General features: G+C 37.1%; 4 protein-coding genes across 4 annotated transcripts; 2 read left to right on the top strand and 2 right to left on the bottom strand.

Moving 5' to 3' along the window:
• Nucleotides 1-12031: 12031 nt before the first annotated feature.
• Nucleotides 12032-42884, bottom strand: LOC134533826 (uncharacterized). The gene is made up of 7 exons (XM_063371508.1): nucleotides 42500-42884; nucleotides 40900-41252; nucleotides 40649-40804; nucleotides 30524-30665; nucleotides 28780-28934; nucleotides 28030-28091; nucleotides 12032-24143 (listed from the first exon to the last, which is right to left on the bottom strand). Exons 1-7 carry the CDS (start codon nucleotides 42716-42718, stop codon nucleotides 24064-24066), a joined length of 1167 nt encoding a protein of 388 aa, XP_063227578.1. The 5' UTR covers nucleotides 42719-42884; the 3' UTR covers nucleotides 12032-24063.
• A 464-nt stretch (nucleotides 42885-43348) lies between these two features.
• On the top strand, nucleotides 43349-45093 carry LOC134533827 (NEDD8-activating enzyme E1 catalytic subunit). Its single transcript, XM_063371509.1, has one exon. It carries the CDS (start codon nucleotides 43491-43493, stop codon nucleotides 44826-44828), a length of 1338 nt encoding a protein of 445 aa, XP_063227579.1. The 5' UTR covers nucleotides 43349-43490; the 3' UTR covers nucleotides 44829-45093.
• Nucleotides 45094-47339: 2246 nt separating this feature from the next.
• Nucleotides 47340-60709, bottom strand: LOC134533828 (IQ calmodulin-binding motif-containing protein 1-like). Its single transcript, XM_063371510.1, has 4 exons — nucleotides 60564-60709; nucleotides 57078-57333; nucleotides 51678-51856; nucleotides 47340-49658 (listed from the first exon to the last, which is right to left on the bottom strand). The coding sequence occupies exons 1-4, from the start codon at nucleotides 60577-60579 to the stop codon at nucleotides 49519-49521; spliced, it is 591 nt and encodes a 196-aa protein (XP_063227580.1). The 5' UTR covers nucleotides 60580-60709; the 3' UTR covers nucleotides 47340-49518.
• Nucleotides 60710-66805: 6096 nt separating this feature from the next.
• Nucleotides 66806-78419, top strand: LOC134534445 (uncharacterized). Its single transcript, XM_063372912.1, has 4 exons — nucleotides 66806-66872; nucleotides 70354-70437; nucleotides 74242-74445; nucleotides 77884-78419. Exons 1-4 carry the CDS (start codon nucleotides 66824-66826, stop codon nucleotides 78012-78014), a joined length of 468 nt encoding a protein of 155 aa, XP_063228982.1. The 5' UTR covers nucleotides 66806-66823; the 3' UTR covers nucleotides 78015-78419.
• The last annotated feature ends 52182 nt before the right edge of the window (nucleotides 78420-130601 follow it).

Consider the following 130601-nt stretch of genomic DNA (forward strand, 5'->3'; position numbering starts at 1 on the left):
TCTGAGAGCATTTAAAATTATGTAATTTGTATTATATTTTAACAAATTTTGTACCTCTTATATATTTGTCTCTCATTCAACTGTTATAAATTTCATCATTTAAATAAATATAGAGTAATTATATTCAGACGGAATCACACCTTGTTTCTGTTCATTCCTCATGTCCTTGTGAAACTAAAAGATCCACTGTTACACCAGTGTGTAATGTTTATGGTTGGTATTAATGTATTTATATCCTATTTACCTACACTGCCATAATGTAACACAAAAATGTTAGCATTTAGCGTGATTAACTTTCTATCTGCTTTGGTTGGAATTTTGAGCAGTGCTGTAGCAGCATCATAAAAAAAATATATATAAATTTTGGTTTTTCCTTAAGATTTGCCCGGTTGACCGGGGGGTGGTGGGGGGGGGGGGAGGGGGGTGTTTTCTGTTTTGTCTGTAAAGTCGGTTTACGGACGATAATTTTACGCGATGTCATAAGAAAACATTGATGAAAAATTGCATACGTTTTAATTTTAAAATATTATTTACAGTTTTTGCAAATTTAATTTACATAATTTGTTTAAATATAATCAGGAACAATTAGTTATAGAAATAAACTGAAATCAAATCAATGTCAATAAATTGTTAATAAACATAAATAATTACGAAACATTTTTACCGAGTTATGTACTTCATATTTTACAAACTATTGTATCACTTAAAATACACATATTTTCTGCTTACATTGCTCGAACTTATGTTTATTTATTTAGTTGAATGTATACAGAGGTGAAAATACAAATTGCAGTGTTTGAATATTCAAAAACTATTTTTTACAGAATATAATTATTAATTTATAGATTAGAGGCTTCCGAGAAAAAAAAAAAATATATATATATATATATAAAAAAATTCTCTGCGACTATCATTTCTCTCATATTGTTTATTTTATAATGATGGTTAGGGTTTTATAAGTGTGTTTGTTTTCCAGGATACTATCAACAAGTGTCATCATTCGTCCTGCAAGGGAAAAATGGTTAGGTTTGTAAAATAAGGGAAAACGGGCCATAAATGAAAACCTTGACGACATTCGCTTGTGCTGCTCCTCTTGCACATCACAGCTTCGCCAGAAAGTGTGTATGGCATGTGCGACCAGTAATCGCCCTTGGTGCAGCATAGTGTAGTGTAGCGAGTGCTGCGCTGCAAATGCCCGCCTCCAATGTATCGATTGCCTCCCGAGTGGCAACCGACTTAAGTGGTTGGTCCCTGATTAATATTGTAATATTGTTAAATGAGTAATACTTAAATAACGCATCCACAGAAACGAAATTAGATTAATAAGTAAGCACTATGTTTAAGCGCGATTAGGCTGGAAACATGGCCAGCATTTCTCTTTCGCACATGGCACATTTCCACACCAAATCAGGCTGTGGTGGTTCATGGAAGCCATGGTCTTGGCAGTTTTATCTCATCTGGCCACCACGGCTGGTCGCGATCGCGCACCAGAATGCTCTCACCATTGCATCACCATCACATGAGTTCCCACACCCTTCAACGGCCACCCTGGTAGCTGCACATACAACTGCGCCAATAACGTCGTTCCCTTTCAATTAAGTCAACCTGAGGACTTCCTGGGACCACCTTAAAAGCTAAAAACTCGTGAACGCGCAGTTTTGAAGGAACATTTAAGTTAAGCAGTAAGTCTTTAAAACTTCACATGGTTGCAGCTGGCCCCAGGACAGAAGAAAAAGGTTTAGAAAAGTCTTAAACAATGGCAGTTTCAAGTGGTGAATGCAAAGTGTTGAGGACCCCGTGGTGTGTGAATGTGACTTACCTCTGAGCCGTGCAAGTGACGATTGGCGTGTCTCGGGCAGCTCCATGCTGCTGAAGGCTGCGTTTCCCATGCAAAACGCACAAGAGTGTGGGAATGACTCAGGCAGATTTTTGTGGCATAATCACTCAATAAATAATATTTGTTTTATTAAGAAATACAAATGATGATATTTTAATTAACATTTAATGATTTAAGGAAAACATAATAAAGTCCGGTGACATGTAGGCGGACTGATACATGAAATTCCTGCGGAGGAATAACAAAAGCTTTATGTGATAGCTGTGCGGGCAGCTATTGTTATATCGGCTGTAGGTTGGAACACTGGTCAGAGAAGAATGGAAAGATGTTTTTTTTTGTCAGCAAGAACTTTTTAAATTGTCTCTTTTTGAGAAAACCAAATTTGGAGTTTTCAATAATATTTTTTGGTATTTTTATGAAGCAATTCCTATCATATGAAAGCCCATTAAAAAATCTTTAAAATGGGACCAATTTGAGCTTTCTAACATCAACCGTTACAGAATGATAAATATTTTTGTAGATCAGAAAAATGCAAAATTTGTGTTGTTCTGTAAATTAATTAAACAAAAAACACTCATTCAAAAACATACTTCTTTTACTTCATGTACATAAGCTATAAACAAAAAAATCATTAAAATCTAAGAGGGTCAGGTAGAATTTGAGCTGATTTGACTTGAGATCACCCAAATGCTTTAGAAACTGTGTACCATTTGACATTTTTAGAAACGTTGGTGCACCACCAGGCCTATTTAATATTCTAGTTTAAGATATTAATATATAAGCTATGATTATTGTAACTTAATTGGTTCACTAACCAAATCAGAGTGCTAAGTTGAGGGCGTACCGGTGTTACGTTTTAAATTATTGGTGGAAACAGTGGGCGCCACCACGTGAGTGGGCACGTGGACCCGGCTTGATGCTCTTACTCAGGGCGTTACGTGGCCCGTGTGCGGCGATAGATTAGCCCTCCTGATATCTAATTCCACAGCCGTCCCTACCATAGCCTGCTCTCAGCGTCGGGCACGCTTCTACTTAACCGCAGTGGGCTCTTAGGGCGTCCCACACGCCGCTGACTAGGTTAAGGACCCACGTGGCCCCCCCGAACACAAAGACACGTGACTCAGTTAAGTTGGTTTTATTACTTCTACGTTACATGCCCTCATACAATCCTTCCTTGATACTGTTAAAAAATGCCAGAGGCACGAATCGGTTTAGTTGAGGAGGCAGACCACACACATGGCCGCCTCAAGCTTTTACTTAGAACACAGGTGGTTAAAAACCCCGGAGAGTATAGAAATCACTAATTAAACAGCCCCACCGACCGAGAGAGGCCCCGAGGATGAAGAGAAAACAATTTGAATTATTTAACTGAACAGAACTACTTATCGGTGAGACAACGGTGATGTCCTCGGGGTGTCTGCAGAGACGTCCGCTCTCGGCCGGCTGTAGAAGGAGACTGGAGGGAGACAAGGGCTTGCAGCAGGAAACATGGTGCCCTTCGCGCCGAACACAATTACCGTTACATCTCTGCGACTGCGTGCCCCGGGTTATTATAGAAAATAACATGAACTCTTTATAAAAATTAGCAGATACACATCCATGACCAGACCGTCTGTAATAATTACTTATGTGGTAAATTAGTTTGAATAAAGTTATATGTTGGTTCCGTCGTCGCCCGCTAGGGAGCGTCCTTGTCCGTGCTTTATTACAAAAATATCATATTAATAAAACAAAAGACACTCACTTACTGATTCGTCGGAACACTATTTTAAGGGCGAAATGAAAAGGTTACAATATTATTAATTACATATAGGGGTGCGGCGCACTGGCTGTACAGCGCACTCTTGCCGGGCAACAAACACACACACATGCACGCACTCTTTAGAGGGAGGTTTGAATATGAACAGAGGGTGGAGGTGTTTGGGCGGTGGCATATCGGGCTCAAAGGGGCCGCAGGCCCAGACGACGTCAAAGTATTTTGATGCCGTTTCAATAAGGAAGACTTTATACTTCAATTTGAGGGGTAGACGCTATGAGATTAACCTCAATTTTATTCTGCCTCATCTACATGTAGTTTAAATTACTAAACTGATAGGATCTTTTAGGGTGGTGCCACTGCAAGCATAAACATTCAACAAAGAACATAACAATAGCTACGAGAAAAAGGAATAATAATTTAAAAAAAAGACTGGCAAGAAAACTAATTCCAACATACAACTATTTTACTTAGCTCAACATTGACGTATCTCCTGTGGCAGTAGCACCATGTTCCCACCTTGTCAGAAGCAGCTCTCGCTAGCAGAACACACCCCCTTACCCAGCCCATGCAAGTCAAGTGTGAACCCCGGTGCAAATAGCAGAACCCAGTGTTTTTGTGACCACCCCTTTATTATTTGTCAACATAAACTGGCAACAACTGCCTTTGAAAAAAAGAAACATGTGAAAAATGCTGATACTAAATTGCATAAACAATATTGACACTACACCTTATAAAAACTAACATTACCGAACCCCAACAAACAACAAATATATCTTCTCCAGTTAAAATTAATCAGAACACTTGAAAAAGAAGAGCAGTCAGACTATTGAATGAACCTAAAAAAATGAGAATAGAAAACTTCCATGGAAACAAAGGTTCCGCACACAACTTTAAACTTAATATACCAATGTAGAATTGATCACAGGATACATAATATCTATATTTGAATAGCACTTTACTTCCTTTCTCTTTTTGTCAAAAGCTCGTTCTTGCCATTTTCCTTCTGAATAAACAAAGGACAGAGACAATACTAAATTAATAAATTAATGATCTATTTGCATCACACATAGAAACGGATACTGATAATAAGTTAAGTATTTACATCATGCAAAATATTAACATCAGTTTTTTTTAAATAAGTCATTGCTCATTGGCCTTCATTCAGAGACCGTAAAATTACAAAGAAATTCTTGATGGTGGTTACAAATGTCACAAACCTCCACGAGACACATTTTCATTCCATTTTTTCTTAATGACCACCCAAACCAAGAATACAGAAAAAGTCAACCCACAATAAAAAAAACTTAGTTGGTGTTGCACTACTTGCAGTTAAGTCTATGCAAAACTTTGATTAAGCTAATAAAATCAAAGCTTTTTTTAATATTTAATTTGACTTTGTCTGGGAGTTTTCTTTTTGTTTTATTTGAAGCTTCAAATATAATGAGAAGCTTCGCATCTGATGTGAAGCTTCACATTTGAGACGAAGCTCAGGTCTGCATCATTGTACAAAATTAAATTTATGCATAGTTATTATACCATTTCTATTGGATGGTGTTAAATATAGGGCCCAAAAAGTTTTATAGTAAGAACAAACATTACAAACGTTACATTTATTACTTTATTTCTTCATTCCAGTATTTTATAAAAGTGTAATACAGCTGTGATAAAAAAAAATTTGCAATTTGATTTGACTTGGTGAATATTTTTAACATTTAACTTGATATTTGCTTTGAAAAGAATCTTATACCACCAAGGGCCTCTGCATTTCAATGAGTGGACTACAAGGTGTCTAAATGATGTGCACACAATGCAAGACTTCTGAGGCAAGAGAGTATATTTAATGCATAATTCATACATTTTAAATCATTTATGTTTAAAGTAGTGAACAAAATGAAGAATCATGAAAACCATTTCAAGGTGTCGACAAATACCTGATAAAACAAAATTTGGGATATTTTTATAAAACTGTCTTACACACATACACATACACAGCAAAATAAAACATAACAAAACATGTATCTACTATTCTCAGGAACGTGCAGAATTTGACGTTGGCATGCTACAACCTTTTCAGAAATAATTTCCACATGATTCAAGTGGACAGTTACTAAATATTTATGTTTAATGTGTAAATATAAACTGAAACGAAGCATAAAAAAAAACAAGTTAGCAAAATGTTGCTGGAAATTTTAAGTTTTGTAACCTCCAGCACTGTTTACTTTTTTGTGACCTGTAGACAACCTTAACATAACATGTAAGTACAATTTAAATAGATAAAAATAAGAGCTGTTGCTTTTTTTTTCCATACAAATACCATGAAATTTTGACATTTGGTCACTAGAAAGCTATGAGTTGACAAATACAGGAAAGCAACTTCCAAGTGCATTTATGCTGGTAAATCCTATCTCTTGAACAAAATAAAATATAATGATTTTAGCTTTACTTTCCTGTAATTATAATTAAAAAAAAAAAAAAAAAATATTATGAAAGCATCACATAGTACAGATGTTAGCTAGCAGTTAAAATATATATTCACCACCCCCTCAGAAGAGTAGCTGGTGGCATGGTAATGCTTGTCAACGCTCAACAGGCCTCCAAAAGAACATTAGAAAGCACGTTAGCACTAACTGCCACTAACCGCGACACTAATAACAGGCAGGGCCATCGAGAAGGAGGAGGGCAAAACCCCCGAGGCCCAGTTACATGTCAAGACTTTTAATTCTTGAATTTACCCCAATAGCAGTATAAGTAATATTCTCCTTTAAATAAGGGAGGAATTGCTAATTCATTATTTAATATTTTACAATTACTCTTTGCAATCCAGAGTGTAACCTTAATTTAATTAACTTCTTAGTTTGATACTTTATCTTTGATTTTCAAGTTTTGTTTATTAGCCAATTGAAAGTTTCCTTTTTAATTTGTGATCTTATATTTTGTGAATTTTAATTTAATGAATGAATAATATCAGCAGAATACTCCCTATAGATGATCAAATTTGATTAAGGTATTATTGTGATACTGTTTAAAAGTGATTTTTGATTTATAACTTTGTAATAAAGTAATTTGTGATTACATGGTAAATTTGTAAGAGCTGCGTTGATTGGCCAGTTTGGAAGCTTTTTGTCTAGTTCGAACTTTCACAAAGAACAGTTGTGTGTCAATGATTTCCAAATTTTGGAATCTTTACTTTGGTGGAGATTTGGAGAAACTATATCGAGTTTCACATTTTAAGAACAATTTTATTAGTGATGAATTTTTTGGTGAGATATCCTGAAATAGAATTGAAATTTTAGTTAATTGTCACCAAGTTAATTATTCGTTTGATGTGGACGTCGATTTCATCGTATTAAGTTATTTATGACCAGGCTAAACCATAAGAAGAGGTCTAAACTTCGCTGTGAATAGTCTACAAAAATTATTATTTGAAAGAACTCATCAGGAAGTGCATGATGCAGACGAGTTGACTGCAGGACAATAAATTTATATCACCCTGAAGATATGATTATGTTGAGTCCACCCATCTATGTTTTCGTCTTGTCTGCTACATCCGAGAAGCCCACGTTTATAGTTGATTTAAACAGTTGCTGTTCCGTCAATACTACATTTTGCTGTCTACTTCTACATCCCGAACTATCAAGCTTCATTGCAGATCTTCTAGGTGAGTATTGAAAGAACGATCGTCGATGGGACGACTAAGACCTGCCAATCTGATTTAAAGTCTCTAAAATAGGCCATGTTGATCGAAACTGGTATGTACTGTGTTGATACTATTGAGAATGTGTGTGTAGTCCATTAACTGTTTGACAATTGTTTCGTCATTATAATCATTTTAATAGGATGAATTCACAGCTTCCCCTTAACTTTAGATTCATGACTTCACTGTTTTGTATTGCTAGAGGTATCCCTGGATAAAAGATGATCCATGATTTGCCATAATCCTGTTGATTGAGCTAGCAACATAATTTTGATTTTAACTTTGCGTTCTGAGATTTTGTGTGATTGAATAGATACAATTTGTGATGAGACATTTCAGTCAAAGTTTTGAAACTTAAGTGGTTTCAGATGATATAGTTTTATGTTAACAGCAAATAAATAATTGAGATAACCAATTAGGAAATTAAAATGTTATGTGTTGAAACAAGGTAATTTTAATTACTGTGCTAATTCATGTTCAACAGTAATCCTGGCATAGTTCTAGACTCTGAGAATAATTTTTCTTGTCCAGGTGAGTTCATTGCATAATAAAATATAGATTTCATAATATTAAAAATAGTTTATTCTGGTTTTCTTTCATTTATGTAGCATTCTCAATTGCTAGACTATATTCCACTGCAGACTAAGTGAAATTTCTTGTGTTGACCACACTGCAATCTGTTATCTGTCATTCAAATCACTAACCAAGTCAGAAGCATGAGTTATAGGCAATTTTAGATTGACAGTTAATATTTATAACCTTGTAACTACTATAATACTTATAACTTAACATTTCATATATGTTTAGTATGGTGCCCAAATATTTAAAATAAATTTACATCACAAGTGTAGGCATTAATAAATATTTACCTTGTGAAAGCTGTAACAACATAAAACTTGTACAGAAAATAGAGTTTACAAACGTTTTTTAATAGCAGGACAAAAATTACAAATCTGGAAACCTTAAGTTATGCAATATGCTCATATCATGTTTACAGTCTTGGCCACAGTAATTTTATATAAGAAAATCTATCTTGAAGAACTACAAGGACTATAAGGAGAGAAATAAAAAATTATAAGATACTTTGTTTCATCTTAGATTAGGAGGTGGTTTGGTCATGGGCAAAAATCTGTAGGATTCCCGGGGGAAAGGAAGGGGGGGAGGGGGGGGGCCACGGGATAGCATTTATCATTCCCATTTCACAGTTACAATTTAGCAAGTTCAAGTTTGTTACGTGAAATATTAAATATACACTGAGTCTTGTTTTGTTCCGAGTTAGAAATATGAGAGAACATTTCTTAAGCTCATCGATATGTGCCAAATTTTTAATTTTATCTATCTATTTAAAAATGTATTTCAGAATGTGTGTGTGTTGTGTGCGCGTATTCTGCGTACGTCCTGTTTCTGTTGCTCAAGCAGGAAGATCTTTCAATGTGATTACCAGGCTAAAGAATTCTCTGATTGATCTAGGAGCATTATGCACTGAATTAAGTCTTGCGCAGACATTGAAATTTTGTTTTATTATTATTGAAAATGAAAAAAAATTAAAAAAAAAATGATTACTGACTTTAAATTAATTCAGTATAATGTATGTTATTTTTTTAAAGTTGTTCAGTCAGTATTACGTAAAGTGTTACGTAAAAAATAATCATATTTTATGAAAAGGTATAAAAGGATGGAAATTATGTTTTATTCAGAAAACATTTAAAAAGATTTCTTAAAATGCTGTTAAAAATCATTTAAGTGTTGTCTTATTTGTTTAGCATTATATAAACTCTTAAATTTTGCAGACATTTGATTTTTTTTAAATTAGTGATGGGGACCAACAAAATTATTTACCCCCGGGCCCTTTACTTCTCTCGACGGCCCGGACAGCAGGGATATGCAGAATATGATATGACTTCTACGATTCTACGATACCTTTCTTGCTTTATTTTGGATTACTCACATGGATCTACCAGCACTTAGATTGCATCTTTCACAAAAATTAGAAGCAAAAATATATATATAATAAATTGTGTTTGTTATGTTTATAACAATGAAGTCATAGTTTTTTCTTCATACAATCCCAGACTAAACACAATACTGCATTTTTAAACCATTTCTGTGTGCCCCATGTTAAGACTAACAGCACCATACTCAGAATTGTTTTTAAAAATCATTTAGTTCAAACCACATAATAAATACTATCTCAACATTACATTTGATTTTTTCTATTTAAAAGGTAAAAACAGCATTGAATATCAAAGAAAATATAAACTGCTCACAAAAAGTTTATGTCAATTCAAAACTAATTTTACTAAAATCATTAATTTCTTCTCTCTATAAAATATGCATGGGAAATTGTTAAACCTTCACCCAAAAACTACCCCAAATCATAATTCTCATAGTTCATATAGTTTTCTCTATTTTTCAAACTCTTTGCAAGTATTAATTTGTTCCATAATATATTTATGCTGAATGACATGTGAAACAGTTAACAAAGCATTATGCCATACCTACATTTTTTTTACCAACATTCTTTATAAAACATGCAGTACAAAACAATATCAGTCTAGTTTGGAAAACACATATCAACAAATTTAATATCATGGCACTTTGTATCACAAAATTATAAGAATATTGCAAATACACTAGTGATATTTTTGGTATAAATTCAACACTAAAAACTATATATAAAATAATATCAACATTTACATTAACCTTGCAACTACTAAAAAAAATACATATTCCAGTCATCTAAAAATGTAATAGAAAAATATGATTCCTTTATGACTAGCACAGCAGAAACCCCATTCTGTAACTCTTGTGTTTCATGCAGACAGTGACTGTCTAATTATATATACTACATGCTCACACAAAAATAAGTGAGAAACGTTTTCCTTCAGCCTATAGTTTTATCCTTTCAGGCACTCTTTGTCTATTCCTGAGATATCATTTTAATCTCTTTTTATTTTAACTACACTATTTTATTGGGTATTTTATGTAGTAATATTCTTAACCTATAATTATAATATACATATATAATTATTGTATTAAAATATATAAAACTAAAATATATATATAGCCATAAGAGTATGATGCTGATATGACCACACATTCAATGTTTAATAAACCTTCTGTATCATTGAGATATAAACTGTCCATTTCAGTGTGCCAATGTAATGAACGGGTGAAGTTTCTCAAAGTGGTCTATGAAGCGTTGGTAGCACTGTGATAAGACACCTGACTCGCATCCCACAGGATCTGGGTTCAGACACTGATTCATCGATCCCTGGACTTTAAGATTTTTATTCCTTTCCTTAAATCACTATCAGGCCAGTGCTGGGGTGAATTCTTATTGTAGGCCATTGTCAATTCCTTTCTAAACATCCCTGTTCTGTATCACTGTGTCCTTACAATCTCTAATTTCGAAAACATGCCAATTCCTATTACATCAGATTCTATACTCTTTACAATAATGCTTTCATGTATTTCAAACTATTCCTGATATTTATACTCCGGTACAAAAGCTGTTTGTTATTTACAAATGTAATTAGAAATAAAAATAATTATTGTTTACTTATAACTATTGTAATTAATTAACACTTGATAAAGACAAAGCACTATAATTTCAAAACATAAATGTTGTTTTTTTTTTAAATACTGTCACAAAAACAATTTGAATTAAAAATTGAGTAAATAATTGCTAAAAAACATTAAACTGAAATATATAATCATATGGTAAAGACACTAGCAATAAAATAATAAATCATGTTTTAATAACACCACTTCTGGTAAACTGGGCGAATACCCTGAATAATCTGTGAAAATGCAGATAAATAAAAAAAAAAAAGAAAATGTAAAATCCTGATTAATTAAACTAGCCTGATTAGTAAGAAATCACCCAATTAGTGCAGTAATGGCAGATTAGTGTGGTATCAGCTGATATTAATGCAGTATAAGCTGATTAATGAGGAATTGCCTGATTAGTTAGAAGAAAACCCTATTAAGGTATTGTCTATTGACAAATTGAGTTTGATAGCCCCATTGAAAATAAAAATCCAAATTTCAAGAATGTGCTACAGGTAAAGAATCAACCAGCTTCCATTCCAAAATCATATTCGACTCAGATCTAACAACACAAGTATTTAGAATATTGCTGATACTACCACTACTAAGAAAAATTATTTTTATTCATGGTGAATAAAAAACTAATAAACTACATACAAGAAAGTTACAGAAGAGGGTCACTGGTACATATATGGTATGTCACAGTTACTATTCTCAACTTTATCATTCTTTCTGTTACTCTCTAAAGGATACAATCCAAAATGTCCTCAAACTATTCGAAACATCAAAGCATAATATTTAATCAAGGAATAACTTAATTGTACACAGCAGGAACAAACCAGTTTGACTCGTGTTATGCAAAGATCTTCAAATTGTGATTTCTTTTTACATTTCTGAATGCAGTTTTAATGAGACAACTAAAACAGTAATAAGGAGTATTCCTTTCATAATACATTCATTTATGCATGTACCTCATCACCCCAGTGTTAACACAAATTTGATCCTGAAAGGGTTGTGATTTTATGACTCATTTTGAATCAGTTAGCTATTATCAGTCCTCATCACATTGTTAATTAAGACACTATTGTAATAAGTTTGTAGATTTATGCAATTGTTATCCAATGTAGCAGTTATTTTTTAGCAATTCTAATTCATCTGCGAATCTTAAGCTTTTTAGTAGATTCCTGTGGCCTGGCCCCCCCCCCCCCCCCCAGAAGATCTGGTCTGTTAAGGAGTGGTCTCAACCTACGATAAGCATGAAGTAAGGAGTTTCTTGGGAATCTGTGCCTACTATGGGCACTTTGTGCATGGGTTTTCAGCAGTCACACAACCACTGCATCACCTGACTGAGGACAAGAGAAAATTTCTATGGACTTCTGCATGTGAAACTGCCTTTCAAGACCCCAAGGAATCCCTATGTACTAGCCCCATACTTGCCTACCCCCATCAACATGGAGAGTATATACTCGGCACAGATGCAAGTGGAGATGGGTTGGGAGCTGTACTTTCCCAGGTTCAAGATGGAAATTAACGAGTAATAGCATACTACAGTAAAATTTTGTCCAAGTCTAAATGCAACTATTGTGTCACAAGAAGGGAACTCCTGGCTGAAGTGAAGTCTCTGCAACATTTCCACAAATATTCATATGGGAGAAAATTCCATTTACACACTGACCATGCCGCACTTAAGTCACTGCTACAATTCACGAATCTAGAGGGACTACTTGCTCGGTGGATTGAACAGATACACCAGTATGAATGTCGGATAGAACACAGGACAAGCTGAATTCACAACAATGCCATGCTCTCTCCCTAAGACCTTGCAAGGTAGACTATAACCATTGCAAAACGGCAGATGAAAATAAGGGAATCGAAGGCGTTTGGCGAAGAACATAACCAATGGTGAAGATAAAATGGGGTAATGCTAGCTTGGAACAGCACAGCAACAAGACTCTGACCTGGGACCCATTATAAGCTGGCTAGAGAATGATATGGGACATTCATAATGGCATGAAATATCTAATGACCGAAAGGCTGTAAAAGCTTACTGAACATGTGGGATGCCTTAAGGATGGTGAATGAGTTGCTAATGAGGGCATGGGAGAGTCCAAATGGAAAAAGTAGTTAACATGCAACTACTCCTTCCGAAGAGTCTAGTAGCAGATGTGTTGAAGGAAATCCATGATGGTACCTCTGGTGTTCACCTAGGGGTGAACAAAACTCCAGCCAAGATCGGTGAAGTGTCGCCAGGATGTGGAGGCTTGGTGTAGACAATGTGAAGCATGCCCAGCTAGATAAGGGCCACAACCGGAATTTTGGGAAAATGAGAGCTTACAATTTGGAAGCTCCCTTTGAGAGGATAGCCATCAACATCGCTGGACCATTTCCCAAGATAACAGATGGTAACTGATATATTCTAGTAGCAATGGATTACTTCAGTAAGTGGTCAGAGGCTTACGCACTTTCTAACCAAGAAGCCACTACCATTGTGGATGCACTTGTCAACAACTTCATTTGCAGCTTTGGGGTACCAACGGAACTCCACTCAGACCAAGGCCGCAATTTAAAGTCTACAGTTTTTCAGGAGATGTATTGGTTGCTGGGAATAGATAAAACCAGGACTACAGCCCTAAGTCCTCAGTCCGATGACATGGTAGAGAGGTTCAACAGAACTCTGGAGGAACACCTTGTCAAGGTTGTGGCCGATCATCAACAGGATTGGGATCAACATATCCAGTTATTCCTGATGGCATATAGGGTTGCCATCCATGACTCCACTGGACAGACCACTGCGAGTATTGTGTTTGAACAGGAGTTGAGGCTGCCTTGTGACAAGTTCAGTCGTCCTTGCCAAGAGCGGACCAGCACCACTGACTATGTCAATAATCTGGAGGAGAGTATGGTACTCATTCACAATCAAGCTCGCAAGAACCTCCAATTACCGACCAACCGAATGAAGATGAGATATGACTGGAAGGCTAACTCGACTGGTTATCAGTAAGGTGATTTGGTGTGACTGTACAATCCGCAGCGAAGGAAGGGCAGGTGCCCTAAGTTTCAAGTGGCATGGGAAGGCCCTTATGAACTGATGAAATGGATAAATGATGTGGTCTATCGCATCCAGAGGGGAAAGAGAGGACGAATGAAAGTGGTACATTTTGACCGATTGAGAGAATATGCTGGAAAAAAGGTTTAGGGAGGAGACAGTGTAAGGCGCCAGCATGGCCACTGATATCATCACACATGCCATTCCTTCGGGGATTACAGCAGCCCGACCTTCCCCCCCCCCCCCCCCAACCATGCTTTTTCGTCCTTTGTGCTGTTATCTATCAGCATGGCGGCCTGGGAATTCCATGCGGAGTGGCATGAATAAGTCATTATTCTGGATGCTTCGAGCACCGGGTCGGCCCAGGATGATGAGACATGTCACAATCATTCCAGTTGGTTCCAGAAAGACTACCAAGGATATAAAAGCAGCAATGCCAGGCGTTCCGAGAGTTCCGAAAGTGCAAGTTGAGTGAAGTGTGCTTCGGCAAGGAGGATGAGATCCCCCCCCCCCCCTTTTGCGAGAGGCTTGACGCGGAGCGATGGGACTGTGCGAGTGCGACTGAGTGGCGCGAGATTATGCGTGGACAAATGCGAAGTAAGGGACGAACCACTGTTGAGCCTAGCTCCAGTGAGGAGTGTGAACTGTGGACTTGACAGGTACTTAAGTGATTAATGAACAGACATTTTTAAGTGTGAGTGATCTGTGAATAAACATTAAGTGTGGTGATTTGATTAATAATTTAAATTAGTAGTAAATAAAACTGTACAAAAATTAATTGGGCTATCTTTGTGAACCCATTTTCCCCACTTGTAACAACATATTCCTCTACATATCCACTACTTTCCTGCCCTCTCCTTTCTATTCTTTGTCTCTCCCCAATCAATTACTTGATCTGCCTTACAGCCTTGCTATAGTGCATCCCAAATGTTTGCGAGAGTCAGGAGCGCGAGAGTAAGAGGAACGGAAGGGAAAGTAGTGCTAAATAAGAGATGTGGATACATGATTCGTAATCTATTGTGTAAAAAAAAAATTAAGTATTTTTAAGGACCCATTTACTTCATCGCCTTCGCCAAGAGGTAGAACTTTTATTTGTAATATCACAAAATACCTTAAGGAAATAACAATTATAATAGTTAGTGCAGAAAAAAAAAAGTCTTTGATTAGTCAACTCTTACAGATATGCCCCTATTGTCCAGAATGATCTTTGGAACCCATATCTAACCCAAGCACACTGTCTATGTGAAATTTGTAGTCCTAACGTTTAATTTGGTCACTCATTACATTTACTTTATAAATTCAAATTAAGACCGCAAAAACACCTTTTTAGTTTTCAAGGTGAGATACAAAATACAAAAAATAAATAAATAAATAAATAAATAAATAAAATAAACATCTTTTATACATAAAATCCTGTCACATGGCCCGAAATTCGCCAATTGTACTGCGTATGTGCGACACATTGTTTGCTGCCACATCAGAACCAATTAAAACTTTCCAATACCCTCATTTATCCGTTACTTACAAGCTATCAGTCTTTATTAAGTAGTTTATTTTAAGGATTCTTGGTGAAATTTAAGGTCTTTTAAGGGCCCTTATTCAATTAAAGACAAATAAAGTATTTTTAAAGTATATTAAGGAGGCATGCCTATCATGGGATACATGCATCAGCATCATTACAATTATTAATTCGTGCAAAATCAGCACTATTCGATTCCCTACCCAATATGTACTTGGCTCTGGCGGTCCACTCCGAAATACGTGTTTCAACTACCCAGCTAGCAAGATGTCTGGCCTGCACCGTTTTACTGCAATAAGACCTTCATTCATCTAATTATAACTTCAAAATATGGGGGAAGTAAATACATGAATAAATAATACATAATTTGTCATTAAACTTATACAGCTCCTATACATATGTTAATAAGTTAAGTAAGTATTCTTAATGCAATATAGAAATTTAAATAGATTTTTCTATCACAGCACAAGGGATACATTTTTCTATGTATAATTTTTTGGTTAGAAAATTTAAACATATAAATTTTAAACATACTGTATTATGTACAAAATAAAATCGGGGCAGGACAATGATATACTGTATGTACAAAATGCTAAATGACTAGTACAAGAGGTACGTCAAAAATGTTAAAAAAAAAAAACATACAATTTTCATACTGGCACAAACTATAAGGCATAATGGCAACAAAGTTTCAAATGCAGAACATTGTCAGAATAATAATAATGTGATTCATGTAATATACAGCTACAGTAATAACTGTATAAACTACACATCCACTGCTGTCACATTTGGCAGAGAGCCATGTTTTTTGATATGTAGCATGATATTTGCTTTTAAGTCAGTAGCCACAAACACTGCTTTTTCACAATGAATTAAGAACACTATACATCTTGGAAAATGAATTGCTATAAGATGTTTGGTGCCACTCTGCATAATGTTAAACCCCAAATTCAATAGTTACAAGTTTCAGGAGTAATGGAGTAATGGGGAATAAAATAAATAGGAGAAAGAAAATAATTGAAGACAGTTAAATATAAGGGAGATGAAGTGAAACACATGAAAAGCGAAACAGCAAGATATGTGGCACTGACTAATGATGATACAGGCACAATGAATTAATTTTTGTATAAAACTTCCAATCATGTGGCCCGAAATTTACACATTGTCCTGAGTTTTTAAGTATTCTTAATGAAATTTAAGCACTTTTAAGAGCCCTTATTCAATTAAAGACTTTTTATTAATATCAAGGATGATTACGAACCCTGTACCTTAAATCATGTGACATTGTTCTATCAATGTTATTCAAGGAATTGGAGAACCAGACTTTCTTAGAAGGGATTGGAACAGGAAGTTAAAGATGGTTAACCTGGCTTGAGATATTTTGCCACAATGAGGTATGATGAGAACGGAGCATTGACGTAGTGAATGGGTGGGGGAAGTGGGAGTACCCAGAGAAAAACACTAACACACTGCAATGTTGCCAAGTTACATACTCGCAAAAAAAAAAGTAGGTTTTTTTGTCAAACTGGCTAATGTTGGGGCTGTAACTATTTCACTGCATAAACTACTTGGCATATCTATCTTGTCACGTAATGTGTGTACAAGAGCAAACTGACAAAACAGATACATGAACAAAACTCAGGACTTTTCCAGTACATTAATAAAAGTTTCTTTCAACATTTTTGTACCATTTTACATACAATATATACAGACAAGATTTTATGTTGAGTTGTGATAAAACTAAAATAACACCGTTCAGCATTTCAGTACAATATATAACACTGAAATGAAAGTTAATACACCATATAGCACCGAACAGTAACTAAAAACATAAAATCAATCAAGTATTAGAAATAAAAAAAAATTAACTGATATCACAAAAATGTTTTAATATGCAAATTCATTAAATATAATTAATTTATCATGAATTTTATAACAAAAAAAATTATTTTACGTTGATCTTAAATCTCTTATTAGTAGTATGTTTTTACATGAATGATATTGGTACTTTTTCAAACACACAAATATTTGCTAATTTATTTTAATTTTATGAGTACCTAGTTCCATTCTTAACATTATTATTAATGATTTTATTCTGTAAGTCAAAATATTACTATTTCAGTGAATTCCAGCACCATTACTTTTATTGGAACATTCCTTCAGCTTCGTTACTTTTTTCTGTGACCTTTGTGACCTGCAGATACTCTCTATTTTTAAGATAAAATGATACTCCAAATGTGACATCATTTTTTTCATTGTGCGTTTTGTTTCAAGAAAGCCGAACATACTTGAACCAACATGAGAAGAGTAAAAATGCTAATGAAATAGAGTTGTTAAATCGTTACTTAGTGTCTAAGTAATACTAAGCATGTTTATGGGAACAACACTATAATTCCTAGGAGTATCTAGTTTTAAAAACAGTGTATTACTGAGAGCCAGTAACTCACTGTTATGTCTACAGACTCAGGCTGGAGGAAATGTGACTGTCGATGCCAGTACCTTTTGAAATAACAAAATGTAAACACAACAAATGAACTAAGCTCAAACCTTAAATCACAAGTACTACGTACATATGTTGTAAAATACAGTTGTGTACTGCTAACACATCAGGTACTCTAAACTTCCAAATTACTAATAAAAAGAACAGAGACTTTCTTGTAAGCCAGGGGTTTCCAAATTTTTCAGTTTAGGGTGCACTTACAGGTTTAATATTTTGTCGCGGCACCCTACCCAGCGGAAATATATGTACAACGACAAAAAAGATATTAAAGATTTTTTTTTATGACACTAGGCACAGGCATGAAAACAAGTACAATCTGAGGCTCACTTACCACAATTCGAGGCTCATATAGGTATATATATTAGAATTGACACATAAAAATATATTATTATTACAGAAAAATACTAAAATATTCAGTGTCACGTTAATATGACACGTGAGCTTCGTGATCTTCACATTTTTTCAAAGCATGGAATAAGGCCTGACACTGCCACTCTCATTTCTTGCAAAACGTCTGGTTCGGCAAAGTATCTGCAGTTTTTATGATTTTCCTCTTGCAGAAAAGTGTGAATTTCTTGATGAATATCGAATGCACAGAGTAAGACATTTCCATGTGAAAGCCATAGTGAATTACAGTAGTATAGCAGGGCCGTGTGTTCGGCTCCCATGTCCATGCATAGTTTTTTGAACAGTCTGGTTTTCAGAGGCCTAGTTTTTATGTAGTTTACTACGTCTATGACAAGTTCTAATATCAAGTTCAATTCAGAGCTCATCGACTTCGATACAAGTTCTTCCCTATGGATGATGTAATCTGTCCACATAGCACGGGGTGCTTTACTGCGAATAAGTGCTTGTAATTCTCCATAGCAGCTAGACATTGATCGAGCACCATCAGTACATACACTGATACACTTTTCCCGATCCAAATCATTGTCAAGAATTTCAAACAAGTCTTTAGCCTTTGCTCTTTCAATGATACTTTTGTAGAACAGAAGGTCTTCAACAATAATTTTATCATCCAGAAAGTATACGTAACAAATAAGGTGTGCATCTTCATTACTGTCAGTCGTCTCATCAAGTTGTAGACCAAAATTCATTGCCATTTATTTGCTCTAATAATTTATCATTAAGATCCTCAGCTGTATGATGGATTCTTCGAATAATAGTGTCGTTAGATAAAGGTACCTTCAAAAATAGTTCAGGGTTCATACACAAATTGAAAAAAAAATTTCTAGGACATTCCCAGGACATTTCACAGATTTTCAAACATAACAATTGTTATTTGATACTATGTTGTAATCAATAAAATGGCAAGCACTTAATTCAAAGATAAACACTAATAATAATAAAAATGCTGTTTTTCAATATTTTTCCAGGATTCTAAACTACAACAAAACAATTATTACCTTTTTTAACAGTTTTTAGACAGTTTTTCAATCTCTTCACTTAACTTTGCGACTTCGGCTGCCGATTCACATGATTTTTTCCTGTATGTGTTGAACTTTGAAAGTAGAGTGAAATCATTTCTTTTCTCAGTAAGTAATGCCATTGAATCAGCTTCTTTATTCATTGAATCAATTGATTTCTCAATCTGCAGCTTCTTCTTCTTCAGTTCTTGGACAGTTTCTAACATGTGTGACCTCTTTCTACTACTTTCCTCTCTAGATGTTTGTTTCTTCTGTTCATCCATGAAGTGCTGATAGCGCATTCTTAATCATCTAGCATTTGCCAACAGTTCTTTACAGAAAATAACATCACTTTTTTATCTTTAAATTCATCGTACACAATCCTAATTGTTACTAGAGAGTTTTTTCTGTTAAATTTTCCACAAGCATTTCTCTGTTGACAGAAAAACCATGTTCTACAGATGCTTGGCCATGAGACAGAGTCAAAATAAGTTTAAATACTTTCCACAAATCTGCATACTGTTTGTTGTCCAGGAAATATTTACAAAAAAATAATCTAACTTTTGAGTATTTCTATGAAAGTTTGTAAACTGTGAAGGATCTGGTGACACTTCTGTGAGGAACAACTTGAACTGTAGTAAAGTTGCATCACACACACCTGTACTGATCAGTTTTCTATTTTCAATCTGCTGAAGCAACATTTTAAATGTTTCAGTGGTTTCAGTTTCATTGCATAGTAGAGTTCTAGGGTCAAGACACCTGGAAAATCTCACTATAGGATATTTCAATGGATTTTTATCTTGAATTCTTTTAACCAATACTTTCAATAACTGTAGACATTCAGATTTGAACACTAAAACATCCTTGTCTGTGACTTTCTTTTGTGTAACACACATAATCAGTTGTTTTCTTGTTGCAAAACCAGTTTCAATACTCTTCGTAAACACTGTGGTATCCTTGCTATTAGGATCAAGTGCACACAAATCTACATCATCGTTTGCCTTATCCAAAATTTCCTTCTTTATGAATAATGACATTAGTCCATACAACAATTCTATTGTGTCAGAAGCTTGGAAAGGAATCATGGGAGAATCAGTCTGGTAGCACTTGAGGTATGGTTGTATCTGACTTCCAATAAAGGAAAAAAAAGACAATTTGGCAACCATCAGTGGATCTTTAGTAGCCTTCTTAACAGTCTGTAAAGACTTGGTACACAGAGCAGATTTGGGTTTACCTTTGTAAGAATCGACAAATTCTGTAACTTGTGGCCAAATAGCAATAGCCCATTCTGAAACAACAACATCCTCCACCCAAAGGAAAATATCAACTTGAAAGCTTTGCAGCTGTAAATATATTTTTATGATTTGTGACAAGAAGGAAACTGTGATTTTTTTCCTAAGAGTATTACTGACAAATTAATATAAAAGTTAGAATTATGTACAGATCTGACTATAAGTAAATAATAATATCCTTATTTTAATGGCTTTAAAAATGTTTTTACTAGTATCTCTGTATTAATATATAATGTTCATATTAATTTTGATCATTAACTTTGGGAATCCACAAAAAAAATCACATTGGTGAAAACACTGAAATGAAAAAAAAAACAGCTTTAAAGTGCAAGTTCGTCTATTACGCCTTTTTAGTTTATAGATGAATGTCTACTTCACGACATGTTATCTATGAATTTATGTTTGTTTACAATACATGCTGCACGGACGGAGAATTTACTTCAGTTAAAGGAAACTTAAGTTATTTAATCAAGTGTTTTACTGTAACACAGAGTGTGCTAAATAAAATTTCAAGGATACCGATAAAATTTCCAGGACAATTTACAATTATTTGCGAATTCAAGGACATTTCCAGTACTGGAAACGTTTTTTTGAAATTCCAGGTTTTCCAGGACGTGTATGAACCCTGTAGTTGTCCCGCCGATTTTCCCACCATAATATAATATAAACCATGTCCAGAGCAGCTAGTAGAATAAGCTCTTTTGCGATGGTGTGAGGTTTTTTGCACTTTGCTGCCCTGTATGGCAGCTTGAGATGCTAGCAGTGCATTGCTAGGTACTGAGGCTTGTTGAGTGAACACTTTTTTTTTGTTTATGTAAATCTTACAACTCTTATTTAAAAATTCGAAAGATTTTTCATCCATGGTAGGGTGCTTGGTCTTGAGATGTTGCTTTAGCTTACCCTCTTTTATCGCATAATCGTCGCATGCGCGTAATCGTCGCACCCATATTTTAGGGCGTCAAAATTTGGATTAAAAAAAAAAAACCTCTCGCGTAAATGTTGCATGATGTTTTTGGTCCCGCTATTAGACGCCGAGCACTTTGTGTAGGTATCTTTTCTGTATAAAACAATGTATTTTAAAGTATAAATATAATATTTATTCAGAAATTACCGCGTACTTATTTAAATAATGGAAATACGAAGCTGTCTGATGTGTAAATTTTCTTTTAAAGACTTTTTAAACGTTATAATCTTCATTGTTTGTCTGCGTCGCCGCAGTGTACCGCTTACAAAAATGTAGCCAGCGCTCGTTGCAATCGTTACTGTTTGGTATTGTTGCTTCCCGTATAAAGTGCGCACACAGTCGAAAATCGATATCTCGCCGATTGTAGGTATCTCTTCCGTATAAAATGATGTATTTAAAAGTATAAATATAATATTTATTCAGAAATTACCGCGTACTTATTAAAAAACGGTAATATGAAGCTGTCCGACGCGAAAATTAAATTTTAAAGACTTTTTAAACGTTATAACCTTTATATGATCGTCTGAGTCGCCGCGGTGTACCGCTTATAAAAATGTAGCCAGCGCTCGTTGCAATCATTACTGTTTGGTTATATTGCTTCCCATATAGAGCGTGCACACGTAGTCGAATATCGATATCTCGCAGATTACATGCAACACGCTCTCTATGCTGAACCGAGTTAACTACATTTGATATCCCGCTCACTCGGGTTTACTACGGTAGTTACGCGTTCATTCGGCTTGCATTTGGATCACAGATTTTTTTCTATTTAAAGTTTGTTTTTCTATTTAAAGTTGAAGAAAGGTTTTTGTTGCATGACTTAATTAAATTGTTTGGCGTACTCTTTTATACTTCACTTTGTAAATAAACGTACTTTCCATGAATGGGTTTTGTTTTTATGAATACTTTATCTAACCGAAATTTTTTTTTTCCACATAATCGTTGCACCCCTACTTTTCAAACTTGATTTTAGAATAAAATGTGCGGCGATTATGCGAGAAAACACGGTACTTGGGAGCATACTCTCGGGCACTATAAATTCAAAAAAAGCACACACTGTGGTCTTTCTTCATTGTTTACTTCAACTGAAGTAAAGCCTAGGTCCAAATAGCTATCATCGTTTTGCGATATTTCCGTTTTTTTGCTCCCCCGCCACGTGTTGATGGTTGATCACTCTCACTTAAACTATTGACTTGCTTATTTAAAAATATATATATATTTCCATTTTGCGACTGAGTTTTAAAGAAAACACAAAGCGACACAATTAAAACAAAGCAACCGACATTTGCGTGCTCGTAGGTTGGCACTCCTACTTAACAGCCTGTGCGCTCAGCCAAATATTGTTACAGGACAATATATGAAACTGGTAACGAAAACGCGAGACAAGTAATGTCAGCGAACCTGGTGGCATGGAGTGTCACTACTTTTCTTTAAAGTACACGAGACTAGTATAGTAGTGGCATCTAGCGGCGTGGAGTGGAAAATAGCCAGAAAGCAATGCAGTAACGTGTCTCGCACTTCACCAATGCTAATTGGTCCAAGTTTCCCCCATATTGTCATATTAAGATATTTGGTTCAGGCGCATGTAATCAGCTGATCAGAGATCACAGTTTTTGGAGGCTCCAAGCCATGTACCCAAATCAGCTGATTTACATGTTTACGTCTGCTGAATGCACAGGCTCCAGGCCATGTACCCAAATCAGCTGATTTACATGTTTACGTCTGCTGAATGCACGGGCTGTTAGTTGAGTAACAGTGCAAACTTACGAACTGTGATGTACAATCTCATTTCTGAAAACAACCTGAGCGTGAGTTCCGGCGAATGAAGTGAGCGGTGCGTACAGCACGCACAATTTGAATTGTTTATTGCGGATATAAAGCAAGTTAAGTTTCCCGGGAAGAGAGAGGAGGGAGGAGTGCCTCACGGTGCCCCAGGGCTGTTATAAGCATAAAAGAGCAGCTTTCCCCTGCCAACTCAAGACTCAATATTACCTATTACGGGAAACTAGTAGTACTAATTGCAAATCAACAAGTAAAAAAAAATATGTTAATTCATCACATTTCTAACATTTAAAAAGCTTCAAAAAGAACTAAAACATATGCATCTGTACATAGCAAGTTGGTTAAATACCATTTCATAAACCATGCATGTTATTGGCCAAGTTGGCAGATCACACAAAGCAAAGTACCTCCAGCTTAAGTCTTCAAAGACATGCTTTTAAATGATTTCAAGAATTTAAACATATATATTTTGACAAGATGTTAATAACTAGAAAATACAAAAACAAACAAAAAAAACTTCAAGATTGATATTTTAAAGATTTAAGTATTATTTATAAATAAATAAATAAATAAATAAAGAGGAATTACATGAAGCCAATTCTACTTACTAAATTGAATATCAAAAAATATTCTGCGTAAGCATGGTATGTGAGATCGTACAATTTATACTTTAATAAAAAGAAGCTATTGTCAAAAACAAATGCAACAGTGACTACTCTGAAGGAGTCGCATTCCCCTTTTGTTCCTTCCTTTCACGATTTCGGCGAATCTTCCTTTGTAGTGTCATGACACCTGAGCAACATGTAAAAAAAAAAAAAGCAAAGATCAGGAATACAATATTCAACCTCAAAAATTTTCTCCTTAGATACAATGCAAAATCTCTGTGGTTTTGGATACATAAATCTACAGTTTTCTCTGCAAACTTGATCTTAAAAACAAGCAGAATATCATTGTCTACATGAGATTTCAAAAAAACATATCACCATCCCCCTAAATACCTAATCACTTTGCAAAAAGCCTGGGCAACACCAGGTACTACCTCAACTACTCGTAAAATAAAACAGGAATGAAGTTCAGTTTTAACTTTAGTTACATTAAGATCTGGTACAAGTATACACTTTAAATGAGAATATGAATGGAGTTATTCAGTTAACTACCACTGCAACCTGTGCATCATATCTTTTAACCAAAAAAAAACAACCTAAACATTTTACAAAAGAATATCATTTCAGATCATTGTTAAAGAATGTTGAAAACTTATGGGTTATGGGCAGGGGAAAGATTTTAAAGTGAATAAAATAAAACAGGCACCGTAATACAACTCAATGTATCACATAAGATAACACCCAAATGCAACAAAATTCACCGCAATTAACTTATTCTGTCCATTAAAATTGTAAACCTTTAGTATAAGGAATCTAATTAGAAAGCTAAAAAATTATTTACTAAGTAAAAAAATTCAATTAGGTTATAGTATAAAGTTTTTTTTTCCAGTTTTAATTTTAAATAAATAAAATTACGGTTAAGTGTAAAAAGCAGCAAATATGTGATATATAAAAAGAAAATGTACAAGGAAATTAATAGCAAATTGATTTTTTTTCTATATTAATAGTATTGGAATAATGACATTGACAAAAGGTAAATTTTAAATTTTAAATTATGTATTTCAGGACCAGAAAGGAATTAGAGCCATGATATCAATCCATTATAATGTTTTCCTCATTGAGCCACTGCTGAAAAAATTATGTGATTTTAGTAGGTGCAATAAAACAGGGCTTTGTTTTGATACAAAAAATGTTATAAGTATATGTCAAATTGGAATAATTATGTATCAAATTTATATACTAGTCAATAACCTGTGGCTTCGATCACACAATTCCAGTGTATTGCTGATATCTTTCCATTGAAATTAAACAATGTGATTAATTCCAAACATTTCTACTAAAGAAATTAACACAAATTATCAGGTATGTAAATTAATTCATAACAAAACCGTTTAAAAATGACAATTTCAAAGTGGTTATTCATAAGCCTTTTTATATTTTTCTGTAAAAAATTAAGTCCCTAGTTGATTTTATAACATGCTTTTGCCCGTGTCTTCCTTTGTGTAGAATTCAGGAATGAACCCAGAGGGTAATGAATAAAAAGGGAAAATGAATTAAATAAAAACGCTAGATGAGAGTGATTTGTACTGCATTTTTGCGCTTCATTGACATGCTAAGAGTCGTGGAATTTATAATGTTTCTCACTCTTAATTTAATGAAATATATTTCTGTAGACAACTTTACATGATTTATTATTTCCCGCCAGTAGGTATAAATTTTGGGCTCTCGAACATCTTGAACAACCAACATAGAACTGACCATGCGAGAAGCATGGAGTACCCAAATTAATTCCTGCCATTTTCAATGTTTGGTACTGGGGCTTACAGTCATTGCAAATGCTAACTTAGGCAGGAATTGCAGCTTTTCAAAATGTTATGGCAAATTATTGGGAATTATTGGAATGCTGGTAATCGACACGCTGTCTCCTTTAGCTACTCTGGAAAGAGTATGTTTCTCCCCAGCTCTTGTGACGCACAGCCTGGTACCGTTGCACAATCTCTGAGCATCAATTCAAAACTAAACTGTTATTAGCTTTGTTAGTTCGCTAGCCAGCGTGAGCTCAACTGAGCGGCCAGGTCTCACCAAGGACAAGTACCAGACATCACTATGTGGCGGACACAGAGAAACACTTGCTGTTTGTATTGCACTTGGTTCAGCCATTTTGGCATGAAGCGGTAATTACAGAATCACGTTCCAGATCCATCCCACAGCAACCGTGCATTTTTTCTGGGTATAAAAAGTAGCCCATGTCACTCTCCAGCCCATAAACTATCGCTACGCAAAAAATAATTTTGATCCGTTGCTCTGCTGCTGCGTGAAAGGACAAACCGACAAACACACTTTCATATTTACAATATTAATAGGGATATATAATAAAAATTGTTTATTATTTTCAAAAAATTTACAGAACAGCTGCAACTTCAAGGCGTGTATCAGTCTTGGTAAGCACTTAAGACCATATGTCGTATTAAATGTTTTCAACTAAATTTTACATGACAAACCTGCAGCCAAAGTTTGTCATCCTGTATATGAGTGACAACAGCAATGAAACCTGAAATTTTTTACAACAAAAATGGTCAAAATTGAAACCATAAAATCTTGGCTCTAGTTACAAATCCCATATCAAAAGATATTAAGTGGATAATATTTCTAACCTACTGTGAAAACTGCACACACTGATTTTTTAAATTTTCATTTTAAAGCTGATATAAATTAAGAAACAGCAGAGAAACAAACCAAACAGTTACTTAAACTGGTTTTATCAGAAACAGAATATAACAAATTACATGAGATAGGTTATCGGTGGTCTGTATCAACAATAATTTGCTTCACCTGACATGAATTATGAGAGACAAAGTTATTTCCCGGCGATCGAGGTCTCTCTTCCCCGAGAAGCTGTGGCAGAAGTAGCAGCCTTGTCTGCCTATTGGTTCTCAAGATACTTCAATTTTTTCACCATTCATGGTTGTTATCGTTCGTGGTTGATTTGGGATAAATTAATATAATTATTTCATCGATGGAGGTCTCCCTTGCCCAAGAAGCCGTGGACGAAATCGCAGCCCTTTCCGCAGATTGGTTATCAATACGTAGCCTCTTTAATAACTGCGACTTGGTTAATGTGCACACTGTACACACGTACGTAGTTTGATTTATTGTAGCCCGTAGATATTTTTAAGTACATACAAGATCTGAATGAATTTGGGTTCCACTTTGACATAACATCGGAGGCGATGAGGGGTGAAGTGATGTGATTGGAGCAGCATCAGATTGCATTGGCAGGGAAAAAAGAAAGTACCCAGAGAAAACTCAACTGCTGGCTGCAGCGTCAGTTTGCCTCTTGAGGGGTCTGACTTTTCCAGAAACTGAACCCGGATCTCCTTGGTGGGATGTGAGTGGTCTGAGTGGTCTGAGCACTCATCCACCATGGCCATCTAGTCTGTACAACTTTACACAGATATACTAACTGTACAAAGACAGGGTTCCTACATTCCTGCTACAGTCAAGTTCCCTGAGCTTTCTCTGTTCTCCCTTAACATTTCCCCCTTATCTTTATCAGTCTATCTGACAAGATAACAGTATATTTCAATACACATTATTATCTGAATACATTTAAACAAACATATAGGTCTAATATGCAGAATTTACTACAAAATGATTTCCTGCATATTATATAGTCTGCACTATTACCTATCTCATTACATATTACTACATAAACAACAAAACCTGTCTGAAACACAACAAAATACGTATAAGTGTTTAATCAAACTTTAAGATGATACACTATTGACTGTGATCATGCAAAATACTACTGTGCTTCAAATTAAGAAACAATGGTTTCCATACCTTATGTTCAATTAATGTTATTAGTAAAAATCAGATGGAGATGATTAAGGACACATGAATTTTTATTTAAAATAAATGCCAGATCTAAAATATTTCAAGGATGAAAAATAAATTATACTATTTTGTAACTAAGATATTTACAATTTCCAGGATTATTTTTTCCCCCCTAGTTTTAAAACACCTTTTCTATTCCCTGAGTTTTCCCTGTCAGCAGGAACCCTGATACTTACATCTGATGGCCTGGTACAAAGACGCGGTTGAAGAATGGTGACACTGTGGCACGGTGCGGCCCCTGTGAAGACCACAGACAACTGTCAGTGGACACGGAACACCTCCCAGGGTTCCCACACTTTTTCAGCTAATTTCCCTACGTTTCCCCCCTATTTTCTACATCCCAAATAACATTTTCCCCCTGTCTCATTGGTCTATCTGGCAAAATAAAAGATATACTAAAAATTAAAATAAAAATTACTAGGATTAAAAACACACTTTGACATTCATATCATGAAAACTTGACTACAAATTGTTTTCCTGCATACTGTACTGTTATCATTCCGATCAACACTACGTAACCAACCCCGCCAGTCTGAAAAATATAATAAATATGTAAATTTGTTTGATCTAACTTTAAAATGATACATTATCGACAGTGATCCAACTAAAGACTAGGTCTATAGATATCTGATTCAACTGCTTCAAATTAATACACATGAGTTGTCTGTATTCATTACACGTAAATGAAGTTAGTGTAAATGGGCTGCAGATTACTAACATCAAATAATGAAATTATGATTAAAACACGTTCGGTTTTAAGATACATTCTCCCTAGAATTAAAAATTAGTAAAATTCTGATACTGTTTTGCACTTAAGATGCGGAAAATGGTTCTGTGTTGTTCACGTTTCGAAGAGACATTTTAAATGGCCTGAGATTTCCGGATCCTCCCTGTCTGCGGACACCGGGCTGGCGGGGGACACTCACGAGAGCCGAGAGTTGCCGCGTGCCGCCTCCCGTATCAGCCGCAGCTGCCTGGCCAGGTCGCTGGGCGGCGGGAGCAGCGCCCGCTCGATCCAGTCCTGCGGGAAGCTGTCCTCGTCGGGCGGCAGCACCAGGCACTTCAGCACCTTGCTGGCAGGCTGCAAGTTCGCCAGACACAGCGTACCCGGCCTGTCCCGTACGCGACCCGAAAAAAAGCTTGAAGACTGGCGCAGACTACGTATTCCGTGAAGTTGCCTGGCTGGCGGGTTCTAGCCGCACCTGAGGCACAGGTTTAACCGACGTTTCGATCGACACCGCAGTCGCCAAACTCAGCGTAGCTGCCTCCAACAGTAGGAGACTGCAACACCCAGGCCTCTACAAAATCTCCCGATAGTTAAGGAGCCAGACCACAAAATCTAGGCGCCAGTCTTTCAGCCTTCCACTCATTTAGATTATTTATCACACCTCGGGCAGCGGATGAATAAACAACAGCACAGCACCAGTGCAATGCCATGCCTGTTCGTGCTTACGGGTTACACTGTTGTCTAGTTGTAAAGATGCGCGATGTTGCCAGGTACTTGGGGAACACAGGAGCTGCAATCAAGGTGAGTGAGTCCACCGGGAGAGATACTAACGTACAATCCATTCCAAGTACTTTATTTATCTATAAGCTCATGTCGTGTTGCGCACCATAAATAAAACATATGCACACTAGTTAAAATACCGTTCTGGTTTCTTGGATTATGGACAATAAGATTTTGCAATAACAAAATTGGCTGATTTTTTCAAAACCACTGTATAGTTATATCTTTGCATCTTGGCAGAAATTAGTCACCAGTAAGGCATCAAAGAAATCTGGCGACCAGAATTAGTAGAGCCCACGCAATACTGACTGAAACGGTGGTGAACCATCACCTTTTAAGCGCTAGAACCCACAATCCAAGAACCTTAGATAATGACCACGAAACCCTGTGTTTGTTATATATTTTATTTAAAAAATATGTTTTCTCTGGTAAAACACATGAAAGTGAGTGCAGGCAAGGCTGTTCCCTGATGATGCAATGTTGTCTTTAAACTTAACGCGAAGAAAACTAGTTACTTCATTTCTCAAACTCACATTCAGTATTTTACTTAATCCTTTTCCAAGTATTTATACCAATAATTGCTGTATAATTCAACAACAATTTAGTATTATACAAGCTATACAAGCGTAGTATAATCATAAAAAGTATGCTAGAATTTTAAACACACAATTTAACTATTTCAAATAAAAACCAGCATGGTCAAAATGGATTAAATGAGGATATAGGCTACCAATGAAGGAAAAAAAAACCACACACATCAGACGTCTTTATAAAAATTACTGCTTGAAAATACTGCACTTCCATTGCATAGGCTAGAACCCAAGCACCAAGTTAGTCAAGCAACCTTTTACCCAACTGTGGGTTTGCACGCAAAGTAAAATTTTTCTTCTTCTTAAAAAATGTAGTGAACATTTCCAGTACAGCACAGATTTTTCAAAACAGGTCTATAACTTATATATAAATCAGTAGGTTAAAATCATTGCAAATATTTCCTTGATATAACTCTAATATAAACATTTTATGCAGCCACTTTTACTTAAATAATGAAAACAATCAGAATGTTTGTAGATACATCATATAATTGTTTGTGGCACTGCACAATCAACTACATGCAACACAATGAACAATAACCAACCACAAGGGGTTAATTCCGCATAACTCACCGAAAACAATATCTGGAAACAATAGAACACCCACAGCGAGGCATTCAATACTATCAGAACAGGTATGTCCTTATTTGCAACCTTGCTACTGCACGTCATCCACAGAAGATACTTGGGGAACATGACTAGGAATAATCCTGCCCTACAAACAAATAATCACCACACTGATTATCATCTTTGAAAGTACTAACTGTGCACAGTTTATCACAAATGATATTAGAGTTCTTCAGATACTGATACACCCTATAACGCTATAACCCATTATTACACAGTTTTCGTTGTCGCCCTAAATGGAAAACAAGGATAGTAAGGCACTTTAAATGCACTATTTAAAACTCTATTTAACTCGAATACGATTGCAATTGGGCTCTCGCCAGGTGGCAGGGAGTTTCCCCCAAACTTAAATCTATTTCCTGAAGCTTCTTCCATAGGTCCTTCCCACACCTCACAGCCAGTATCTCCTCATAGAACCCATTCCACTCCCACCCCGTTTTCACCAGGAATGGAGTGCTTACCACTTTCTGTTCGTCTTCACTCCCTCTGGATCTTCCACTCATGATCTCTCCTACGTCTGTACCCACCTCTCCCAGCTTCCTCCAACCACTCTCCCCCTCTACCACTTTAAAACATTAACATGTAAACACTATGTCTTAAATAAGGGATGGGCATCCCAATCTCTCAAATACAATAATATCTTTAGTATTTAAAATATCTTATTTTTAAGGAAAAATATTTGAGCCATTGTGTAGTGGACACAAAATAAATCAATGTTTTAAACAGTCAAAATTCATACCGAAAAATCTGTCTAACTAGAATAAAAATTTTTTTTTCAATGATAATAGTATGTAACAATAAAAAAATATTATATAGGCTATTCAAAAAAATAAAATTATACCATGTTTTTATTTTTCTCACCAGTGTAACATGAGTTTGAATCTATGAATTAGATACGTATATTTACCTAATGTAAATGATTACCACATTTTATAATATAATTATATCATTTTATAATAGTTTCAGTGATTCAAATTATTTGTTTTTATTGAGTGCAATATTGTAAAATTATGACCAAACACATTAAAAAATTAATTAGATTTAATTGCTGTTTTAGCAGTAAGCTGATTTTATTACTGGTGTCAAGAATTAAAAAAAAAAACATGCAGTATAGGAATGAATACACTACAAAAGGAGAAAAAGTAAATGGTACTAGCTTAGTTGATCAGTATCAAAAAGATAGTACAGTATAGCATAAAGGACCAAGGTTTTTTTTATCTATTTTTTTTAAGTACCAGTGGTTTTTGTAATATATATTTTTTTAAGTAGGCCCTACCAGTAGTTTTTGTATTTTAACAACTTACATTCAAGGTGATTTTATATCTAAAATTGTCTTATAATTGAGAATGGTATGTCTATGTACCTACATACCTTTAATTTAGGTTGTCATGTATAAGATATTTAAGAACAACTTTAATTTCTGATTGTCCTAATTTGGTTGAATACTTTCAATATGAAATTTTGAGAATTGCAATAGTGGTTTAAAATATACAATGTGAGAGATAGAAATGGAGAAGGAGGGGGGGGGGGGAAATTCATACAATGAACAAAAACATTCATATCTTCATGGGTGTCTAAAGAACTTCAGGTATTTTTAACAAAAATTTCTTACAACGTATTTATACCACACGATTATTTTTATGTATGATAAGCAAAATTAAACATATTATGAAATTTTATCTACTATTCACAGCAGGGACGTAGCCAGGGGAGGGGTCCGGGGGTCCGGACCCCCCCCTTCCCGGTTCACGAGAAAGAAGCTAAACCCGAAGAAAATACAGAAGATTTGCTTAGGTTACCTACAGAGATAGTGTTTGTGAAGGATTATTGATGTCCATACTGGCATTGAATATATATAATTATATATATAAGTTATATATATTCAATGATACTGGGCTCCGGTAGTCTCTATCTTCCCATTTTTTACTCAACTTTCCTCGATCTCGGATTTCAAAGAGGGCAGTATTTGGTTCCGACATAATCTATTTTTGATATCAGTTCACGCACTTCTACGGGCAAATTTCCTCAGTCAGTCGCAATCACACGTCTAACATGGACAAGTTCGTGACGCAGACGAAAAGAAAAAGAGTAGCTGACTCTCCTCAGGTAAGTTTGATGTTATAAGATATTATTTTATTTGTTAAACCTATGCACATATTATAAATCCGAAAGTGTGTTTGTGGGTTTATTGGTTTGTTTGTCCGTCTTTCATGCTTCAACAGAGTGAACCGAGTGACTTTATTTTTGATATGCAGACAGTTTAGTAAAATTTTAAATTGATAACGAACACCTGTGCACTAAAGTTAGAGGTTGGGAAATTTCACTTATTTCTGTGTCTAATGTATTTTCTCTCGTTTGATCAATGGTTGCTATCTTTGCTAAAAGCCATTTTAGTCATGACGCGGTTGAATGTGATTTTATTGTTTGTTTGTTTTTGGTCTGTTTATTGGCTTTGATATTCTTATGGCATGGAAGACACTGTGGCCCAATCGTAGAAGAATAAAAAATACAAGTGTTTGAAACTTAGTTAATGACCAAATTATTAAAGGAAAAAAAAAGTGGTTATCATTTCAGTTTTTAGAAATTATTTTCCCACTATGACGAATAAAATTAGTGCTTAGCATGCGGGATGAGTATCTCACACTGTTGAATCTAAACACACTTTTCTGTGTATTGGTTGTAAATGGTTTAATACGTGTAGAAAAGTCTTTCAAGAATTAAGGTTTTGTATACCGTTATACAAAAATGTGTACAATTCCTACTTAAACTTTACTGCAATCATTGTTATAAATTATGTTACATTAGCACTTTTCTTACTTTAGGTTAGGCCTTGAATAAATGTGTTTATTTTCTCATAGTAAATTATTGTAGCCCCTTCTCTTTAAACAGAGTAAACAGAGGACAGAATGAAAAGGACTTTGCATGTTTTTAAAGTCATAATTTATAGAAAGTAATTCTTCATCCATATGCTCTACTTCAACGAAACTTTGTAACATATGGTTTCTGGGCTTTTAAGAGTGAGAAAAAAATTAATGGTTTTATCCTCTTACCCTCCCCAATAAATGAATAAATAAAATAGGTGCTTCCGGTGCCCATTTACACTAACACGATCGTGATAGTATTTAAATAATCTCACCGAAAAACTCAGTTGTATGCAAAAGTGCTTTGTTTTATTGACAGAAAAACAGCGGCGGAAGGATATATAGTAGATGCACTGCTTTCCAAGAACTGTTCAAAACTGTATTTTTAATATGCTGAGTAACTATTATTTTAAGAAATATCTATGTTTAAATATTAGGTTTAGGGCTACATAAGGTCTTACAAAATTTTTTGGTCATTTATAAATTTTTAAAAATCTAAGAAATGTATAATTAGGATTTTTTCACAAAAAATATTAAAAATTTTGATGGATAATTTCAGTCTAATGAAAACGAAGAACAATCCCGGAACATTGCCAGCTGTCATCTCGACCCACCACTTCCTGGACCTGGACCAAGCAAGATTGTCGAGTCTCAACAAGATAGGACCTACATTACACAAGATGCAAATCAACATTATTCCTGCAGTTCCTCTCACACACCTCTTGGACAAGGAGAAAGCAACACCAACAGAGATCCATCGATGCAAGTAAGTTTATCTAAAGTTGATATAGGAGTCATTTCTGAAGATATCTTTCACTCTTCTGCACCAGTAATCAAAATCACTGTAGAAAATTTACACAATGTATTAAAGGAACTTTTTGTCCCAGAATTATCATTCAAGTTTCCTTCGACTCAGTTCAAAAATAAATATCTGAAATTCCAGCACAGTTGGCTTCAAAGATGGGGATGGCTAGCATATTCTAAGGTAAAAGATGGAGCGTATTGTAAATACTGTGTTCTTTTTGCATCAGACTGTGTAGGGAATGATGACTTTTCTGTACGAAATGCCTCATTAGTAGGCCAACCTTTTAGAAAATGGAAGGATGCATTGGAAAAGTTTCAGAATCATTCAAAGACTAATTACCACATGTTAGCAACAGTTTCTGCCAAAAACTTTCTTAAGGTGATGTCAGGGAAACTTCAGGATGTGGCAACTATTTTAAGCAGTAAGAGGATGAAAGAGCAAGAAGAGAATAAGGCTGCTATACTACCTATTATTGAAACAATAATTTTTTGTGGTGAAAATGAGCTACCTCTTCGAGGGGATGATGACAGTGGTCCTATCACTCTTGAAAAGCCCGAAAAAAAAAGATGGAAAGTTTAGGGCTCTAATTAGATACCAAGCAAGTATTGATGAAAAACTGAAGAATCATATGCTTCATGGTTTCAGAAATTCGTCCTACTTCAGCCCAGAAATTCAAAATGAAATAATAGGTATTTGTGGCCAGCTTATTCAAGAAAGATTAGCAAAAAATATCAACAATGCTGAATGTTTCTCCATTATTGGGGATGAAACACTGGATGTGTCGGGTCAAGAGCAGTTCTCACTGTGTATCAGATATGTAATGACTGAGGGCCAGCCATCTCTCAGGGAAGATTTTGTAACTTTTTTTCCACTGACAGATCTATCTGCAGAAAATGTGACTACAAAAATTTTGGAGTCATGCCATGGTTTAGGTATTGACCTAGACAAATTAATTGGTCAAGGATATGATGGAGCTTCCACAATGAGTGGTTGTAAAACAGGTGTTCAAACAAGAATCCTCCAACTCTATCCAAAAGCAATGTATGTCCATTGCTCAAGTCATCGCCTGAATTTAGTCCTCTCTGAATCACTTAATGTACCATTGATCTCAAACAGCCTTGGAGTTTTAAAATAAGTAACCAAGTTCTTTAGGCACAATGCTCAAGCAGGAAACCTTTTAAAAGATAAAATTGCCAAGATTCTGCCAGAATCAAAGAAATATAGATTGTTGGCAGTCTGTGAAACAAGATTTGTCGAGCGTCAAATCTCTATTAACACATTTGTTGAGCTTTTTCCTGCAATAGTTCCAAGTCTTCAAGATCTCTCAGAACTGGACCGGTCATTTTCAAGTACCGCTTCAACTCTTCTATCTGCTATGGAGAAAGGAAGCTTCTTAGTGTCAGTGCTAGTTTGTGAATATCTTTTCAGTCTGACATTACCACTTTCAACATACCTCCAAAATCCTCAACATGAACTATCTTCAGCAGTTAAGTTCAGTGAAGACATTGTACAGGTTCTCAAAGACCTCCGCACAGGTGAACAAGATAAAAGTGAATTTCACAAGATCTTCCAGAAATCATTAGCTATCGCTGAAACCGTTTTAGAGTCTCAGATTGATATTCCAAGACAGGCAAAAAAACAAACTAATAGGGACAATATTCCACATGATTCACCCGAAGAGTACTATAGAAGATCAGTCTTCATTCCTGCTGTAGATTCACTCATTGTGAATCTACACCAGAGATTTAGTCAAAACAAAGTGTTCTTGTCTGCCATTGAGATGCTGCTTCCAAAAAACTGTAAACTGGAACATACAACTGAAATTATGGAAAGACTGAAAGTTTATTATGAACACAGAATTTCACAAAGTGCATTTGAAGCAGAGTATATTCTGTGGTGTAAAAAATGGAGTTCAAGTGAGAGAGATCTCTCACCATCTCAGATAATGTCAATTTTAGATGCATGCGACAAAAACTTTTATCCAACTATTCATTATTTACTGTGTGTTTTGGCATCTTTGCCGGTCTCTACCTGCGAAGCAGAGAGATCATTTTCATCACTAAAAAGAATTAAAACTTACTTAAGGAATAAGATGTCAAAAGAGAGATTAACTGGCTTATCATTGATGTCTATACATTATCCTGTACCATTTAAAGCAGATGATGTGTTAAATGTTATGGCACGTAAAGGAAATAGAAGGCTGTTACTGTAAATATTTGTTTTTAATACAACTTGCATGTGTGGTTAATGTTTTTAAGGACCTTAATGTGTTCTTATGTATTTATTACTTGTCTGTACTTGATACAAGAATGAAGAACAATATATTTAAACATTAAAAATATTTAATCAAATTAAAGAGTTATTTGTTTATTTAAGTAATTTTTATCTCATTAATTATCAATTAATCTTAATGTGATACTCTAAATTTTAAAATGTTATTATAAAGAGCCAGGCGACATACAAATTAATTGGACCCCCTCCTTCGCAAAATCCTGGCTACGGCCCTGTTCACAGGAACGTGCCGATTTTTACGTTGGAAAGCTAAAACTTTGCTGAAATAACGTCCACATGATTTAAGCGGCCAGTCTCCAACTATTTATGTTTCATTTGCAACTATAAAATAAAAAAGGTGTCAAAAAAAAAAAAACAGAATGTAAGTTAGAAAAGACTGCTGGATATTAAAGTCTCATGGCTTACAGCAGTTACTGTTTGATTCAGGTCTTTTCATCACTTTTGTGATCAGAACTTCAGTATCATGAATTCTGGGACTTTCGTGACCTTTAGACAATCTGTGATAGCATCTCACCTAATTTCTCCAACAAAAAGCACACCACAATCAGGTATGGTACAGTTAGTTGATGATCTAACCTGCCCCCACACACAGTTCTGATTTGAATGCCACCTACCACAGAGATCCTGATTTGATTTCAAGCAGGGTCAAAACCCAAGTTTTCTCAAGTGGAAAGCTTGGCACCCATTTCCATGAGCCAGTGAGTTTTCTCAGTGTACTCCCATTTTCCCTTGCCCTTGGATTTTGTCATCGCTCCAATCTCACCTCATTTCCTCTCATTGTCTTTAATGAAATTAAGGTTCTGTCTCACATAATATGTTGATTGTTTGTTTCATCATTACTTTTTAATTACTATTACTTACTTACTTACTATTTAAGAAATTGTATCTCAATACCTCCCTTGAATATGTTATTTTGCCACAAATATTTTCAACAGATATTCACTTAGTGTACAGTAATATAAAGTGTGTAAAGGTGCACAGTCTTCGTAATCACTATTTACAATTGAGTGAATATACGTTAAAAATATTTGTAACAGAAAAACAAATACAAGGAAGTAATCAAGTTAAAATTTACTAGTGTATCTATTATTTAAACAAAATAATTTTAATAAAAATGTTATAATTTGTGGAGATATAAATATTGATTTTATGGTAGAGTCTAGGGAGAGGGAAAGACTTATGGAAATAATGAATTCATACAATTTAAAAAACAAGATTAGTGGTTATACTCGTCTAACAAATAAAAACAGCACCGCATTAGATTATGTGATATCTAATATCTCATCTATCAATGTAGATAATATTGATTTTGGATTGTCTGATCATTGTGCTCAACTAATAAATTTTCCTGTACATATATCAAGTTCAACTAATACAATAAATAAAAAAATTTATAGACCTATGTATGATTTCCAGATAAAAGATTTTATTGGAAAATTGACTAATAACACTTGGGAAGAGGTATATGAATCTGATGATATAAATACTATGTATAATAAATTCTTAGATAGTTTTCTGAAACTCTTTGAAAATGTATTCCCACTTAAAGTAAACAATTATAAGATACACACAGGAAATAATAAGCACTGGGTTACAAAAGGTATAAGAACTTCGAGTGTAAGACTAAAGGAGCTTTACTCCTTAGTACAAAGAAATGAATCAAGTGATGAAATATTGGAATATTACAAAAGTTATAAATTGATATATAAAAAAGTATTAAAAGAAGCTAAAAAATTACATGCAAAAAGGTTATTAAGTAAAAGCGATAATAAAACTAAAATGCTATGGAAAATAATAAACAATGAAACTAAACTCAAATCTCAAAATAATATGATTAATGAATTAAACAGTGAATCAGGATTAATTACTTCACAGGTTAATATTGCAAATTATTTTAATAACTACTTTTTGAATATATCGGACGAATTAAAAAAAATTAATATAAATTCTTATCAACATTTTCTTTCTAAACTTACTAGAAATGTAAATTGTTTCCATATGTGTCCAGTTACTGAAAGAGAAGTTATTAAAACTATTTCATCCCTTAGTAATAAAAAGTCAACTGACTTTTTCAATCTTTCTTCTTTTTTGATAAAAAAATGTGCAAAACAAATCTCTAAACCACTGACTCATATTATTAATACTTCTATTCGGGAAGGTATTTTCCCTGATAGGATGAAAATTACAAAACTAATTCCTGTACACAAGAAAGGGACTTTTACATCTGCTGATAACTATAGGCCTATAAGTTTACTTCCTATCTTCTCAAAAATTTATGAAAAAATCATTCATGTTAAATTAATTAATTTTCTAGAAAATAATAACATTCTTAGACCTGAGCAATTTGGATTTCAAAAAGGCAAATCTACTACTTTGGCTATGTACCACTTTGTTAAAACTATTCTGAATAGCTTGGATTCTGGCCGCCATGTACTTGGAGTTTTCTGTGACCTTTCTAAGGCTTTTGATCTAGTTAATCATGAAATACTTCTAAATAAATTAGATTTTTACGGTATAAGAGAAAAAGAATTGAAGTTGTTTCAGTCATATTTACATATGCGAAAACAAAGAGTATTTTTAAAAAGTAATAATGATATAAATTATTCCGACTGGGGTTATATAAAAAAAGGTGTACCCCAGGGAAGTGTTTTGGGTCCTCTATTGTTCTTATTATATGTTAATGATTTACCCAATCAAATTACAAATGGAAACCTCATATCATTTGCTGATGATACTAATTTAATTGTATCAACTGATACATTATTTGAACTTAAGACTAAAACAGAACAACAATTTAAAATCATGTGTGACTGGATAATTGCTAATAACTTGAAAATTAACATTAATAAAACCGGATTTATGTATTTTCAAAATAGGATTAGGCCTAATTATGACATTGATCAGAAAAGTATTCTAGAACAAATATTGAATCAAAAAACAAATATGACTGATACAACCAAATTTCTAGGTTTAATAGTAGACAAAAGTCTTAAATGGAAAGAACATATTGAACAAACAGTTAAAAAATTAAGCAAATCATGTTATGCACTCAGAATTTTAAGCAATACATTAGATAAGGAATCCTTACGTACTGCTTATTTTGCTTTATTTCACTCTTACATGACTTACGGAATTGAAATATGGGGAAATAGTAGTTTCAGTGTGAACATTTTTAGATTACAAAAAAGAGCTATTCGAATTATTTGTAATAAGAAACCAAATTCCTCCTGTAAACCATATTTTCGAGAACTAAATATTTTACCATATTACTCCGAATATGTTTATCGTTTACTGTTATTTACAAAAGAAAATGTGGAAAATTTTAAAGAAACTCATTTTATCGATTACTATGAAACTAGGTATCAATATAAACTCAAACCTAAGTGTTTTAAAACTACGTTATATGCAAAGGGAGTTCAACATAAAGGTATTACGCTTTTTAATAAGTTGCCTAAAAAATTATTACTTCTAAACAATCACAATGAATTTAAGAAAGAACTTAGAAATTTTATAATTAAAAAAATTTTTTATTCAATATCAGATATCAATGATTTTTAACATGTTATTATTATGTAATACAGGCCTTTTGATATATTTATAATATAGGAAACTTTATTCATTGATTTTAATCTATGATTGTAATTTGTAATGAGTGTTGAAAAAGGAATTTATGTATATATTGTAAATATGCATACTTATATTAATTTGACTAAGCCCATATCCCCAAGTGTATTATGAAACACAGGCCTTCTGATATATCTATAATATGGGAAATTTTATTCTTTAATTTTAATTTGTGACTGTAATTTATTATAAGTATTGAAAAAGGAATGTATGTATATATAGTAAATATGTATACTTATATTAATTTGACTAAGCCCATATCCCCAAGTGTAATGCTTGTAAGGGGATCTAGTGGTGGATTTTAATAAATAAATAAATAAATAAATAAATAAATAAACCCTTAAAACATATCAACTTTGCACGTAAAACGAGCCGTAATGTTAATGAGACACTGAGTCTCAATTAATTAGGGTTTAATGTTTGAATAAGATGTCAAAATCACATTCATTCTAATCAATATTCGTGCAATAAAAAAACTGTTTTACTTACCATGCAAAGCAATGTAGAGTGAATATCAAATACTGGACAAACTTAACAACTGGGACTGAACGTTTTTTTCCTAACGTGATGAGTATCCTTGTCATGTTTGCCAATATTGCAGGCACGCTAATTGCAAGCATTACAATCAGGCCTACGTGGAACCGCCTGCAAAAAAATAAGTATTACAAAATATCTTTACTTACTTACTTACTAGAGAAATAAAATTTATATTTATAAAAAAAGTATTTTTACTTACTTACCTGAGAAAATAGGTGCTTATAAAAACCACGAGGAAAAGGACATCAGAAAAAAATTCAGCATGATATGGTGACTTTTTGTGCATGAAGAAAACCTTGTGTGCGTGATAGCCACACAAGATGACAAACGCAACCACAGCGTGGGATGGAATCACGTCATCGCTGTAGAACAGAACTCCTGATAAGAACTCGCCTTCCTTGAGGTCTGTGTTTCCTTCGCCCGCAAGCGTGCTGTGGACTGGAATAATCTTTGCCATGCTCAGGGGCAAGCTGCCAAAATGGAAACCAATACTCCATGCTGCGTCAACGATGTGACTTCGATCTTGCTTTGACAAACCCATCCGTTTCAAAATAGCCTGAAAACAACGTGTCTCAAAGAAAACCAGGTTTTTAAACAAAGTAAAAACATGCATTACCTAACACATATGTAAAGTCCACTTTCATTGTAAATGGAGAAAGAAAACAAAAAGATTACCTACTCCAAGAAAATTTCAACCAAACACAATATTTTTTTAGCTCAGTCAAATACAAAAATAGGTGCATATGTTGACGATAGTGAAGTATAATTTTTTTTTAGATAAAATAAATTTCTAAAGGGCCTATAAGTTCAGAACAATAGAGTTGTTTAGCAAATTATAAACAGGTAAATATTAATGGAAAAAGATTGAAATCACTGTTACCTATTTATATCTTATAGTAGTTTTAATCTATTTCACCTCAATACTTTCTAGTTTATAATGATTTATAGACCACAAATTTCCTGAATTTCATTGCCCTCCTTTCTACCAGGTATTTTTGAACTCGGCAGAAATCGTAAAAGGCCCCTTTGGAGGGCAATCAAGCAAAGTTAAAGAGTACCCATTCAAAAATATAACTTTCAGATCCGTTTTCATGGAAACGCTGCTCTTGTCAAAATTATACTGAACTTAACTTTTCAGCAAATAACCATTTTGTTCCCTAAATTTGAGTACTATAGGTTTTATTTTTGACTGTAAACCTGTAATAAGCCCTACCTTGTTTAAAATAATCATATGCATAATAGGGAGGAAATAGGGATAAACCAGACAGGCTTTACACCACTCAAGATCCAGGAAGCTGTGTGACGCAAATGAAACCCTTAACACTATCTTCTGGTTTCGATTAAACAATGTTAGAATATGGACACTCCAAAGTAGCTGCCTTGCCTTAAACGACCAGCACATTTGGGACCTGCATATTAGCTTGAAAGGGCGATAACCACTGTTTCACAAGGCAAAATATCCCACCACTAGGTCCTATGATTTGTCCTTGTAAAGCAAGGCTACAGCTGCTACAATATTTATTGGGAAAAATCTGTGTCACAGGGTAGTGTGTGGAAAATCTAGCAACAGGAGACGGTAATTATTCTGTATCATGTATTCATTTTTATCCCTTGATCCTGATAGCATGATCCTTTGGTATATGATGCTTGCCATTTTAATTTACATAAAATTATAATTATAAAAACACCACCATATATTTTTTTTCTTAATTTTTACAGAAAAGGTTCTTAACAATAAAGTTATTGGCTCTACCCCATGATCAATATACCTATAGGAAAAATTACATTAAAACTATTACTTACCCTTATCACTTTTCCGTATAAGGTATAAATAACAGACCAGAATAGGCATGCGATAAATATCCATGAAACTATATTGATACTGCCAAAATAGTTTGCAGCGTACAGGAATGGGTTCCCGACATGATGATGCCACAGCAAATTAATATTGCCTAGATATTTTAAAACAGTTTTCTTGATTTTGAATATAAATCCCACCGAATTTAATTCAAAAATAGCCATTCTCAAATTTTCAAAACATTTGTAAACTATAGATGGTAGATATATCGAAGAAGAGGTCACAACAATTAAGCAGGGTACAGCGTTAGTTACGCCTGATACCGCAGTGGAAATCTAAGGTTCGGCTGAAACCATAACTTTATTTAATGCAGTTTTATGGACATGCGCCATTGCAGTTTTGCACTGTTTGTCATTGGAAAAAACCTAAAACCAAAATAAATAAATAAATAAAAATATCAATATAAATTCACAGAAAACAAGACTGAATCAGCTGATGTCGGACAAAAAATTATTTATTTATTTTTGAGTTTCAGAATTTTTTCATGATAAAAAGTGAAAAACTGCAATCGCGTATGATCTAAATACTGCATCAAAACAAAATTCCCCATTTCATGAATCATTTAAAGAACGTAACTTTGTATACAGTTAATTACGTTAATATATATATCGGTGTTATTCAGAACTAATCACTAAGTAAATAGTATAGAATTTTTAAATAAAAATGTCAGTTTTTAATATGGTTAAAACAAATTCAACGATACGAATATTCTGTTTGGAGTACTAAATTATACGAATTTTACATGCAATTAGCACACCTTTCTACGCTCGTTTCGAGTCTATGGGAGTAGTATCGAAACTCGAAATCGACCGGTGCACATCCTTGTAAATAAATATGCACTGGCATTTTGACAAGTATAATTATAAGAGTAAAATTCTGTGGATGTTTTGAAAATAGTATTTAAATTGAACGTGAGTGTCGTAAACACACATCAAAATGAGCTCGGGTGAGACTTGCGAAAATTTACAATATAGGTGGAACCATGTGCGAAAAATATTGGAAAGACCGGGGCCTTTTTGTCATCCCAATGAAGACAGGACTGTAAACGTCTTGCAGTTTATTATGAACACGTGCAAAATACTTGTAATCGGCGCGGGTGGTCTTGGATGTGAACTTTTAAAAGATCTAGCACTTATGGGTTTTAGAAGTATTGATGTTATTGACATGGACACAATCGAACTTTCTAACTTAAATAGACAGTTTTTGTTCCGTAGGAAAGATATTGGCGCTTCCAAGGCAGAAGTTGCCGCGAAGTTTATAAACAGCAGAGTTCCAGGGTGCGTCGTTACTCCGCATTGTTGTAAGATCCAAGACTACGACGAGTCTTTCTACAGACAATTTCACTTGGTCATATGTGGTCTTGATTCCATTGTAGCGCGACGTTGGATAAATTCAATGCTAATTTCTTTACTGTCGTATGACGACGATGGAGAGTTGGTGGAATCAAGTATAATACCAATGATAGATGGTGGCACGGAGGGTTTCAAGGGCAATGCACGAGTCATAATTCCTGGTCTTTCAGCATGTATTGAATGTACGTTGGACTTGTTTCCTCCCCAGGTAACATACCCTCTTTGCACAATCGCCAATACACCCCGCCTACCAGAACACTGCATCGAATATGTTAAAGTGGTTTTGTGGCCAAAAGAAAACCCGTGGAATGCCTCAATCGATGGTGACGATCCAAGTCATGTTAACTGGATTTATGAGAAGGCTCTGGACAGAGCCAACCAATTCAGCATCCAGGGTGTGACATACAGACTGGTGCAAGGTGTGGTTAAAAATATAATCCCAGCAGTGGCTTCCACCAATGCAGTGATAGCAGCAGCATGCACCACAGAGGCATTCAAGCTAGCAACACGTTGCTTCCTCCCCCTGGACAATTACATGGTGTTCAACGACGTGGACGGAATATACACTTACACGTACGAGGCAGAGCGGAAAGAGGACTGTCTTGTGTGTGGCCAGGTTCCGAGGACACTGAACATCAAGAAGGCTGGGATGAAACTGGAAGAACTGCTAGCACTGCTCTGTGAAGACACAGAGCTGCAGATGAAAAACCCGGGTCTGACGGCGATGGTAAACGACAAGAATCGCACTCTGTACATGCCTAGGGGCAACATTGAGGAGCAGACTAGGGGCAACCTCAAGATGACCCTGGAAGAACTTGGCCTTAAAGATGGAACGCAGCTGATGGTGGCTGATGCTACCTCGCCGAGCGCGGCTGTTCTCACTCTCAAGTTTGTGCCTCCCGTCGATGTTGAAATGCAGTGAACTGATTGCTGCAACTTGTATCAGTTTTTTTTGGTCTAGAATGTTGGCACTAGTGTGGTGGGTTTGATGCATAAGTGTGTCTTGAGCAGGTTCTCACAATGCAAGTTTGACAGAAGTTGCATATGGCTGCTTTAATGTTCCGTTTCTTTTATAAGATGCTTACAATTTCAAGGAATGTTGCACATGATGTCTCACATTATTATTTTTTTGTCAGTTGTTTGAGTTTTTTTTTGCCAGAGGCATGATAAATCATTACACAAGTAAATGGTGCGTTGTTAATTAGATTTTGAACACAAATTATTAATGTTAATGTTATCAGTACATTATGCTTAGTACAGGCAATTACTAATGATTTGGCAAAGTTGAATCTGTGTGTCATATATTCAAAATACAATTTTGATTACCTAATATGAGTAGGTAAAAAATTAACTTCTTATAATTCACTGAATAATCTTTGGTTAGGGTTACATTTGCTGAGTATCGGCTTCTGGAAAATAACGTGAATACTAACAAAGTGGTAGAATGGTTAGGTTAGGTCAGTTACATTAATTACTTATTAGTTATAAATTATTTATTATTAATGTACCTGACCTAACTTAACTAACCTTTCACTCTAGTTATAATGTGCCTTAATTTTCCAGAAGCCACTACTCTGCACTTACCAGTTAAGGCCTGTCTACAATTGCAATGTCTTCAACTGTGTCCGACGGGCTCCGATAACTGGTTGGCCCACTGACGTGACGTCATGCGTGGTGCTGGCAGTGCGGATCCAGGATTTTGGTTTGGGAGGGGCTTGACCCAGCTGAGGCTAGGCTTTATCAAGGCAAACACTAAAACAATAGTGGACCCAGATGCTTTTGGAGGGGGCTTGAGCCCCTTAGCCCCCCCTCTGGATCCGCTACTGGGTGCTGGCAATGGTGTAAATACATTGGTCATCTTGAAGTTTTTGTTCTTTGGTAGCATAGAAGAATGAACACTTATGATATTTGCTGTTTTCGGTTGCCATTTCCAAAGGTAAATAAAGTAACGGGCATTATTAGAGTTAAATTTTGCCTTACAGAATAAATAAATGTTATTGACCTTTCACAAATCCCACAAGTTGGCTAAGTATTTAAATCTTAGGTGTGTATACATTTACAAAGCATGAAAATAGGTAGTAAACAAAAACCACTGAAAAACTATTACGGTGCTCTATATTTACTGCACTCTGGTGACTACTCTAGAAATGGGCATTGTAATTGTAGACAGGGCTGTTTTCTGTGAGACAGTGTGACGACATTCACATTAGGATAAGGTCATGGACCGCCTACGGGTTCAGACTATTGAAGACGGGCTTTTAGGGTTTTAGGTTTGGTCAGTTGAGTGTATTGCTAATCTGAACTAGTATCCGTCAGTGCAATGTCAGTGCAAAAGAGTGTTCTTGCCTGAAAGCAAGCAGTTTATCTTACCTTCCTTCCAAACTCACTTTTCTCGCTAATACATGTTCGTTGGTTCCATTCTCCTTCTATTTTAATACAGTGAAATCTCATTACAACGTACCTGTAAAAACCCACCTATGTATTTAATAATAAAAGTACTTTGTACTTAACTGTTACTAAATGTATAACATCTTGTATGGCCCTGAAATCGTATATACTTTAAAATGAAAAATCCTTTATAGTGAGGTACTTTATAATGAAGTTTCACTGTAAAAATTGTTCTATTTTCTGTTTTCCATTTCTGAAGTTTATCTTCCTGCACCTCTGAAACCTTCTATCAGATCTCCACCTTCCCATACCACTTGCTACCAATCTTATCACACCTTGTGCAAGCCTTTCTCATGGCCAAGGTGGACAGACCAATAGAATCACTTACCTTGAGTTCACTTAGGCCAAATTGCAACCCATACTGTGATAACTCATTTTAATATAACAAACACTGTGTTTATGTTTGGAATCTTTGAAGTTATGTTCAAAATTATGTTTCACACCATGATTAATCATTGAAAATCATGAAGAAAAAAGTTTAAACCATACAATTGTTGAGTTGTGTACTTTTGATTCTTTGTGTGTGATATTGTAAATATAAACAGGAATTGTTCATAGTTTTACACACTATTCTGCACACACACTGGTAAATGTACCCACATTGTTCCGTATGTTAGGCCGGAAACATTTCCAAACCCTCATAGTTAATAACCACAGAAACTTTGTGATTTATGAACAAATATATCGAGCTGAATTGATTCAGCACTTGATTGTTTGTATATATATTTGTGTGTTTGAACAGAATATTTTACAAAACTTGCATTGATTTGTGTGTGAACAATTTAAAATTTATACTTAGTAGGTAATTAAAAGAAGTGTTACATTAATAGAGCAACTATGTTGCAACCATAAACTCCAATTATTATGACCTCAAAATTAAATTAACTAAAATAATTCTGAAATTAAATAAATTATTGTTGTTATTTTCAACCTTTTACTACAATATCACCAGAGCGTAAACTGTTTCATTGTTAGCAAACAGAGGTTGTAAAGTACTATGTATTTATTATTAAATTTAATGCTTTACTAGCAAAGGCCTTCAGTAAAGTAATGCAATTTGTCTGTGTGATGGACGTATCTCAAAAAGAAAAAAGAATTACAAAGAGGTGGAACTAAAATTATGAATTCTTTTACCAAAATTTCACTAGACATTATAATTATTGTACTGTTAGTACAAGATTGATGTGTACATACATATGTGCAAACGTGTGCTTTATTATGTAGAGGCATAAACTATAGGTTTATCACTGCTCGAAAGTGCAAATCTGTGTGCTGTCTGGGGCAACAGAACCACATGCATGGGAAAAATTCGCACAAACACACTCTGTACCCAAACTTTACGACAGACTGAAGTACATATACTAACAAACGTGCACAGTGATTTTGGCGGTCTATTATGTCAAACAACCAGAATACGTTTTTGGTAAATGATTTGTTTTGGAACTAAGTCAAATTGTCTTCGACGGCCCTTGTGAATATTCAATCTTACACTGACGTCTTTTGGTGTGAATTGTCGTTAATTCACTTCGGCATTATGTGCCTATAAATATAATGTATTTATTTCATGAGTACAAACAGTTTATCTTTCAGGAGATTATTTTGGCATGGTTTTCTTTGAATTATTTATTAAATAATTTTGCCTAATCTTGTGGTTTCAGGCATTTTGTTTACCAAATTTAATTTGACTTGCACTTTTGTAGGAAGGCCTTTGAAACTCCTCTGTGATTTTAGATTGTGATGAAAACCACACACGTTTCAACCGGGATTTAAATCCTGGTGCTTCAGGAATTTAATTCAATGCCTTAGAAGTGATAGCATCAGGAGTGGCTCCAGGATTTATTTTTGGGCAGGCCCGGTTTGTACCGCAGATGTTTGATGCTCAGTTTTGAGAGTCCGGGCTTTACCAGAGGGTGGTCCAGGAAATTTTTCAAATACAGATGCAAAATAATAAGTTTTGTTGCTTTCTGGCTGTCTCAATATGTATAGTATAATATATTAATATAATTAAAATGATTATAAATGCATAATTGTATGTCAACAAAATACACTTTAATACCTATAAACATCACAAAATTAATTGTTAGGATTAAACTTGTGTTAATATCTAAGGTGAATATTACAACACAACTCGTACATAATGTAAAATGTTACAAATCTGCAGGCGAATGTATAGTCATTTCATCACAAACTGCCCTTCTCAGAAGGGTAGACGATTACAGTTTGTAATGAAAATAAGATTTACTTTTCTTATAGTTTTCAAAATGAACCTGATGTTTAATATAAATTATGTTTATTTATAAAAAGACAAAATGTTAGGTCACCAGCTGGAGCCGTCACTGGATGGCATGCACCTCAAACCTTTATGCCTCACTAACGATATGTCTACAGTTCACCACAAAGTTGGCTGTGGGTTGTGGTTCAACCACTATTTACACTATAGCACTCTATCAGGGTTAAGGCTTGGCAGGCCTATTGACTAATTTTTTCAATACATTCCGTGGAGCTTTTTTTTTTTACGTCAGACATCATAAAGCTATGGAACAAGCAAGTTTTACATTGAACCAGTGTGGTATTTGCAAATTTTATAGAAAAGAAGAATATGAATAAAAGATGTTAACAAAATGAGATGTATTTTTAATACAAAACTGTAGGCATACTACAAAAGATAACTAGGCTAGGCAATTTTTACATTAAATTTGTATAGCAACCTTAAAAATTGTTTAGGATACACATATACTATGTTTTAAATTAACTACTTGGTTTATAATACAAAGTATATATGTTCATAATACATATGCTAATAACCAAGTATTTTATAATTATATAAATTTTATAAATAAATTAAAATAAATAAACCAAAAATTGTTTCATTACCGTAATCTTGCAAGAAAAACTATGCACATGCATTCACTTGCTAGACTGATAGCTGCTGTGAGGGTATTGGAATTGGATGCTTGACCCACTAAGCCTAAGCCTTCGCTGTTAAACTGTGAAATCTGACATTTCTATTCACACATATCCACAATTTGTTATGGTTCACAGGCTCCGTTCCATGAAACACAGTTTTGAACACAGTCTAATGAACGTAATGGAGACAACGAACATAAAAGACAGACAAATCTGGAGCGGCAAGGTCACGCATTCTCTCGGGCACGAGATGAGTTTCACAGTTTCTTCCACCACGGACTTCGCAGCCTGTTCAACTGCTGCTTGTGGGACAGTCTCGCAGCAGCGGCGTCTTGCAGCGGCCGACAGCAATACATTGACAAGTCCACGTTACGACACCGTGTCAAGTCCGGGGAGTCTGGAAAAAAAAAATGTGCGTCTTTGTCTCCTGTCGCCGGTTGACAATCACCTGACAACTTTTGGAATCAAAGGTTCAGAAAAAAATCTTTGCCTTTACTAATTACTAGCTGCCCGACCCGGCTTGGCACGGCTATACTAATGGAAAAAAATTAAGCCACATCTCCCATTTACAGTAATGGTAAATAAAAAAAATTCAGTGAAAATTTATTACAATGCTGTATAATGTACCGGAGAGAAAATTAATAGCACCGATGGTTTTCGACTCGTGCACGCAACGTACAACTGATGTAACCGTACTTCGCTACAGCAGTCTACAGGCAGATCACTCTTGCGCCGCTCATTATACATGCCCCTCCTTGTGGGTACGCCACTGCCGCGCGATGCCCGTTGCCATGGAGACGCAGAAGGCATGAGCAATGCAAAATCCTGTTCTCATGCAGACAAAGTACCCACTGTTGCCTGGTTTTAACCACCCATGGGATCTAATTTTCGGAAAATGTCATCCTGCGTAACATAAGGAACATTACTGTGAAGTTTCAAGTCTGTAAAATATATATACTTGAAAAAAGGCAATAAAAAAACAAATTACACACAGAGAGAGGAAAAATAAAGTGTAGGTTTGTGATTTAAAGTGATAAAAAGTATTTAAATACTAATTGAACTCTTATGAGGGTACTGATTGCTTCGTTGTTAATATCACACGGGTGTTTTTTTACTTGTATGGGAAAATTAAGAATGATAAGGCATCTATTGCGTGGCAACAATGTTAATAGGCAATAGGAAATAATCTTCTAGTGCCTGCGGCATTGTCAACACACACTTTGTACGTGTACTGCATGTTGTATCTAACCCCCTCCAACACATTTGATTCTAAATTGGACTTTTAGTAAGGATCCCTAATGTTATTGATAATATAATATAGCCTATAGCCTTCCTCGATAAATGTACTATCCAATACTGAAAGAATTTTTCAAATCGGACCAGTGGTTCCTGAGATTAGCGCTTTCAAACGAACAAACAAACAAACTCTTCAGCTTTATAATATTAGTATAGATATAGATTCTAAGCAAGATCTTCACATCTCATTTAAAAAATATAAATTTTATTAAACAAAAAATGAAAAATATATATTTATTTTATGTGTCCAATTATCATAAGAATTGGCATTAGTGGCTCAGGCATTATCACAATTTTTAAGTACTTGAACTATTTTAATAAATCTGTTAGTTGTGATAAACACATTTACTTTCTTTAAGTTGTTCCAATATGTTTTATTTGTTCCACTAAGGTAAAAATTTTTAGAACTACTTCTTGAACATTGAAATTTATATACTGTTTTTAAAGTAACATACTTATGGTTTACAATTTTCATATATATTTTTTTACCAAATATATCTTCGAAAAATTCAACAAAATTATTTACTTAATTCAAGGACACATTAAATAGCTAAAAATATACACATTCCACTGCAAATAATAAAAAAAAAAAAATAGTATTCACAACAAAATGTTAAGATGGATTTGAAGAATTTAATCCTTTGAGGCTGAAGTTATGACATCACTTTCCATTCAAGGGATTGAAAACAATAAATATTTAATGTGAATTGAAGCAAAATATTATATTGTAAAAAAAAACCATTACAGTAAAAAAAATGCATCTATAAATGACAGGATTCCCTATCAGAAATGGCTGTCATAGGTACGTACACAGAAGAATGTTTCCACTTCTGAATGGTCATGTTATAAAATAAATACGTGATGGCTAATATTAGCGAAGGAAGATAATCATAAAAGTACAAGACAAAACCTAGCAAATTTTGACGAACGTATTCAAGGTAGAAAAAATTACTTTTGCACTATTCACATAGAATTTTTTTTTCGAAGTTAAATTATGTATTTATAAAAAATAATAAATATCTAACAGAAGTGTATGAAGGAATTCATTTAGGGATGAAAAAAGGATGGGGGGATATGTCTTCCCCATCATTCCCCTGTGTACATCCCTGATAATACTCACTCTGAAGCAAATGAACAGTAGCTTCTATGTTGGCACAAGTTGTCTCTGTGTTCTGGTCTTCTAATCTCCTCGTGGCGGCAGCGGAATAAAATTCCTTAAGCAGTGACTGCACGTGATTGTGCTGGCTTTCAACTTGTTCAAACGTTTCAAATTTCACCTTGCCATACTTGGCATCCCACCTGAAAAATATATGTATTTTAAGTACTGAACTGAAGCATTTTTGCTTGTTCTTAAAATGCTTTCATTAACAGCATTAACCTCATGATGTACCGATTGTTCGCAAATTGCAGAGCTGAAATTTAATGGGAGGAAGGCAACGCCAAAACAACAAGCAACTTTTCTTAGAGAACACAAATTATAAATGAAAACCTGAAATTTTACAGGTGCAGACACAAATTTTATTTGATGGGCTTCAGTGGAGTGCTCAAATACTTTGTGGGAAGCAGCAATAAGCGAAGTGCAGACGTTCAGAGTTAGACATATGTACTTTGATGTACATCACCCTTCGTGGTATGAAACTCCCAGTCACTGGTTCCAGTGACCGGTTAAAAAATGCAAAGATCTACCTCTTCCGTACACACTGGTTGTTAAAGCGCCCTTGGTAAATAAGCACCAATCTTGCTACAATGTTATTAGCCTGGTCGTACACCAATAAAACATAGGCAATCTCTGAGAATGATAAGTCTGCAGTGCTACTGATGTTTGTCAAATCTGTAATAGCACCATTGTACTCAATGACAGTCAAGAGTCAACACTGCGCTAGTCGCCCAAAGCCCAACGTGTAAACATACCACAACCAATCATCCACTGTCCTACACACCAGACAACTGGTTGCTAGTGCATTTGACTAACTAAATATTCGAATCCAGCTCCTAGCCTGGTCTCCCGCGGAGCCAGTGGAGTATTCTACTGAAGCCCACCAAAGTGGCACCCGTAACTTTAAAGTATTTTGTTTGTTTATACATATTTTCCTTAGCAAATGTAACTTGTTTTGGCAATTCTTGCCACCCATTAAATTTACGCCCCACAATTAGCAAACATCCTGTAGCTGTATAATGTTAATAATGAATAATTATTTGTTTCTTCCGTACTGGCTCTCTATACGACACGCCCCTGTGATACAAAGGCGGTGGAGCATAGTTTGGGCCAGGCATGAAAGGTGCATCCATTGAGTTAATCAGAAAACCCACTAGGTCGACAAAACGTGGCTTGGAACGGTGAGGCATTGTCCTCCTGAAACCTACAGCAAAGGCATGGTTCATCATTTCTACTATCACCACGTACCACACTCGTACACCACAGCGGTCCGGCTGAGCTTACGCTATTCTCCAGCGAAGAACTCGTCTGGTGCCACAATGAGCTGTGCTAGTGGGTTTACACAGTTTTACTTCCATATTTATTTTTTCCTTCAGGAGGTGGTGCTCCTTGAGACTTGTTCAGGCGTGATGCAGAATAAATCAGGGTTCAGTGTCTCATCGAATTTGTGGTCATTGGAGACGACAAGGGTTGGCTGAGATGAGAATGGAGCGTTAACGGAATAGGCTACCTATGGCTCACGACAAATTCCGCCCTGTTTCCCACAAGCGGAAAGTCAGGGTGTGACTCCCAATCCAACCCGGATCACCTTGGTGGTCAGCGAGCAGTCTGATACCAACGTGGGCCCCTTACACGAGGCAGAAATATTACCCCAGGACACACCAGTGCTGAGATACAGTACTTAGGGAAATAGCATGGCACAGAATGGAAGCTCTGAACCTTAAACACTGACATTATAAAACCAATATTTCATTCTTGTGACACGTTAAAGACTTTAAAAACTTTCAAATAATGCACTGTTTATTGAGCCAGACTGACATTTTGTAACACAATGAAAATTTTTTAGTAAACGTATTTTTGTTGCTGCATACAAGTATGCTATGCTACATGGTTAGAAAGCTTGAACTTTTTTTTACTAACATAAATATAACAAAATTAATTTCCTAGAATAGTTGGTAATTTTAAGTGATGCAAGCTGTCAGTATGGCACGAGTGGTGACTGACGGACTGAAACACTGTGCTCGTATCACACAAGAGAAGATTGAACGTGATCTTTTAGCTCAATATTCCTAAATGACTAAATACTGCACAAGCTATGAAGTATTTCTTTGCAAGGATAGATTTGCTAGATCGTTTTAAAAATAAAAAACTGCCAGGAATTCTGGTAAAATGGTTTACTATGCCTAAAAGACTGGTATCAACTTATGTATTTTGCATCACACGAAAACTGCTTCAGCACAAAACAATCATCATGATTTATTTATTTATTTATTTATTTATTTATTTATTTATTTATTATGGCCTTCTATACAACCCAAGCAGATGGGAAGAAGTTGTCAATTTGCAGAACCACATTTCACATACATATATCATTAGAGAACCGCAATAAAATACTACATAAGTATTACATATAAAACAAATACATATTTAAACAAATTCAAACAGATAGAAGTTGTCAGTTTAAAAGCACAATATATATAACAAACATCATTAAAAAAACAACAATGAAACACACACACATATATATATATATATATATATATATATATATATGTTACACATATGATCATAGACAAATAAACAATTTATAAAAACACATTACATATAGCAAACATCACTAAAATACAACAATACAGAAATACATATTTACATGATACAAAAATAAAATAAAATACTATTTATCAAAGAATTCTTCTAATGAGTAGTAAGCTTTTTGTAGTAAAAAGGTTTTAAGTTGAGATGCAAATGTATGGTTATTACTATTTTCCATAATACTTTTTGGGAGTTTGTTAATTAATTTCATGCCCATATAAAATGGATTTAGTGTATATTTTTTGGTTCTATGCTGTACATTATGTAATTTATCAGCGTTTCTTGTTAAATATTTATGTATATCACTATTTTTTACTAATTGTATATTATTGTTATAAAACAATATTGTTTTATATATATAGGTGTATGGTAATGGTAATTGGAGGCAAGCAGAGCAGACAATTGCAACACACTATTATTATTTTTTTATGAATAGGAAGGGGCTGGTAAAAATTCTTAAGTACCGTAAAATGAGGTGAATAGGATCAGTTTGAAAATTCACATTGGAATGTCAATGGGAAATATGAAATAAAAAAATGTTTTTATCCATTCAAAACTTGAGTCTTTATCCATAGTTTCTAGTGGTTTAGTCATGTTCTATTATGTCTAATGGTTTTTGCAAAAAAACTATAAATATTGTGTGATCCTATTCACCCCAAATATGGGGTGAATAGGATCACTCACTGAAATGTATGCATGATCCTTTTTGTAGAGCCTGTGGTGTGAAAAGGATCAGTGTTTTTCTTGCAACTAACAATTTTTAATAAAACAGCCATGTAAAATTTTTTTTTATAATTTTTTTTTCAATAAGATTTTTCACATTATTTGTAATAATACATAGATTAGGCATAAAATGTTTTTATTTTAATGAACATACCTGTAACTATTCTTGAATATCTTATATATTACCCGGTACAAGTATAGTCTCTTCTAAAACAACAGAAAAGCACCACAAAATTATAATACATACTGTATGGTCCTGTATAACTAACCACTAATGATTTGAACTTAAGTTATAATTTTAGCAGCATTTCATGAAATTGAGTTGTGGTTAAATTTGAACTTGAGCTGGCCTCTCCGGATAACTTCTGGTTCTGACCTGGCTGAAGGTAAAACTGGAAAAGTCCAACACAGCTGGAAACACATATATATGTCCCGAAAAATCTCGTGTTTGTTTGAATCTTAGAAAACTTGCTTCAAAGGTTTCACAGTCGAGTTTCTGCACAACTTGACTTATGTAATACAGAAGTTTGCTGGGTCCTGGTTTGCTTCCAGTTTCTGCAGCGAATCCTACAAGAACCCAGTCCTTAACGTGAATGTCATCTTCCGATACAGGCTCTATGTTGTTAAATGTCCTTCCAAACTGTGTCACTTTTGATTCCTCAAGCTCTTGACTTTCAATGGAACCATCGGAAAAGCTGTCATCAGAGCTGTCATCTGCAGTGTTGTTTCTTTTTTCTGGAAAGGCAACATCTTGTGTGTTCTCAGAGTATGCTTCTTCTGGTACTTCTGGTTCATAATCTTCATCTGATACTGGTATCGGACACTGGACACTTTTACCTGCTTCCACAGGTATTTTCTAAATAACTTTTAACGATAAGCTGCAAACCATACAAGTCTAAAGGATATCCCCATTCTGCACATACTAAGAGTTTTTCAACAAGCAATTTTTCTTCATGTTCGCTTAACACAGTCTGACCACCAATGTGTTTAACTTTACCCTTCAAGTGTCTCTGCAGAACAGTGTAGGGAATTCCATACTTCTTACTTGCTTGTCTAATTCTTACTCCATGGTTATACACATCCTTTCTTGCTCTTTGAATGACATCAAGATCTGGTTCACGATACACCTTTCCTCCTGGATTTGGAATATACTCACGGGGCATTTCAAACTTGTAGTGATCCTATTCACTTCCAAGTCTAAAACACAATGCATAGAAATATAAAATTAGTTCCAAAATCATTTATTTCATCACTAAAATAGAAATGTTAACATCAAATAAATCTAAATACATACCTGAATAATATATCCAAATACAAATACAAAGTTATAACTCGTCATATATACTACACATGAAGTTTTCGTACACTCACAAACTTGATTGACTTAACCTCAAATTTCAGATGGCTGTTGTGTGAAGTGCTGCGAACATGCAAAACATTCATACACTTCAAATGTCATGTAAACAAAGCATAAACACTAACTAATTGTAATTATTTTCTGTTGCCATTATTATTCATGTCCCAATTTTTTTCATCTTACAATGAAGTTTTGATCCTATACACCACATTGATCCTATTCATCTCATTTTACGGTACTTAAAAGATTTTATATTCAAGGAAAATGATTTGAAGAAAAATATTAAAAAAAGGTAAAATTCAGAAATTCAAACACTAGCAACTGTGTAGTTGGAAAAAAACTCTATTAGTTACACCGAACAGAAGCTATTAAAGAGATTTCAGTATCTGATACCAGGTACAACCCTATGGGAATGTCTGTTTAACATTTCAAAGAAAGTTTCTGACACAAAAAGAAATTGATTTAGGTATATCCTAAAAATGAAAGTAAATAGGTTTACTTAAATGTATCCTTAATACTTAAATATGTATTTTTACTATGCACTCATATGACTTATTTAATTTATGACACATAAGTTCTTTAATTAGATTCGAGGAACTCTTGCAATAATCAAATACAAGATTTGGATTTGAGAAAAAATTTAGATTAAATTGAGTAGATACTTTGAATGTTAAAAGGTCCACTCCTCTTACGTTCCGATTTCTCGTTGGAGTTCCTGCAGGGTGTCTTCGCTGATCCTCTCGAAGCCGGCAGTCGGCACGGCTTCGTGCAACTCGCGCGTGTGGGCCCAGTCGCGCACGGCTCGCTGTAGTCTCCGTGCCGCCCGGTCACGTCTGACGGCTTCCCGGGACTCTGCGATCTGCCTCCTCACCCGACAGCCTCGCCACGTCGACTGGATCCTGACGGCTGCCTTCTCTTGCAGTTCGAACAAGAAGTACGACAGCTGATCTGCAGGAGAATTCACACACAATGACAAACAACGAATGATTTTTTAGATTCGGTATTTAACACCTCAGAGTAGCAGCTCTTGGAAATAAATATTAACTAAAGTGAAAGGATAGTTAGGTTAGCAACATTAATAATACATAAAAATGACCATAAAATAATTGAAAAAATAATTTTTTTTACATATTATAAATAAGCTCACCTCACCTAAACATTTTTTCACTGAAGTAATTACTGTATTTGCCTTATTTCTCAGAAGTCGCTTAACAAAAGACGGAAGCAGACACCAATGAGGTTAAGCAACCATTTTTATGACAACTGAGCTCTAAGATATTTAAGTTCTATAAATTTGTGTGAGAAACGTTGATTAAGTTTGGTCAATGGCATTTAAAATGTGGTAAAATCGTGTAAAAGGTTGGTTCTTGGTTAAGCTAGCAGTATTAAAATATTTCAGAAACTAGAAGAAATTTTAAAATGCATTTTTGCGGGATAGTAAAGGCACATTAGTAGGTTTAAAAGGTGCTTCAACTATGAACAATAAATTAATGATGGACAAGCTGATTACAAATTTTCCTCAAATGGATAATGTGGCATAGGTACTAAAAAGTTCAAATAAGTAAGGTCCCAGGATAAAATTTGACATCGTACGGCCGAAGGCCACCCCAAAGCCCGACCTGCACCCGCCAGTACTCGGCTCCGCTAACGGAAAGCACCCCTAGCCATGGCCCACCCAAGTCAAGTGAGCGGACTGCAGCCCCAAGGTAGAGAATAGCGAACCATTTCTAATTACGCATGCAATGCACTCACCGTGCCTACAAAATTCCCCACGCAATAATAACGTAATCAAAAACAAACAAAAGCCCCTAATTAATAAAGTGCGACGTAGGAGTGCCCGGCTCACTCACGTGTAGTTTTCTGCTGAAACAACTGTGAGTGCAACCCTTGCGGCCTTCAGCCTAATTTCAGTAGGGAAACGTGTGACGTAATTCAAACCACCCCAAATTAGCATTATCGTTCGCCACTGGAGTAGTTTTCAAGAAACAGACAGTCTCCAGCTTGACTCTAATATTCAAACTTATTTTAGACAAACTTATTAAATGTCATTTCTATAACATATATAGATATTAGATTAATCATTATGTTTTATTATGTGAATTTAGAGCCACTTAAATTTAATTAATTATATAGATTTTTACAAATAATGGAACTTTAGAAACTCTGGCGCCACAGGGAGCTTACCCCTCCCCTCGCGCCAGGGCTGCACGCCAGTACAGCGCGACTCGCGGACCGGGACGGACGCACGTCCCACGGGGAACCAGCATCTCTTTGTTTCACCGAACGTCCATCTGGTAATTATAGTCACCACCAAAACCTCTTTTTAATACTCCCCGTGTGCGCCCGGTCCTTTTTCCGGTGTAGGGCCTAACCCAGCCGCATCAATTTAACACGCCCCACACAAAGCATTACGTGGGGCCGTGCAGTATTCGGTACGGGCCGTCTCCCGCCACCCCAGAACTTTATTTAATCGCCTAGTGCACAGGCACAGGCTACCTTCAAGATTAAACGTGTTTTAATTTAGTAGCGAGCCGCGGTCCACACAGGTGGGCCCGCGCGTCGCCAATTACAGATTACGAAATTAGCCGATGCTAATTGAACGCTCTCCCTCGACTGCAACTGGCGTGAGGACTTAAGTAAACGCACGTAGAGGCACGCAGGTGCCCCTCTCAGATAACGTGTGCAGTGTAATTGTGTAGGTACTTAAAAGCACCACAGAGTGCCGTTTTATCAAGTGTAATTGTAATCATAGTGTAATCAAAACTTCTACGTGTTCCGACGCCCCATTGGCAGTCATGTACCGCCGAGTAAACCTCGCGCCCAATGTAATGAACCAGTGTCAATCGTGAACAATAAAAAGTCCACCCCGCACCCCCCGTGCGACCCGTAGAACAACCAAAACAGTGTATGTAAATTAACTTAAACAACCCAACCCAATCAGGAAACAAATTTCACCACCGCCGACGGTTCTAGCGGACCACGCTGGGGCAACGAACCCACGACCATCACACCGTTAGACACCGAGCTAGCCTGGCGCCCTCCCGGAGCAGAAAACGCTAAGAAAGCCAGCCACCTCGCTAGGACCTGCGCCCGATCTTGAACACGAGACCGCGGCTGACGGCAAATTATAAGAAAAATGGAATTCAGCTGTGGCTTTGCAACTGACATGTTCAGACCACAGCTTTAGGAACTTGTGAAGCTGAACAAGCCTCAGCGAGTTCAGTACTGTGTAGACAAGTTACTGGGTCAGCATGGTTATGTAGCACTTTGGCTGGCACCTTATCATCCTGACCTGAATCTCTTACAGAGCCTGGGTTAGAGTAAAAGGGCAAGTTGCACCCAGAAATGATACATATCCTCTTGATGGTGTGAAACATCTCTGAGAAGATATTTTCAATTCTAGGAGAGAATATGATTGGGAAGCCCTTGTATGATAACGTAAAGAAATCAAAGAATGATTATATCAACACCAATGTGCGTTTAACTTTGAGATTGACAAAGAAATAGTAAATTTAGGCAGTATTGGATGTGTTAACAGCGATGAAAGTGCACTAGCGTCAACAGATGAACAGTATTGCAAAAATTGCAGAAGACGAGTAGAAAAAACAATGTAATCAGCTAAGTCAGTGTTTTCAGTTATTCTGTAGTGTATGAGACATGCTCTATCACCCCTTGGGTTCCCCTTCCCTCAGCAGTATTCCAGCAGCAGGCAAAGTCACATCTCTCCCTTGTGAGGTTGCTCTTGCTAGGAGTTGTTTGACGCACAGTGTAAATCATATGAATGGTTGGTTAGGTTACATTGGCTACATATAAAGTACAGTAAAATAGGGCGGATGCTTAGTTAAGTGTTAGCATTATATCTATGCAGCTGACCTACCCTAACCATGTATACAATTTGTTATGCAGCAAGCGAATATGACCGACCAATCGCACAATTTAAAGTATGTTTAATATAACTAACCTAACAAATTGTAAATAGTAAGAGCTGTTGGTTAGGTAAGCTACATTTTAATAACTTTTAAGTAGTTCTTTTACACAGCTAATGCCATCTACCCATCAAATCAAACATACAACACCGCGCCCGCACTCGTGTATAGAAATAATAACAAAAATAAACAATTGAACACACAATTTACTTGATGATACAAACAAACTACATGTACGTTTATAATATTTACCGTTGGCAGGGTACATATTCCCTGCAAATTTATTACCACGTAAAACCTTATATAAATCCGAAGAGACCTTTTTGAAACAAATTGCTTTTGTTTACTAACTTCCCAAATCAAAACAAGCTCGTCGGAATCGGTAAGCCTTCGGTACAACCCTCCCTCTCTTTTCTATGGTACAACCAATATAAGCATAACGTTTCGAGATTATATTATATTATATTATAATATGTTCCGCTCGCAATTGGGGTTTCACCTAGTGACAAGAAGTCCTCCCCTTTCACACACCCCTCTTAATAAGCTTTTATTCTCGACAGATTCCTTTTATTTATCACCAATAGAATTAATTCATCCAGCCCATTCCACTCCCTCTGGAACCACTCAAGGAAAACGTTCCTACTTCTTTTCATTCGCCACAATTCTCTCTGAAGCTTCCACCCGCGATAACTCTGAGTATTAAAGTTAGTTAATAACTACAATATTGTATAATTGACCAAGGGCTTGGTGACTGGACCTTAGGTTTCTAAGGCCGTGGACTGGACCACCCTCTCCTTACAAATCTTTTTTTTTTTTCTTCAGAGCCTAAAGTGTTCCTGGGTTGATGAGCCTCTATTAAGTAGTTTTTTTTTTAGATTATATTCCTACACCATACATTCACTGGCCTTTGACACTAGAGAAGAGTATAGCGGCAGGAATGAGTTTTTTTTCAGTAACCTAACTAAAACTTAAGTTTATTTGTAACAGGGAGTGATTTAAGTGCATCTTAGGCCGAAGTTTATGTGGCGAGTCATGCTGGGATTAGCCATGCAGGGAAGGGTATGGGGATTGGCTAGCCATGGTAGCGATTGGCACCATGACTAACTCCCCTATCTTAAAACTAGCTTAAAACTCTGTTAAGTTTGGGCAGGTAAAACCTGCATAGACACAGGGGAAACCCTGGGCACAGACATGTGGGATGTAAGTACATGCATTAATTGTGTAGGAATATACAGTATACAAAGGATGGTATGGAAGAAGAGTTGGACAGAGTACAGAAGTCTACCATTCGAGGGGGGTGGAAGTATTTTGATAGATAACTATGCAAAAGATAAGTTAAATATGACAACTGTTTATAAAATAAAATACTTAAGTAGTTTAGATTTTTTTCTTTTTTTTCCTAACCTAACTAAAACTATATGTATTTTGGAGGGGTCCGGGTTAGGGAGGGACCTAGGTGCATCTCAGGCCGAAGCCTATACACCTAGTCATGCTGGGATTAGCCATGCAGGGAGAGGGTCACATGCATCATGTACTAGGAGGGTATTGGCTAGCCATGGCAGCGATTGGCGCCATGACTAACTCCCCTCACTCTTAAATCTAGACTATAACTAGAGATAGGTTGGGCCCAGGTAAAACCTGCATAGACACAGGGAAAACCCTGGGCACATTCATGCGGGATGCAAATTGGCATGCATTAAGTGTAGGAATTTACAGGAGACAGAGTATGGTCTGCATGAAGTGTTGGACAGAGTAGAAAAGAGTCTACCATGCGGGGGTTGGGCACTTGGACTCATGGTCCCCTTTGCTATTTGTCCAGTACTGGATTTAGTGTCCAGGGATAAATAGTTTAGTAACTAGTTACAAGTGCCGAGTCTTCCCGAAGTTGGCCGAAGGATGACGACGCGACTACATGTGAAACAGTTTTGTAAGTGTTTCGAAAAGTTGGGATATTTTCTCCATTCCCCCTCTATTAGCCTCTGGCTTATACTAAAGGATTGTTTTATGAATACGTGACCCAAATATACATGTTAGCAACATACTTATTTTACGTGTTTTTAACTCTTTTAACATTGATGTGCTGGCGGGGCAGTCGACGTGGATGTCGGCATCTGCATCGGTATCGTGGTGCCAGAGTGGTTCGTGTCAACAGCCATGGAGGTGGTAGCACCGAAGGTGGTGTGTTGATCATGTAGGCCAGCTCTGAATCTGTGACCGTCTTGGTCAACTGAGGTGTGCGGCAAAACCACTAGTTTCGGGTACCATGTTGTGCCAGCAGTCTTTTCAGCAGCTAGGGGCGGCGTCGTTGAAGGCGGCATGTCTGTGCTGATATGGGCCGGCACAGCATCGGCGATTGGTGAGTCGCCGGTATGTGCGGAAATGTGGCTGCTTTAGGAAATGTAGCCATGTACATAGCCTTCTCGGCTGTCGGAGGCGGTGGTGTCGGGAGTGGCATGCAAGTGCTGGAACGGGCTCGCTCTGCGTCGGCGATCTGGTGTCTGACTTGAAACTGGCAGTGCAGCTCGGCGATGATTGTGTGGCTAGACATTGCACTAGCAGCCTTTTCGGCAGCCGGGGGTGGCATCGTCATCAGCGGTGGTGCGTTGGAACCTGCTGGATTACTTGGCAGTGTGGTGCTGTGGGGGTGAACTGGCCCAATTTCGCTCTAGTAACCTGTGGAACACTTGTGGATGGCATGATTGGGGGTAGTGCAGGTGCGAGCGGGTGGCCCAATACTATGTCGGCGACTTGTTGGTCGGCTGGAAAGTGCAGGAATGCAACATGGTGGCGAGGCGGCACTACACCAGTAGCTTTCTCAGTGACTGGGGGCGGCAGCATCCGGGGCGGTGGGAAACATCAGAAGCAGTGTGCACCAGCACAGCACCATGAGCCTGCTGGCTTACCTGACAGTGCGGCTGGGTGATGGCGATGCAGCCCGATGTTGCACCAGCAACCTCCAAGGCAGCTGAGGGTGGCGGCATCGGGGGGTGGCGGCATCGGGGGGTGGCAAGCCTGGAAAGGTGCGGGCCATCACTACCTCGGCGGACTGTTGGTCCACTGGAATGTATTGCGAAACGGCGTAGTTGCAATGCAGTACTTCGCCAGCAGCTTTCTCAGCTGTCGGGGGCGGCTGCATCTGAGGCGGCATCGGAGGTAGCCTGTAGGTGGAATCCTGACGTGTCCATCCGATCTCTTAGTTCCAATTGTACCAGAGGGGCAGTACGGGCGTGGCCTATTCCGCAGGCGCTGATAAAAAAACTCGTCCGACATCTCAGTCACCTGTTAAGATACGTAAGACACGTATGTTACGTACGATGGTTACATTCTGTTACATAAGGAATCCGCCTTTGCTTATTCGAGGTCTTCTCATCTGTGACAACAAAATTCTTAAATTTCAGAATTATACCTAGAAGTTTACTTTGACGATCATAATGGCTTACGTCAGGTGTACGTAAGGGGACTTATCTTTTCGTCTCCGATCGGTGTGTTATATGATTGTGTTTCATAGAGCCTACCATAAAAGATTACCAGAGAGTTTTACCCCAGGTCAATAAATCTGGGTGTCCCGGATATAAACTATTTATGTGTGAGAGCTGCCCGCGTTGGACTTTGGCTAGAACGAGACATCGTGTCAGCCGCCATAGGACAGCGAGACCTGCGAGTGGAGGACTTCTCTGAACAGCTTTATTATAAGAGATGTTTTTTTTAAATTGTAGGCATCAGTAGTCAGGTACCGTCTCATTGCTTACTCATTCCTAATTCTTATGTTCTTTAATCATTGTAGTTAATAACGGTATTTAAATATGCTTTTAATATTGTTCTTTCAAGACACTTAATATTGCAGGTTGTGGATGGCTCCGTGGCTTGAGTTGTGCAATATAGATTTTACTTGTGCCATTTTTAAGATAGATATAAAGCCCTTTTGTAAATAATATTTTTCGAGATTGGTATACCTAGAGTTTTTTTGAATAGGCAAAGTGTAAGTGCCCAAGTAATTTTTTGCGATGTTGATATATTTGATGGGCTTTTTGAATAAACCTTTAGTTTGAGCCTTAAATTGGTAGAGTCAAAATATTTATTGTTTTTCTATTGCTTGCTTTGTATTGTTATGTCATGGTTCATGTGTTACAGTGATTACCATGGCCACTTACTGAGGAACGCCTTGGTAGCAGAAACATCTGAGTTCCTTTATTTTCAGTATATTAAGTGTCCTATCTTTATAATATTTAATTTTAAATAAATTCGCTTTTGGCTCTAGTCTTCCCGCTCTCTTTTGTTTTTCCAGTTCCACTCTTCGTCGCAACGTAACATCGCACACCTTGAACAATACCGCCTCAACTCAAAACAAAAGTTTTAAGATAATGACCAATAAAAAAATTAATAGGCCGTTATAATATTTGGTTTTGGAAAGCTTTTTTTTTTTTTTTTTTTTGGAAGTGTGTATTATTTTATCACGTATAAATATAGACAATAGTGTTTATTGATTGTTATGGAGAGCTGTGTTTTAATTGTTGTGGCAGTTGAATATACTCTCAAATTATAAAAAAGTATCGTGCAGTAAAATTAGCTTGACAATGTAACACAACCACAAATAAAAATTTGGCACATAATTCAATATAATACACATTTCAAAAGTGCCACATCTGTAGATGTGGCATGCACATCTGTAGATGTGGCATGTTGCGAAACATTTTTAACCCTATAAAATTTCGAATTGTGGCAGTCTTGGATTAACGAGAAATCGCATTAATGTAGACAGACTTTGTGCAATATAATCATATTACAAAATGTGACAATGTTGTGTTTCAGTAACAAAAAAAAATATAAAGGACTAAGTATTAAATGACAATTAAAATATAAATATGAAACTCAGTTGAAAAATATTTTTACGTGGTAACAGATTACTTTGTGACATTAAACATAGTTGTAACCACTACATGGAAATTTTTGGGTTGTGGTGATATTGTTTTGAGTGAACGATACCTACTACAACGATACTTCTTACCAATTTTTTAAAAATCTTACATGGTATTTTTTACTTTCTAATGAATCCATAAGCTCTGAAATACAATTTTTAAACTATTTACCATTCTCTTTCAGGCATACGTACTAATATATATAGTCCTTGGGTATGCTAATTTATTTACAGTTTTTATGTTAAAAACTGTAGCCAGTGATTTCACTGTAGCAGCTAACCTTCATTTGGTAGTCTTTTCAATGAAGGAAGTGTGTTTTCAGGTAATATTCACAAAATATTACGGTTATTATAATTTTACTGCCTTTTTGAACGATATTGTGTTAAATTGGACGATGTTTAGATAAATGATGCCATGCTTTTAATTGAGCGTACATAGATAGCCAAACCCGACAATAATACACAGGCAAAAATATTAATTGCAAATAAGTAAAATCATATTTTCACCGCCGATACAATCTAGAAGACTGGCATCAGTGGTGTGTTCGTTTTGTTTAATAACACTATTCTGCACGAATTTTTTTTCACTAGAGCAATTCTTTTTTGAACTCTTATTAATTTTCTGCTTAGGCCTTAAAAATCTTATGTATTAAATAGTTTTCGTGGTCACGCATTTCGTTGAAATACTTGTTGCCAATTTCAAGGAGCAGTTACGTATTACTTTAAAGGCATAGTTATAATATTTTCCATTTAACAGACCATTTAAGAGCAAAAGTTTCGTTCATAAATAAACCATCGCAGTACAGTTGCCAGTAATAATGATGATTGAAAAATCTATTTTGTATAGCGCGTAGTTTTGCCCACGTGCGAGTCCGTAGCCAGGATTTTGAGAAGGCGGGCTCCAGTATAACCATTATAAACTTTTATGAGAAAGTTGTATTCATTGTTCAATTTAAAAATAAATACTGATTACCACACTCAAACGTTCACGCATATAAATTTAAGTAGTAATGATTCTGCTCGATAAAAGAAAACTGAACATTTATATATTTTGGTTTTTATTTAATTGTCTTTCATACTTTGTTATTATGTCAATTAATTATTGATTTCGCTAAAAAAAAGGTCAAAAGTATATCTGCAAATCAGTATTAAATATAGATTACTTGGGAAAGACAATTCCTGCAGCTTCTGTGTGTAAAGCATATCGGGCTGTAAAGGGGCGGAAACACATAATTGCAGTCCACTAAGGATTACAATAGTTCTTATAAAATAATCTCTATGTAAAATTATGAAGCTAATTTGCTTTAACTTTCTCATGCCCGTCTTTGCTTGTGTTTTCTTTTCTTCGAGATCCCGGAAGGGAGGGGTCCGAACCTCCCCCCCTGGTTACGTCCCTAAAACGTGTCGACTCACCACTAGTGTGACGGACTGGAGGTATTTCGCAACAGTCGGCGCGCTTCGCAGGTGTTTTGGTCAGCTGTCGCCGCCGCAGGAGCGGCACCGACCCGTAAACAAGTGTGTTCCGTCGCCGTCAGCACATCCTCGCCTGCGCGTATAACAACTCCGGCGGGGGAGGGGAGCCGGGGAAGCAGTAGACATGATTGCGTCAGCCGCGACTCACCTGCTGGTGTTCCTGCTCTTCGCTGGTGAGTACGAACCACTACAAGCCAAGGTGACGCAATCTCTTCTCCCCCTCAGGCTTGCGTGAAGCCGCGCTCTATGTCCGTCTGACGACCACGGAGTTTTAAGAATCGCCGGGAGACGTAGTTGAAGGCAATTTTTTTTTAATTTCATCACCACCATATTGTAACGCCCAAAAATATTGCGGAAATGATGCTTGCCCGCGTTTGAGGGTGATTATTCCTAAGTGTGGGTTAGAATCTCCGTCGTTTCATATAAAACTTGCAAACCTTACACTTCAGCAAAGGTTTTGGGCGTCTAACTAACATGGGGCAGGTTATGAATTGATAAAAAAAGGCTTCACCTATTTCTATAATATCATGCAGACGTGGCCACCCCTTGCTTCTGACGTATTTAACGATATAAATTCCAATTGTGCTTTTTAACCATCATCAGGCATAGTCGAGTACCATCACAGCAATATTTTGGATGTTGGAATACGGCAATGGATGGGTAGAAAGGGACTTCCACCACGTCATAGAATGCCATCCCATGACAGTTCCTAAAATCCTATGGAGTTAATATAAAGTAGAGCGTGGTATAGGCTGCACAGTACACTGTAAATTATCTTTGTAAATGGAACAAAATCACACACGTAACATTTATAAATATTAGTACATTTACATTGAAACAACTGTATCATTACAACATAGTGTTCGCAGTAATACTGGGTTCAAATTCTTACCCGGGTCTTTATGTTTTGAGTTGCCACAGTACCTTCAATAGTTAAAATTATTATAAACCGTTCCCTGAATAGCTTTCCAGTATTAACAGCGCACATAATCAAATATATTAAAAACAAATTAAAGTCCAGTTCATCCATTATATTTCCATGGTTTAAAAAATCATGCTTGAATAAAACACCAAGTAAAATATAAAATTATGCTCAAATTTTGGAATTTTTGTAATAAATACTCAGTATTATCTCTAAAAACGCATTTCATAGATAAAAAATAACCATAGCAATGTGTTGTATAAAGTTACAATATGTTTCTTGTAGTATTGCCAACTTTTTCTTGGCAACTGGTTTCCCAAGGAATCTTTTGTTAAAGTACAGACAATTTTTTCTGTGTACAGAATTTTCTTACGACGCCAATATCTAAGGTGCCTAAAAAACACGTGACACAACCGTTGACTGGTCAGTATCAAAGATTCGTGTAAAAAAAAAGAGAAAGTTGGGAAAGGAATATATTTCCATTTAATAAATTAAAGGGCTGGTATCTGGTATCATTATGACTGATGGAATGGTACGAAAATGGATTAGAGCTTTTAACGATGGCCGTATAAATGTTCATGACTAGGAACGAAGTGGGTGACCTTCTGTCATTTCTGAAGATTTGGTGCAGAAATTTGACGAAAAAGAGAAACAGAACAGACGTCTTACGATTTCGTCATCATCTGAATGTTTTCTCCATACACTTCACCAATCTGAAGATGAATTTCAGCAGCTTTCACGCCATTAGCAAAAAAAAAACAAAAAAAAAACCGCGTATTTCACAGTTAGCTAGATTCTCGGTCGGCGGATGCATGCATTTTAAAAACTAACCAACAAACGTAAAAACCGTCGTATGTTTCCGTAATGAAGTCTGTGGCTAGCCAACAGGTACACACTTCGCATGCGCGGAATGCCAAACCTTACCGCTGCAGCGGCCTAATTTAAAAAACGGCACTTACTTAAAAAAATCATCAAGATCATGTATTTCCTAGCAACGTGTCACATCGGTGGATCACAGAACTCGCGTACGGGAGGGACCAGTTCGAATCCTTGTACAGCCGTTCCTGTTGTCGATTTAATTTGTTTCCTCGAAATGACTCCAGATAAATGCTATAACAGTTTCCCGTCGAAGGCCACGACCGATTAGTTTGTCTCTGGTTTGCATGGTTGTATTTTTTCCCCTTCTTTAGGAGCATTTGGCATCTCGAAGATCATTATTCAAAATTTTCACGAAATTTTTTTTACACGTGTTGACTTCTTAAATAATGTAATTTTTATGAAATTAATGAAAACATCCATTGAATATAGTCACCTGCACAGCGAGCTGTTAAATTTTCATGTTTGAAATCTACATACTTATTTAAATAGATAAATGAATTAATTAGAAGAGTGAAAATGTCTAGGTTAAAATACAGCGCTAGTGACATAATTTAAATATACCTATAGGTATGTGAACAAATAATCGTATTTAATTTTTTTGGATCAAAAATTTTGAAATATTTGAAAATAATATTAGCAGCTATGTAAATCAGTTAATTTAAATGAGAAGAATAATAGGTAATAACCATATCTTGAATTTGTCTGTGATATTAACTCCTATGTACTGTAAAGTTTAAGTTTATGGCCTATTTTGTATTTAAGGTAGACAGGAAAAACTAAAAAAAAAAGGAGTATTTTGATAGATAACTATGCAAGAGTTAAGTTATATATGGCCACCGTTTATAAAATAATATACTTAAGTAGTTTAGCAAACCAAAGGAATATTAAAATAATTCCTTACACCTAAAAGTAATGGTAAAAATAAATGGGTTGCCTTTAGAGCTCAGAATTCAGTATGAAAAAATAATGTAAGCAAATTACTTAGTTTTTATTGACAGATGTTTGAGTATCCAAAACACTTGGAACCAATAATATTGACGTAAAAGCCCATAAATAAAATACCATTATTTTTTTGCATTTTTGGTATTTAGGTGGATCATACCTAACCATTTGGAATTCGGCAGTATTAATTTTGTGAAAATAACTTCTGATCATAAATAACTTTAATGGTCATACACTATTGCTGGTTTTCACTGTAAGTTACGTTAAGAGTGTTAAGAATGACCGGCTGATATTGGCTTGTGTTTCTGCGTGCTTGTAAGTATATTCAACTTTCTCGTCCATTCTTGTGTTTATTATTTTTTTCTGTGACATACAGCGAATACCAGCAGTGGCATATGTGTCCATAAAACAGTGTTTTAAATCGATCTTAACCGCTGGAAAAAATCATTCATCTTTGAGAAAGATCGTTCCGGGCAGGACAGTGCCTCGTGTAATTGATGGCCAGCGAGCGGCAGGGTCCGAAACGCCGACAGCTAGAAAACTGCTGTGTACCACAACGCCGAAATACAGTAACGCCAAAAAATGTTGCTGCAGGAAGGGGGGGCCACAGGAGCAAAATGAAAAACAGCTGAATGAATTTGTGTGCTAACCTTACCTAACCTAACCTTTGTGGCAGTCCTGCAATGACATTTTTCGGGGTTAATGTATTTCGGCGTTGTGGTACACAGCAGTTTTCTAGCTGTCGGCGTTGTAGTCAATTTGGCATTCGGAGTTATGGTTTTCGGCGTTATTGTACGTTCGGCGTTGGTGGTGCATCCCCGTGGCGAACAGCCTTAATGACCTCGCTGGGAAGAGGGGGGGGGGGGGGACGAGACGCCCAGCTCAGCTGAAAGTCCCGGACGCTGTTTCAGCGCTTCCGGCGCGGAGGGACGTCGAGGCGGCGTCTGGTCCGAGGCGGCAGTGGATCGGCGCGGGCGTGCGTCAATCCGAGAGCAGTGAGTGCAGCACTTCCTTCCGCAGTTGGCAGCCCTGTGGCTCCAGGGACACAGATTGGCAACCCTGAGATGTCCATCAAGTTCTGTCCTTGCCCGATTACACCCGAACAATTCACCTTCGGCCAACCTCGGGTTTATTTACTTATATATATTTATATTTCTCTGTTTATTTTAATGTATAGCTATACTAACCTAACTAACCGTTCATAGCGTTTTTAAAGTGTTTTAATGTAGCTAACCTAACAGACCACTTTTAATATTTGAATTCATTTTTTTCCTGCGCAAAAATAAAACAAATCCCGAAGTTGGCCGAAGGTGAATTGTTCGGTTGTAATCGGGAATGGCAGAACTTTATGTGCATTTTAGATCTCCTCCCACACAGATTAGGAAAGGATCCAGATGGAGCACTAGCCGTCAGACGTGAAGCAGTTTCTTCCCCCAATTTTTTTTCTTCGGATATGTGGCGGACGTTTTTATTTATACTTGTATCAGATGTCCTAGCATGCTTTGAATAACACCGTAGTTAAGCAGTTTCGAAGAAAATTAGACCAAAAATATCATCTATTAATATATATAGGTTTCTTCGTTAACATTTTTAAATCAAAAAGTTATTTACCGATTGCTTTGAAATTTTGACACCACGTTGCATTCGAATACGCGCGTGTTTTCATATACCTATGTCACACCTGTGACAGCTGAAAAGATAGATAAAAATATGTATTAAAAATATATAAATGAATGTTTGTGTGTTCGTTTTCTGTTTTGTAAAGATAAATATATATATAGGACATACATATATATATTTATAGATAGAAGAATAGAGAGGTATAAGGAGATAGAGAGAGGGAGATATACAGATATAGAGATATAGAGATATAGAGAGATAGAGCGAGGGATATATATATGTAGAGAGATATAGAAAGGGAGATCGATAGAGATATAGATATAATTATATAAAGAGAGATATAAAGAGAAATAAATTCGTATGGAGAGATATGGATAAATAGAAAGATAGATATATAGATAGATAGGTACAAAAAGATTATATATATATATATATATATATATATATATATATATAGGTATAGGAAAATTGTGAGATTTATAGAGGGACATACATAGAGAGATACTGAAAGATAGAGATATAGATGTTTTGTTTATGTGTACATACTTTAAACAAATTACAAAAAAATTGTGTGATTTCTATTTTTTTTTCTTTTCCATTTAACCATGTTGAGACACGGCAACGCGTGGCCGGTGCAGCTAGTATGTTCATATATCTATACAAGTTCTGACATTAACCTTCACAATATTGGTAAGTTATGAGTTGAAATTATCAATTTGACATAAATCTTCAGATTTTTAACCTTAAATTTCAAGTACAGCTGACACATTTGTAAACATACGGCAGCCATATTGGTATGTGCAGTACGGTGATTTCCTCCTTCCCCTTTAGGCTTCATCCCCTCCCTCTTAAACAGACCTTATGCTCCATTTGGATCTTTTCCTAATCTCTGGGGCAAGACGGGAAATCTCCCATGGCCCCATGCCAGTCGAATTTTATAAGAATAGTAACATTTCTAAAGATTAATAAATTAATAAAATCATCGTCGAAATTTAAGTTTCAGTTTGGCTAAACAAATTGTTATAAAGAAGTTACTTTTTAACCGCCTCCCAAATTTCTCTTAGCTATAGTCAATAAATACCCACCACAGTCTCCCCTCCCAGTTAGTGGTAAATTTTTAATCCTGTATAAGTTGTCAGTAATTAAAGTTAAGTACTCATAGATCATTAAACTCAATTTTTTTGCGATCCGATATTTATTAATATATTTCCAGATTTATATACGTAATTTGTTACACTTATATGCCTCGGGCAAATTTTGTCCAGATGGAGCAAGGGAGCAAGTGCCAGCGAAAGCGTAAAAAAAAAAAAACCCATGCTGTTGCCTGGCAACGGTCGGACAACCGCTCTTTCCAAAATGGTGGTCATAATTTCCACTCAATGCGGTCTCGTGAATTTTTTTTATTTTTTAAATTTTTTTCCCCTGATATGGCGCTACTACCCTTTGAATCCGCTTTTATACTCCCCTTGTGATAATCCCCCTCAACAGACCGCCTTAGAAGAGTAGTGTTTGCTATGGTTTTCGCATACCTACCACAACGAGGAAGTCTGAGATTCACTAAATTGGAGTCAGGCGCCCGAACAGTTTTGACAATTTCTGAAGTTCGCCGCTAACTCGTGTAACTTTGTGTTCTGAATATAAAAACAAAAAATACATTTTGCGAAATTTCGTACAGTTTATCGATTTTTGAGCCGCTAAAATAAACAACCTTTCATTTAAGTTACAATATCCTAGACGAATGAAATTTTGTAAGGATTTTATAACAGTAACACACTTAACTAGAACTAATGTTTAGTAACTCAAGAACATAATAAAAAATTATCCGAAGTTGTTGCACGAACGGTGATTATTCGGGCTTGTACATTAGGACACGTATAATCCAAAGCTTCCGAGGTCCTAGAAAGACAAAATTTCACTGAAGATTAAAAATTAAATAATAATCATGAAAATTGTATTTTTTTTGTGGATAGTTATGCATTATGCATACTTACATTTCCTTGTACATGTAAAAAACGCTTTAAAATAGTATATTGAAATAAATGTCCGTTTGAGTACGAACCAGCTGTTTAAGCCACGGGCTATCCATGAATTACTACACGGACAGCGCGTGAAGTTACTGTTCGTGCAGTTGACGGTATGCTCCATGTTTGCAGACACTGCCTGTACATTGGCCGAAGCGTAGTGTTCGCATTGTGGAAACAATTTTAAAGACCTGCACTTAACGGAAGTGTGTTTAACGACAGGTATTATGATTCGTAATTTTTGACCGTCATCAGAGGCGGTCAATGGTTTTTTTTTTGTAGCAACATTGCGGGGCGACTGAAATGCTGCCCCTTGGAAGGGAAGCCCTTCAGGATTTTTCTGGCAATGGTTTGTTTGTACAGCGACTGGAAGGGCAGCCCATCCAATTTCTGAAAACATGTTTCTTTAAGTGTTTAAATAATCCTGAAAACTTGCCCCTTGGAAGGGCAGCCCATCAGGATTTTTCTGACAGTAGTGTTTTTGAAAGGTTGTCTGAATTGCTGTCCCTTGGATGGGCAGCCCTTCAGGATTTTTCTGACAGTGGTTAGTTTGTAAAGTGACCTAACCTAACCTAACCTAATCTAACCTACCTAATCTAACCTAACCCAACCTAACATAACCTAACATAACCTAACCAAAACTAACCTAACCTAAAGGGCTGCCCTTCCAAGGGGCCAAAATTCAGCTCCCCCAACATTGCGAGGGCGAGGTTTGCAGAGAACCACGTCACAGCAGGCCATGTCCTGGCAGTCACCAACTCTGTTCGGCGCTTTTCCTCGCAGCCAGGGGCGGCTCCAGGGGCAAGCGCATTTCCTGTTTGTCCGTTGCTCTGTTGAAAATATGGTCACGAATGGGAAAAGGAAAATTAAATAGTCATTAGCGTGTAATTTAAAGTGCAGGATGATACCCATCTCAATTCATTATTTAGTATTAAGAAAACTGTCAAATATATTTAATTGTCTTTTCTAAAGACGCGATTTAAAAACAGGAATTTGATCGAAGTAATTTATGAAACCTAACCCGAGGATAATTTGTCAGGAAAGAATATCAACATCTATTGATATAGATCAGCGAAACCATCGTCGTTAGTTAAGTTCCAGATTGGCTTTGGGAATGTTTTTTTTGAAGGAGTTAATTTGGAATGTTTTTTTTTTCAGGTGGAGGGCCGGGGGGCCATCCGACACGTCTCGTTCCTTCCGGCGAGGCCGGATCGCTCGCGGCGGGAGGCGCGGAGCTCGCAGACGGAGCCGGGGGCCCGCGGGGAGCGCCGGACGCGACCTCTGACCCCGGGTCCTGGAGGTCACTAGCGCGCCGCAGGCGGTGTCTGCGCGGGCCCGCCGACCTCGCCGGTCTGGCCAGAGGTGAGTCTCCCCTCTCCCCCTCCCCTCCCCCTCCCGGTGAACACACAAGACCAAGCGACTTCACCACTGAAGTAGCTTGGCTTCCGGGTCGTAGCCGTGTCCTTGGCGAATAACTCACCGACGTCTCGGTCGACGTAACAGTTATAATAGGCAAAAAATGATGTTTTCAATCTATTTTTAAAGCCAAAGTATAGTGGTTCAGTGAGCCAAAATATTTAAATAATAAACCTGAATTGCAAGCTGTAGCTAGTATTCCAAAAAATGCAAGATTTGTGGGGTTAAACTCCAAAGATACTGAAAGAGTCCAGATGGAGCAAGTGCCAGCGAAAGCTTTTTTTTAAAAAAAAAAAAAAAAAGGCTGTTGCCAGGCAACAGGCCTGATGATGGCGACTGCATTGTCGACCGAAACGTCGGCGAATTATTCGACAAGGACACGGCTTCAACCCAGAAGCCAAGCTTCTTCAGACAATGACCGCGAACGCCTGCGAACATGATTACTATTTACCACTGGTTTAGATAGCCGAAAGTTATCGTGTCAAAACAACTGTGGCTCGATTTAATACGTCCACAAAAAATATGAAAGTTTTTGTGGTTCAACTCGCTAAATAAATCTGCGAAATATTTGGTCTCCAGTAACGGCCAGGTTATTATTGGAAACCTGCACTAGCCTTGAAGCAGATTGCAGCTACGGAAAACCTAAACCCCACCTTGTCTCGCAAAAGGAGATCACGCCAATCTTCGATATTTGCCCGCGTACTCACACGCAAGTGTTTTTTTACGCGTAGCTGAAGAAAACGTCGGTAGCCTGAACTTTGTAGTTCGTCGAAGTTTTCAAATTGTGTGAATAAACTATGAACGGACTGTAGAAATGCTATTGGCTATGCCGAGTCTTTCAAATTTAATTCCTTTGGCAATCCAGAGTTCCAGGATTAAGATACCGTTAAGGTGGTACTTTCAAAATTATTTTCCTTATGATATTTGGTGCTATTACACGTAATTTTAAATAAATTCATACAATAACCCTATTTAATTGTTTATATAAAAATTCCTATCACCAAACATGTTCTTGTTAAATGTTTTTTATAAACTTAAAAGCAAATTTTTATGTTAGTCCTAGCATTTACTGAAAGCATGAAATTTTCCGGAAACAAGTACCTAGTTAACGTGGCGATTCGCTTCACCTACGTTATATTGCAACACCCAAAAACAATGTAGAAATGTTGCTTGACTACGAAATGATAACGATTAATAAGTATGAGTTAGAATTTCCATCGTCAAACACACATTAAATGGAACATTTATATTCATTAAAAATTGAAGATATTTTAAAATTGGTACATTTGCATGAAAAAAAACTGTATCACTACAAAAAAAAAGTGTTCGCAGAAATTCTGGGTTCGTACATTCATGCTTTGTTTTGCCCCAGTACCTCCAATAGTTAAAGTATTTGAAAACCATTCCCTTTATTGCTTTCTTGTATTAACTGAGAAAATTAATAAGCACAATAAAACAAAATAATGTATAATATTATAATGATTTAAAAAATTATGCTTGAATGAAAATTTAATTGAAATATAAAAGTATGAAACAATTTCTGTAAGAAATATTCAGTATTATCTCGAAAAACATATTTTATATAATATGCAAAAATAACCAAATCAATGTGTTGTAGTATTACAAACTGGTTTCCAAAGGAATCTTTTGTAATATGTAGTAAATTTCTTTCTGTGCACACCTACTTCCATTAACATTTTTTCCACGATGCAAAACCCACACTTCAGCCAGTGTTTCGAGTGACCCGCAATCATAGAGCGGTCCATCAGCTAAACAATAAAACCGAGGCCACACAGACAGCTACGCTATGTTCGTGATGTTCGCTATGTTCGCTGCGCCAGGCGGCCAGACAGGATAGTCCAGTTCGCGATGTCGGAGAGACGCATGCCGTGGGATTCGAGTGATGATTCCGACGATAATAATGTTCTGCTGGCTCTCACATTAAGGTTCATGAATTTAATAAAAAAACAAAATAATTAGAATAATTCCATCATTTGATGAAGCAGTTGCTTGTGAGGACAAAACCGATTTCATGGATTATTTCAGGATCAATTAAACTCAGTTTGACAGCATTCCCTTGGGAATGAAATCCCAGGCATTGTCCTGCATATCCTGCCCTCTATATTCTTCCATCGATTTATTCCATAAACATGGATATTTTAGTAATATTTCAATTATATTTTCCGTCGACTTTAATTTTTAAAACACAATGCTGAGAGAAATTAGACTTCATAAAAAGCAAACGCAGAAGTACAGCACAATTCTGTGGGAAACCAGATGTTCTTGTTTATCTGCGCATGCGCGAAGTCAGCGACGTTTTTAGAAAAAAAATAGCCGAGAACCAAACACCTGGCGACGTCACCAACGTGGCGAACACAGCTTGAAGTGGCCAGTGTACACCTGAGGTGCAGCTGGCTATATTGGCTCGCGTAGCGAACATAGCGAACATAGCGAGCATAGCGCCATGTGTGGCCGCAGGTTAAGCGACTTCACACAGTGTCCATGCAGTGATGCGCGCATCGACAGGCCCGCCTCGTCAGAGGTGTGTGTGTGTTAGTGAGGCGGGATGATAAGCGCGACGCTCTCTGGTGCTTCCAGCGCGGTATAGCCTCCAAGCGCAAGTCTCTGAACTGGCGCGCAGTCTTCTCGTCGTCACAGGATAACTGTGAAATTCGAGCGGTGAACGTAACATTATATGGCCGAGAAATGAAGATAAAGGTGTAATGCAAGTCCCTTAAGTGCTTTCAAGAATCTGTACTGTTTCTTTTACGCCTAAAAATTAGGTACTCTGATAACATGCATTTTTAGCCATTTTAACTCTTCTAAAAATACAGTAAATCCGAAATCAAAAGTAGGCTTAAATGCTTTTCTTAAGCAGACCCCATTCGGATATGTTGAGTGTTTTTTTAAAATCGCGTTGTTTTTTTTTTCCTGGAGCTCTGCGCACCGTGTGTGTGCCCCGGTAGACCAAATTGTAGCGGCAATGTCCTACCCGGCAAACTCCACCAAATGTTACGTAGGTCATACTCGGTGCCAAAAACCAAAAGATCGGTGGTGATGATTCATCAAAACAATAACAACAAATCTATTGTTATCTTTGAAAGATTTGCGCAATGGGAGTGCATGACTTGATGTAAGTTTTTGGACATACGCCATTGCTAAGAACTTTAGCAATGGCGTATGTCCAAAAACTTACATCAAGTAACAAATCTATATCTTGGGGGAGGGGGGGGGAGCTCATAAAACGCGCACTCGCTTGGAAAAAACAAAGGTACTTTGTAATCCAAACTGCTCACAACCCGGGATCCTAAAATAATAGGCTCTGCCCCCTGTACAGGAGGTCTGGAGAGAGAATGAATTACTTTGAATGATCTCTTGCCGCAGACATGTTCATCTCGTTCGTGGACCGCCAGCACGCGAGGAAGGAGAGGCGGCGGCGGCGGAAGGAGAGGCTGGGCCGGAGGCGGGAGCAGCGCCGGGGGGTGGCCTCGGGGGCGGTGGAGGCGGAGGCGTGATCTCGCGCGAGGGGGCAGCGGTCTCGCCGCAACACACACGCACCCTCCCTCCAGGACGTCTTGTAACTCCTGGCTCAGCTCGCGCTACCCGGGCGAACGACTGTCGCAAGTAACCACCCGCGCATGCACGCAGTGTTTCAGATACGTTTAAGATACGTATTACCTTCCTGCAACGTTGCCAAAAAGTGAGCGAAACATTTCTGCCGTATGGACACTAATCTGGTTCGTAAGATCAGGGCCACAGAGTGACATTTGTTGGTGAGAATATCCCAAAGTTGGCAGATAAGTTTGAGAATGTTTTAATTTTTCTATTAAAACATGCAACACTAATATACCTGTCTTTATTGAAACCATTTGAAGTTATGAGCTACAACAAATGTAATGTTTTATGTGCTATTTGAATAAACGCCTTCTGATTGTTTTGTTCCTTTATTTTTTTTTCACGATAAACAAGTGTATTTATTACTGTGTTTGGTTTTGATTTTTTTTAAAATTTGAATTAGAAATTGTGTTATGACTTAGCACCATGCGCTTTAGGGTGGCAAATAACATCGTCACTTGCAGCCAGGTTAATGAAATGCGGGATGTATGTAGAAACAAAGAAAACTCATCAACAAGTGTGAAGGATCACCAAACGGCTAAACGTAATTTTAATTATACCTATTACAATTCATTATTTCGAGTGACATAGTTTAGTTATCTATGCGCAGTTGTCTATCTAAGGCTCGGTCCCATGCTGATTTTTCGTCTTTTTGTAATTTTTTTAAAATTAAGGGCTATTTCTAAAGGTTTAATAGGATAACTCCATTGCATTGGTTGTTCCGCCACAAATAGTTTTTTTTGAACAGATAATCACTTAGTGTAATATAATGGATGTAAAAAGGCGCGCAAATCTTCGTAATTATTATCACTTGCACGACGTTTTACACCCATGATATTAACCTCTGTGATTAGCTGTTGAAAATATTTGTGGCAGAACAAAAAAAGTAAAGGGTGATATCGAGCTAAAAATACTAGAAATAGCCGTTGAAGAAAGTAATACCGAATAAACGAAAAATTGAACACGGAGTCGGCGTGTGAAACAGAACATTAAGTTTTATATTGCCTACCGTCAGGGAGGTTTAAGAAGCAAGGGTCAGGATAACCAGGATAACGCGAAAAGATTTTTCAGACCAATTGTGTGTTATAATCTTTTTAGCATTGTCTGTGTTTTCATTGTTTGCTGGGTTTATTTCAGGTACATGTGCACACTCAGGACACCAATCATATCCATCCAGCGCGGAAGCAAACGCGTCCTGAAATGGCCCGGGCCAAATAGGGGCAATGACTTCTCTCGCAGACGTCCGCCAATCACAAGGGAGCAATCGCTAACATGGGCATAACTTATCGAAGTATAACGAACGATCAGATTATTTCGTGAAAAAATTCATGCCCCAACGTATAGGGCTAAGTGCAGTTACCCAATCTCAAGATGTAATCACAACCCATGCAGTGATCCGATCAAACTCTCAGACTAATTGCTAGCATACAGCGCAGTTTGTTGAAATTGCTAGACCGTACTGCAGGTGCACCGAATTCACGGGTTTGAACTCCGGTTAGACTGTCAGGGTTGAGCTCATTAGCGTTTGTCTCCTCAATATTGAGAAAATAAATTACCCTTAACAGATTCCTGTGTTCATTCGACTTTTTGAACATATATTTGCATTGTTTAAACTTACGAATACCTTTACAGTGTATGATAATTTTGTCGAAAATAAATTATGCAAATAGGCTCGAAACCAAAACGATTTTTTTTTATCTTGAATATAATTTATCTTTACTTTCTCACAATTTTCCCTTCTTATACTTTTAATGTAACTTTACTCGCCCCTATCATCATGTATCATGAAACTTGTCTTAAAATCTATAGTTTTTAAAAGTGGTAGGCTACCAATGGGATATGTAACCTTCTGCAACTGTGTTTGTGACGCGGCTGTGAGTGTTCGTAAAGAAATGGGTACCACTGGTACTACTTTAGAGGTAAGTCAAATTTTTCGATATGTTACACGACACCGACTATACAACGAAACGGTTGATTCGAGGCTAGATTCTGAGTGGATGTCCGTCATCCTCTTTGAAGAATGAGAGTGCGTCCGGAATAGCAACTCCCTTTTTTTTGCGCAGTTTAATCCATCAGGAAGATATCCCCCGTTTCTAAAACCAAAGCCGTAAACGGTTGAGTCCGGGTCTGTGCTCACGGCGACGGCCGGCGGTTGGAGTACCCACGCGCGGCGGTGTTTTGTCATCGAGGGACAATGGTCGAGGGCTCAATCCCGCTGAGAGGTCGCTGATTACCTGCGATCACGTGTTCCGATCCCCGTCGAGGACCCCTGGCTCCCACGCCACGCCGACCGCTCTTCGATTCCTCCGGAAGAACTCCAGCTTTGTTTGCCGCGGGCCGGGGAAACCATTCCCTCTGATTAAAAAGAAACGCAATGGAAAGGTCTGCTGCTGCAATCTGTCATCATTCAAAATGGGTCGTTACCACAACGCCGAAATACCATAACACCGAATGTCAAAATTGACCACAACGCCGACAGCTAGAAAACTGCTGTGTACCACAACGCCGAAATAACAACTGAATGAATTTGTGTGTGTTTCTTGAATGTACCTTAACGCCGAAATACCACAATCAAACCTAACCTTACCTAACCTAACCTAACCTAACCTAACCTAGCCTAGCCTAACCTAGCCTAGCTTAATCTAACCTAACCTAGCCTAACCTAAACTAGTCTAACCTAACCTAGTCTAACCTAACCTAGTCTAACCTAACCTAACCTTTGTGGCAGTCCTGCAATGACATTTTTCGGCATTAGTGTATTTCGGCGTTGTGGTAATTCGGCATTGTGGTACACAGCAGTTTTCTAGCTGTCGGCGTTGTGGTCAATTTGTCATTTCGGCGTTGTGGTGCGGCCCCATTCAAAATATTAGCTGATTCCTTATCTCTGGAGCAACGTATATATAAAATTGACATAGGTACTGGGAATGGGTTCTGGGTGTGGTGTGATTGTCGGTGTCCACCTTATAGTATTGTGAAGTCACGGTGGCCATATTGGATGACCTTGACCTTCAAAATTGGCAAAAAAGACTTAAAATTTACAACAAATTCGCCAAAATTTAAAATTTTTTAGGGAAAACATTACGCTTAACAAATTTGTGAATTAAAAAAATTCAATTTTCGAAGAAAAAAAATTCAGTAAAAATTAAAAAAAAATTGAAATTCAAATTCCTTAGAAAAAAAACGAAAATTCCTCATAGCGGCCCAAACTCCCCGTCGTTTAGCTGGTATGACCCAATGTCCGCCATATTTTTTTCGTCTGCTGGAAGCCGCCATCTTGGATTATAACATCACATTCAACATTATGTTTTTTTTTTTAGAAATTTCCTCCATTTGGATTCTATAACATTCCGCCATTTTTAATTATGACGTCACCGTTGCTATTTTCGTAACTATTGTAATTATTATCAGAAACTTTTGAAAAAAAAAATTAACTTTAATAACAACGTTACGATATTTAGGTTTCCGCCATATTGTATTGTGAAGTCACGGCAAGCATCTAGAATGACTGATCTGAACTTTGACCTTTACCTTCAAAATTTTGCAAAATTTGCCAAAACATTCAAAAATTTGCCAAACATTTGCCAATATGTCCAGTTATTCAAAAAAAAAAATCCACTAAAAATATTAAAAAATTACCCGTAAAAAATTAACAAATTCGGAATTCGAAATGCCCCAAAATACTTTTTCCTTTGAAAAAAAATACGAAAATTCCTCATAGTGACTTTAATTCCCAGTCGTCTAGCCGCTTCTAAGGCACCAAGGTCATGTCCGCCACTTATCGTTTACTGGAGAACACCATTTTGAATTGTGATTTCATCCGCCATGTTGTCGGCCGTCTTGGCCGCAATCTTGAAAATAAGTAATTATTATCAGATAATTTTGGGAAGAATTTTAATATTTTTAAAAATATGTATAATAAAAATTTCAATAAAACATTCCGCTTTCTTGGATTATGACGTCACATATACCTTCATGAAAATCAGTAATTATCATCCAAACAAATTGGAAAAAATAATTTTAATGTAATAAAAAAAATTAAAATACAGTTTTACAAATTTTTAATTAAAAAAAAAGGCACTTACGTCACGGAGGCTGCGGATCGAACCCGGTGAAAGCAAAATTAAAAAATGGTGATCGTGATCATTTGAAAACTATTGTACATCTGAGAGCGAAAAAAAAAAAAATTCGAATGAACTTCAATGCTGAGGGGTTAAATAAACTAGTAGAGAGTTGTGAAAAGTACATGGAACTGAAAATGCAACTATGTGAAAATTGATATAGATATGTAGTAGGTAAACTAAAACTTTAAATAAAACTTTTTTTTTGTCATGTCACGAAAACAATGTATACGGATGAATCACGAGAATATGTAATATTTTTCAAGATTTCTTGGCCTTCCACAGATGACAGCGCCGTGGTTACACATTTCCGTTCGTTCGACTTACGTAGACGCAATTACTCCTTCCCGGGTGCCGTTTGCCTAGAGCTGAGACGTTTACACACGAAAACAAATTAATAAGAAGATGCCTGAGTGCGGATCACGCGGGTGCCTGACTCGGGACAAGTGAACCCCAGGCTACGCGGTCTCGGCGCACGAAGTCGCGAAGTCGCGGATGGGACCCGGAGGAAACGAAGCAAAGTTCGCGAGTCGCCGCAAGCAAGCACACACGCGCGGCGCAGAAATCTCATTAAGATGCGTCCGGCACATACATCCGCAGAGATCGGCCTCGTCCTCGAGTAGGGGTTGTTGCTCTGCACGTTGGGAAGGAGGGGGGGGGGGGAGAAGGAGAGGGTGAACTAGGAGGAGAGATACGGGGGGGGGGGATATCTAGGGTCTGGTTTGAAACTGGGAGCGGATGCAAACAACAGAGCCGGGAACACAGAGAATGATGACGTCGGAGACCTCGCTACTCTAAAACTGTCGACGAGAATTCCGAAAAAAAAAGGATTAGTTGAGGAGAAGGGGTGAAAAAAGAAAGGGCGCAATATTCCGGATGGGTGGGCAGTTACTCAAGTACTTCGGTTTATCTTTTTTTTAAAAAAAGTTAAAAAAAAAAGTGGTTCCGCGCGACAGGAGTGAAACTTTTTGCTTATTGTATTATTAGGTATGTGAAACAGAATGTGAGAGTTAAGTTATGCTATTGCGCAAGTATGCGAGTGTGCCTGTATGCAAGTGTCCAATAGTGCAATTATGCAAGTCTGCGAGTGAGCAAGTATATAAGTGTGCAGCAAATATGCAAGTGTGCATGTATGCTGCGTCATTTCTCCCTGACCGCTGTCGGCTCCTTCTCTACCGGTTACCACACCACGTACCTAACCATTTTCCTCATGTGATCGGAATTTTCGTAACGCTCGAAACGCCCCCTCAGCAAAGAAGTATCGTTTTGTATTGTAAGATTATTTGCAATGTGTACAACACGAGAACACACGAATTTGCTCGTTACCGAGGAGAGCAGTGAAAGACTCGATCACATTTTTTTTTATAAACGTTAGATTTGGTTTCGGTATCTAACAAGCTAAAAGTTTGAAAATAGTTTGAAAATCGCGTGTATTGATACTGAGCGCTTGAAAATAAATAATCTACAACATAAATGCATTTTTTGTAGCTCGTAACCTTGAAGTCTGAGTGGGTAGCAGTCAGTAGACCGAAATAAATTTGACCGAAACGTTGAAGAAACTACCGTCGGTTAAATGACTCTTCGGTGGAACGATTTTCGCCAGACATGATTTTCTGTAAAGTGTTTGTCGGGCAACTGTATGTTGCCAGAGATAAGAAATTTTCCCAGGAAGATGAATATTTAGGCTCTCTGTTAAACGGCTGTCGGCGCACTGTGTACTGACATTCGGTCAGAAGATTTTCCGCGTACTGTCGCGGCCCCCCGTCAGAGTATGCTTACCCGCAGAGCTGCTCCGTGGAGCGGGTTGCCTACATCGTCAGGCGCTTCCTTCGCGACAGTCGCTTCCACCTTGACCCGACGGAACGATAAATTGTTAGCTTCTTGAGCGCAGGCGAGCGACACGCGGCGGACAAGGTGACTGGCTCCGAGGCGGGCGGTCCGCCTGACCGCCATACCGACCGTTAAGTCGCATGCACGGCCCCGCGTTCCGTATCGCAACCTGCTTTCCCTTCGTGCGCGCTCAGCGATGTTGGGACGCTCGGCACATTCTGTAATCCGGCACCGGCAAAACTGCTCGCATTCGGATCTTCGATGTGCAACGTCTTAGCTCTCGGCATGCGGCATTTTTTGTGGGAGCAATTTCGTGAATGGAACGGAAGTCTCACGGAACGGAAATGCGTATCTGGGGCGAATGACGCGAAGAAACTTTTAGAAAGCCAAAGGGAAACTTTAAAGTATTTAAATTTTCAAATAATTCTAAAAGATGGACTTTATTTTAATACAATTCCTTGTCGAAAATCAGGTACAAAGCCGTGGTTTATCATTTTTTTAAAAAGTTTTTGTTTTGCTTTTATTGGGTCCGTTTAATTATACAAATTAACCTTTATCTCTGCAAATCGAATGATTATATAGTTGACGTAGCTGCTCTTGCAGCGAATTATAGTGGCGTGTGCGGAAAATTCTTGTGATTCGTGTTCATAAATGCAGTTGGAAACACAATTAGCGTATACTAAGTATATTTACAACATTAGATCATATGAATGTTCTCGTTAGTGAGGTTATACATTACACATCTCTAACGAGTACTGAGAGATTCGCTAATATAGTTTTTTATTATTTTTAAAATATGTTTTGTGTATTCGGTAGTTTGTTGATCAAAGAAGCGAATTGATATAATATACTTTTTTTCTTTAAACAGTAATACTCATCTGTATTATTTCTTGCCATAAAATATCTTACTACAATTTGTTTTAAAACCACAGTACGTTTAATTTTTCTTCGGTATTGACGTAAAAATTACATTGAAATTCGATAATCCAGAAAAATTGCTAGCCAGGCACGTGTCTTTACTAAAGAGTCTTTACTGCAATACTTATGTTGCTTGGAATTTTGGGTATAGTTAACGTGTCTCAATTATGCAAGGAGAATGCTACCCTGAAGATGGTGACTTCTATGTCGACCAAAACGTCGGAGAAACCTCTTCGTCAGAACCCACGCGAAAGCCTGCGGTCCTTATGAGCGGTATTAATACTTCACAAAAATATAAAATAATCACCTACAGTTTCTCCTATTTAAAATGCATGTTAAAACAAAACCAACATTAACAAGCAGTAAAAATTAAAGAAGATATCACTAATTTTTCTTCGACTTAGCTTGTACATCATTGAATAAATAAATGTTAAACAACAAACACAATTATTAAGAGTAACTAATAATAATAATTAAATAAATATACTAAAATAATAAAAATCATCGCTTGTTATCGAGGAAATAAATTGAATTTAAATTGACAAAAAACGTTGACTTGAAGTCACTATGTTTACTATAAATAATATTACATGCAAAATCTACAAATGATTAACAGGTTGAATGAAATATGTTTTATTAAATTAGAATAAATCAACTAATCCAAGGATGATGATATCATTTCGTCTCATTCCGTCACATTAAATAATTTTATTTTCTGCAATATATAAAAAACTTTACGTATTTTAAATTTAATAGCACTGCAACTGTTAAAACAGTTACATAATATAATTTAACATAAATGTTTTTACCATACTTTACCATACTTCTGTATACACACGTGGTCGCTGATTGTTCGTGTGCATGATTGAAGAATTTTGGAACGAAATGTTTTCAAATCACATTCATCTTTAACTTATCTGTCCTTAGATAAAATTAGTTTCAGTTTAGCACAATTAACGTTAAGTCTTTAGAAAACTATATTTATTATATATAACATATTTCTAAAAATAAATCTATCGCAGGATTAAAAAAACCTTTCTCGTCAACTTGGGTACACGTAAGTCCCTACTAAAGCTATTTTAACTAAACTTTAAGTTTAATTATTAATAAATTTTAGGAATATTTCCATTACAAACAGTGAAAAACTGCAATGGCTTGTGTCTACAAAACTGCATTAAAACAAAATTACCCATTGAATGAATCATTTAAAGAACGTAAATTATATGTGCTAAAAAAAAATAACGTAGTCTCAGAAAGTCTCGTCTTACAGTCCAAGGATAATTTCTTTGAACCGGTTTAAAAAGATGCAAAAAAGCTAATGTTTCCCTTGTTTGGTTGTAGCATACTGAAGCACAGCGTATTCTACAAAATAATTCATATTTGTCTTGCGTGATTCTAGATTTGCGTGGCCAACAAGTAGCGAATCCTTTGAACGAACACAACAAACTGTGCGCAGAAAGAAATATCAACGTCTCCAGTTTCTTCTGGAGAATGCTTCTTTGATTGGACTGCCGGAGCCAATCTGTCGTGTTTGAAATATGACGATGGCTATAGAGCTGACACGGGGCTTATAAAATATCATCCTTGCTCCAACGTAAGATTTCATTTCGTTCCGGAGACGGAACTAAATCTCTTTCATCTTGAGTTTGCTGACGCAGAGAGATTTATTTATTTATTTATTTTTTTAACGTCAGCAGTTTATAGATTGTCTTTTTCTGGTATTTCTTAAGTCAACAAATTTTTCTAGAGCAAGATGTCTTTTTTGTGGAAGCAGAGTCATTCAAAGTGACGTTTATCGCAATTTTTAGTATTGGTTTGCGCCAAGTTATTTCTGTTTCAACTTACAGATTTTTATTCTTGTGTAGAGAATAAATCACTTTCAGTGTTATGGTTTGGGTTCATTTCCCGATAATAAATGATTATAACATTATGACTATTAAACTGTATTTACGCTGCGCCATTTGTGAATTCAAAGTAACCCAATTTCACAAACAGTTTAGTGGACTACAGTAGAATTTTATCAGCTTTTTATAACGTATATAATTTAAGCAAACAACAATTTTACTTAGAAGTATGTGATGCATAAATTCCCGACAAACAGTTTTTTCCCCAGTAAAACGAAAAGATGAACCAAGACATATCAATACAAACCAGCGCAGTGACCCAAGACAGTAAAATTGTTCATATCTTTATAAACAACGTTGTGAAAATTTAGGCAAATACTGCACAAATATTCATATTGATTCGTTGTTATTTTAAAGGGACATACCATCTACTTACGAAAAAAAATTGTAAACAGTTATTTCAGAAGAACTGCCTGCACTTACTGAATCTGAAAAAAAATAATCGTGAAACGTTCATTTGAATACGTATGATAGTTAAATATGTGTTTAGACAATAACTTCATCTCAATTACTGTAATGCTTATTTTATTTAAAACTAGTAATAATATATTTTTTATATTTGTATGTATTACTTCTAGTTTAGTTTTGGGAACTAATTATATACCAAACTAAAATTGAGTTTAACTTTCGTCGATCTGGAATTTATACTTCAGTATTTTGTATTGGTTAGATCACAGTGTGTCAATAATACGAACAAAAAGAGTGTGTCAGTGGGTCCAAAATTACTCACATTAATACAAAGATAAAAAAAGTCTAGACGATAAGTTTCAATATGGTTTAACAGTGTTAATTTATCAAAATTTATTTTGCAAAAAATATCTTAAGTTATACCACTAATAATTTAAATATTCAAGTATGTATTTATTTAATTTATTCAATACCATAATATCTGTCACAAAAGAATTCTGCTTCGCATAAAAAAAACACGAATATTATTTTCATAGCAAATCAAAGCTGTGTAAGAAATAGCACTGCGAAATGTGAATTTTCATTTGTGGTGGTAGGAAGGTGGCTTTTGAAGCCTGTTTAAAACGTCTTGTGAAATTACGCTTAAACGTACCAGACCGTTACATCTGCGACGCGCAGAGTAATTAAAGCTTTTTTTTTTTTTTTTATTTAGCGTCGCGCCGCGTTTTGTTAATTTTAGCTCGAAAGTAAAATCAGGGAATGTGATTTCAGGACTGCTTACCTTAGCGTGAAAAAACTTAATGAGAAATTCAACAAAATAACAGTGAAACTTGGAAATAAAATGTGCGTATGCCTCGGAACACAAATATTCATCTCAAAATGACAATCATTTAAATTTTATAGTGTTACATATTATCAGAACTTAGAAAAAAGAGAAATTTTATCACCTACAACATGGGCCATAAATACTCAGGAAGTTTTCAATTTATAAGTGATGAAAGTAACTGTACAGTTTTTAAGCATGTGTCTTAATTTTTGAATTAATACATTTTTAAACGTTATGTATTTAAATCGGTTCGTATCACATGTCAAAATTATAAACACCGACTTAGCAAACCTCCGCAAGAAAGTTCATAACTGAAGCCTCCTAATTCAGGCTTCACTGTTGCAAACGGAGTGGTGCCGTTTGTGCTAATATTTTCAAATTATTTCTTTCTATTATTATCTAGATTGGTTACCGAGGTGGGCTGAAGAAATTTAAAGAATTTTTTTTCGAACTTCAAGAGCGTGGAATTGTTGCGACTGGGGGAAAAAATTGAAAAATTAATAATATTTTTTTATTTGACTTTATTTAACCATAGTTTTAAGCATTAACCTTTACAGCAAAGCTATCGTTGAAATTTATGAATACTTTAAATGTACAAAAAAAAGTTAAATTGTCAATTTCCATAAAATTTTACGATTCTCAACCGGAATATGGCAACTAATATTGAAGTTTTATAATTGGTTTTCGTTCTAAATGTTATGAGGCTGATCTTCCGTACTATAGCGTTTCGATAAAAAAAAATTATTATTTTCTGACTCACGTTTGTATCGTTTTAATTTAAGCAGATGTGTTGTTATAAGCATGGCTGGATGATACACGTAACTGAGTCCAAATCTTATTTGATTTGACGTCGCGTGAAATGTGTTGGCTCCCGGGAATCGTGAGGCCCTTCCGGATCCTGTCTGTCGCGCGCGCCGCAGCCTCGCTCTGTGATTGGTGCCCGCGCAGGCCGGGGAACTCTCATTCCGCACTGCTGGTGACGTCACGTCAGCAAGCCGAGAGTACCTGGGGATTAAGGGCTGTGAGTTTTGGGAGGGGGGAGGAGGGATACGCGTCCTTCGCGTAAGCCGACTCCAGATGGGCACGTCCTCATTTAGACGCACTTCGTGAACACGATATCCGCACGGCAAGGGAAAAACGGGAGTGGTGGGGGGGGGGGAAGGGAATAGGACGGCTGGGAAAGGGGCAAGAACGCATTCTGAGACATCAGCAGCCAGATGAATGGCGAGAAATGGCAGACGTTTGCTGCGGACGGATTTCTCCGAAATTATATTTTTATTTTTATATGTAATCGATAGGTCGGCTAACCACGAGAACAAAATCCGCATCGAGTTTCCTACAGTAAACGTAGCTACACCGTAAAAATAATTTATTGTTGCAATCTGACAAAAAAATTATTTGCAAATTTGGTACCAAAAAACACAAGAGCGTAAGATTTCAATAAATTCTTGTGGAATTAAAAATACTAATGGTCTATCTGAAGAAGAAAGAATTGTAGTATCAAAAAATCACGATAAAAACGGAATTACGGCACACATTTTCTATGTCCCATACCAGCGTGACGGAACATTTTCAGTATCTGAATTAAAGAATAACAGCTGAACCATTAAACAGCAAATTTCTAAAGAAAACAAACAATATATTTTTTTAATGTGCATGAAATTTTCTAAATAAGCCAAAGTCGTACAACACTGCTCTCCGCAATACGTTTCCCTGTCATTTTAGTTTCCTATAATATATTTCAATAAAGTATTATGAGGAAAAATAATAACAGATTATGCACTACAGTAGACAGTTACATTTAAACTTATGTTTGCCCCCCTTTTTTATGCTGTGGCTGGCTGGTGGGTTTGCGAGGTCAGAGTTGGTTGAGCCGCGGGGTGGTAAACAGTTGCGGGGCTGTGTAGGGAGGGTGTGAGCTGGGGTGTGGTCAGCTGGTGTGGAACACGAGAAGCGGGTGGCAGCGGGGTGGTTGGCCAGGAGGGCAAAACCGATGTGATCTGTCGGTATGGGTTCAAAGGTAGATGTGTGGTTGTGAAAGGCCAATACATACTGCTCAAACTGTGGTGGACTAGGTAGTTGCTGGCCTCTAAAAATGGCTGCGAAAATGTCACACTAGTGACAGGCTGAGTGCTTGTCGACTTATATGTAATCTACACTAACAAGAGCTTATCCTTCGCAAGTACTTTAAATTAATTTTTGAAATATCTTTGAGGGTTTGTCACTTTAAAGCTGACTAAATTTCTACTAACTATTTCAGTATGTAAATTATCAAGAAAATCAGCTAAATTTAAGATTTAAAAAAACACGATTGAAATGCTAACTACTGCCTACAAGGTAACGATATATAAAGTATATTTCGGTAATTTTGAGTATCTCCATCAAGGAAAATTTACCTAAACGCTACAATAGGTAACATTTCTTCGAAATCCATCCAAAAGTGGACAGTGTTTTATGCCTACGAGGTAATGATGTATAATGCATATTTCTGTCGTTTCGGAGTATTTGCATCAATGGACGTGTATACCTAACCGCTACATACCTAGAAACGTGGCCGTATCTTGAGTCGTGATTGCAAACTTCCATACTGAAGACATGCAAAGGAGAGTTGCGCTGTTACGTGCGGAGACCTGAGATGGCGAGGGATCCCTGGTTTGCAGCGCGCTCCGGGTCGCCCGAGGACAGGAGACGGTGCTCGCTAGCTGACGTCTGCCGACGACCACGCGAGGAGGCCTCCGAGCCGGATGGACGTCGGAGGGTGGGAGGAGGGTCGAGGGAAAGCAAAATGTATCAACATTACATATTCTTCAAAGAAAAAAAAAATTGCTTGTTTGTAAAGTCGGTTTACGGACGATAGTTTAACGTGACAACGTCACAACAAAACATTGATGAAATGATTGCACACTTTTATGAATAAAATTGAATCATTTTTATTGAATTTTGACTATTTTGTATGGATACAAAGAAGGAGTGAAATGAAATCAACAATTTAATTGATAAATTTATTTTTATTTGCACTCATTAATTCAAATATGTTTATTACTTTAACGAAGAGATTATTTTAACTATAACTTTTATACATGTTTGCTATTTAACTTCTTCCAATCTGTGTTATTCTGTTAAGGATAGGACGATGATGGGAAAAGTAGGAAACGAATGGGAGTGTTTCAAGTTTAATGTGCCTCGAAAAAGTCAAATCAATGGTTGTTCCAATCAAGTGGTGAGAGATAGATGCGGCGCAAGCGTACAATGAACAAAACGGGACACAGCGTAACGGGACAATGTGTCATCCTTTTTCGTGCGTGCAGCCGGCGTTCATCGATTTATTAGACGTTGTCACGTCAATAAGATAGTTTTCACATCCATAAATCTAAAGTCAAAGGTTTCAATGGACAATATTGATATGAAATTATTGCTATGGAGATGGGTGTCGTGAGCAGAGGCAACGCCACGGTGACGCCCTATGCTTGCCGAGGTAGTGGCGTGGAGGCGAGTGTGGAAGGGACATTACAAAATACCCCGGCCGAGATTCGAAACCAGCCAGACACGATAAACACATATATATTTTTTTAAAAAATTTATGAGTGGCACACTGGAAAGATTGACAGTCACCAGAGTGCTAATCATTTCTACACCTGCCCCCTTAGTGTGTTGTATTTGTATAATTTTACCCTGGGTAGTTGTGCTCGTTAGTGTATGCGTACGAATAAGCGCCAAAGAGAAGATTATAACATCACAAATTACATCTATGTCCTGGTTGGGATTCGAACCCAGAGCCCCCCCGCACCGAATCCTGGTACATTGTCGACTGCGCAACGGAGGCTGACACTGTTGGTCTCCGTAGCGTAGTCGGCAACGCACCGGGCTACGGTGCGGGGAGTCTGGGTTCGATTCCCGGGTAAGACATGGGTGTAATTTGTATTGCCCTCATCGTCTCCTTGGCGCTTACCCATACACCAACAACTGCAACTACAATTTCACAACGACGAGGGGTTACATAAAAAAAAAATTAAGGGAGGAGGATCATTGGCACGTAGGTGATTGTCAAACTTGCCGATGTGCCACCCATCTTAAAAAAAAATCACTAGATCAAGCAGGCAGACTGTATGTTTCAAATGAAAGACATGCGAGGTATCGGGAAGAGAAGTCGGCCGGTTGTGACACGGCCTTCGACTGCGGCGTGCCGAGGACTCGTCCAGGGAAGGCGTCCTGCAACGAAGACGACGACGACGCGGCGGTGACTCGCTTCTAGTTCCGCCCCCCCCCCCCTTCAGACTCGTGTCCGTACCTGATAATTTCACGCGGCTGTGGTTAAATGGGGGATCAATTTGTGGAACCGCGTGACCGGCGCGCCGGTTCGTCGTCCCGCTGACCCTCTTGGACCCCCTCGCGGGGTCTAACCCCCACCACACTCTCACCCCGCGGGGAGCTACGCCCCACATACGCACGGGCGGTTGCGCGGTTCCTGCAGCGACGCCGCGCGGGCTACCGACATTACAAAAAAAAAATTGGTTGTCTGTAAAGTCGGTTTACGGACGATAGTTTAACGTGACAAAGTCATAACAAATCATTGATGAAATTATTGCATACTTTTATGAATAAAATTGAATCATTTTTATTTCGATAGTAAAATAATAAATACTTGAAATTATACTAGTAATTAGATTTTTAAATTTGCAAGAATAATTAACCTTAATTGCCGAAATTGTTGTTGCAATAAGCAATGAAACTTTTCACTTCACTTTATAAACAGTCGAAGAAACAGTTCACGTGTAGATGACTTGTAATTAATTTTAAAAACTGGCGTTTAGCTATAGAGTTTAAATATAATTATAAACAAGTTTTCATATAAATAAACTGTAATCAAATATCTATCATCAATTATATGAATAACCATAATTTTTTAGTCAATTGTAACATAGCCTATTATTACTGCACTCGCCGACAGATGCTACTTTTTTTAATAATAAAAGAATAAATACTTGAAATTATACTAGTAATCAGATTAATTTTTTACGTACATTTGACGTAGAAATTATTTCATATTACACATTTATAAACAAAGTTTTAAGTTTTCACTTCTGTCGGTGCGTCGCAAGCGTACAATGAGCGTAACAGGACACAGCGTAACGGAACAATGAGCGTAACGGGACACTGTTTCGTGCGTGCAGCCGGCGTTCATCGATTTATTAGACGTTGTCACGTCAAAAAAGGTTTCGGCACGCTCGAATATTTTACCTCCGCGTAACTTAGGCTTTTGGTTTTATTGCGTCCCTAACTTGTCTTGATAGGGTCCTTAAATTCACAACCTGTTTACCTAAAATTGAAACATCGAGGATTTGAATTATGAATACCATTTGTATCGTACGTGCTTTAGTTTGCCAGAATTTTATGTTGATTTATTAAAAAAAATTAATAATTCTGAAGGATTACCTCTTTTCTGCAAAAAAATAAAAATTGAAAACGTTAGTAATTCAACATTTTAACAAGTGGCTAGGTTAGGTGTAAATATTATAAATTTGTTATAGCATAAGAATGATCGGTTAGGTTAGCTACAGTAAAACTGCTTTTAATATTGTAGACGGTTGGTTAGGTTTCGGTAGCTGCATGTAAAAGGAAGGTGGTGTTCCTTTGACCAGTTGTACCTTTACCACTCAATATTTTTATGTGTTATACAGGAAAATTTCATGAGTTGGTACTATTAGTCTGTACTTCCACCACCGGAGTAATGTAGCTCTGTTTTCCATTTAGAAAGAATCTCATGTGTCTTTGTAAAATTAATTATATCTGTTTGAATCCACAAAAGTAAGTATTTTTAATGCTATTATTTGTTATTATTTAATTTATATTAATGTTAGAACATTTTTAAATATACCAGAATGTGTGGTAATCATTTTAGATAAAAATGTGTATAATAATAAATATGTGAACCTAATCTCAAAATGAGCATAATTGTTTTAAAATTGAAAACTGAGGTACTGTTGTACCTTTGACCAGTATAGGCCATCGTACCATTGACCGGTCAAAGGTACAACTAATGCAGCCATATTTCTCTACAATTAATGTTTTATATTTTTTTTCAGGTGACTGGACAAAATGCTTAGAAGCTAACTAGGCATTAAAAGGAAGAAGATAAATAAGGATGACTAGGAAATTGCAGTAAGCTTAGTTCCTAAGCAAAAAATGACAATAGGTGAAGCAGCAAAACATTTTGATCTAAAGAAACCAACTTTGACTTGAAGAAAACCAAAGAAGGTGGGAATGAACAATATAAATATTTTCCGAAGAAACCTAGGCGAGTGTTCAGTGATGAAGAAGAGCTTCTTCTTGTACTGTATCTGCATGATGCCGCAAATATGCACTATGGGTTGTCATTTAAGCAGGTACATGGTCTGGCCTATGAGTACGCAGTTCAAAACCACAAGAAAGTTGACCCTTCCTGGGAAGTAAATAAATGTGCAGGAGAGCAATGGCTACGAGACTTTCGAAAGAAGTATGCAAACCAACCATCACTGAGTAAGCCCGAAGCAACTAGTTTGTCTAGAGCAACTGCTTTTAATAGGGACAACGTGGAAAAAGTTTTTACTTGATAGGTATAATTTGTGCTAAATGAAATCTGGAACTGTGATGAAACAGGGGTTTAAACTGTGCATGTTACACCAACACCAAAAGGAAAGAAGCAGATCGGTGGTATGACTTCCGGGGAGCGCGGAACGAATGTTACGATGATTGCTGCAGTGAATGCAGCAGGAAATAGTATCCCCCCATCATTCTTTTTCTCTCGTGTGAACTTTAAACCTTTCATGCTGAATGGAGCTCCATGTGGAAGTGTTGGTGTAGGAAATCCATCGGGATGGTCAAATGAAACAATTTTTGTTCAATTCATGCAACATTATGTGAAACATATTTGACCAAGTGTTGAGAAACCAGTGCTCTTCCTCATGGACAGTCACGAAAGCCATGTTAACTTTCCAGTTATTGTTTTGACAAAACAATCTGGAATTGTTCTGCTGACTTTTCACCCACATACCAGTAATAAGATGCAACCTCTTGACAGAGGTGTCTTTGGGTCTTTCAAGACTTACTACCACGAAGCCATGGACAACTGGATGATATCACCTGGAAATACTGGGAAACCAGTTACAATTTATGAGGTAGCAGCTATGGCCGGAATAGCATTTCCTCGTTCATTCACACCATCAAATATTTTGAAAGGATTTAAAGTGTCTGGTATTGTCCCGTTCAATGAGAATATATTCACTAATATTGACTTCATGGCAGCGAAAGTCACTGATCGGCCAATGCCACAGGCCACTGGGAGGCAACCCCCTGCTTCTACACCTAGTCTTGCATCACCTGAAGAGCCTCATTCTGTTGTAGATCTACGAAATGTAGATGGACCCAATGAGAATCTACCCTCCACTTTTGGACATTAAATCCAGTCACCAGAAACGACACGACCACATCTAAAGGCACATCCAAGAAAAATATCAAATAATGTAAGAAGGCAAAAAGTAAAATCCCGCATATTGACTGACACGTCAGAAAAAAAATTACTGGAGGAGAATATTAGGAAAAAAGTGGCCAAAAAGTTGCCAAAACCAAAGAAGAAAAAATCATTTCAACGAGCACTTTCCTTCCAAAAAGAGACCTCGAATTCCGATACTGAAAATGAACTTGAAGTGCCATCATCAGGCAACGAGTATGGCATGTTTTCAGAACTTAGGGAATCCAATGAACATGCTCAATTTGAAAGAGACAGAATTGAAGCAGGCAATTTTGTTCTTGCAAAATTGTTTGCAAAATGATTGTTAAGCATTTTGTTGCAGAGGTGGTATGAGTTACATCACAAGACATCTTCGTAATGAAATATTTGAAAAATTAACACCTAGAAGTTCAAAATTTGTCAGGGGGGGGGGATGATAATTTGTATGATTTTTACAACAATGACATTGTTTGGAAGCTACCGAATCCAATGAAAGCAGGCGGATCAGCCCGGCAGCAATGCCATTTGTTATTTGGTGTCAATCTATCTCATTACAATGTTTCATAGATAGTCAAGTTCTTATGATATTAATGGTTCATACCTCATTGCTACCACGAATTGTCTTTGTTATTTAACAAATTTGAGTGCTAGGCAGTTTTTTTTAAATTGATGGTTAGCTGGTTATTTTCATTAATGCCTTCTTCAGATAAGCTATTTTTGAGAACCAGTGGATATAAAATTGCAATATTTTGTGTTATTTACGCATATTGTAAAACATAATTAGTTTTTGATGTACTTAATTTTTCCATTGCCAGTAGTGGTCAAAGTTACAAAAATGCCCCTGGTGAGAGGTACAAGACCATGTTGTACCTTTTTCATCAAATTGCTTACTTACAAAAAATCCTACAAATGCACACTTAAAAAAATGGATGATTTAGTTTTGAAAATAATTGCAGTATTGTTTCCGAAACAATATTACTACTATTCCAAACTAAACAGGAATTTTTTTTTTAATGAAAATAGGACCAGAAAAAAAAATTGGCATACAAAATTGGTCAAAGGTACAGCATCTTCCCCTAACTGGAAACTATGTGTACATGTAGGAGTAAGAGGGGGTCCGGGTTAGGGAGTGACCTAGGAGGAAAAAACAGAAATGGCTGGGAGGGGGGGGGGGGGGGAGCGGCGTGCTTCGGCGGACTCCGGAAGCGCTCGTGCAGCGATGCAGCCGTGACGGGAGACGCGTGACCAGGTATAAGAGCGGCCGCGGAGTGTCGCCGGGCGCACCACACGGCCATGTCCCAGCTGCTGCTGCTGCTGCTGCTGACGCTGACGGCGTGCCTGAGCCTGGCGCAGCCGGACGAAGGGGGGAAGGCGGCAGGGGCCGAGCCGGGGTGGCCTCGCGCCCTGCGGCTGGCGAGGAGCGCGCTGGCCGAGTGCAGGGGCAAGGCCCGGCGCGTGAAGGCCGCCGACCTATGGGAGGGCACGGGGCTGTGCCTGAAGATGCGCGCGCTCAGGAGCCTGGACCAGGCGCTGCGGCGGGACGTGGTGCCCTTGGGTCGCGGCCTGGAGCTCGTCAGGTTCAACTCCACCGCCGGCAGCCCGCGGCGCATGAGGTGAGGCCCCGCGGCTACGAGGTGCCTAGCCATGCACACATCTATACTAATATTATAAAGCTGAAGAGTTTGTTTGTTTGAACGCGCTAATCTCAGGAACCACTGGTCCGATTTGAAAAATTCTTTCAGTGTTGGATAGTACATTTATCGAGGAAGGCTATAGGCTATATTATACTATCAATAACATTAGGGATCCTTACTAAAAATCCAATTTAGAATTAAATGCGTTGGAGGGGGTTAGATACAACATGCAGTACACGTACGAAGTGTGTGTTGACAATGCCGCAGGCGCTAGAAGTTTATTTCCTATTGCCTATTAACATTGTTGCCACGCACTAGTTGCCTTATCATTCTTAATTTTCCCATACAAGTAAAAAAACACCCGTGTGATATTAACAACGAAGCAATCAGTACCCTCATAAGAGTTCAATTAGTATTTAAATACTTTTTATCACTTTAAATCGCAAACCTAAACTATTGTTTTTTTTCCTCTCTCTCTGTGTTTAATTTGTTTTTTTATTGCCCTTTTTTTCAAGTATATAAATTTTACAGACTTGAAACTTCACATTAATGTTCCTATGTTACGCAGGATGACATTTTCCGAAAATTAGATCCCATGGGTGGTTAAAACCAGGCAACAGTGGGTACTTTGCATGAGAGCAGGATTTTGCATTGTTCATGCCTTCTGCGTCTCCATGGCAACGGGCATCGCGCGGCAGTGGCGTACCCACAAGGAGGGGCATGTATAATGAGCGGCGCAAGAGTGATCTGCCTGTAGACTGCCGTAGCGAAGTACGGGTACATCAGTTGTACGTTGCGTGCACGAGTCGGGAAACCATCGGTGCTATTCATTTTCTCTCCGGTACATTATATAGCATTGTAATAAATTTTCACTGAATTTTTTTATTTACCATTACTGTAAATGGGAGATGTGGCATAATTTTTTTCCATTAGTATAGCCGTGCGAAGCCGGGTCGGGCAGCTAGTGTGCCTATATGCGTATATATGTGTTTATGCATATATATGTTTATGTATATATGTATAAGTGTATATACATATATATGCATAAACACATATATGCATATAGACATGTATGCATATATATGTATATACACTTATACATACATATATATACATAAACACATATATGTGCATAAATACATATTTATACATATATATGCATTAATGTATATGTGTATATGCACATATATGTGTTTATGCATATATATATTTTTATTTGGCGTATCAAATAGGCATTATCAATAAGTGATCCTCACGTATTAAAAAAAAAGTGTCTTCGTATGTTCAACAAAACGTAACCCGAAGATGAAATACATAAGTACTACAAAAATTTTGATTTCTTTAAAATATTGGGCGGATATTGTTTAAAACGCAGATTTACAGCGAAGTGATATTATTCTCCGATGTGTGGGTTCGTAGATGTTTTGAAATAGAGTGGTTGCTGTGTTAAAAAAAATAATAATAGCAACGTGGCCCTGCAAAAATAATTTATTGTGTCAATTTTGATTCCGTGTTTACCAGAAAAAAACAAACAAATCTTTCTAAATATGAATTAAATATGTTGACTATAAAGCTGGTTTTTGAGAAACAACAATATTTTTAGTAATACTTGATTACAATTTAAAAATAACAAGTGTTAGTTGTGGCTGAATACGTTTCCTCTTTTTTAAGCACACTACAAAAACCCGACTGACTATCGTTTATGTAAGGCACTGATAGTAGTTATTCTTAGATACTTTGTTATTTTTATTTCTTTTAATTTATGTTAACTTTATGTAGGAATTTTAAATGGTATACAATAAATATTTTAATGCAGCAGTTTCTTCTGATATTTAAAGTTAAATACAGAAATAATATACTTTATGCTACACTGTATGTAAGTTTTCATTGATGCTGGATGTGAAAATAGAGCTAACTGATTTACACTACTTCAAAGATGTCTGTATTTCTTACATGCTTTCAGGTGGATTATTTTAAATTTCGATCTAGCGATCACATTAAACATGGTTAAATTTTTTTAGGCAAATTCATGCTTGCAAAGCTCTGTTTCTGTGACGAGTGTCGGGAGTGGACTGTTAAAAACACGCAGGGGCAGTGGACTTAAGAGCAACTAGTTTATGAGGTATAGTCACAGCAGGCACAACACAACACAGTGGCAACCACATGCGTTATTTTACACAGTACCATTTTTGCTGATGGTATTAGTAAATATGTATTTTAAGTTCAATTATTTTTCAACACGTAGGCCCTACATGAAATAAGTTACGGGGAATTTTTAGTGAACTATACATCTGGAACCTAAAATTTTTTTAAAAGTAATTTTAAGTACTTTTATCGTGAGTCACTTACATAAATTAATAACGGTGTTTTATTTTAAAAGCAGGATTTACCCAAGAAAAGTATAATCGCGCAATTTCTTGCCATCATATAGACATTTTCCAACTCCAGCCGAAATGCCACCCTATTGAATTCTGCTATAATTAACTCAACATACATCCTAAATTTTGGGATTTTTTTTTTCTAATTTCACCGTCTACTCTCTTTTTGCTTCGCGTGGTTACTGTTCCGCAGACGGCTGGGTATTCGAGTTCGGAGTACAAACACGCTGGAGTTCTTGGAAACGTAATATTACCGTGCTGTGTGAGAGTTTTCCACTAAGCACCGCGAGTTCAAACCGGCAACATTGCCGACAATTGGACAGCTTTCTCGGAACAGTAATATGCTCGTTTGAGGGAAAATAGAATAGCACCAGATAATAAATTGTAAGATTAAGATTTAATTATAACGTTTATCGTAAATGTCAGCGGCTAAAGAATGGTTTCGAGTTCATATTCATCGTATCTACACATGCTGATGAACTTTCAAAATTCTTATACAACAAATTACTGCGTTTGAATATGAAATATGCTTGTTAATTTAATTTCAATGTGCTATGAAATTAAGTATTTACTATTAAAATCCAAGCCAAATTCGTAAATAATTCTATCTGCTTTGAAAACAATTGACATTTCATTTATTTATGTTATTCTCTTCATGTCTGCGTTTTCTTCCATGAAGAGTAAGGTTACAGTATGTTATTCCTGGATTGCTATTGAGTACCCTTAACATTAAATCTAATCTTCGTAGCAACAGTTATTAAAATATTTATTGTTTGAAACCTATCATTTTAACTATTTTTTGTTCTACGACGTTTTTTTCTCTACGACCATTATGCTGTGAATGTATACAGTATTATTACAGTCAGGGGTGGTTACGTCTACATTATTAAATGTTAACCGGGTGACGCCGTTTCATTTTTCCAGTCCATGGTCTGAGCCATGTTAGTTAGACGGCCAAAACATTGGCTGAAGTGTGGTGTTTGCATTGTGGAAACAGTTTTAAATGGACGTGACTAGGTTTAAGGACGGAGATTCTGACTCATACTTACTAAGCCGGCATCAGGCGTGGTAAAGCACCAATTACGCAATGTTTTAGTAGTGACAAAATGGTTATGGTGAGGTAAAACTAAATACGTGAAATTAGTCACAGCATGCCGCCTTGCGACAATCGTTAACTCGTTGGGTTTACATCCCCTTACACACCGACGTACGCGCTGACCTCTGAGGTCACAGGCGGCGTTGCACAATGGCGGTCCTGAGGGAGGGGAGACCAGGGCCACCCCCACCCCCGCCTCCTTCCCGAAGAACCATATAATTGAAAATAAAGCGGAGCAATAGAAAAAATTGTTCTACAGACCGCACCCAAACTTAAAAGTAAGTTCAATTTTTGATGTGTAACACCTTAGCTTTCGGTATACGGCATTTGGTAGGAGAAATTTAATGAACGGAACGGACACGTGTAACCACGGTGCTGCCATCTGTGGCGGATGGCGCGAAACAAAGTTCACAAAGCCAAAGGGAAACTTTACAGCATTAACCATTTATTGGTCAGTAAAGATGGACAGTATTTTAATAAAATTACTTTTTGAAAATCAGATGCAAAGCCTGGAATTAGTATTTTTTTTCAAGAATTGTTTTCCTCGCTTTTGTCGGAGCCGTTTCTTTATATAGTTCAAAATTTCTCTCTGCGATTAGGAAGATTCGATAGTCGAATGCTAGCGGCGGGTGCAGAAACTATACGTGTCATTCGCGTCCGTAAATGTAGTTGAAAACACGATTTGCGTGTATGTTTATCACGCTAGGCATTATTTCTAATGAATTCAACGTTAAATTTCTTGTCCCCAGTTTCGTATTGTAAGTAAGTGAATTTGCTCGTTACCGAGGTCATATGTGACACATAACTGGCGGAGTACTGAAAGACTAGCTTTTAGGTTTCAAGGCTTCATTAATATGTTGAAAAAAATTGGTTGTCTGTAAAGTCGGTTTACGGACGATAGTTTAACATGACAACGTCTTAACGAAACATTGATGAAATGATTGCATACTTTTATGAATAAAATTGAATAATTTTTATTGAATTATCACTATTTTGTATGGATACAAAGAAGGAGTGAAATGAAATCTACAATTTAATTGATAAATTTACTTTCATTTGCACTCATTAATTCAAATATGTATGTTTATTACTTTTACGAACATATTATTTTAACTATAACTTTTATACATGTTTGCTATTTAACTTCTTCCAATCTGTGTTATTCTGTTAAAGGATAGGACGATGATAGGAAAAGTAGGAAACGAATGGGAGTGTTTCGAGTTTAACGTGCCTCGAAAAAGTCAAATCGATGGTTGTTCCAATCGAGTGGAAGAGTGATGGATGTGGCGCAAGCGTACAATGTGCGTAACGGGATAATGAGTCATCCTTTTTTTCCTTTGCGTGCAGCCGGCGTTCATCGATTTATTAGACGTTGTCACGTCAAAAAAAGGTTTTCAAGTGAGTTGGTTGTGGTTGCACACGACCCGAAGCTCCCGTGTTCGCCGATGGTGTCGCAGGCCGGAGAAGCTGCTGGAGGAGGGAGTGGCCGACCTGGTGCTGGAGCGGCTGTCCGAGGCGCTGGACACCCACGTGCTGCGCTTCAGGGACGACGCAGGCGACGACGACGACGACGACGTCGACCGCGGCGACGACCAGCCAGCGCCAGGCGCGGACCGCGAGTCCGGCAAAGGTGCGTGCGCGAGCTTCTTCCAGTTTTCCCTTCCGCCAACATCGCAAAACACCAGTGTTTGTTCCCGTGGCTTCCCTTGGTACGCATCCCCACAGTACGCACTCGCGACTGTCCGTGAACAAGTCCGAACTCTCGCAGCAAAAGTTGTAAAACATAAAAAAAAAACACGGCTTGCTTGTCCTAACATGCTGCCATAAACAGGCACGCGAAAGACTGTGTTTTAGGGTTGAATATTTTTTTTTCCCCAGCTTGTTGACAGGGAAGAATGCAATTTTCCAGTAAATGACAAACAGGAAAGTGTGAAACTAGAGAGTGGTATGGAGTATGCAGTATTTCATAATTTTTAATAATATACCTGAACAAACATTGAAGTACTTTGCCTTATTATGATTAAATATAGGGTGATATCATACAACAATTCGTATATTCTACAGCAATACGTTAGAAAAATTTACGGAATTTTAACTGTATGATTTCGAAGAATTTCCTTGTAAACTGCACATAAAAAGGTTTAGGTACCAAGCGTGTGACAACTGTCGATTTAAAAATGTTCAAATCAGCTGATGGATCCATTTTTTTTTCGCAAAGCAATTGGCGGATCACGTGGTCAGAGAAAGGACAAAAGCAAAATTCTCCGTCCTTGTCTTCCGGTGGAAAAACTCGCTGAATTGTTCAAGTAAAACACGCTCCCACAGTTGGGCACGGTAAGTTACATTGTAAATAAAAATTTGTAATCTTTCACATAAGGTAGGCCTATGTATCAGCTGTTTCCACCAACATCGGTGCATTGCCGGTGCAAGGTAAATTGGCGCCCTAGGCGAAAAACCTTAATGCCCACCCCCGGGCCGGACACCCCAAATAAATTTTTCCTTGCCTCAAAATACATTACGTAAGCCTAAGATTTTGTCAATAATCAAATGTAAGCAGGCTTGTGTGTTTTTTTTACTTTTTTACTTATTACAAATCATAAACAGGTCACCGTGGACTTTAAATAATTACTTATATCAATATAAACATTCCAAACTGTTACAAAAATCCATTTTCATCTAGTTTCAATAATCGTTAAACATATTATGTCAGCTGTTCTGTGTCGTGCTGCGCCGCCCCCAGCTACTTGGCGCCCTAGGCGGTTGCCTAGTTCGCCTATATGGACGCGCCGGCCCTGCATCGGTGTTTATTTTTAAGCATGCAACGTTAGTGGGAGTCAGTGTCTCATTCTGACGAGCAGAGACACAAACCGTAGGATTCTCAAATATGGGTCGTTAAGGGAATGAAGAGGTGAATGGGAGATAAGAATTTGCAGCCAAGAGTTTGCACGCGGGAATAACAAACACAATGTATTTCTGAATAAGGTGCTTGTATGTTGTACGCTATACTGCCCTCATATACTAAAATAATTCACTTTTCATTAGTTAAAGAGATAAGAGCAGCATAGGTTTTCGCAATTCATATTCAGGGACCACGAAGTGAGGGACATAAAAAAAATTGTGACGGAGTTTCTCAGTACTCGCCAGAGATGTGTAACATCTAACCTCGAGAACGAACAAGTTCATGTGTTCTCATGTTGCAAATACACTTACAATACAAGACTCGGACACGAAATTAAACGTAGAATTCTTTTAAAACAAAGCCGAGCGTGGATAAATATACGCAAATTGTGTTTTTTAACTACATTTCTTGGCGCGAATCGCACACGTAGGTCAGAATTCGCTGCAGCTGCGTCGACTGTTAAATCGAAAGTTTAAACTATACAAAGAAACGGCTCTGATAAAAAAATAATAAACTCCGGCTTCAGACCTGATTTTAGACTCGGAATTTTATTGAAATAATGCCCAACTTGTTGAAATTCATTAAACAGTAAAATATTATAGTGTTTCCCTTTGTTTTTGCGAACTTTGGTTCGCGCCATCCGCCACAGATGGCAGCACCGTTGCCCTCAAGGAAGCACTCTCACGAGATGACCTTTGCTGAGAGATGAGATGTTCAGGGGGTTCGCTCCCCGCTTTGAATATATATACTGTATAGAAGTCGCGAGTGGATAGGATTTACTCTACGTTTTTCAGGAGCGTATGATGAGCAGCTTGGGAACTTCACCGCTGCAGTGCGCTGCCGTAACGCCCTGTATCGTCTTAGTTGTTATTTACACGTTAGAGCGCAGCACTGTCGCCCGCTGTCATTCCCCCGCACCCCCAACCCAACATTCACTGGAGCTCAAGGTCGTTCAACGGGAGTTTGTGCGTCACAAAACTGTAGGGATGAGAGGTGGGGTAGAGGGTGGGTGGAGGACAACGCATGTTTGAGGGAGTGTGGGGAAGGGCTGTTTGAAGAGTTCGACACTTGTCCGCTAGGGACCACCACAAGTCGATGCCCTAAGAGATGGTGGCGATTGCGGCGGTGAATTAACCAACTACCTCAAACCGTATTAGAAATTTTAACCTGGGCTGGCGACTTCTATACAGTATATATATATATTCAAAGCTCCCCGTCACGGGATCCACGGCCGGAACAGACGAGTTCTTCCTGTCCGCAGGTCGCATCCGCCGGCGCCACTACCGCCACATGTTCCCGCTGATGGTGGTGGGCTTCATGACCATGGCGTCGTTCCTCGTGCCGCTCGGCTTCCAGTTCATGGCCATGCTGGGCGGCAAGGCGCTGCTGCTCAGCAAGATCGCCCTCATGATGAGCACCTTCCAGGGCATCAAGAAGGTCACCTCCGCCGGCTACAACTACGGCTTCTACCACGTGCGTCACCCCGGTCACCCGGTCCCGCGTCTCTCGGCGGCAAAACAGCGCAAGTCACAAACGAGCAAACTAACGGGAGAGTCAAAAATATATAACACTTTTTCCGGCTCAAATAAAACATTGTACTTTAGTCTCTTAGGTTGGTATCCCAAGTCAGAAAAATAAGAGTTTAGGTGTTGAATATGGCACACCCGTACCCTAGCCGTATTCTTAGTGTACGATACAAGGCCAATACTTTTTTTTCTGAACTTGGTGTCCTATCCGTCGCCGAACTGTTGCCCGAATTCCGCGCATGCGCAGAGCTCCCTTTTTCGTTGATTTCGTCCAGATGGCGGACCCGCGTCTGACGTCATTAACTCGTAGACAGGATTTTTTTTCTGTGATAATCGGGGCACGTACCAAGCGTGTTGGTGTGTCAAATAAAATTTTTATGATAGCGAAAATATCCTGTAATACATTTCGTTCATTTCGATGGACATGACAAGAAATAATCGCAACTTTAAAAGTACTTGAGGATATTAGAAATGCCGTTCTAATTTCATGCGACGGGGCAGCTATCTCAAGTATTTTTTTTCAGTAAAAGTTGTATCAGTGGTTACAAAATGTCCGCTAGAATGCGTTGGAACCAGTTTCTAGCCTAGAACAGGGCACCGTTTATTAAAATGGTTGTCGATGTGTTTCCTTACTGAGATTCGGTTCGGACACGATTTGAAATACGGCCCGCGAGTTAGGTTACGGTTGTATCCCAACAAGGCAGAGCTTATTCGCTACCTTACCCCAATGTCTTGGAATAGCGCCCTTAAAACCCTCGCTAAATGTTTAAGAAAAAAGGGGCGAATTATGTTATGTGGTTTGATAGAGAGCGAACTTTTGAGACATAATCATTTCTGACATTGTTGCGTTATAAATCTAGCCCGTAGGTTAATACCGCAAACGACTTCACACTTCCAAGAGGAACAAAAACCTATTCAGAATTCTTTCTATAATAAATTTAATTTTATCAAAAATTTATTCCCAAAGCGTGCTAGTGATACAAAATTGACCAAAGATGTCAGAGCGTACTTTACGTCCACCAAGAGTACTTTAACGTAAACAAAAAACGAGAGTGAATTGAGTTATTAATCAATTGAAATAAAGAAGCATAAAATTATAATAGCTAAAGGTATTATTCAAATTTAATATTTTAGAAAATATAAAATTCACAAAAATAATGGCAGTTAGTTGAGAGGCAAAATAAAGTTCGTAAAAAAGACGGAATTTTTATTAAGTTTGTAGATATTAGCATCAATTTGGCTCTATGGTACGGCGTTTCACACAGCACATTTTCTCATAATTTTACAATTATATTCTTTGGAAGCTCTTCACCAAAATGTATATCCTTTCATATACACTCTAAATATGTCTCTATAAGAAGTTATAGTCTGTGTTATGCAACTTGTCTCATACTGGATCACTCCGCGCAGCACATTCTAAAAATTTTCTCGCAATATCACAAAGACATTTCGAAACTCAGTTTTCAGCACATCGTAAGTTTATTAGGAACCATTGGGCAAACCCATTTTCTAGTAGGCCTATACGGTGTTATGGTCAAAACACTATTCCGAATGGTTTTACTGTGGTAGTTTGCCGATTTTGTAATAAACAAATACTCTTATATTTACCCCGTAACACCATTTGGTAAGTCAAGAATTGCTTCTTAAACAAATAGTTTGTGTGCTACACGAACTGATTCACACTTGTACAGCAACAAGTTAAAATTTACAAGTTAATTAAATAGTTTTTTGCCTAAAAGTAACTTAACGAGTTATATTTAAATCTAGGTAACTTAGTTAACTAGGTTAGTTTAAATGTATAACTTTTCTGGAAAAGTAAAAAATAAAAGTTAAGATTTCATTTTCTTACATTTAAATAATATTTGTAATTCAAAAGTATTACTTTACTGCTATACATAAAAAAATATGTATAATGAAGTGCAGCATTCTAGATCAATGATATTTCTACTATTGAGTATGTGTAAAAAAAATTTCAGATCATTTAGGTTTAAAAGTTTTATTTTTCTTTTGATCTGCATTTTCACATGTGTATAGGTTTGTTACTCCGTAATAATAAGTGATTAATTATTAAACTATTAAAATACGATATATTATATTTTCAAAAAATGAATGTCATATATTTTAACTTTTAACTTAAGTTCAATGTGACTTAGTTACTTTTCATCTAGATACTAGCCATGTTTCAGATGGGCAAGTATTTGACCAAAACAGCTGATACAACTGAATTTTACTTATAAACAGAAGCCTAAACACAAATTTACATATTTATTAATTAAAAAAAATGACAACCCTCTAAACAAACTATCATCCCCTATTTAACCCCCTTAGGGGATGAATTTACAAAAAAAAAAAGTACTCATCCACGTTGTATAAGGAACTCCAGAGCAAAATTTCATGCTTCTTGACCCAACGGTTGTCTGTCAGTCAGTGTTGGAGTTTCATTGAGCAGCTTAACTAAACTAAGTTACGAACTTCTCAAACAGTGACTGAACTATAGGTAATAATTTTCGCAGGCTTTCACGGCCATTGTCTGACGTAGCAGCTTGACTTCTGGGTTGTAGCCGCGTCCGTGGCAAATAGTTCACCGACGTTTCGGTCGACATTGCAGTCGCCATCATCGGGGAGCAGTTGAGTAGGTAACTGCTCCCTGGTGATGGCGACTGCAATGTAGACAGAAACGTCGGTGAATTATTCGCCAAGGACGCGGCTAAAACCCAGAAGCCAAGCTACTTCCTGAGCTATAGGCGGTTACTCTTGAGGGGTGACGAGTGCATCGATGGACAGCGGTGGTCGTGTGTTGTACCCAGGCGCCGCCGTCCGTCGAGCTGTACCACAGCCACGCCGCGCACCACCCGGAGGTGTGGCGCAGGACGGCAGTCGTCCCGGAGGCCGGCAAGAGCTACGGCCACGGCGCCGGCCACAGGGTAACTGACGACAATCTTCACAGCCGGCACGCACCCACACCTTCGGAAGGGAAACTTCTTTGCTGAGGGGCTACAATTTTCGGGCGTTACGAAAATTCGGATCGCACGAGGGGAATAGTTAGGTACGTGGTGGGGGAACTGAGAGAGGAAGGGAATAGTTAGGTACGTGGTGGGGGAACTGAGAGAGGAGGGGAATAGTTAGGTACGTGGTGGGGGAACTGAGAGAGGAGGGGAATAGTTAGGTACGTGGTGGGGGAACTGAGAGAGGAGGGGAATAGTTAGGTACGTGGTGGGGGAACTGAGAGAGGAGGGGAATAGTTAGGTACGTGGTAGGGAACTGAGAGAGGAGGGGAATAGTTAGGCACGTGGTGGGGGAACTGAGAGAGGAGGGGAATAGTAAGGCACGTGGTGGGGGAACTGAGAGAGGAGGGGAATAGTTAGGTACGTGGTGGGAGAACTGAGAGAGGAGGGGAATAGTTAGGTACATGGTGGGGGAACAGAGAGGAGGGGAATAGTTAGGTACGTGGTGGGGGAACTGAGAGAGGAGGGGAATAGTTAGGTACGTGGTGGGGGAACTGAGAGAGGAGGGGAATAGTAAGGTACGTGGTGGGGGAACTGAGAGAGGAGGGGAATAGTTAGGCACGTGGTGGGGGAACTGAGAGAGGAGGGGAATAATTAGGTACGTGGTGGGGGAACTGAGAGTGGAGGGGAATAGTTAGGTACGTGGTGGGGGAACTGCGAGAGGAGAGGAATATTTGGGTATGTGGTGGGGGAACTGAGCGAGGAGGGGAATAGTTGGGTACGTGGTGGGGGAACTGCGAGAGGAGGGGAATATTTGGGTATGTGGTGGGGGAACTGAGCGAGGAGGGGAATAGTTGGGTACGTGGTGGAGGAACTGAGTGAGGAGGGGAATAGTTAGATACGTTGTGGGGGAACTAAGAGAGAAGGGGAATAGTTAAGTACGTGGTGGGGGAACTGATAGAGGAAGGGAATAGTTAGGTACGTGGTGGGGGAACTGAGAGAGGAGGGGAAAAGTTAGGTACATGGTTGGGGAACTGAGAGAGGAGGGGAATAATTAGGCACGTGGTGGGGAAACTGAGAGAGGAGGGGAATAGTTGGGTACGTGGTGGGAGAACTGAGAGAGGAGGGGAATCGTTAGGCACGTGGTGGAAGAACTGAGAGAGGAGGGGAATAGTTAGGCATGTGGTGGAAGAACTGGGAGAGGAGGGGAATAGTTGGGTACGTGGTGGGGGAACTGAGAGAGAAGGGGAATAGTTAGGTACATGGTGGGGGGAACCGAGAGAGGAGGGGAATATTCAGGTACCTGGTGGTAGGAACTGATAGAGGAGGAGACGGCAGGGAAGAGGTGGAAATTACACAGCATACTAGTACACTCGCATACTTGCACACTTGCATACTCGTACACTTCATACTTGCATACTTGCTCAATAATAAATTAGTGCTCGCATACTTGCACATAATTTGTTTTCATCTGCGCCCTCAGCCAAAGAGAAATATTTTTCCTCTACCTAATAAGTAAAATAATTAGCAAGAAGTTTCACTTCTGTCGCACGTAGACTCCACGCACACTAATTTTTTTATTATGTAAATTGAACTAAAATATACGCAGTAATACTGGGTTTAGGATTCTTTCACGGGCATTTATGTTTTGTTTCATCCCAGTACGTACATTCGTTACAATTATTTGTAAACCGTTCCCATGACAAATTTCTGTATTAAGCATAAAAAAAATGAGGGAATCTTTCCGTACTCGCCAGTGATGTGTAGACATCTAACCTCGGTAACGAGCAAATTAATGTGTTCTCATGTTGCAAACACGCTTATAATACGAAACTCAGACACGAAATTTAACGTATAATTATTTTATAAAAATGCAGAGGTGATAAATAAACTAAAATAGTTTTTTCGTCATCATTTCTCGACGCGAATCACACGTAGTTTCCGCATCCGCCGCTAGAATTCGCTGCCGGAGCAACTACTTCGACTATCAATTTGCAGAGCGAAATTTTAAACTAGGTACACGATGAAACGGCTCCGAAAAAAGCGAAATAGACTTGAAAAAAAATACTAAATTCCTGCTTTGGACCTTATTTTGGACAAGAAATTTTATTAAAATACTTCCTTACTGTTAAAATTAATCAAAAAGTCAATACTATAACTTTTCCATTTGTCTCTATGAACTCTGGTTCGCGCCATCCGCCACAGATGGCAGCACCGCGGTTGCACATTGACGTTACACCACGTGACTTCCGTTACATTAACGGAATTACACCTACCAAATGCCGTACACCGAGAGGTGAGGAGTTGCACATAAAAAAAAAAGTTGGTAATGTTTGGCACCCGATATATTGCCGTTTGTTGTTGTAGTCACCGGCCAGGGACGTCGGAACGTTTTCATTCGTGGGGTTGGGGGGGGGGGGGAAAGATGTATCACACTTACCTCAGTCCTAGAGCCGGGGGCGGGGGAGGAATTTGGAATTTTAGATGCAAAATTGTGCTATTTTTAATGAGTTTCCGAACCAAAATATTAAATACACCATTCCAAGAATTTCATGACGTAGTATGTATTAAATACTACTCTGACAGTAGATATAGTACAATTTAAATAAAATACCATCTAGGAATTTTCAATAATTTCACAGTATATTGACAATCATAAATTTGATTTTCTAATCAGTGTGATCACCAATGCAACGTTTGTGACTACTGGTTGAGAAAAATACTACTAGGACCAAACATTTTATTCTGGGAAAAGGAGGGGGGGGGGGCGAAATGCTACTCTCGCTCGCCCCCCTATGCATAACAGCACGGGGGCGACTCGCCCCTGCTGCCCCCCCTCCCCATCCTTGTTCCGACGTCCCTGTCACCGGTGTTGTTAGCGTGGCATCAGCTCGCAGTGTAGTGTGTTCGGCGGCGCAGTCTGCCCAGGCGAGCAGCCGGCCGGAGGACGAAGGGGCGGCGGCGCAGCTGCAGGCGTACCAACACCTGATGGCGCTGCTGCCAACGCAACAGGAGCAGGGAGGGGTCGGCGGCGCTGACGGCGGGTCGGACGGCTACCAGGGCAGCGTGGGGCAGCCCCTCCCGCTCAGCAGCAACCAGCACGTGCTGGCCGTCATACCGTACCTGCAGAACGCCCGCCGATAGCCGCGCCTCACGTCCTCCACCGCGGCACATCTGACCTCGAAGCTCTGTCTCTCGGGCCCGCGTTGGTTGTTTCATTTCCTTTGTCATCACTGTTATTGCAGACTTGGTTCACTTTTAAAATCAGAGCTGGCAAACTGGCGACTCGCAACGTCTTTTAGTATGGTTCGCTTAAGGGCGATTAGGCCCCGCCATCTTTTTGCTATATTTCGAATTTTGAATTTATATATATATATAAATATAAATATATATATATATATATATATATATATATATCCAAATTTTTGGCACGCCGAGGCATAAATTGTATCTCCCAGATCTCACGGCTCTAGTCTGTAAGCGCGGCGAGGAAATAACGCGAGCGACTACTACAACTATCACGATAAACACACTAGTTTATAAGTGTTGGACGCAACAAGTACCTATCCAAAGATAAGTCCTATGACGCGTTAAAAAAAAATTAAGTTCTGAAGCTTTATTGCCAGCAGTATCAAGATGTTGTTGAAATTGCAAGTTGGCGAGGCCTAGTCCCCGATAAAGAATATCTCAACTAAGAAATACCGTTGTTTATTAGCTCCCCACTTGTTTCTTATTCTTCATATGTTTAAACAAGTTTTCAGTGGGCAGTACTCAGAAGCCACAGTATACTCCCGGAAATATTGGGAAATATTATTTAACTTTTGTGTCTGTATATTATTTTATCACAATTGTTTTTTTAGACATACTGTCTTTTATTTTTAAAAATACTATAAGTATTTAAAATATTAGTTTTTCTTTCTTTATCAATACCCACGTGGGCTATTATATTTAATAGATTTTTTCCTTCCGAATAACAACACATTTAAAATAGTTCTAAGATATCTAATGTTAATTCATTTGTGTCCAACACTCATCTTAGTTAAAAAAAAAATAGATATCCGGCCCTCTAAGATAGTGGAGATGGACTTCGATGCTTTAAATTGTCCACGATAACGCTCTCGCAGTTTATGTCTCGCCTCAAATTTTCTCAACAGATCTTTGCTATATATTATATAATGGTAGAAAATACCGCAAGTGTTCATAATTGTGAGACATTTACAGCTCGAAAATAATGTTTATTAGATATATGGTGAGTTAAATTACGACGCACACATAAAAATATGGAAGAGAGCTTTCAGAGTAAATTTACAGTAAAATTCCTTTACACATTTTGTTGACAAGAAATGAAATAACCAATTCTTTTTGCGAGACTGGCTCCATAAATTAAAATATCTGTAGTTACTACTTGTATTGCAACTTCGTCTTTAAAATTAGTTAAGTTACTAGAACAAAACTTTTATTGTATTTATTTTTATTGTATTTATATTACCAATTAATTTTTTTACCTTGATATTGTTTTTATAAAATGTTTCTTAAATTAAAAAAACGTTACTAAACTAATTATTACAATTTGTTTTTGTGATCTTTCTTTAGATACTTTTTTATTTTTTTCCCTCTAAAATAAAATAACATGAAGCTAAACTAAAATTTCAAGGAGTAGTAACTCTCTTTTCGAAAAAAAGAAAAAATCACACTGTCTGTATTCATTTGGTTTATAAATCAACTCAATCTTAATTTAAATTGATCTAAAATGGTACATTATCCAACTACTGCCAAAAAGTACGTTTAGAGCGCACAGAAGAAAGTAAATTAAATGCTAAAACGTTTCATTTGAACACGAGATGTGCTGCAAAGAAAAGTTAAATAAAATTTTTAATTAAACTTAAATAGTGAGCATAGAAAGGGAGAAATAAATATAGAAAGAGTGAACACCGTATGATATTTATTTCAAGCAAATATAGTTTAAAACATAACTAGAATGAGACAAGTTATAGTTAACGATGAATATTTTTCTTTATTATTAATATACGCACTATTTATAAATGATTTAAGATTTAAGATTTCGAATTCAATTAATATTTTTATATTAATAATTAAGTGCATAGCTGTATTTCAGTTTAACTATCAAGTATTCTATGTGTTACCAAATTATTATATTTTTGTGTGACAATAAAGTGTAAATTATGCACATCTTTGGAATTTTTTTTATGTTTGGATTTATTTCAAAAAGAAATATCTTAATAAAGTTTTTAAATACATAATTATATTTCTTGTGAATTTTGAAAGATAGAGTCCCATTTTTTTAAAGAAATAAATGTATGTTTGTCATTTTTTCTGCAGAAATTGTTAACCTACCAGTAGGGGAAATAAACAAATAGGACTATAAGCCAGCCATAAAAAAATGTATACACGAAGAAACCACTGTCCGTAAAAAAAAATTGTGATATATTCAAACATGTTTGTATCTCGTAGTATTGACACTCCAAGATAAATGCTTTCACTGGAAAAGCAATTTTTTACCAATGTTAAAAAGTTCTAGGGTTAAGAGTACTTACATGCAGTAACTGAAGTAAAGTTTCTTGAGGAAGAGTGATTTTTTTCATTTACAAAAACATCGTCATCTGTAAAAAAAAGTTTACAAAAATCGTCGTGGTAAAGAATAATTAGTTTAAAACTGAACGAGTTATTTTTATATTGTGTACTTTGTACATAAAATGCACTATTAAATTATGATCGTTGTGTTTTACAGCAAGTGAATCAACAAAACTACTCAAAAACTATTTTCAGGCGATTGTATGGATATTGATGTATCGTAATAATCCCACTAAGCTAATGCCTCACCACAGCAACGCAATACAGCAAATCGCAAATAATTAAAATAAATTATAATAATATAATAATATAATAATAATAATTATAATAAGGGTACGGAGTGAACTCTGGCGACTTGTACTATGGCTCGGTTCCATCACCAAAGTTGAATGATTGAATTTTTATCAGTTAGTTCTACGAATTTTGTAATTTCATTGATAATTTAACACAATATACGGGATATTTTGAAGAGTTCCACACCATCTACATAATTTGGAACAATATGTCTTTAATAATATTGCATTTATCTCCGAATGGATTATTATTGTATTCGACATTTTATAATGTTTTTAATTACTCTGCTATTATTGGGATAAAGATAACATCATAAGTGTTATATTTTGTACCAGTTTAATAAATAATTATCCATATGAGTGTCGGTAACTCCTTGTGAATCATCCTATACGTGCTGCTTAAAACATTTCAGACCAGTATTCACGATTAAGACTTTTTGTTTGACTTACAGTGACATTGTGTTGTTAGAGTCCTGTTTTTCCATGCCCGGGAAACGCATTTAACTTAACGTCTACACTCACATAAAAAAAAATCGTGAGCGTGTAACATATAGTATCGGAAACGAGCAAATACACTTTGTAAATCGTTTTACAAATACACTTATAATGCAAAATTCCGCCACGAAATCTAATGTAGGATTCTTTAAAATAAAGCCGAGCGTGATAAATACACGCAAATTGTCTTATTTTCCAACTAATTTTCTGGACTCGAATCTTACGTAGTTTTCGCACCCGCCGCTAGAATTCGGTGCCCGAGCAGCTATGTCGACTATTGAATCATTTGGCTAGCAGACAGTTCTTTTAAAATATATAATGAAACACTCCGACAAAAGCAAAAAACACCTAAAAAAAACACTGACACCGGCTTTGGACCTGATTTTCGACAAGGAATTTTATTAAAACGAAGTCAATTCCATACAGTTTTCCTTTGGCTTTGTTAACTTTGATCCGCGCCGTCCACCACAGATGGAAGCACCGTGGTTGTTACACAATTCCGTTCCTTGAATTACGTCGCGTCCATGAAATTACTCCTACAGAACGCCGGATACCGAGAGCTAAGATGTTACACGGCAGAAATAAATGTACGTTTTCATAAATATCTGCGAGCCGCATGATAGAACCAAAAAAAAAAAAAAAGCCACAAGTCGAGTCTTGAGCTCACACGAGAGCGGACTTGTAAAACTGGAGCGTGTCACGTGTGTGTGAGTGTGTGTGAGTGCCCTTCAAGAGACAGGTGGGCGGGAGTGTTGCGGCTAACGGTCAACGGTCGAGAGGACTCAAAAGAACCGTCTCCGTGCAGACAGGCCGGAAGCGAGACAGCTGTCGCGAGTGCAGGGGAACCCCCCCCTCCCCCCAACCGACCTTTGCGGCTCAGTTCCCGCGCTGACAGCAGTTGGCGGGCGAGTGCGCGAAGGACGGGCCTGCGATTCACCGGCTCCCGATACGTCCGGAGTTCGCCGCTCTCTCGTGCAACTTTGCGGTCGGAAGCAGAAGCCAAGAACGAAAGCGGACCTAGCGTCCGTGTGCCCAAACCCCAGCATTTTGCACTCTTTTCATTTCTTCACCCAGAACATCCTCTGTCTCATGTATTCTCACACGACATTAATACACGCAATTAGCACAACCGCACGTATGTGCCCAGGGTTTTTTTTCCCCCCACGTCTATGACCAACTTAACCAGTTTTAACCTAGATTTTTTAAAAAATAAAGGGAGTTAAGTCATGGCGCCAATTGCTGCCAATTGCTGCATGGCTGATACCCAGCACGAACTAGGCGTATAAGGGCTTCGGACTGAGACGCACTTTTATGTTACGAAACAAAAATAAAACATTTTTGGAGGTATCTATCTTCGTGTTTTACAAGCATTTTAAATATCGCTGACCTTACCTAACCAATTTTAGTTCCATTTTAGTTACAATCACGTAGACAAGCGAAAACCTACAACCCCCGAAAACAAAATCATAGCGGATCAGCGCACACATCTAACATAACTTTTCATTTACATCAGCAAATAAATAAATAGAATCTTAAGAAGCACGAACGCAGGCGTCTGACTCGGGGTCGATGAATGGTAGGTTCCCCATGTATTTGAGTGCGGGGTGGCGCGGGGAAAGAGAGGAGACCGAGAGAGTGGTAGGGACGGAAAGGGCCTTCTCACGCGCGCGATCGGACTCCCTCGAGCAGTGTTGACTCAGTGTAACGGGAACGTACCTGCCGTCCTCATTACCACGGAGATATGCCCGCTGCCCAGCTCCTCTGGCCGATCGCGTTCTCTGGAAGCGCCTCGTTCGTGGGGCGTTATTCCACCAGAGGGGCTCTCGCTTCGATAACATCAAGTTGGAAATAACGACGTAATTGTTCCGACTAGTGAATATATTATGGTGTCCGTAGGAAAAAAAATCTGTCATCGAAACGGAGATTTTTAACGCCAGAAATATTTCACCCAACCTTATAATGTTTTCTTATGAAAAAAAAAATACTGTGAGCGGGTTTCTGAGTACTCACCAATGATGTGTAACACCCAATCTCGGTAAAGATAAACTTCATGAGTTATAATGTTGTAAATACACTTATAATACGAAACTCGGATACGAAATTTAACGTAGAATTATTTTAAATAATGCCAAGCGTGATAAATATAAGGATATTATGTTTCCAACTACATTTCTTGACGCGAATAACACGTAGTTTCCGCACCCGCCGCTAGAAATCGTTGCCGGAGCAGCTGCGACGACTATCAAATCATTCCATTTGCAGAAAAAAAAGTTAAACTATGTAATGAAACTGAGCGAAAAATAGTTGAGAAAAATAAACAAAATCCCGTTTTTGTCCCGGATTTTCGACAAGAAATTGTTATTAAAATACTGCCCATTTGGTTATAATTCATTAAAGAGATAATAATATAAAGTTGACATTTGGCTTTGTGAACTTTGGTTCGCGCCATCCGCAACAGATGGCAGCACCGTGGTTGCACATTTCAGTTCCATGCAACTTCCGTTCCATTCACGACATTAATCCTACCAAATGCCATGTACTGGGAGCTAAGACGTTACACATGAATAAAAAGTTGTAAATCAATCTTCCCCACTGCAATAATCATTCAAAGAACGTATTTGAGTTCAGCTGTTTTATTAAGACACCTTTGGTCTTTCAGAATTGTGCAATGATTAATATTTTTTAACACATCCAAGCTGCAAGGTAATTAAAACTGTCTGGACTACTACTTTGATGACTTTATTGAAATTCACAAGAGTTGGGATCGTTTAACCACACCAAAGTTACAGCGTGTTAAAGTTGGTTGGTTTTGCAATTCATGTCTCGTAGTGGGCTTAATTGGAAACGTGCTTGGACTCAAGAGGGTTAAGTCTCCGCAAGAAACACGTGTAGGCCTTCTCCGGGGGATTTCTCTTTTGAGCCTTAACTTCTCATGGCGAGTCAACGACATACAATATTTAGCTTTAAGGGGAGCGTCCCTTATCAGGCAATATTTTATATTCGAGTTAAAAAATTATATGAATTGCAAGTTATTTGCTTTAATTAGCTTCAAAAGTTACGTACTTTATTGTTTTGGACGTTCCAATAATGATTATTAAATGGATTACTGAACTGAAATATTTGAGTTTTAAAAGCAATACTATTAGAAACTTCATTTTACAGTTTCATTTTCTTTCATAAAAAGTTATTTTATTATAATTAGCCATCAAAACAATTCACAATTTGTGAATTTTTAAAGAGTAGATAAAATCAAATAACCCATTCTGATAGAGATTTTAAACTTGTTATGATGTATCTAGTAGCATTGACTTTAAACTTAAAAAGTTTCAGCTTGGCCAACCACTAATTTCTCTTTATTTGTACTCCCCAAAATCGGTAATAAAACGGAACTTTGGCAGTTAAATATACAAAATTTATACAAAATATTTTGTGAAAGAAGTTAAGCTTCTAAAAATATTTACAAGTTTAATAGTGTATAAAAACAAATATAAAATAATGACTTGTAGCGGGATGCATTTCCTTAAGGCTGGGTCTTAGTGCATGTTTTTTTTAAAATTGTATTGTAATTACTATTTGTTAAGGACTATAGCTGTAGTTTTAACACTAAATATTTCTTGAGTTTTTTCTGTTTCAAATATTTTGAAGGATATTTACTAATGTGTGTAAATATAATGTGGGTAAAATGTCGTGCAAGTGCTAGTAATTATTATCACCTATTACATTACACTTAGTAAATAACTTTTGGAAATATTTGTGACAGAACATCAATTATAAGAAGGCTATAGTGTTAAAATTATAGAAATAGCCCTTAAATCACAGTTATTATGAGGAAACGAAAATAAAACCCAGCCTCAAGACGTTTGATTTCATGCATAAAACTTGAGCTACAGCTAGCAGTAAAATTCTTACCCGTGGAAAATATTCTAACATATTTCTGAGATTGGGAATTCCAATGCATAAAGTTTTCATATCAATTCACAGTTTTATTCTATGAATAATACCATTTGAAACACTGGAAACCGTTTATTGTATTCTTGAAAGGTTACTACTTGAGAGGTTTTTCACTCATGGAATGAAGGTATTTCAGCTGTGGTTCGAATAATTGACTGCAATAATTAAGTAAAACATGGAACTGCATAAAATTATATTGGGCAGTAACGAAATACAATAATCTAAGAAAAAAAATTAATCCAGAGATAATCCGCCATCCACAGAAAACATTTACATTTTGCCATATTTACGAATAAAAGTATTTAAATATGTTTCTGTGAAATATTATAAATCTGAAATAAACAAAAAATAATAAAAATAAATATCATACAAGAATTTTTGCATCTACTATTGAATCAAGATAGTTTATCTGCCAAAAATTAAAATTATTGTCAACAAAGTTATACGAGGGCTGTTTTTTTTCAACATCCGAAAGGCTATATAAAAAAAGGAAATTTACGTAACATAATAATTCTACCACCAAAAGTACAGTAGGGTCTTACTTATTTTAATACATAAAAGCCAAAACTATTGAGGCATTTTTCATATCGTAATACAAGCTTATCTATGCATGTTTCGAAGAAGTTAGCCGCCAGTGAATAGAGATAACAGGACAAGTGCCTTGATCTCCCGCTCCCTCACGACACCACTGTGAGGCGGGTGGACTAATCGCGCGGCGCACTGGCTCCCGCGTCAAGAATTATCGCAAGAATATGAATAATGAGGCACAGTACTCCGCACAATTAGTCCACCCGCCTTACAGCGGTGTCGTGAGGGAGCGGGAGATCAAGGCACTTGTCCTGTTATCTCTATTCACTGGCGGCTAACTTCTTCGAAACATGCATGTGTTACGATATGATAAATGCCTCGATAGTTTTGGCTTTTATGTATTAAAATAAGTAAGTCCCTACTGTACTTTTGGTGGTAGAATTACTATGTTACGTAAATTTCCTTTTTTTTATATAGCCTTTCGGAGGTTGCAAAAAAAAACAGCCCTCGTAAGTTACAAAAGGATCGTTTGCGTAATATTTACCGAGTTAATAATTAAAGTAAAAATGGGAACTATCCCAAAAAAACTTTTTTTAACATTCATATTTATTATATGGTCAATGTTTTATATATTTTATTTATAAACTCCAAGTGAATATGGTTAGTTAACTTTATAAATTTGCTTCATATTCCTAGACAATTAAATAGTATCTTGGATACCGAAGCCAGCTGTTTGATTTTCAACTACAGTTTTAGACGACCAAGGACGTAGCTGAGAGGGCTGGTGCATGCGTGGGAGACTAAACAGCACAAACGAGTTGTCTTGCTGGGAACTGAGTAGTTATCTTAAATCGCATTCAGTAATAAAGGCTTATAGACACAGGGAAAGAACCACCTGCTTGACGTGTAGGTTTTGAATAATCATAGTATTTGGTTTTAGATGTATTACAATTTAAAATATGAGTGGTTTATTTAACTCTGTCTTCCCAAACAATTAAAATAAAACCGTATAATAATAATAATTTAATAATAATAAACAGCATGTAAAGTAAGCTACAGAGCTTAGGCACGAAATCATAAAAATTGTAAGCAAAAAACGTCAAGATATTTTGTTCTTAACAGATTGGAGATACATAAGTAAATCAGTTATTCATAAGTAATTTAAGTTGAAATGAGGCTAATAAATACCTTGAATCCAGGCAACCCGTGTAGCATAACTGCACACAGGGCTGCGTACGTTTTGTAATGGAATTTTAATTCCATCAGTTTGGTTTTATGTATAGGGGAATCCGAAGCAGTGTTAGAACTGGAAAAAGGATGAAGCATGCCAACTGAGTGAGGCTAGACAGTGCATTATCCCCAAAGATTTTCATTATAGTGCTGGAGATAATTATGAAGAGAGTGGAAGAAATGTTCGTAGAAGGAAATATGAAGTCCGTGCTGTTTGGTGACGATTTGATTGGGTTGGAGTGAAAAGGAAGGTGAGGTGCAAAAGGAACTAACGGCATGGAATGAGGAAGTGAGGAAATGTGGTATGAGATCAGCACTAAAAGGAGTGAAGTGATGGTAATGAGATACATAAATGGAGTAAGGATATGTATTGAATTGGTGTTGAGTTGAAACGGGTGGACACCTTTAAGTATCTGGGAAGTGACTTGGAGAAAAGGGAAAAAATACAAGGAGGAAATAATAAGGAGAAGACAACACGGAGATGCATTCTACATGTGTGTGAGAGATTTGGTATGGATTGGTATGGTGTGAGAGATTTCGTAAGCGGGCCGGATACGGTTCTCCGGTTGAATTTCTATCATATTATTGTTTTGTGCTTGTCTATAGTTGTGTTGACACATGAACCACAGATTTTTAAACACTCTGTATATCTGTTTGGTTCCAACCCGAAGACCGCTGAAAGCTGGGTCGCCTCTTTCCGTCGCTGTCGCTGGTTGAACAGTAATCGAAACAATGAACAATAATCGAGATTACGTGTCGAGTATCTCGTTTGCACGGTGGACGGTTTTCGCGGCGAAGGAAGAAACAAGAAGGAAGGGGGGGGGGGGGGAGGGGAGAGCGATGCTTTGCGCTCGTACCGGGCCTCCCTCCCCGTAAAAGCTCCCCGTCTATTGGTCGACTGCGTCCCGGGTCTCGCCACTGAACGCGCGTGCGTCTGGCAGCGACGACGCGCGCGTTTGTCGTTTAGATTCGATCATTATGAAGCCGCGGTCGGGAAAGGTAATAACGCCGTATTAGCGCGGCCCGCGGAAACGACAGCATCAAGGACGGTCGCATGATTGTGTTGCTTCAGGGATTCGGGTGTGGGGCAAGAATAATGAATTTTCATGGTACTATCACGCTGCACGGTTACGTTTTGGTAAAAACAATATGTAATTTCAGGTGTAATATTTAAAATATATATTTTTTCATTCTAAATGAATTAAATATATATTAAAACCACAATATAGAAAATTTTTACATCATGTAAGTTTAAGACATGTTTTCCTGACGTTGCACCAAAATTACGACGTTCCAATATAGAAAAATTACATTTTGAAACTTTTAAGAGACGTTGTTTACGACAATTAGGGGCATCTTTCCTTACTTCCTCCACAGTTCTTGTGCTCATGAGCAATATTTGCATAACGTTAACAAGATAAATTTATATACTAGGTTAAAACTGTTGCATTAATCAAACAGAATGATATGTTTATAATAGTTTACAAGGGTCGCAAGAACATTTTTTACGGTACCAACAACCTCTTCAGAAAACTTAATGCAGTTATGCAAGGAGAAAACAAATCCCATATCTTAAATTTGACCATTTTTAAAGGTAATAATGTGGAAAATAATGATGCCAAACTATGAGGCTGTGACATACGTACAAGTTTTTATTAGCAAGACTTTGTTAAAATTACTCTGGAGTAAAAATTGTTGTTGTGATTGGTTTCTGATTGAATGGTTCGGTAAAACTGTCCTTCTGTTTCCAGTTTATGTAGCATTTATTTTAAGATAGAGGCTGACTTGAAAAAGATAATCAGTAAAGTACCTTCTTTGGAAAGGTTTTTAACTTTGATGCATACAGCAAGAATTTGTGTAGTTTAATAGCTTGATAATCTTTGATCATCATAGAAAGGGAGATGGAAATTATAAAATCTATAGTTAAATTCCAAATAGAATATAAAATAAACCAATGAAATGTACCAATGTTTATATAGTAGTTTAGGTATATTTACAATTTAACTGAATAATTATTATTTGAAGTCCAAAATACTCAACAGCATTTTCACATATAAAAATAAATACAGTACGAATTGATGAAATCCGAAGAAATATTTACTTATTGCAAGCTTTTATTTCAGCCAAATTGATGAAATTTTTTATTTAAAAGCATGTTTAACCTTAGAAATTCCAAATATTCTTATTTAACACACCACCAGGTAAACCAAACACACTTTTTCACTCACTAGTTCATTTATACCAATCTGACCGAGGTAGCAATATGAAGTGAAAGGAAACATAAAACTTATGCGTGCTCCGCACAAGGATTTGTGATTTGGTTCTGTGAAATAAATTCCAAATGCTATTGTAGCTAACTCCCCGCGCTCAAATGTCACTATGTTACCGAGCTTCAGTTGATTATGCGCATGGAGTTAGGAATTGTCAGGAGACGTCATGATGTGACGTAGTTGTCACTTTTGTAACGTCACCATCGCCATATTTTCCCCACCCTAAACATTGCGGTAGTTGTGCTTGATAACTTCTGATGATGATTAAAAAATACGAATTAGAATCTCCGACGTTGAAAAAAAAATTGTTTGTCTGTAAAGTCGGTTTACGGACGATAGTTTAACGTGACAAAGTCATAACAAAACATTGATGAAATGATTGCATACTTTTATGAATAACATTGAATCATTTTTATTTTAATGATAAAATAATAAATACTTGAAATTATACTAGTAATGAGATTTTTAAAATGCAAGAATAATTAACCTTTATTGCCGAAATTTTTGTTGTAATAAGCAATGGAAACCACATTAACTTTTCACTTCACTTTATAAACAGTCTACGAAACAATTCAGGTGTAGATGACTTGTAATTAATTTTAAAAACTGGCGTTTAGCTATAAAGTTTAAATATAATTATGAACAAGTTTTCATATAAATAAAATATAATTAAATATCTATCATCAATTATATGAATCACCATAATTTTTTAGTCAATTGTAACATAACCTATTATTACTGCACTCGCCGACAGCGTAACGGAACAATGAGCGTAAAAGAACAATGAGCGTAACGGGACACAGCGTAACGGAACGACGAGCGTAACGGGATACAGCGTAACGGAACAATGTGTGTAACGGGACACTTTTTCGTACGTGCAGCCGGAGTTCATCGATTTATTAGACGTTGTCACGTAAAAAACAGCAACTTTTACAGAACAAGTCAGCTAAAACCGTTTCCACGATTCAAACACTACTGTGCACCTCAGCCAGTGTTTTGGGCGGAGACCATTATCCATGAAAACTCCAGTAGCCACGTAATCACGCGGACGGAGGCCACCCGCCGAGGCGCGCATGCCCGGAACCTGGGCTCCCTACAAAAGAAGACATGCAACAGCGTATCACGTCTCCTTCGCTCCCGGCGCGGACACTGTGCGTGGCAGCCCACGCATGGCACAGCCCTTCACAATGGAGCGTCGCGACCATTGTTCCAACCCCTCAGGCGACCCGCGCTGATGAATTGTCCGCCGGCGTCATCCCCCCCCGTGGCGCCGGGTATATTTAGCCTCACCCCCACCCCTCTACCCTTCCCCCCGCTCAGGGTTCACGTTCGCTCCGAAGTTAATTTCAGTCACGTACAGCCCCGACCACCACGCCGCACCGGCTAACGCCAGACAAATAAAAGAATTTTTTTGATAAAATCAGCTCCGTGAAAGAAAAAGTCTGCTCCGAGGACATACCTGTTGTAATCCTCGAATTGTTTGTTCCGTCGCGTTTATTAGCTGGGGAAGTATTAGAGGGCTTTTTATTAAAAAAATTAATGGCAAGCAATGTCCTGTTTTCAGAGATAAGAAACATAAAATATATGGAAAATTAATATATATTTTTTTAATTTTTGCTTTCCATTACACAAGCAAATATTCCTCCCAAAACATTAAATATTGAGCATTAAGTAAACTAAATTGATCTTGTTTAGAGCAATAATTTTAAGAATATAAGATTTCATGTGTACTGTACATAATTTATTTTTTAAATTATTTGTATGACATTTCCATAATTCCCAAGATCGATATAAAAAAATGAATTATTCAAAATTTACTGCAAAGCAAGGAAAACTCAAAAACAATTATTGGATAAGAGGGGTTTGCTATTTCAAATTAATTTGTGAAGATCTAGTCATTAATGTTATTCAAAATACATTATTACAAACGTAGGGGAGTTTGCATGTGGCAGAATGCGGGGATATAACCCCCTCCCCCCGAAAACCTAAAAACAAATCTATCATTAACATTAACAAAAGGAAAGAATTTGAAAGCAAACAGCGGGGAAAGTGGCATGGTTCTTCCACCCCCCACCCCCTTCTCCATTCAATTCTGTGTACTCTCCTGCCACAAACTAATGAAATAACTCGTTTGCTGTTTAGTTACGCCTTTAGAAAGTAAATAATTCATTATTGCTTTGAGATTTTCTCGAGGGACAGTAAAATTAAAACAAAAATATGGTTTGCTATTGTTTATTTACTTAACAATTAATTGATAGAATATAGTGAGGTGGAGCAGTGATAAGATATTAATTTCCAATGGTTAAGGGGGAGTTGGTGGAGGGGGGTGAGACGAGGAGGAGGGTAACGGGTAAAATCCCAGTACAGATTTCATTTACCCAAGGTTGCGTTAAATTACTCTTAGAAAATGCTGGGATTTTTTATTTACTATTGATATTGAAAAATTGAAAACTTTTCCCCCCCTATAAATCTTGAATTGTGTGTTGTGTTTCTGTATTTCGTTAAAGTAAAACAGTTAACTCAAAATTTTCAACAATAAATATTTTGTTAAATGTAATGGGTATTTTTTCACTCGATAAATATACGTATCACAAACTAGGTATTTGAGGTGTGTTAAAATAGTAATGGGAATTATATAATTTCGCTGGTTGTATTAGTCCGATTACTGCGATTTTTTCATTGCTACATTGATTAATAAGTCTAAAAAGTATCTGTACATCGTTACCCATATTGGATTTTTATTTTGTTGTCAGCCGTCGAAGAAGTGAAATTTGTTTTGGTACCATAGGCGTTTGGTTTTTTTGTATATTTTTATAAGAATATGAATCAGAAAATTTGCATTAAATGTTGTCATAAGAATGGAGTAAAGCATAAAAAATAGTGCGTGGAGTCCCTCCGCGCGGAAGAAGTGAAACTTCACTGTTTACTTCACTGCATAGCAAGAATACCACGCGCATGTGCTTGGGATCTACCGACTCACTCTTTTTCTCTCTCCTACTTTCTACCTTTGTGTATCTTTCTTTCTCTCTCCCTCTTGCGTTGCGATATTGGACGCTACTCGTTGCTAACGCTCGCGCTGGCCTGTAACAGGTATACTACGCGCATGCGTTCGAGTGCCACGCATTCACTCTCGCTGTCTCTTTCTATTCCCCCTCCCCAGGAGCGTTGAACGTTTAACGCAACCTTGTTGGAAGTTGCATTAGAAGTTTCACTTCAAAAATGTTCTAGAACTGTTTAGATATAGTTTTTTTTCCACAAGAACCCTCAGCTTGAGACGAGAGCTCAGCAAGTCCGAGAAGCGAACACAGGTCACGCGCCTGAAAGTGCGGCTACCTGCAGACTGCCGGAGTGCGGCGGGAAGTCGCCAATCAGGAGTCTGAAGCCGGACTCACTGGAGTATATCCAAAATAATCTTCGAAATCAATATTCTCCACTACAAGAATCATTCAAAGAACGTGTAAATCATATAGATGGAAAATCCTGAATGAGTTAGTGAAATTTTAGGTTATTATGTCTACTAAGAGTAGTAAAAAACTTCTGTCAGAGGTTTTTTGATAACACCAACAATTAACTCTTGAGAAGGGAAACATAGGAGGGTTTAACTTTAAATAAATAATACCTTTCTTAGTGGACACAGAATACCATACTTTCAGAGTTTTTTCTAACTAATCTTAATACTATCTTAAGCTTTTGCTTGAATTAAGTTTTGATACAATCAACCCTAATTACCAGGGATGACCAAAATAAGGTTCTGTGACAAAAAAAGCAATTTATATCTGTACTTTGAAACGAAAAGAGCCATGTCCGTTTAAACCAAATGTCAGGAAAGAGCAAATTAAACCTACACTAACCCTAAAATATAATAGAACGAATCTAAAAGAAATCGAAATAATTTTGACACTAGGATGACTAAATTGAAAGGTAAAAACTTCGAACCATTAGTAAAATTGGTATTTATTTCAATATGATGAGTGATATCGTTAATGAGCAAGTGTGGGATCAAACTAAGTCTAGAAACTCTGCTGCTGGTCGCGGGTGTATTGTTCGTTCCGAGGACCAGACCCTTCCAACAGGTTGTTCGTCATTACCCCCTGACGCACTGGCCCCGCCGCTCCTGAAAGGCATACTGCCCACCACACACCACGCAGGAAGCCTACGTTTCATTTACTCCCGATCAGTCCGTGAACATTTCCGGAGTTATTATGCAAATGAACGATTATAGAGTATTTTGAATGAAGTTTACCTAGATGATTGAATATGCATCCTTACAGAAAAAAAAGAACCATAAAAATATTTTATGCGAAAATTTGAATACTTAAACAACAATTTTACGTTTTATTTATGTAACTGACCTAACTTTACCAATTATTTTTTAGTAACGATCACCTAGAAATGTGAAAAAAAAACTACCTAACTGGGTGGCCATCACACGTTTTGGATGTGAAAATCCGCAGCTAGAGTAATTGAAATTTTTTAGTGTACAAAATGATTTGAAACTCGTGTACAAGTGTGCAAGTATACAAGCGTACATGAGAGTGTATGCGAATGAGCAAGTATGTACGTGTGAAAGTATGTACAAAGTACGTAAGTACATATGCTTGTATGTCATATTACAAATAAGCCATGGAGTGCTTCAGCTGCCACATGTGTTTCACGGCAAGTCATTTCATCTAGCGTGTCCGGAAAGTAAGCTCTATTTGGCCATTAAAAAATTAACTCATGAAAAAACAAGTTTTACTGAAAGTTTTAGTTTACTGCATATCTACATTACATTTTTAAATAGTCACCATTCAGTTCCAAGCACTTTTTGAAACGCTCTACCAGTTTCTTTAACCCATCTGCATAGAAGTTCTTCGCCTGGGAATGGAACGGACGCCTCAGCCGTAGGCATCATGGACTTCGAATACGTAATACGTGTTGCCTAAGTACAGGCGCTCAGTAAACATCTCCGAAAAAGGTTTAAGCAATCTCCGTACTCGAGTCAAAAAATGATGGCTACAGTTTTTTTTTGGGCGCGAAAAGAGCGTCATTTTGTTTGATTTATGAAAGGTGGGTAAACAATACAGCAAAATGTACAAAATTACGATTGACAATTGGTTTAATTTCGGGTTGGCAAACTTCTAGGGAGAGGGGTTAAATAAACAGTTAAAGCTTTGTAATACTAGGAACTGAATGATGACTATGTAAAATTGTGACGTAGATATGTAGTAAACTAAGAATTCTACAAAACGATTTTTCATTATTTATTTTTTTATGACCAAACGTTAATTACTTTCAGGACACGCCTCGTATATTAATAAAAGAGAGAGTTTATTTGTCTGTCTGTAGCTCGCGTATCGCGAAACCAGCGAGGTATAGAGACGTGGATTGTCACGTGAATTCTTCAAGAGGGGTCTGTTTTTGCATTGTTTTAATTAAGTTTTTAAAGCAATTTTGGATTGCATTTCACCCGATATATCCATGGCAACGACTGTTGTATCGTTAATGCTTTTTCGTCTCCATGGTAACGACTATTGCATTGTTGATGCCTCGTCCCCGTTAGTATATAAGCCCAGTCTTTCCAAGAATGTCATTTTTTTCTATTAAATTACATGGCAATGTTGGTTAAATAAATGCGAATTTGAAGGCCACTGAAAACTGTTAACTCCAAGGTTGCACCTTTGGTTTATTTTTCTTCTGTTTATCTTAATTATAAATATTGTTTTGCTTCATAGGTCGATTCTCAAAACGATTAGTTTTTTTATCTTTTTGTTCAAAGATCCTCAGTGGCGTACCCATGAGGAGGGGCATGTATAATGAACTGTGCGAGAGAGTTCTGCCTATGGACTGCCGTAGCGAAGCGTGGGCGCATCAATTAGTATGTAATTAAGCAGAGAGTGGAGATTCACATCAAAGGTTCACAATCGTAACACACAGGGCGACTAAAAACCTGCAAAACGTCATAAATATCTATCTTATTCCCTCTAAATGTTATCTTCTTTTTTATTTCATTACGCTTCTTAGTTACGCTCATTGTCTCAAATTCCCTGCCAGCAGTATATATATATACATATATACATATATACACATATATATATACACACAATATATATATAATATATATAGTGAGCGAGTCTTTCAGTACTTGCCATTCATGTGTAACAAATAACCTATCACATCACAAACTATGTATTGACAAAATACGCATTATAACACAACACTTATAAATGTATTGATTTTATATTATGTATATATTAAGCATTATTATTTCACAAAGTATTTATAACGTGTTAGAAAAACCACATGAAAATGTTTTGCGCTTTTCAAGATTACCATTATCGGAATTAAAGGTAAACAGCTGTGTCTTCTTTCTTTTTTCTACATTTCTCTCTTTCTCTTGTCAAACGCCATGGAAATGTTTGCTCTCTCTGACCGCTGCAGCACAAGCGCCGACTATAAGCAGCACCATGCGCTTCTCCCTGCTTCCTGTTACACATTTCCGTCCCATTAACGAAACTACTCCCACCAATGGCGTGCACCGAGAGCTCATATGTTACACATGAACAATTTTTTTTTCGAGGATTCAAATGCGAATTAACGTAATTTCTAAAGTAACCTGACCAACCTTGTCAAAAGTTTACCCATAAAAAATTGGTTGTCAGTAAAGTCGGTTTACGGACGATAGTTTAACGTGACAACGTCATAAAAAACATTGATGAAATGATTGCATACTTTTATGAATAAAATTGAACCATTTTTATTGAATTATCACTATTTTGTATAGATACAAAGAAGAAGTGAAATGAAATCTACAATTTAATTGATAAATGTACTTTTATTTGCACTCATTAATTCAAATATGTTTATTACTTTAACGAAGAGATTATTTTAACTATAACTTTTATACATGTTTTCTATTTAACTTCTTCCAATCTGTGTTATTCTGTTAAGGATAGGACGATGATAGGAAAAGTAGGAAACGAATGGGAGTGTTTAAAGTTTAATGTGCCTCGAAAAAGTCAAATCGATGGTTGTTCCAATCGAGTGGAAGAGAGATAGATGCGGCGCAAGCGTACAATGAGCGTAACGGGACACAGCATAACGGGGCAATGTGCGTTACGGGACACTTTTTCGTGCGTGCAGCCGGAGTTCATCGATTTATTAGACGTCATCACGTCAAAAATGCATAAAATCCTCGAGTGTACACGAACGTAGGTTATTCGGGTGTCTGACTCGGGGTAAGTGAAATCATGTTCCACCACACCGCGTGGGTCGAGGGAGACAACTGCAGGATTATTTCTCTCACGCGTGGAGACGCTAGAAAGGCCGTGCTGTTTGCCCCTTGCAGGTAGGCATCCTGCTGTGACCCTGCAGGTACATTTCAGGCCTTGACCGCCCACGTCTGCAGCAGCAACGCACACACTGTAATTATTATTATTTGACGTGACGTATAATAAATCGATGAACGCCGACTGCACGCACGAAAAAGTGCCCCGTTACGCACATTGTACCGTTACACACATTGTCCCGTTACGCTTTGTCCCGTTACACTCATTGTACACTTGCGCCGCATCTATCTCTATTCCACTCGATTGGAACAACCATCGATTTGACTTTTCCGAGGCACATTAAACTTGAAACACTCCTATTCGTTTCCTACTTTTCCTATCATCGTCCTATCCTTAACAGAATAACACATACTGGAAGAAGTTAAATAGCAAACATGTATAAACGTTATAGTTAAAATAATCTCTTCGTTATCGTAAGAAACATATTTGAATTAATGAGTGCAAATAAAAGTAAATTTATCAATAAAATTGTAGATTTCATTTCACTCCTTCTTTGTATCCATACAAAATAGTGATAATTCAATAAAAATGATTCAATTTTATTCATAAAAGTATGCAATCATTTCATCAATGTTTTGTTATACGTTGTCACGTTAAACTATCGTCCGTAAACCGACTTTACAGACAACCAAATTTTTTTTTGTAATTGGAATATAAATATTTATAACAAATTACAGATACTTGTAAATTTGTACATTAAAAAAAATGTGCGAGCGACAGAACCGAAACTTCTTTATTATCGCGTATAGAGATAAATTATTACTATTTGTTATAGAACAAGAGACAATAATTGAGAATAGTAAGGATGCGGGTAACATGACAAATGAAAAAA

This window comes from Bacillus rossius, chromosome 7 (genome assembly GCF_032445375.1).
Source record: "Bacillus rossius redtenbacheri isolate Brsri chromosome 7, Brsri_v3, whole genome shotgun sequence".
NCBI classification, from domain to species: Eukaryota; Metazoa; Arthropoda; class Insecta; order Phasmatodea; family Bacillidae; genus Bacillus; species Bacillus rossius.

What these genes read in the sequence shown, in the direction of transcription:
- LOC134533828 (XM_063371510.1), bottom strand. An exon ending in CTCCAACGAGAAATCGGAAC is followed by an intron (nt 51,857 to 57,077) that starts GTAAGAGGAGTG and finishes TATATTTTTCAG; the next exon opens with GTGGGATGCCAAGTATGGCA. An exon ending in TACTGTTCATTTGCTTCAGA is followed by an intron (nt 49,659 to 51,677) that starts GTGAGTATTATC and finishes TTTTTTTTCCAG; the next exon opens with ACTCCCCGGACTTGACACGG.
- LOC134534445 (XM_063372912.1), top strand. Translation starts at nt 66,824, where the DNA reads ATGATTGCGTCAGCCGCGACTCACCTGCTGGTGTTCCTGCTCTTCGCT. An exon ending in GGTGTTCCTGCTCTTCGCTG is followed by an intron (nt 66,873 to 70,353) that starts GTGAGTACGAAC and finishes ACGCTGTTTCAG; the next exon opens with CGCTTCCGGCGCGGAGGGAC. An exon ending in CGTGCGTCAATCCGAGAGCA is followed by an intron (nt 70,438 to 74,241) that starts GTGAGTGCAGCA and finishes TTTTTTTTTCAG; the next exon opens with GTGGAGGGCCGGGGGGCCAT.
- LOC134533826 (XM_063371508.1), bottom strand. Translation starts at nt 42,718, where the DNA reads ATGGCTATTTTTGAATTAAATTCGGTGGGATTTATATTCAAAATCAAG. An exon ending in TATACGGAAAAGTGATAAGG is followed by an intron (nt 41,253 to 42,499) that starts GTAAGTAATAGT and finishes CGTTGTTTTCAG; the next exon opens with GCTATTTTGAAACGGATGGG. An exon ending in GTTTCCAGATATTGTTTTCG is followed by an intron (nt 28,935 to 30,523) that starts GTGAGTTATGCG and finishes GCGAACTTGCAG; the next exon opens with CCTGCCAGCAAGGTGCTGAA.
- LOC134533827 (XM_063371509.1), top strand. Translation starts at nt 43,491, where the DNA reads ATGAGCTCGGGTGAGACTTGCGAAAATTTACAATATAGGTGGAACCAT.